The sequence below is a fragment of the Stegodyphus dumicola genome, chromosome 3 (genome assembly GCF_044657685.1).
Source record: "Stegodyphus dumicola isolate Sdum_Otavi_A_Nest chromosome 3, ASM4465768v1".
NCBI classification, from domain to species: Eukaryota; Metazoa; Arthropoda; class Arachnida; order Araneae; family Eresidae; genus Stegodyphus; species Stegodyphus dumicola.
The window spans coordinates 56334168-56478346 of NC_140770.1; the positions used below are offsets into that span (position 1 = coordinate 56334168).

Sequence of the window (144179 nt, forward strand, 5' to 3'; positions counted from 1 at the left end):
TTGTTTCCCAAATCTAGAAGATAATTCTTCAATAGTCTTCCTAAGAGAACTAGACTTTATAAGTTTAAAATGAAACAAGAATTTTTCACAAAGGTAGATGCCAATAAGTTTTTGTCATTGATAAACTTGATAAACTACTATTCAGTTTTTCAGTTAGTATTTCGAATCTAATTCTGTTTGTTACCTTCAAATTGGAAGCAGTTAAGCAACTATGCTTAGAAGAAGATTGCTATAGATTACTCATTGCAATCATTAGTGTATTTTCTTAAATTTTTCTTCAATGCTTTCGAAATTATTTGTTTCCAAATTCTTCATAATGTTTAAAAGAATAAATCTGTATTAATAACACCAAATAGAATGTTACACACAGTGCGAAGAAGCATCTCATAGTAGATACGAGGGATATTTCCAGATTTTTAGGAATTTAGGGAATTTCAATATTTTGTCAATTTTCATCAATATGACAAAGCATAAACCCTATTTAATTGAATACAGGTATCTGAACGAAAAACTAAAATTTTAAGCCAGTTCTCGGTTTAATCCTAGTATCCGGTGCACACGGGATTTGGCTACTTTTGGCGATTTTACGATGAGCAGTAAAAACGGGACATATACGATGAGTAGTTAACGGGTCATTGAAAGAAAATATGTAGTTAAACATAGTATATACTATGTGTGTATAGTATATATGTAGACGTTCTTTGGATCATTTTTGGTGTTGGCGATAATTTTCAAAGTCGCGCCAAGGCTGCACCGTATACTAGGATTTTACCCAGTTCTCAAAAGGGTGTCCCTTTAATCTACTTTTTTATAGTACATTTTTTATTTATAGTAAATTTATTTTTATTTATTTATTATTTATTTATAATTGTAAATTCTCAATCGAAAATCCTGTAAAGGTTCTTTTCAAATGCAGGAACAAATATGGGAACAGAATACTCCTCGCAGACGTTGAACAATTTCTGATGGTTTCGCATCTTCTGTCTACAAAACGAAAACAATTGCTCTTCATATCTTCCATGGCTGCAATGCACTTGTATCAGCCAAACACTATAATCGGACTAAACAGTATTGCATAAGATATCTGCATAAACTTGTCAGGACCTGTTGCTGGTCGATAGCATTGCCTGCAAAGTAGTTATAATATTAACTAGGGCAAAATTCCTAGAACTTTGGAGATATCCTACTTAAAAAGCAAGAATATGAGATGACTACTCACAATAATAATATTACATCATAATATACTGTTCATGTTATGGTTAACAAGATAATCATTCTTAGAATAAAGGCTTACCTTTTCAGTCGATCATCTTTCTCGTTCTTTTCCATAAATGATGCCCGGGAATATTTTTATTAATTACATACATCAGAGGCAATACTCATCTAAAAAAGAGAGGCCTTCTAAGGCAATAAGATATTTAATTTACAAATCACATTACTAACTAATTATATACATAACACAAAGAGAAGTTACTGATTACGTCTTAAACGCCCATTACAAGTTCTAAAGTTCAGTCATAGTTTTGTTTTTATTTTGCCTGCGCGCATGCGCAGATCACGTGCTGTTTGGTAATAGTTTTAATGACGAGAGTTTCAACAATATGGCAATGTATAAATCTGTCTAACTTATTTTCTGTTTACTATTTCAGGATGTCCATGCCGGTGTGACAGTTGCTTTTGACGGTAAAGTGTCCACGGTTTTGGAACGTTTGTTCCTGCTAAAATTCTTATCCAAATGTGATTAAAGGTAATTAACTATTTTTTGGTACTTCTTTCAAGTAACAACCACCAAGGTCTTGGCTGACATCTGAAATTTGCATATCACAGACTAAACAATTAAGCTTATTAATTTTGGCGACTAAGAGAGGTTGCCGTTTTATCAAGAATTTACCTGTTTGTTATACTATTTAATGTAAATTTTCCTTTTTTTTTCCTTTTATTATGTTCGGCTGCTTAGGTAATAGCTGCAGTCTTATGAAAATTAATTGCAAATACATATTATCACAGCCAAATTAGTAGGATTCATCATATTTCAGAACGGCTCAAACTCTGGCTAATAAGCGCATAAACATTCTTCGAACAACCATTTTCATAATAGTCCTTTAGTTAAGTAAACTTTGGCAATTACGTATAGTTCTTTTTGTTGTCTTCAAAGTTACAACGCTTTTTATAGGCAAATCGTGATATTTTTTGCCTTCAGTTCGATTTTAAAATATTGTTTGTCGAACTTGCCCGCTACGGAAGAAATTGCGAAAAAAATTCTGCAGGAATACAATATTATGTCACAAAATCGCTGAACGGAACATCGATAAGATGTATCTGGTAGATAGGCAGTGCGCAATACAGAGTTCCTGGAATTGTCTGATGTTTTAAAGCAAAAAACAGATCGCTGTATATATTGGAAGAAAAACGATGCTAAAAAATTTAGTATGATAATGAACAGTATATTATGATGTAATATTATTATTGTGAGTAGTCATCTCATATTCTTGCTTTTTAAGTAGGATATCTCCAAAGTTCTAGGAATTTTGCCCTAGTTAATGGAAGTATTTTCCGAAAAATGTAAGTGGTTTATTTTGTTAATGTATCACATAATCCTTATTTAAGAATTTAAATTTGTATTTAAAAAATTTTAAAAGGAATTATCTTTTGGTATATTAATAATGTTGACCTGATTACTATAAAATATATAGTTTAAAAATATTTTTAAAAAAATTCGCGAAGATCGTCTACTTGTACCCGATCAGTAATTTTTCTTTTCATCTGTAAAATGTCCGGAAATTGTGCCAATATGTAAGTACTAAATTAATTAGAAATAAAATATTTTTAATAGCATGAAATAAATATTTAGACCGAATTTGTACAAGACATTAAGTTACAGTCTGTAACGAACAGAATAAGGCTGATCTTTGGAATATGGTAACTGGTAGTTTGGCGACATTTTGGAGGTGATAAAGGTTACTACCTAGGACTTTGGTAATAATGTGAGAAGCACTCGGTTCCGATTACGCATTATTTTGTGTGAGGGAAATGAGAGATCATGAGATATGTCATGTGACATTAATGGACGAATTACAGTTGTTTAATTGGAAAAGGGGGGAAATCTGGAAATTTCGTATTTAGCTATATTCTGTGTTGTTTGAAACGTGACATTAATGGACGAATTACAGTTCTTTAATCGGAAAAGGGGGTTAATTTGATTGGTTTTATTTGGTTTATTAAATTACGGCAAAGCACTCGAGGGCTATCTGCCTTAAGGGAGGGATGCCTTCGTGGAGGACTTTTTAAGGGAAACTGGCTCGTATACACGCTACACATGGGGAAAACCACGAAAACACCCATGCAGCCAGCCCGTTCGCGGGATTCGAACCTCGGACCGAACTACCAGTGTTCAGCGACGTTACCGCTCGGCCGCTGGTGGGCGGGGTTAATTTGGAAAAGCTTCATTGTGTGTTGTGTGAAATAGTGTTGATTAATTTTCGGATTGCATGGCGCTATGTAAAGTGAATTCTAAATTTTTAGTGCGTTTATCTGATAATAATAATAAGTTGAGATTGTGTGAAAGGAAGGATATTAGAAGTTTAAATGGCCGTGCAAGAAATATGGTGAAAATGGACATTTTGTGAAAAGGAGTGTAAGGAAGGGTACGTGGTTTGCTGAAAGTAGTTTGAGTATAGGTGAAATTTTATTAATTTCTTATTACTTGGTGAATAGACTTCCAGTTGACTACTGGATTTAGGATTTAGAAATTAGCAGTAGTACTGCAGCGACGTAATGAAGATTCTGAAGAAGATTAGGCAAGTTAGTATTTTTAATCATTTGAGGATATTATTTTTATGCATGTAAGGAGTAAATAAATCAAAATGGTATTATTTCGAAATTGTTATTAGCAATGATTTAGTTTAAAGTATTTAGGATTGTAATCTAATTTTTATTAATTTAATGTATGTGCTTATTTATATTTTAAGTAGTGTTTTTTAATTTAATTATATTTTCATTTAATGATCGTAATTTTGTGAGTTATATGTTTGTAGTATTTTGGAATATGTTTGAGTAGTATACGTTGAGTATTTTCATGCATTTTCGTGAAAATTTTCTAATTTATGAGTAAAAAGCAGTGTACATGGATATAGTGAAGAGTGTGCGCAATGCCATTTTTGTGCAATTCTGGGATGTTTTTTTTAATTAAAAATAAGTCGACGTGTACATGGTTTAGTGATATTTTAATTAAATGATAGTTATTTTGTGAATTTTATGTTTGTAGGAATTTGGTATACGTTTTAATTGAAGTAAACGTGCATGGAAATAATTTAAATATTTGACACTAAGTATTTGTAATGTTTGCGGTATGAATTCGTTGGTGACGTTTATAATATAATAGATAATTTAGAGGTAAAAGTTTTTGGATATTTTATTTATTTTATACGTGGAAATGTTCATATTTGGAAAGGGTATATACTTTTTCGCGATAAGGTAATTTCATATATGTTCTTTTTACCGGGTTTAAAGATTCAGAAAATTGTCATGCATTTTCGTGAAATTTTTCTAATTTATGAGAAAAAAGCAGTGTACATGGATATAGTGAAGAGTGTGCGCAATGCCACTTTTGTGCAATTCTGGGATGTTTTTTTAAGTAAAAATAAGTCGACGTGTACATGGTTTATGTGTATGTGTTATTGTGAAAAACGCGCAAGGAGTTTCCGATTGTGCACTTTTTCCCAATTTTGCAGTGAATATTTGTCATGATTAAGCAGTTTTGTTAGATAAAATTTCTAGTATAAGTGTAATTTGGCTAGTAGATTGTTGGAAAAAGTGTTCAGTAAATAAAAAGAAAAGAAACATGTCTTTACTTCTTGAAGACAAAATGGCGGCGGAAAAAAAAATAGAGGGTTGCTGTAGCAGAGTTGGTCGCCAAATTTTCGCCAAAAAATCGCAAAGTTACCATAATCCAAAGATCAACCCAAAATAAATATAATGTTACCTCCTTAACCTATTATCTGAATTGTGACTGATCTCGCTTGTCTGATATCAGAGCATCACAGGTTTGGAAAACAGCCCCCCCCCCGCGGGAAGGGGTCTGAGTGTCTCCTACTCTTCTTCTACCAGCGATCTCTCGAGAGAACTTTAGGCTTGTCATATATTTAGAGTACTCCCATGTCCCACAGGCACTATACATTTACAATCATCCATGCCTTCTTCGGGATTCGAATCCGGGTCCTCTATGGCTGTTGGAGTTAGTAACTATTATCCTGGTTGGGCGGCTTAGATAACAATAAGTATCAAACAGAAAAATTAATGAAATCAATGATGTAGTGAAATATCTTTTCACCATTGGACATAAATTATTACGTGCTTTTTTTAAAGGTAAATTTTGTATCTATTTAACGCAACACTGTTTCGTAACTCACAAAAGAGGAATTTTAAGGTTATAAATTTTCACTACTATTTTAGAATATTCCAGATAATTTTGCAGGAAACACACACAAAAAAGTGATAGAGCGAGAAATTCTTATTAAAAGTCAATTGTACTTTCAGAATAAAAAAAATATTATTTGCAACTTAGAACGATAATTTTTAAGGCCACATATTAGATTATCCGCAATTGTATGTAAATTATATGCATAGTTTTTTATAACTTTCGTAATTCTACTTACATTTTCGTACTTCCTTATTATTATGGCTCCCATTTTATAAATGGCGCCATGATTATCGATAAATCTCTAATCAAATGGTTGGAGTTCTATGAACGAAAATTTACGGTTTGTTCGTGATGAGAAGAGCTCCGAGTAAACCACGGCTCCGAGTACTATTTTCTTTTCCTTTTTTCGTAAAAATGTTAATTCACCATCACACATAATTCTTACAGCACGAGATGAGCTATAAGTATTTCACGTGTTATTCGTTTTTTTCGCTCTTAATAATGGTGTTATTCTTCTTCGGTAAAATTTTTATAAATTTTGATTTACTGAGAAGCGAGAAAAGTATTATATTGTCACGAATGTTACATATATGTGAATAACTTGTTACATGTATACAAAAATTATATATGAAACTGTAGTATTTTTTGCATAATTGCGATATGAAATATTGGAAAGCGACGAGGCTTCTTCGGAAAAATAAGATTACACGAGGCAAGTCTATTTGATATTGAGTAAATGTATATATCTGGCTAAATTGGGGAGATATCGCCAAACTGGCGACGGTTTTGGTGATTAATTTTTATCAAAATTTGGCCAGAAATCGCCATTGCACCGAAGCAAAAGAGGAGAAAACTATTTGTAAATAAGCTTATTTACAAATAAGCTTTTATTTAGTTCACTCATGGTGTTTCACTGTGGGTAAAATTTGTCTTCGATTTTTAACCTACTTCCTGATAACATCAAGTTCAAATTTTGTACACACACTGTTCATCCAATGTGGGGAAGCGATTTTTTCAAACTTTGATTAATTATTTTTTATTTAATATGGGAAGGATTTTTCGCACATATCTTGAGTTAATGAACGAACTAAACTTATCAGAATTTCACTATTTGCACCATGGAATAGAGCAGAAAGAAATCTTTCAAATGAAATTCGAATGAAAATTGTAACTTAATTTCTGAATTTTTGGCGAATTTTCGGCAATCGCTCAAATTTTTTCGACTGTTTGACGTACATGATTTTAAACTTTCAATAATTAAAAATTCATCTGGTATAAAGATTTAGAATTTTCACAGATAAAAAAAGAAACCTTTCCTTCCTTCCGTTTTAAAACAAGAATGGTTAAAAATATTTAAAGAGCGATTTTTTAATGTTTCAAAAAATGTGCTGCAGTCTTAAGCAGACGGGAGGAAAAAGCGTTTCTCATGGAAAAATTGTTTTTGAATTTACGATTTTGGTGCATTTAATGACGAATTGGTGATATTCCTTTTTGCATTTTATCCTTAAATAAAATTCTCTTTATAACATTGTTATTGTTACGAGTTTTGTATTCAGATAGCTAATGTTAGTAGAATTAAAATTAAAATTGTTTTCTTCCCAGTGCAATGCAGCGCGAGACGAATTTTATGACAAAGTTTTGCCGGAAAAGTAAAAATACAGGAGCACGCGCATTTAGCATTAACTGAAAGTTTATCTTGGTAATTTATATTTAATTTGAATAAATTTAATTGACTACTGTGTTAGCTGTAACCGCAATTCTACTCTCTTGCTTTCAAGAAATCTCAAGAAGCAAAGAAATTATCGGAAATTTCTCAAGACCGATTAAAAGCTATAAAACGCCAGAGAGAGAACATCTCAGCTCAGTTAGCTTAGTTACTGTTATTGCGATTTGTTTTAGTTCCGCCCTAACTGAGATATATGAATTAGCTTTATCTTTGAATTGCGTTGTATTTTAATATTTTTAGCAGTTTAAAGTATAGCTACTGATTGTATTGCTTTCTATTTAATGTATTTGCGTTCCACTGTTTATTAGTGCCTGATATTGCGAAAGCTTGTAAGAATATTCCAGCGGCGGTTTGTTACATTTCTTGTAATAAGAATAAATTATATTAACTTTTTATCTGACATGTGCATTCAATCTATTACAAAGTGACAACATTTTCATTCATACAAAGCGGGACAAATGGAATGAAATGAAAATTAGGTACTTTTCCGTTTTGCGGGCGCAAACGATAAAGTCGCCAATAATGGTTTAACTGATGCCAGACGGAATATCTTCGCTGGTAACCTTTTACGCCTCAGTTTCAAAACAAGTTGAAGCCATTTCTTATCAGATTGTTTCTTTCAATACTAGCATACAATAATATAGAATTTTTACACGATATTTAAATTTTATCCCCTAAGACAATTCACGGTAATTAAGTCAATTAGAACGCAATTACACCGCTCATCCGAAGGCGAAATCAAGTGTTAAATTCATCAATTCTAATGAGAATGCACTAGCGAAGTAAAGCACTGCGGTTTTACATAATTTCTGAGTAAGCTATTCATACGAATTGAAATAATTCTTGCATTTAAACTTGTATTCCAAATTAAGATTTAACTTGAAATTAATGTAGATAATTACTGAGCGAATTAGATTTTAGTAGCGTAGTTTACGTGAGATGAGATCACTTGGGGTCACGTGATACGAACCGGCGAATCAGGATTTTGAACCATGAAATCATAGTAAATTCTTAAATTAATGTCTTTTTACAAATTTATTGTCTTTATTTATTGGCTTTTTACAAAATTTTAAACCATATTAAAATGTTTATGCCTTCAAAATAAAAAAAAAAAAATTCTTAGAATTAACATTTTTTATGTGTATACTGCATGTTGTCGCCAAGTCTGCTCTAAAGTCTGCTTGGCGAGAATTGCGCCGGCGAAACGGAAAAGTACCGAAAATTATAATTTAGTTATGAAAGCAGACCAATAATTCAAAAATATATATTATACAAAAATATATTTATTATTAACTATTGGTAACTATAAAAATATTTGTAAAAAACAATAATTTGAATATTACTTTTTTAAATTAATTTAATATTTTATTAAAAAAATTATGATTTTTTTCACGGTCATATTTTTTATCCGAGTGAATACTTTGCAATAGATTCGGATAATTTATTAAAATGTCGTGAAATTTCTCACATGAATTGGTCAAATTAGATTTTAGGCTTTATACAGATTTTAAAGTTTTAATGTTCAACTGCGTTTTTCCAATTGTCCATATTTTATTGAAACTAGAAAAAAACACGTTCTCTTGCTGAATTTGTTCCTGGAAAGGAGAGAACGAGTTCTACAATTTTCAAAACACCTCATCAAAAAAATCATTTTCGCAAATATTATTTTTCGGAAAATTGTTACTAATATATTAAAACGATTTTTTCACATAATCCCATAAAATCTCCTTTTTTAATGTCACCCAATGAAAGTTTTTAATATCCTCTAATTGAACTGTCCGTCCTTCAAGATATTCCAAGCAATTATAAACATTTCTGACTTCTTTCAGAAAATGAGGTCGTTTAATGGCACCTTGTTCTTCCAACCTAGTCATGTCCTTTCGAATAACTAAAGAAGATAAGCGATATCAATTTGTACTATGATTCTAAACTAATAAGTGGACTGTATAGCAAAAGAATTAACTAATTTATTTACAGTAACTAACTATTCAGATCTAATACATGCTCTGGCATGTTGCTTAGCCGAATCCAGATGGCCAAGTGAGAGTTTCTCTCCCTATCCAATAGGTGGCGCTATATTCTAACTTAACATGCCGCCGCCCGTTGAAATTACAAATTTCAACATGTAAATTACAAACAAACATACAATTTAACAAATCAAGAACAACTAATTCTACAATACAATATGAAAGCTAATAGATAATCTTTCATCATGAATATAATATAAAATATTATAAACGTTTAAGAACATAAACATTCACTATGCTACAATCGAACTTATTCTTTAAACAATTCCATTTTAATGTAAAGCACAATTTTCAATAAGAACATAATAATGTAAACTAAGCCTTATTATCCTGGATAGGTAATAAACAAATTTTACTAATACATTGAATAAACACACCATTTGATGTTTTCACTTTAACAACTCTGGCCTTATTATCTTTACCAGGTAAAACTTCTAGAATTCTAGCTAAAGACCACTTAAATGGAGGAAGATTATCTTCCTTTAACACAACTAACATACCTTTAAATTTTCTTTATTAATAAACCATTTGGTGCGTTGTTGTAGATGATTTAAATAATCAGTTTGCCAACGTTTCCAAATAACTTGAATGAACTTGGTAATAACTTGCCATTTAGACAGTCTATTATCTGTAAGATGAGACAAATCTGGTTCAGGATATGAAGTAATGGAACGTCCAATTAAGAAATGACCCGGCGTTAAGGCTTCAAAGTCATTTGCATCTGTTGATAGGGGTAAAATTGGACGAGAATTGAGAATACCTTCAATCTGTGTGACAACAGTCCAAAATTCTTCTAAAGTTAATTTATAACTGCTGATTGTACGCTGAAGATGGTATTTAAATGACTTAATACCTGCTTCCCATAAACCACCGAAATTTGGTGCTCTAGGTGGAATTAGTTTCCAATTTATACCTTCAGATGTTAAGAAATCTGCTGTATCAGAATTAGATTTAAGGACTAAACTATGCAATTTTTTCAGTTTTGATTTTGAAACAAACCATATTAGTACCGTTATCTGACATTATGGTATTACATTTTCCACGTCTAGCAATAAATCTTTTAATAGTAGCAAGTAATGAATCTGTGGTTAAATTAGTTACTACCTCTAAATGTATTGCTTTAGTAGCTAAACAAATGAATATAGCAACGTACACCTTTGCATAATTACCCTTTCTCTGATTTTTATACTTGATGAGGAATGGACCAGAAAAGTCAAGTCCACACGTATTAAATACAATCTCTGGATTAACTCTCTCACTAGGTAAATTTCCCATAAGTTGTTCACATACAATTGGTTTAATCTTAAAACATGTTACACATTCATGTACAACCTTTCGAGCTGCATCTCGACCATTAATAACCCAAAATTTACTACGAACCTGATGCAATAGTGCTTGAGCACCAAGATGTAAATATTTAACATGGTAATACTGAAAAATTAATCTAGTAAATACATGATCTTTTGGCATTACATAAGGAAACTTTTGGTTGTAATTAAGATTACTATTGGCAAGTCTGCCTCCTACTCTCAGAAGAGAATCATTATCTAGAAATGGACATAAAAATTTTAACTCACTTTTGGAAGAAACACAATTCTTATTTTTTAAAGACAGAATATCCTTGCTAAAATGCTGTAACTGTACATACCTGATAATGATTTTCTCAGCGTCATCCAATTCTTTAACAGTTAGAGAACCTATTAAATGTTTTCCCTTACAATTGGCTATAAATCTACAAACAAAACTTAATACACGAATAATACGAATATAGTTATTACTAATGTTAAGAATATGATCTAAAACAAGGGAATTAGAGTTCACATTTAGATTAACTAAGTCATTATCCTTAAGTTTGAGTTCTTTGACGTATTCCACATCATCCATATCAGATGAAATTAATTCACAAGGATTAGTCAAAAACCTCTCCTTAGTCAAGAAAGTTGGTCCATACCACCATAAATCATTATGAAGAAGATCTTTAGGTTCAGCTCCACGTGATATCAAATCAGCTGGATTATTGTGAGTGTTAACATGGTACCACTCATGAACCGCAGTCATGCTTCGAATAACAGATACTTTATTAGCAACAAATGTCTTTAGTTGATAAGGTTCCTTCTTAATCCATGCTAATACTATTGACGAATCAGTGAAGTAATACACCTTGACAATAGGTAGCTGAATGGCCTCTAATATTTTTTTCATTAGTTTTACCAACAGAACTGAACCACAAAGTTCCAAACGAGGAATGGTAATTGACTTCAGAGGTGACACACGAGACTTGCTGCACAGAAGTCTTGATGAACATTCATTTGAAGATGACATACATTTCACATAAATTGCAGCCCCATAGGCTTTCTGACTAGCATCACAGAATCCTATAATTTCTATTTGTTGTAATCCATTGGCTAGAAAAAAATCTAGGGATGCGATAATCGTTGACTATTTTGAGACTATGCAGAAATGCCTTCCATTCTTCAGAGTAATTTTTAGGAAGAGGTGTATTCCAATTTAATTTTAGAAGCCAAAGTTTTTGTAGAAATATTTTAGCTTTTGTCGTAACAGGTCCAATTAAACCTAACCGATCAAACAGGCGACCTATCGTTGATAAGACATCTCTTTTCGTGCCTGTTTCTTCAAAGTCAGGTACCTTTAGATCGTAAGAAAAACAGTCTGTAGACGTATTCCATGACATTCTTAAGGCCTTTGTAATCTGAGGCTTATCCGTAACTTGAAAGGAGTAATCTTGAGTAGCACTTTCTTTATTCTTCAATAATTCTGGATTGTTTGAACACCATTTGTGTAACTGCATTCCACCACGTTCTAGAAGACAGGTTAACTGTGTCTGCATCTCCTTGGCTTCTTGCATGGTATTAGCTCCAGTAATAATGTCGTCCACGTAACAGTCCTTCAGTATGGCTCTTGAGGCATGAGGAAAGTCTGTCGCTTCATCCATTGCTAACTGCTTCAGGACCCTTGTTGCAAGGAATGGTGCACTTGCTGTTCCGTATGTTACAGTCCTTAGACGGTAAGTCTGCACAGGACTACCAACTGATTCCTTCCACAAGATCAACTGCAGGTTTCGTTGAGATGGTTCAATAAGTATTTGTCTGTACATCTTCTGAACATCAGCTCCTAATGCATAGTTGTACTTTCGAAATCTAATAATAATAGAAAATAAATCTTCTTGAGGTATTCTCCCTTTCATTAATATTGAGTTCAGTGACTTTCCATTGCTAGTAGCCGCGGATGCATTAAACACAACGCGAAGCTTGGTAGAGGCTTTCTCTGGCCGATAAACTCCATGATGACTAAGATAATTGCAAGTCGATGTTTCAATTTCTTGAACTTCTTCCATGTGATTTAGATCCTTATATTTTTTAATAAAATTCTTATATAATGTTTTCATATTCGAATCACTTTCTAGTCGATTCCACACTTGATGCAATCTTTTCTCAGCCAGCGTTTTCGATTCTCCTAATTCTACACCTTCCTTTATGGGTAACTGAACTACGTATCTTCCATCATTTTGTCTATAGTGAGTACGCTTGAAATGTTCTTCACAGTATTTTTCTTCTTCACTCAAAGCATCCTCGATATTTTCAATGGATTCAACTTCCCAAAATCTTTGCAAAATTTCTTCAACTCTTTCTTCACTATTTAGAACTAAACCACAATAATTTACTTCTGAGTCACTCTTGCATGCACCAGACGCGATATATCAAAAAACTGTTTCTTGAAATATCAACGGTTGATTTTCTAATTGAAATTTTCCTTCTTTTAAAATCTCAAAGAACAATTCGGCCCCTAGTAACATATCTATTTTGTTAGGTGTTCCAAATTGCGGATCCGCCAATTCAATATCAATGGGAATATATAATGACTGCACATCTAAACACCTTGATGGAGTTACATTGGTTATTTTAGAAATAACCAAGCAATTAACTGATCTTACATATGTTAAATCCTTATTCGAAATCTGTACATCTAGTTGATAATTAATATTTATAACGTTCTCATTAATTCCGGATACAGATGCATAAATTCTTTCTTTCTTTAAATTTAACAAATTAGCAACTCCTTCACACAGGAAACAACTCATGCTGCCGTTATCAAGTATTGCGCGAACTGGGATTCTTTTTCCTTCGGAATTGCAAATATATATTATTGCAGTCGCCAATAACACGTTTTTTCTGTGTGTCAAAAGACAACTTGATTGATTTTTATTAGAGACATCTGCGTTCTTGTTTATAATTTCGTCACTCGCTCCTTCCGTTTTTGTTTTGTCTAACTTATGTTGAATGGCGCCATTTCTCAGCAGGCGATGTATTAATGAATGGTGTTTTTTATGGCATTCCGAACATCTGAACTTAGAATTGCATTTTGCGATTAAATGCTCGTTACTGAGACAGTTTAGACACAATTTATGGGTTTTAACTATTTCATATCTTTGATTTGGATTTAATTTCAAAAATGAATCACATTTATGCAGTGGATGATTATTATTTTTGCATATAACACAAATCGAAACACTATCGGTTTTAACCATCAGAGCCTTTGATTTCGAATTTTTTTCTAACGGATATTTCATTTTATTAGCATTACGGTTAATGTTATCCAATAACTGACATCTTTTCTCTAAAAACGAAATTAATTCATCAAACGTAGGAACTTCCGTAGCATTAATGCTGAGTTCAAGTTGTTTACGCGTTTCAAAATCTAGTTTCTGAAGTACGATATTTAATAACAGAATATCCGATAAATTATTTTTCTCATATTTTAAAACATTCAAAGCCCTAACGTTTTTAGTAATATTATCTATTACATATCTTATTCCTTTTGACGATTCGAATGTTAAAGTACGTAAATCCATTATTGACTTTAAATGCGTCTCAACTAATATTCTTTTATTTTCATACCTATCTTGAAGAGCTTTAAATAGAGAATTAAAAGTATCATCAACAGTTTCAAGATTTTTTGCTTCATCAGTTAATGCAGCCTTTAAATAGTAGAGTTTCTGAACTTCTGTTAATTTTACTACAATCATTTTCATTTTCAGAATGTGCTATAGATGATAGAATTTCCATAATTCTTACCTCTAGAACTTCCGTTCTTTCTTCCATTTCGGCGATTTCTTCATCGATGGCTGTGACATTTTTTTCATCAACGCTTTCGAAATATCTAATCCTCAAGTTTCTAATATCCATTTGAATGCTTTGAAGGGATCTATACTTTATTTGAATTTCATTCTTATTCGAACTATCATCATATTCCTTCACTACATTTTCTAACCTAGTTAGTTTCGCTTTTAACGAAGTTTTGTTTCTATCTAATGCCAGCATTTTGTTCATTTCTCCGGCTCGACGGACCATGTACTATGATTCTAAACTAATAAGTGGACTGTATAGCAAAAGAACTAACTAATTTATTTACAGTAACTAACTATTCAGATCTAATACATGCTCTGGCATGTTGCTTAGCCGAATCCAGATGGCCAAGTGAGAGTTTCTCTCCCTATCCAATAGGTGGCGCTATATTCTAACTTAACACAATTCTTTCTCGCAATTTTGTTTTTAAATTATTGATTTCATTTGACACTTCCGTGATTGAAATTTTGTCCCCTTCAATAATTTTCACAGCATTGTGAAATAATGTAGCTTGGTTTGCATGAACTGAAGCTAAATTTATCATGTGTCATTTTCAAAAAAGAGCTGCATTATTCTTGGACATTTATCTTGTGATAAAAGGCACGATTTTAAATGGTTCGCGTATTTTAAAAATATTTTCTACAGCTGGTAGAAGAGCTAGCCATCGTGTTTTGCTGTAACCAATAATTCTTTAATATTAGGTTTCTGCGTTTTCACAAAAATCCTTCAAACTTTCGACACGCACAGTATATATATAAAAATACGAATAAATGTTTGGAATAATATTTTCAACATCCACTGGAAGCAAGTGAGATTCTGTTTGAATAGTATTGTGTAGAATGTGCGCTGCACAACCTACTCGAATATTTTTTTGGTTCAAACGTTCGTTAAGTTTCGTAAAAACGTTATTGATGCCTCTTTCTAGCTTTTCCACCAAAATTTTCATTAGTACTATCCTCACCATAGGCAATAATAATTGTTCAAATTATTCTTTTTTAAAATAGTACTTATTGAATCAAAAATTATTTGTGAAATTTCAATTGAAAATGAAACAAAATCTAATATTCTAATTTTAATTTCTGTTTCTGGATCAAAATTCTAACAATAGTGAGAAATAATTTTAAGTCTTTGTGGTTGGAAGCATCATAATATATGGGTATAAATGTGCATTTAATCTAATTCTTTCTGCAATTGTGAAAACGAATATGGTGAAAAAACATTACAAATAATTGTTTCGGGTTTTGTCCTTGCACATGCAAATTTTTTGTCGTACAATGTTTTGATCATTTGCAACGTACAATCAATTGATCTGAAACTTTGATTGTGATTTATAGCGAAATAGCTCTTTAGATAATGTTTTTTCGTTAACAATACATATTCCTTGACGAGACGTAACGACAATGATCGAACACCGCCGAGTAAATCTAACTCGTTACATCGCCTAATTTAGTTTACTCTGCATGCGTTTTATATGTTTTTTTATTTCTTTATAGTCACTATAATAATTAATAAATAATAGATAATATATTTTTGCAGTACATTTAAAATAAATGCAGATGTTTTCTAAAAAGCGGGACGCGGTACAGTCCTCCAAAAAGCGGGACTGTCCCGCCAAAATCGGGACGTGTGGTCACTTTAGTGTATTACGAACCTGTAAGCAACGCAACATTATTATATCAAATTTCCGAAACTGTATATTCAAAGCGATTATGTCAATCTTTGAATGACACTGAGTTAGTTTTGTTTATTACATAATTTTCTTATAATTTATTGCTTTTTTTTTTTTTTTTTTTACAATAAGTCTTTATTTAAAATGGATGCGATAATTAATGCATTAGAAGAAGAAAACAATTTATCGTCTAGGTTAATGCGAATACTAGTTCAAGTAATTTTGTTTACAGAATTCATCTTTTATATCTCGAATAATAAGAGTGGGGAGCCTATGATAAAGTAAAAAATCTGATGTGGACACCACCTGACTTCCTTGTATGGCCTATTAAATTATGCACATTTTTGGATGCATATCATTTAAACTTATTTCCTCGAATTTCATTAGACATATAGTTCTCATTCAATTAATTCAGTTCCCAAGAAAGCAACAATACATAAAATCTTAATACATCTTCATTAAAATTTATAAAATGTAGAAAAGCATAAAACACCAAATGCGGTTAAAACGTTAAAACAGTTAAAAAAAACAATTTTTACAATTAAAATTAAAGCTGCTACCCCAAAACAAGCAGTTCGGATTAGAGTTCGGATTAGTTCAAGTAGAAGGCAGATTTTTTGATGTATAAAACTGAAATTTTACGTTTTGTCCCACTCAGCAAAAAGACGTTGAAAGTGCAGAAATTGACTTAATTCACTCTTCTACTGAGATGTAAACAAATGGCGGTACATTAGGCTTAACGCGTTTCTTAAATTTTTAAATTGTTGATAATTCTATAACTATTGCATGCAAATTAACTAAAAGCATAAAATCCTCAATCAGGACATAAAAGCAGCATAATTCAATCATTTTTAAAGCAAAAAATGCACAATTTACCAACATAACTAATTTCATCGAGCTGGTAACAGAGTGGGGATATATATATAAATAAGATTAGTGTAGCCGATTTCAACGAAAAAGGGAGGTGCACAACTACATGTTACAGCAGTGCCATATACAAAATTCCATAGTTCTTGAGTTTATGCGAGATACATACATACGTACGTCGAGGAAAAAAATCTCTTTTGAATCCAATTTAAATCCAGTTTACAATCCTTTTTGGCAAAAACAGTTCTTTATTCTGTCCGTACGTACAGATATCACGCAAAAACATCGTTCAAATAGTTTTGAGAGCGGTTGAAATGGATATTTTCATTGAAATGTGATACTCGAAAGTTTTCGTGATTACAATACTTCGTACAAGGAAGGAAAAAGGCGATGGCTTTATGCATTTAACAGGGCAATTAAATTAATAGGAGATTCGAAAAGATAATTGTTTATACATTTGAGAATGCAATTAAATTAGTAGATTTTGTTATTCAGGCGCCTCACGCTTTTAATATTCGAGATGTAAAATTGTAGATGAATTCTGTTAATAGAATTACTTAATCTATTAGTCCAATTAAACTCTAAGATAAAACATTTTCTTCTTTTAATGCATTAATTATCATACCCATTTTAAATTAAACCTTGTTATATAAAAAAACTTTTTTAATTGTAATTTATCTAATCAAGTGTACAGTTAACATTTGAATCATTAATCCTTAAATACCGTCAACTCTTATTTAGTTGAAGATAGTTATCTTCTTGATTTCTTTGTGATCGGAGAGGAGCAGCTATCACCAATACTCTTTTTTTTTCCAGACTATTTTGAAGAATTCTTATGACTTTTTAAAAAAAGAAAGGGGAAAAACAAAATAACAATCTGAATTGCTATGGTATGGAAACAGCTGCCCTATGTTTGAGCGAGGAGTCTATAGCACAGATTAATTCACGTTGTCTGGAAACATGGACTGAAATGCGAGAGTCAGTGCTTTTACCTGATGCTGTGCTTCACACAGAAGATGGAGGAGCATTTTCGATCCACAAGTAAGAATGTTAAAAGAAAAGTAATAATTCTCTAAAATGTAATAAAAAGTATTAGTTTTGAAACAGGATAATGTAGAAGAGTTGCTGCCAAAATTCACTTTTGATTATTATAATTGTTTATAGTCCATGATCAGGAAATTATTTTTAAAGAACATATCAGGCTTAAGATAGTACTATTGAGTAATGTGCTTTGATTTTAAATGGCAAACGGTTTATATAAAACATATGTTAAAGTATGAAACGCCAGCATTCTATAGAATGCCTAAGCATTGTATACAACGCCGGACGATTTTAGGCAAAGTATGAAATATGAGAATTATTACATGCTTTCCCTAGGCATTGTATATAATACCTAGGCATTCTATAGAATGACAAATGCTCTTTAGGAAAAGTACGAAAAAAAGGTTATGATAAGGTTATTATTTAAAAGAGGTCATTCCTCAGAAATACAAATGCTATTTTGAAAAATTAATTAGTGCCATTAAAAAATTATTTTTCGACATATGCAACAAAATAGTAAGATGATATTGATACAACGCGGACAACGGAAATTATATTCAGAAGCAATTATATGTTTCACATCAAATGGCCTTTTTTTAATACCTTTTTGTTTTTCTGGAAGGGTGCACAAAAGCGGCTGTACAGCTCAATAGCATTATGTGCAAAGTTTTTGTAATTTGTTGAACATTCTTTCAACTTTCTGTCACGTCCGTGTCCAGTGCTCAAATGAGGTTTCATGAAATACTGAAAATAACTCAACGTACTGCATAGTACCTGTGTTGTATTTTATATGTGTTGGTTACGTGCTCAGTGATGATTACAAGATGTACACAAACATCGTTTATTCTACATTGCTCATCTACTATACTATATTTATGGTTAAAGATAATAATAGATACAGTTACAGTTACATATATAACATCTCCCTTTTTTATAAAAAATAATAATAGTAGTAAAATTAAACATATTCTTTTAAATAATAAGGTTTCTTAACAGTCCTACCAGATCGAGTGACGTAGTTATGTCCATTTGAAAAATTTGATGATACTATACCTATTTTGCTATTTGGTGACACAACACTTCTGTTAGATTTTGAAGGACTTACAGGCACATCTAAATTTGTAGTGCTCCTACTATTTTCATGTATCTCGGGTTCATCTATAACTTCATTCTCATAGTTGTTTTGTATTTCAAACTCTTCCTGATTACTTCCTTTAAGAAGGTCTCTTCTGTTCCTTTCTACAGTTCTTCCATCTGTTCTTATAATCCTATATGAACGTGGTCTTTCTGCTTCTTCTATAATTTTCCCTCTTTCATTTAGTTTTTTCCCTTTCTCTTTTATGTAAACATGATCTCCTGTTTTCAGTGGTTTTAATCCTATCATAATAACTTTTTTGTAAGGTTTGTCTCTTCAGTAAGTGTTGTTTATGGTCTTCATATCGTTTAGCTTGGATGAAATTCTCTTTTATAGGCATCAATCCATTTACTTTTCTTCCAAACATCAATTCTGAAGGTGACTTAATTTCATCTGAAATAGGAGAGTTACGATATTCCAGTAAAACTAAATATGGATTTTTGTTGTCAACTACAGCTTTTTCTAACATTCGCTTGACAGTTTGAATATGTCTTTCAACCATTCCATTAGACTGTGGGTATTTTGGACTTGAAGTTCTGGTTTCAAAATTCCATCTTCTTGCAAAATCTTTATATTTCCTGCAATTATATTGTGGACCATTATCCGAATATACTATTTTCGGAATACCATGTCTTGCAAAAATTGATTTCAATTGCTTTATCACTGCTACACTTTACAAATCTTCCAAATGTCCAATTTCAACATATTTGCTATAATAATCTATAACTATTAGATAATCCTTTCCTTGAAAGTAAAAGAGGTCTGTTCCCAATACTTCCCATGGACCATTAAGTATTTCTTTAGATATCATTGGTTCTTTAGTGTTAGCTTTTTGTAAACTTAAACATGTTTGACAATTCAGTACCAAATCTTCAATTTCTTTGGACATTCCTGGCCAATATAATATTTCTCTTGCTTTGATCTTGTATTTTACTACTCCTAAATGACCATAATGAATTCTGCTTAACATATTTTTTCGTAAACTTCTTGGTACAACAACACAGGAATTTTTAAATATTAATCCATTTGCTTCTGATAGTTCTTCTCTGAAGTTAAAATATGGTTTTGCCAGTTCTGGAACCATACATTTTTCATCTGGCCATCCAGTTTTAATTAATTTTCTTAAAACTTGTAGTTCTTCATCTTTTTCTGTTTCCAGTTGAAAAACTTCCATTTTACCATTAGACATTGGTATACATTCTACAACTAATCCAACATGAGCTTCTATTTCTCCTTCAAAGAAATCAGATCCTTTATCAGTGAATGATCTTGATAATGCATCCGCTATAAAAAGTTCTTTTCCTGGTTTATATTTTATCTCAAACTGATATGGCTGTAATCTTATACGCATTCTTTGTAGTCTTACAGGGCATTTATTTAATGGCTTTTTAAAAATTGATTCCAGTGGTTTATGATCACTTTCCACAGTAATATTTTTCCAAATATATACTGGTGAAATTTCTCACACGCAAATACAATAGCTAAAGTTTCCTTTTCAATTTGAGCATAATTCTTCTGTGTATCTGTTAATGCCTTAGATGCATATGCCACTGGTAAATTATTCTGCAGTAAGACTGCTCCTAGTCCTTCTTGAGATGCATCTACAGATAAAACTACTGGCATGTTTATATCATAATACTGTAAAACTGGTTTATTTACCAAGACATCTTTTAGTCTTCTAAATGCTTTTTCATGTGTTGCATTCCAGTTCCAAATAACTTGTTTTTTCAACAAATCTCTTAAACATGATGTCAATTCTGATACATTAGGTATAAATCTAGAAACATATGTAATCATTCCTAGGAAAGTTTCTAATTCTTTCATATTTTTTGGTGGTTTTATATCTAGAATAGCCTTAATTTTGTCTTCATCTGGTTTTAAACCATCTTTAGAAAATATATGTCCCATATATTTCACTTCATTCAGCCCAAATTTACATTTATTTAAATTAAATTTAACATTCTTTTCTCTGGCTCTGTCCAACAACTTCTTTAATCTTAAATCATCTTTTTTATCTTTACCCCAAACTAATAAGTCATCTATATATATTTGAACTCCTTCTAAATCACTAAAAATTTCAGAAAAACTTCTGTGGAAAACTTCTGGTGATGAACTGAGTCCATATGGCAACCTCAAAAAACAATATCTACCAAACGGGGTGTTAAATGTAGTAAATTCACAACTTGAATCTGACAATTTAATTTGCCAAAATGCTTTGTTTGCATCTAAAATACTAAAGACCTTTGAATTTGTCATTTGAGATGAAATTTCTTCAAAGGTTGGTATGTGATAATGTTATCTCAGTATATTTTGGTTAAGGTGCTGAGGATCTAAACACACTCTTAAATTTCCATCCTTTTTCCTTACTACCACTAATGAATTCACGAATTCTGTTGGTTGGTTAACTTTCTTTATAATACCATCTTTTTCCATTCTTGCTAATTCCTTTTTTAATGGATTTAATAAGCTAAGTGGAATTTTCCTACAGGGTTCTATTTTACCAACAGCTCCTGGTTTTAATTTAATATGATATGTATATCCAGTTAAATTCCCAGTTCCTTTAAACAAATCTTGATATCCTTTTAAAAGTTCTGGTAACCTTTCATTAGAATCAGGATTTACTGTAAAAATCCTTTGTATTAGGTTTAATTTTTGCAATGTAGGTAAACCTAAAATAGCTGGAACAGTTTTATCACATGCTACAACTTGAAATTCTATTTCATCCTTGACCCTTTCGATGTTTCACATAATAATTTACATTTTCCAACTACATCAATCGTAGTACCATTGTAATTATTTAAAGTGACTTTTGATTTAGTCAAACATTTCTCTCTTAAATTTAATTGTTTAAATTTAGGCAATGGTAGCACATTACACTGAGCTCCAGTATCCAACTTAACAAATAAATATTTAGATATGTTTACTTTTAGTTTTTCAAACCATTCGGTTTTATTTTTAGAAAATGGATTTATATCTTCTACTGACCCTAAGATATATTCATTACCATTATTATGTAACTCATGCTCTAAATTATTCTGTACAACATTAACATTTTTATAAGTGCACATTTTAGAAAAGTGATTTTTCTTTTTACAGTACAAGCAAATCTTATTATAAGCAGGACAGTTGTATAACTTATGAAAAGTTCCACATTTTCTACATGGTTTTGGATTATTGTACTTATTTCCTTGATAGTTTGAAGAAGATTTAGTACTTTGTTGCTTTTGTTTCACATGAAAGTCTTTCTTACAAGGCTGACGTTTTTCCTCTGAAGGTCGAAATTTATTACGTTTGATAGCTTCTATTTTATTTTCTTCAGTTAAAGTTTTCAGCTGAAGTTCTGCTAATTCAGAAGCTTTACACATTTTAATACATTTCTCCAATGTTAACTGATCTTCCCTTAATAATCTATCTTTGAGATTTTTATTTAGAATTCCACTTACTATTCTATCCCTTATTAAACTATCTTTTAATTCTGCAAATCCACAGTTGCTACTTAATTTCTTTAAATCGGTTAAGAAATCATCAAACGATTCACCTACATGTTGTGTTCGACAGAAAAATATATGCACTTTCGTTTGCTTTCGGTATGCAAAAATTTTCGAAAGCTTCAATTACTTTGTCAACATCCTTCTTAACTTCTTCACTTAAATTAAAAATATTAAATTTTTCAAGTGCTTCTTCACCAATTATATGCAATAAAATAGCTACTTTAATTTCAGGTGATTTAGTAATACCACCAGACGCTAACATATAAATTTGGAATTTTTGTTTCCATTTCTTCCAATTTTCGCTTAAATTTCCTTCGAAACTTAGATTACTTCGTGGCTTTAATCCATCCATATTTAATTTAGAACTTTAAATAGTTTATACATACGTATTTTTAGCCACTTCCAATAAAAATAAACAACTCACTTACCAGCGATATAAGTTTCGATTTCACAGTAAACAACTTCCCATGATGTTTTTGTTTAGAACATCTTTACCGAGCCTGCATGGTTCTTCAAAAAAGATTTTCTTTTTTAATCAACGACAAGCTGCGCCATGTGTTGTATTTTATATGTGTTGGTTACGTGCTCAGTGATGATTACAAGATGTACACAAACATCGTTTATTCTACATTGCTCATCTACTATACTATATTTATGGTTAAAGATAATAATAGATACAGTTACAGTTACATATATAACAGTACCGACGCTTTCTTTAACAGAGTACTTTTATTTTCCACAAACATCACATCCTAGCGATTAAGCAGCCAGTAGTTCCATAGTTCCTTCTTAGTAGTCATTTTGGCCGTTTTACATCATATACTTCTGGTAAGTAGTTTCGGTTCTTCGAAATGAATCAGAAATGTATTTCATACATTACCGGTTTGTCATTTGGGGTGAAAATGTGCTTATGTTGGTGCGTTTATTGCCCATTGAAAAAAAATCGCCAAGCAGTGGGCTAAACCGCATTTCAACCGTTATTTGGCATTCTATGGACAAATGTAACAGAGGTATCAAAACTTACACGCGATAACTTCCGATTTCCTATTTCTGACTAATGAAAAATTAATTTCATTGGATTAAAGTATTTTGCTAATGAGCAGGCTAGCATTTTTCTACCATTCCTTCAGAAATATCTAGTTTTGAAAACAGAGCTATTTCAACAATTCTGGTAACTAAAGCAAAACCAGGCCTTTTAAAAATAATTCAAGAATGTAGTTTATCTCAATAATATCAAAATTCGGAATCTGTGTTAAGAATATTTTTAACGCTGCCGGTTATCAAAGTCAGAGTAAAAGAAACTTAGAAATGTGGAAATGTGTGAAATATGAATTGTTTCATACATTGCCGGCTAGTTTTAAGCATTATATGCAATGCCCAGGCATTCTACAGAACGTCGGATTTCAAACTTTGTCGGTAACATATGTACCAAGAAACACTGTACTTTCTGCAGCGCAAAATAACTCCATTAATATTGAAATATTTTTCTTATAATTTGTAATTAATTGTTTATAATCAAAGATTATATGTGTTTCTTGAGAGGTGTTTGTTTTGCAAGTTAAAGCGCAACCAGCTTAGTAGAAATCGCAAATTTTCAGAAGTCACCAAATTCAGGAGCAATAGTTCTTTAGGTAACCATATCCATTGTAAGTTGCAATCCCAAAATATCACCGAATCACCTTTTTTTTCCTGTAAAAAACCGCCAAACTGTGCCAATGTAGTTGTGCCCCTAATGTGTAAGTGTCATTAAAGTCTGCTTGTTTTAGAGCTGGAGACGAGGAAGAAGCAAATGAGGCACTAGCGTCTTTCAGTTCGGATTAAGGCAAGATAATGATAGAATGATAAAAAGCGAATTTATTTAAATATTATTTAACGGATGACTATTTATCGACGTTCTGATTGATTTTTCCATTATTTTTACATCAATAGTTAGCACACACGTTTTGGTTTTGTGTTTTACCTTTTAATTTTTTATTTGAGGCATGTGTTCCCCTTCCTCAATCTACTTTGTTTTCCATTTACCTGGAAGTACGATAGCTCGGAGTAGTTATTTTCATTAAGTAGAGCAGCAATCAGAGCCGTGCCTTGATATTTTTTCACCTGAGACAAAGAGATAAATTTTTGCCTCTGTACATAATCAAAGTTACTAATTAACTGTATCTGTACACATGTGTGCTCAACTAAAGTAACTATACAAAATCATACCATAACTCCTAGAATATTTGTTTACTCAGAACTTTATGTATTCAGAAATTTTATACATATAATAATTTACTATTTTAAAATTTGCATTAAAAATATCTTTTTCATAGATAGCACATAACAGTGAAATAATAGAAATAGTGCTACAATTTATATAAAACTGTTTAATTAATAATCAAGCTCCTTTTGTAATTTAAATATTTCTTGTTTTTAATGAAATAAAATGCACAATAATTGTTTTCAAAATATGTTGTATGCAGTAATGTTTGAAGGATTTTTTGGACTAAAAGAAAGTTGCCACCATTATTTATTTATTTATTTATATTATTTTACGTTTTTCTAAGTTTCTTTTACTCTGACTTTGATAACCGGCAGCGTTAAAAATATTCTTAACACAGATTCCGAATTTTGATATTATTGAGATAAACTACATTCTTGAATTATTTTTAAAAGGCCTGGTTTTGCTTTAGGTACCAGAATTGTTGAAATAGCTCTGTTTTCAAAACTAGATATTTCTGAAGGAATGGTAGAAAAATGCTAGCCTGCTCATTAGCAAAATACTTTAATCCAATGAAATTAATTTTTCATTAGTCAGAAATAGGAAATCGGAAGTTATCGCGTGTAAGTTTTGATACCTCTGTTACAGTTATGAGATCAAAATACCTCTCATTCATGCATTTCTACTACGGAAAAATATTTCCTGAGAAAACTAGTTCTACCATCAATTGATTATTGACAATCTGATTTATTATCCTTTTGCTTTTCACTTCTCTTCATATTTATTAATATAATACCTTTAAAGATAAATTTTTATTTCTCAAAAAATTTTTCTTTCATTTCTGTTAAAGAAAGAGGTATTCCTTCTGTTACGTTTGTTTGTTTAATTCAGTACGAGGCAATAAGCATACGAGGACATTCTGTCTAAAGAGAGGGATACCTTTGGGGTGGACTCTAATAGAAACTAGCTCATATTTAGGTTACACATGAAGGGAAACAAGGAAATTATTCGTGCAGCTGATATATTCGTCGGAATTAGACATTAAATAATCTCTCCGAAAATCGTGTAATTTTTATATTTCTAAAATTTTTTTATTGCAAGGCTTTATTTACATTTTATTCTTGGGCTACTAACTGCGCAAAGACGTACTGAATAAAATTTTAAATTGATTTGCTTAAACAGGTCATTAGTATCAACCCATTGCTGTGTGCCTTATAAAAGTTTGAACTTTATATAGAATAATTATAATGAGCTGAAAATTATATGAAATGCATGGCTTTTCTGCCTCAGTTTCAAATATTTAGTCATTAACAACTAGTTATTAGCCCAAAAGGACGTTAGCCCAGAAGGGGATATTAATTTCAAAACTGCATTTTGCGTCGGTTAAATAAGTGAAATGTTCATTTCACTTTTCAAATTGTTGCCATCAAATATTATAGCCCTGTAATATGAAATAAAATATGAATGCTTAAATACCTAAAAAATCTACCTACATTCGTCTTGAGCATTTAGATTTTTATATTCTTTGTGTTGTGCAGCAAAAGTGAAATAAATATGATGGGATAAGTTTTCGAACTGAAAACACATTAAACTGAAAAAAATTGAGGAAATTAATACGTTAAAACAGTGGTTTTCAAACTTTGTTGTTTCACACAATCCTTGGAACTACAGGATGTTTTTCAAAGAACCGCACACTACCACTAGAAAAATAGATCATAAATTAATATTTAAAGTACATCAATATGTTAGGGGTACTTTATGTAAAGATAATTAAAGAAAAGCATTGTGTAGCAGCGGTGTGTTTGCATGTTTTAACACATTTAACATAACATACTATTGAAATCAAGCTGTATTGATATTATCTACAGTCTCATTTAATATTTTGCATTTAATATTCTGCATTTAAATTGTTTCTGTATTTATTTTTGTTACCACATACGTTGAGAAAGATTTTTTACTTAAGATACGTTGCTTCGAATGGCATCAAAATGTTATAACTATGTGAGAAACTTCTAGGTATTCTACATGAATCTAAAATCTAAAATCTAAAATCTAAAAATTTAGGAGTTGCTTTTCCTTAAATTTGGATTTTAACGTTAAATCTGTTGATATGCCCTTAAGTTGTTATTTATTATAGTACTCGGAAGAATATTTTATTCAGCTATACTTAGTTTTTGCTAGCAAATATACTTTTGCGGTTTTCTTCAATTGTAATAGATTGTACAATTTTTAACACTGCCTTCTAAATTCACTTCATTCTCCATTAGCAAATTCTTTAGTTTTGCAGAGCATTGCACGTCATTCTCTTTGACATATGATGCCCACATGTTAAGTTGTAAAACAAATCTGTAACTAAATGTATTTTTATATTTTTTAGTTAATAAATACTAGTCAACTAGTGTGAGTGCTTTGTAATTTTTTTTTCGAATTTTCATTTTGACGCGAGGAACGAGTTTTTATTTTAACTTTCGAATTTTGAATTGACTTGCAGAAGCCAGAGGTCCCACGTAACAGAGTTTTAGGACCAGTGCACTAAAGAAAAGTGATATTATTTTCATTAGGCTCTGTGTTTACTTAAAGTTTTAGTACATTCCTTGATTACTTAACGAATTATTTCATCTAATTTGCAAGACAGCGATATAGAAAACTCAGCGTCAGTATTTAAGAGTTTCCGTATAATGACACATACTTAATCAAAAATAAAATATAGCTTTAGGCATTCCTGATATTTATGCTCTGAAACGAAGCGAAATGGTGATAATGCTAATAAAAATTAACAGTTAGATTGAAACAGAATGTTAAATATTGGAATAGCACACGAAAGCTACCTGTAATAATTGTTAACAAAATAATGATGAATTTGAATGCTTTCAGATGATATAATTTTGCGTTTAATTTATTAAGTTACTATTTCCTAAAACGAGAAATGAGTTCTTTTTATGTTAGTATGTATAATTAAGTGAATACCAAGTTAAAACTGCCTTCAAATTTTCTTCTCTGTTAACAAATTAAGAAAAAATATTAAATATAACAAAACTATTTTATGAAATATATGGGTTTTTACATTATTTAAATCAGATGAAAGAACATTGACTGTTTTTCCATAAAAATATAAGATAAGTTCAAGAATTAAGATTTATCCATAAATACAAGGAAAGTCCATAAATATAAAATAGGTCCAAGAATTGAACCTTGAAGTACACCTGCCTCATTTGATGACAATTAGATGGTACATTTCTTAGAGAAACCACAGATGTTCAATTGTTGATGAAAGATGTAATTAGGAGTATTAACACTCGATCAAGGGTCAAGAGAATTAAGGAGACTCATACACCTTAAAACCCATAAGATGTTCGAATAGGTGACTGTTGCAAGAATTGGGATAACTTATTTATTTTAAAAGCAATTACTACCAACTTTTTACAGCTGTGTACATAATATAGCTGCTTTCTGAAATAGTAATCAGAAAGTTTGTGTTGCCACAAATATTTTTATAATTTAATCCACTTTGTGACAACATTTTTTGTCATGTTTCCACCTTGCGCTCACAGCTTAAAACATTCTGTTGCATAATTTAATTCCATATTTAATATCTTTTATAACATTTGGAAACTACTGTGAACCAAAAAATTCTAAGAATTTCGTGTTAAATTTTTACTTTATTTGGAGTTGAGTTTATAAAATTTATTTTATTAAAATATTCTGTAATGTTTCTGTGCATAAAATTTTTTAATATTATAATATTAATCACATTTGGGGTTCAGTTAGAAAATAGTGTCGATATAAAGAATTCCATCAAATTTCAAGTATGCACCATTAGCCATTTTTACGAGTAAAATATCATGGGCGCAAGGTGAAAACGTGACGAAAATTTTTGTCACAAAGTGGATTAAATTACAAAAATATTTGTGGCAACATAAACTTTCTGATTACTAATTTCCAAAGCAGCTATATTATATAGTCATCTGTAAAAATTGGAAGTAATTGCTTTTAAAATAAATAAAATATCCCAATTCTTGCTACAGTCCCATAATTCGAAGATCATAAGGGGTTTAAGGTGTATGAGCCCCCTTAACTGATTAAGGAAACGCACCTAAGTACGTGCGTGCTGAAGAATGTAGCTCGAATTTTATTGCTTTAAATATACTATTTCAAAAGGGTTCTTCTCGATATATTTCAAAACTGAAAGTTAACAATCACAATTTACTTTCTAAATGCATTTCCTAAATTTTGCTGCTAGTTTGGCGTCTCTCTTAGCCATTCACTTGATTGCAAGTGCCTCACCCTTAACCCGGCTCTAGCTACAGAAAAAATAGTTTGTTCATGATGCTGCAATTTACATTATTAATCTATGTTAATTGGACTTGATTCGGTATCAAATGGTGTTCACGCTGAAGAATGTTTTTCTAATGGAATGCTGTTTCATTTTAAATGAATGCTATTTTTGAAGATACAATGGAAAAGGTAGATTCCCTTAATAAACAGTTTGCAATATCCATGCGGTAACGGTAATTAATATCCATGCATATCACAGAATTTGTAGAAACTTTGAGAATTTTCTTTTATTGTAATCTTCGAGTTTGTTTTGCGATTGTACTAATTTAGGTCTAATATCTGTAGATAAGGAAATTACACTTGCACGAGTATGAGTTTCATAATGAATGATTATCTGTTTATGCAACTTAAAATCATTTTAATTGAATCAGTATAATCAGTTTAATTTAATTCTTATCCGTTGTTTTATTTTGTCTCCAAGGAGCATCATGTCAGCTTGCAGTCTTTATTTCAAAGTGCTTTTTACCACTAAAATCGACAAAAGAAAACGTACGAGATATACAATTCCCGGTATCACTGCATCCATGTTGCAACTCATCATCACATACGCCTATAGTGGTAGAACTGAAGTAACCGATGACAATATCAACAAATTTCTTCCAGCTGCCGACCAGTTCAATGTGCTTGGTATAATTGATGACTGCACGAGATTTCTTTTGTACAAAATGAATTACGAGAACTGCATTGGCATCAGAAATTTCGCTCAGACATTCTTTTGCTTTGAACTTGAAGACGCTGCAAACAGGTAAGTTTTTAAAAGTTCATTATATATATTAATGTTGTGTTGCGACTTGTTCTTAGTGGTCGGATATTAACATCAGATCAATCCTCGAATTTTGTTGGGGAGAAGAGAGCAAGATTGGATTTGCCACTATCAGGGACCTCGGGTACCTTATAAGGTCACAGTTAGAGATAGGCACCACTTTTATAGGATCGGGTTAAAACTGTTCGCTCACTGAAAAGAATCAGTTCCCTTTTATCATTTACCTCTCCACCTTGACCAAAAAGATTCGGAATGAAGGAGTAATCAAAAGCAAGTTAGTGAGGATGGAGCGAAAAAATCGAACAAGCTTTCGGATCGAGAGCGGTTAGCCAGGTTGAAGGAGAGAGTGAAAATAAACGAACAGGCCGTGGAATAGTAAGAATTGACGCATTCAAACGTTCCCTGAACTTATTTCTTTCAACTATAATTTTGAGAGTTTCTAAAACCTCCGTTCTGCACAGAACTAATAATAAAATTCTAGAACAATTTTTTTTAAAAAGGTGGGACATGATAAAAATTAAACCCATTTTTAACATGGGAGAATAAAATTCTCTTCTCTCTTAAAATGGAAATCGAACTTACCTGGCATGCTTCCAAAAAGAGATCTCATTTTTTTTTCGCCAATCAAGATAAACTCGCTAAGTAAAGTGAATCACTTCGTGAACGAATTGCAGATTTCTTTTGCTGGCTTGTTTCCAACAGAATCTCCCCGTAAACTGCAAAATAACTACAACTCCTTTTTCTGAAACCAGAGTAAACTCACTCAGTAAAGCGAATCAGTTCTTTGAATCAGTTCCGAATCGGATCATCCAACTCTAGTGAAAGTACGACGTTTCTAAATTCCGGCTGATATTTGAAGGATGGTCCCAGGGAAATGGGTCCACGAGTCTTTATACGTCTTCCCCTGCCATTGTTAATCCAAAAGACTTTTGGATCACTGTGTATCACTGTGTATTACTTTTGGATCACAAGTGCCTTGACGCTGCAGAGGCACTCCACACTTCCATACATCCAAATCTCCGATATTTTAACCCGCTCCCAGTGATATGGCAGCCAGCAACGTTAACCACTGTATCGATCAAGTAAACACTAACCACTATTAAATCACCCCCCAAGAAAACACATTATGAGAAAATAATTTTATGTATCTGACAGTAGTATACATTTATAGATTGCTAAGTAATTTTTTCTGTAACGTTCTTAAATAACTAAAGTTTAATAAATTTATAGTAGAAAAATTAAGGAAATATATTTCGGGAATAGGTTCTTAATTTTAATACAATGAACAAAACAACGCAAACAAAATTTCATAAATACTCTTAACTTCCTGCAAATGTCTCACCAAATATTTTATTAAATAAACATTTACAGTTAACAGCAAATAATTTATGCAGAGCACGGCCGTGTCTAGGTATTTTCTCACATGAGGAAAGGAGGTAAATATATTTTTTATGCACATTTAGATTTTATTACATTTATTCGCTTTCATAGTCATCAAGACAACAATTTTAAATCGTAATACCTTAATCTTTGTAATATTTTTAATCTCAGCCTTGTGCATTCAGAGAAACGACATAAGTAATAATTCCCCCTTCTTAAATGAAAAAAATTTAAAGTTCATCTTGATAGATAGCAAAAAACTTTGAAAAACAGTGGTGCCCCGTGAAATACATGCAACTTCGTATACGCTCTGCTTGGATCTAAAGAGTTTTGTTTGGTATCCGACCCAAGTTGGATGAGTCGCGACTGCCTGCACTACACTTGTTTGCCTCTTTCCAGACAATGCTACGTCAGCCCATGAGCGTCAGTACGTCTGTTGCTACTACTCGATAAACAACCCGCGCTATAACTCTGAACTTTCAAATGATTTGGTGTTTTTTTTGCGTAAATGTTTTGTAAACACATTGAGTTTTAGGAAAGTTAATGAAAAGAGCCAAGAAACGAAAAAAATTGTTGGAATCAGCATTGTCTCAAACACCAAAATGACACGTTTATTGCTCTTTATAATACCGCGTTTATTGCTCATCGTAATGACGCCAAAAGTCGCCAAATCCCGTGTGCTAGAGTTAAACCAACACTAGAAGTAAACCAAGATTTGCATTCAGACACACCATTGTTCATGTGTTTAGTTCAAGTTTTAGGCATACTTACAAGATTGTCTCAAAAGAAAATGCCCCAAGAAGACGGGTAAAAGAAGAACAGTTTTAATTTAATTGGTTACTTATTAATTACTATTACTTTGCTAACGTAATTTATCTTATATTAGAAACGTGGAAGCGAAACAAAATATGTGAGGCTTGTACGCACTCAACTGATCAATGTATGTTTAACAATTTTATTTACCGGAAACATTCTGCAGAGTAAAGTTTTTATTAATTTCATGAGTTGATTTATTTTGTTAACTTATAAGGCAGGGGTTCTCAACCGGTTGTACACGTACCACTGGCGGTACGCAAGAGATAAATGTGGTACCCAGAGAAGCAAAGTATTTTTAACTATTAAATTCAAAAATTAAAACCTCAAGTACCTGATTGAGATTTTTCTCTAGCACTAGTAAATTTATGCTGTCTGAGCTTTGTTCTAGACTGCTGGTCATAGTAGTACTTTGTAGTGGTGGTACTAAAGGTTTTCAATTTTTGTTTAGGTGGTACGCGTTAGTCAAAAGGTTGAGAACCGCTGCAAGGTATTTCTCCCGCCATCTTAGAATGGCTTCGTGGTGTAATGGTCAGCACTACAAATTTCACTGCTCATTGCTGCCCAGAGTTTGAGTTACGTTGCAAAATAAAACAATAAAATAAGTGATCCATCTTCGTGTAAGCTTTATTTAATATTATTTATCTATTATTTAATTTCGCTTAATCCCATCGCCAAGTCTCAGAATTTATGAGTAAATTTAAATTTTGATTTATTGACTAATTTTAAATCTTCCATTCTCATTCCAAGCGATTCATATACCGTAGCGAGTTTCGCGCCTTTCGAACAGTTAGAGAATCGGTGACTTACTAGTAAACTAAACAGCATAGGAACTCTTATTTCTTTTCAAAGTTTTAAATTTAAAATGTTTCTTTTACCCCTTTTCCATTTTTTTTTCTTTTCGCTCTCGCTTGCCCATTCGAAGTAGTCTTAATAGAATATAAAACCATGTCGATTCATTTAATCGGTCTAACAAAAAGTGTAGCTTAGCTATTTCATTAATAACCATAAATGAAACCAACTGCGGCTTAAGTTCTATTTCATAATTCCAATTAAGATTACTACTGTTTATTATGTTTATTTTTATAAAAATAGTCTTGAATTAACATGCATAAAAGCGAAGGTGTCGGAAGATATTTACTAAAGTATTTTGTAAATTTTACTACATAAAGTGATTTTCACTCAAATTTATAAAAATTTATAAAAATCTCAAAATTTATAAAAAATCTTATATTAGCGAAAATGCTTCATTCAGAATGAGTTCTTTGGTACTCTACTTTGGTTATAAATCCCATCACTTCACGGAACTACAATTTTGGCCTAACTTCATTTGCCAGTTTGGCATCATCATTCTTACTTGAGTAAAAGACGAAACACCTCCGCATTTATTAATTATTGTTCATTGAGCGAGAGCTGGCTTGTTCTCCTTGAAAAGTCAACTAATTTCCGATCCAAAGCGATAATTACTTGTTTTTTAATTTTTAATTTCTTTTTAAAAGTTTGAAATTTTGTTATTTAAATTTAAATTTTTTAATTTATTAAATTACAAAATTTAAAATTTTGTAATTTAAGTTCAAGTCCCCGTAAAACTTTTTTTTTTTTTTTTTTTTTGCACAATTTACATTCAACTTACTTTAAAACACAATTTTCGGAATTAAACTTCCTACACATGCGTTCCCTTTTTTTTGATACATTCTACTAAATTTACATTAGGAGATAATACAATCAATATTTCTTTAGTAAATAAATTATTATTATCTTACTTTGCAACTATTGCGCAAGTATTAGAAAAACTTGTTTTCGAACTAAGTAAATTTTAGATCAGTCAATCAATGTATATATATATATATAAAGGGTGCAGTAATTAAACTTTAACTACCACTAAAGCAGAAAAAAAAAAGAAAAGGTAGTTGCCAAGCAGTAAATATGAGATAATTTAAAAAATTCAAATACATTGTTAAACACTTTTTTTTAGTTTACAATTTAAATAAATTTAAGAAAGCGTATTTTAAAATTGCTCGTTAAAAATGATGTAGAGATCTCATTAATTAGAACTTAATTACTCAAGTATCAAATATTGAAGGTTCACACCCATTTTGAATTCTCTATTGAAAAGATTGTATTGACTGAAAAGTGAATACTCAAAAATCTCATTTATTTTTTTCTTTTTTGAGTTTCCTGGCACCAGTGATGTATATTACATCATTTCGATATTTAGTTGAATTTTTGCTTAATCTTTTCATTGCCTCCAAGATTTATATTAAGCAACTTCGTGGACGTTGTACAAGAAAGTGAAGAGTTCCTTGAAATGCAGGTCGACGAGCTTGTTCTTCTTCTGAATTCGGACAGAATCAATGTTCGCAACGAGGAGATAGTTTGGGAAGCTGGTATCCAATGGGTGAAACACATGCCCCAAGAGAGGAAGAAATATGTGGATGCTGTTATGCGTTGCGTCCGTCTAGGGCTGCTAGACACCCAGTACTTTATGGAGAAGGTGAAATTACATCCGTAAGTCAAGCTATAATGATCAAAAGAAAGAACATATATTTTGCTTTTAATGTATAAATATTTTAATTTATAACTTTAAATGTACTATTAATATTTTTAGAATTTTAAACTAGTTTTTTTAATCCAAAATTAAGTATGCATTGTATTTTAAATTTTATCGGAATTCTTCAAAGTATGTAGAAGATTACTACCGCTGCTCTTTGCGTGATCTATAACGCTTTCGTGGGTAGTGTTCAAAATTATTTTGTTTGCTGCACTTGTGATGTGGATCCCAAGTACTTAAATAGTACAATTACAATTTCAGTCACGTGTTGCCTATGTCCTGTGACAGACTCACATCATTTACGCTTACCAACCAAGTACGACACAGCATACAAAAATTTTATAATAAAAAATCGTGTGGCAGTTAGTGATATCTGTAGAAGTATCAAGATGATAACAACGATAAGGCAAGACATATGTCAGCCAAGCTAAATTAAAGTATAGTAAGTCATAATTTCATAATTTATGTTATTCTTTTGAACATTCTCAGCAGTGACAATGTATGCTTACATCAGCTGAACATGACTAATGAACTTGTTTCTTTTTTAAATGTTAAAAGCTTTAAATCATGTGAATGTTTCTTTTTTAAATGTTAAAAGCTTTAAATCATGAAATAACAGCATCACAATATAGAATAACAGTGACGTTATGACAAAGCAGCAATATGCACTATTTTTTGTTTATTTATTTTTTAATATGTTTACTTTTATGTTCTGTGTTATGTGTATGTATGTAATGTAAGTCCATGTTGCATATATTGTAAATTATGTATAGTTTTATGGTGTATGTGTGTATATGCTATATTGCATAATTCTATGTGAATAGTGGAGATGCCACTCTGTACTACTGACGCCATTATAACCAATGTAAAAACCGATAGCAAAACCAATAGATATTGTACTTAAAATACTATTTAAACTCCCGTGGCGGCTCTCTTGTTGTTCCTGGGAGCTGTTGCTCTGGATTGAAGAGGGCGTGGGACATACACCTGTTTAGCTATGTTTAGACATCAGGTATCCTGGCCCTCCATCACCAGTCACCACCACCACTTATCTCCTGTGTAGTGAATTATTCCCTCTAGAGTGCCTAAACACTGAAAAAAAAAATGGGCCAAATACTTCTATGGCGCGAAAATCTTCATTGCAATTAGTGGGAAGGTTCATCTTTGTTGCGCAAGATGTAAATGTGCTAGCAATAGCGCGAGTGTAAAAACTTGGAATTTTTTGCCGAAACTTACCACTCAGTACTTACTTCTTACTTTAATTGCCTACTCGTTGTTGACGTCGGTACGTATATGTTGATGTCAAATGTTGAATCTCTTGCAAGATGTACTTTCCTCAAATGTTAAATGAAGTTGGTTTTAAGTGTTAGCTGAAGTTTAAGTTAAGGTTTTAAGTGTTAGCTGAAGTTTAAGTTACTGACCTTCTGATGGAGTCTAAAAGCGATAAACCATCCTTATAAACTATACTAGCATTATTTAATGTTTTCAACCTAGGTTGGCCACTAGTATAGTCATTGTTACTGTTAGTTGTTGGTCACTAGTATAGTCATTGTTACAGTTACTATACTAGTGACCAACACTTAGGTTAGTCACTAGTATAATCATTGCTAACTTAAGTTGGTCACTGGTATAGTCATTGTTATAGTGCATATGCGCATATACACTGTAAAAACATATGAGCGTTTGTGCTGCTGATTTCGGTAGCTTGCATACAAAATCCGGGACGAACGAAATGAATATGTCTTTGCATAGGATTTCATAAGGGGTCGGATTGACCAATTGGAAGAGCCGCATTCGGCCCGCTTATCGGCTTTTGTCCAATCCTATCGTAAAGAGTTTTTCTTGTAGTACAATCCCTAAAAAACGCAGCATAGTAAATATACATTATTAAGCACGATATGATGGGACTCCAAGCCTTTCTAATAAGGCAACAATGCTACCCAAAATGAAAAGTTCTGGACTACATAATGAATAAGTCACTAAAAATATTGTTTAGTTCCAGCAATACTGTATTTATTTATATTGAATGAGAACGAAATAGAAAGAAGTACTGTAATAAACAAGGGCAATATAAGTCTTTCCTATTATTCTTGAATTTCATTGCTGTGCTTTAGTGATTAAATTCGATTAATAATGATTTTAACTGTCGAAATGCTTATTTGCATACGAAAGCATTAATTACAAACTGAAAACTATTTAATTTACGTAGGTTTGTCGAAAATAATGAGTCATGCAAACCAATTGTGATTGAAACTATTAGATTTATCTGGGATCTTGAAATGATTGAGCAGAAAACGCAAGAAGTGGAAACACCGTTTCTCGCCATTCCCAGAATTCCTCATTCCATACTTTTCACGATCGGTGGATGGAGTGGTGGTTCGCCCACGAATCTGGTTGAAACATATGATACGAAGGCTGACCGATGGATAAGAGTAAGCAAATGAAAGTCAAATTAAAATAAAATTCAATTAAAAAACGTTATTATAACATAAGCTTTTATTTAAAATGGATACGATAATTAGTGCACTAAAAGGCGAAGAATAATTTATCATACAGTTTAATGGGAATAACCATGGAGTTAGAATAGGTGGAGTAAGTTTTCTCCGGATGTCCAATGCAACGAAAATGAAGACGTAGAACATCATGATATGACGTCACCACTTATCATGGTCGCTGTCATAAGCGGACTTCTGGTTGGTTTTGTTTACATTCTAATCGGCATCATTTACATGTTTTATAAGACTCCTGTTCTAATTTTCATACTTAATGTAAAAGATTTTCTAGTTTGTATATAGAAAAACTAAGAGGACTGCAAATAATCATTTCAGATTTATTAAAATCTAGGTACATAAAAATGTGTAAATTGTAACTGTAACACAAATGTATACACGGTAAAACGTGGAAGATCAGTGGAAGTTTTAATAGTATTTTAGGCAAATAATGCATAAAGAAACATTTTTGAGCAAGCGGACTTTGATATTTTTGAGCAAGAGGACTTTCAAATTTAGTGTAATTTTATTTAACAATATGTTTCGTAGTCTTACTTGTACGCTGTATGGCTGCCATGATAAGTCATGACGTCATATTGCTAACATTTCTTGGCTTAAGTTTTATGACAAAATGCTTACTCCAAAAATTCTAACCTCCATGGGAATAACAGATTAAATAATTCTATTTAGACAATTCATCTATTATATTTACATTGCGAATAATGAAAGCGCATTTTTTTTGCAGGTTCCTGAAGCAGATCCGTCTGGACCTCGAGCATATCATAAATTGGCTGTCATTGGTTTTGATATATATGTCATTGGTGGTTTTGATGGTAACGAGTATTTCAATAGTTGTCGCTGTTTCAACGCTGTCACAAAAGAATGGAGGAATATTGCCCCCATGTACTCAAAAAGGTCGCCGATTTGTTATGTTCTTGATAATGATTTGAAAGCAATAATTCAACAAAATTATCTGAGGGTTATATAAATGATAATTTGGTTCATTTTAGAGCTTTTTTAAAAACCCCGAATAATTCAATAATTACTTTCTATACATTCTGTTTATTCTAAGAGTTTCACTTGATTAGATGAAAGCATTTTAACGCAATACATCCCTTGAAATTTAATTATTGTTTGGCAATCTTATGGGCTAACAGAAATAATTCTATACAGAAGACTATTAAACAATTTTTTTATCATGTTTATCATTGGTAGTAGATATATGCTTTCACTTACAAAAACGTTTTAAATAACTCAAAGATTTATGTTTTGGAATTTTTAAATTAAAAAAAAAATCAATTTTGTAAAAATTACGAAATCAAAATGCGCAGGTTCCTCTGGTTCCTATATTCATATTTAGGAAAATTTTGCACACGTTATAAAAACTTAAATACGACAAAAAATAGCCGAGGTGTCTCATATTAAAAATCAGGAATTATATTCAAGGGCCGTCTACAACTGAAAAGTGAAAGGTTTGCATTTGCGCGTACCTAAAAATAAAATATCGTTTAGAAAAAGGTTTCTCATTTTTAAAGATTTCGTGATGAGCAGCGACTGTGAAACTACATTCTATATATACTTGTATTCAGTACTTGTTTAAACGTTGTACCGGAATTAATAGAGGTATTAGAAATTCTTCAAAAAATTTACAAAAACGTAGTTGTTTCTTTGCCATATTTTTAAGTTTATAGAAAAAAAAATTCAATTTAATTAAAAAAATTTAAATTTTTAAGTATAAAATATGAACAATTTTATTATACAAAAAAAACAATTTTGTTATGTACAAATATAAAATAAAGGAACAAATGCTATAATCAATTATGATTAACTAGCAACTACGCTGCCAGCTTTCGTCTGGCTTTTAAATGTACCGGAAAAATGTCTGAAGGGAATACCAAACGTTAAATTTAAAAACTGCGCAGAATTTTACTCTGCAAAACAACTTCATAAAAAAAAAAAAAAAAAAAAAATACACAAATTAAAAAAAAAAAAATATTACATATAACAAAATTACTATGAAATAAGCAATATCCCTTAAAATAAATATTAATTATCCTAATAAATAAGTTAACCAACTTCCCGTTGCCTTCTCTCAACAAATGTCCAGTATCCAAGAGAAACATTAAATTTGAAAACTGCGCAGAATTATCACCTTCATTTTTGTAAGTGGCAACAGTGCGGATTTTCAACAGTCAGCAGTCCAGTATACAATTGAATGAAAAACTGCTGCCAAAACCACATTTCTAAAAGAATGAAACTATTAAAAATGATGCGATAAAATCGAAAAGATAAAATAAAAAAAAAAAATCTGATTCGAATTTTGAAAAAATCTCTTCGAGGTGCACTGGCTTTTGTCTAGATGCACCTATATGCCAAATTTCGTAGCCCTGGGTCTATTAGCTTACGCGCAGCACGAACAAAAGACACACAGACTCTTTCTTTTATTACATGTAGAGATAAGAGCAATAAGATAATATCCTATATCCCGGCATATAACGTGCAGCTACAATTTCAAAATACATTAAAATTTTTTTTAGGAATATTTGCCGTATAATGCGCAATCTTTTCTTTATGGAGAAATTTGAAAGCTAAATGGGCAGCGCTCTTATTTTTTGAAGGTCATTCATTCAAGGATTTTCCACATGCTTTCGAACAATGGTACACTGAATTGACCAGCGATAAGGAAAAGAATTTGTGTGTGAGTGAAATGCTTGAGGGAGTAAACAATGCTGCAAATAGAGTGGGTTGTATTCAATGCAGATGTGCACAAGAATATTATTTTAAGATAATATTTTATTATTAAGAATATTATTTTAGGACATAATTTGGAATAAGAATGCACTTGAGATTTGAATGAATTCGCGGGATTTTTCTCTCTGTAATCATTTGAAGCCATGATTTTTAAGCGAATATCGAAAACTTTAGTAAATCGCATTTGCTTTAGTTGAAACACAGTTGATCTAGTGTTCCTGAAGCTTTTAGTGGATTTTTCTTTCGCGCTTGAGGTGTAGATCGACCAATCACTTGTCAAATTATATCAAATTATCAACTTATCAAATTATAATTATTTTGACAGAGAAAGTAATGCTTTGTGATGCCGATTACAAAGTCACTTGGAAAAAAGCAAAGAAAATGCGTTTGATATCGTATTATTTATTGTCTAATGTGAAATGTCACTGTTTATATTTCATCCAGTTCTGCCGAGCATGTACATTCATAAGCAGAAAACACACGAACTGCCGTTAAACTACCTAAGAATTCTCACGCCAGCTATTGTAAAGTGATTGTACTAATTCAAAATCCTTGGCAAGCGTACGAACAATTCACTAAAGTTTCATCACAATCGAATGAATGGTTTAGGAACCCATACGGATCAAACAAACATTCATTTTTACATATAAAGATTAAAATTCTTTCAGCATATCGGCCGTAACAAAATTATAAATAAAAACACTAGTAAATTACAAAAGAATATCATTGAATAGAATTTACGGGAAGAAAATGAACCTTCGAATTATTTTAATTTATACATTAATCAACCCCTCAATGTAAATTCAGGACGTCAAGCATCACAAGTTTCGAAATTACATACCTCAGTCTTTTAGTGTTTATCTATTTATAATGAGTATAAAATTTTAATAAATGTTATTATAAGAATCAGCGAAACGTGTAAAAAATTGGATTTCAAATAAATTATACAAAATTTGTTTAATATTTAAATGTATGACAGCAAGAATATTTGAGTCATTTAAAACATTGTTGCAATTTCAAATAAATGTTTTCGACCAACGGTTGCGGTGTATATTTCTGATAATGCAGTTTAAAATAAACTGACAATAAATTATTACTTAATTAATTGGATAAATTACTTTGGTAAGTTGAATAAATTACTTACGTATTAGCACAACTGCCTTGGAGCAATTTCGCTCGTTTTTACAGATAAAAATGTAAAAGTTACTTATCGGTTGCAAATGGAGATTTTAACGACATTTTTTCTTTTTAAATTCCTATACTACCGATATTTAGAGTAACAATTATTAGAAGACTCAAGATCCATTTAAAATATAAATATGAATTATTAAATAAGGATTATGTGATGCATTAAAATAAGTAAAACACATATTTCGTGAAATCCTTTTTAATTTTTTTAAAAACCGTTCTGCTCCCCGTGTACACGGGGGATCTGTTTTCTCTTAACAATATCGCAGAACTACCCAAAACCTGGAATTGCACATTAATTTTTCTACTAAAGAAATCTCATCATTGTTCCTTTTAACGATTATCGAGCGGTAACGTCGCTGAACACTGGTAGTTCGGTCCCAGGTTCGAATCTCGCAAACGGGCTGGCTGCATGGGCGTTTTCGTGGTTTCCCCATGTGTAACGTTTATACGAGCCAGTTTTCCTTAGAAAGTCCTCCACGAAGGCATCCCTCCCTTAAGGAAGATAGCCCTCGAGTGCTTTGCCGTAATCTAATAAAAACTTTTTAACGACTTCGTGGATTTTAGTGACTTTTATTCAGCGAAAATATTGTATCCCTGTAGAAATTTTATTGCAGTTTCTTCCACTGGAGGCAATTTCCATAAACGATATTTTAAAATTGAGCTGAAGGCAAACTATATCACGATATGCTTACAAAAATTACTGAAACTTGGAATGCAACAAAAACAAAGCAAACGAAAATGGCGACTTTGCTTTGTGGTGTTGCGTGGCCCCAACTTGCCCGCAACAATAGTAGTGACTGCTATGAACTGGAAAGTACACAAACTCTTAAGAAGGGTTTAACTCCCTTTTTATTCCACTTTAGAAGTTACAGATGTGTTCACTTGACGCTCACAAACTACGCCGACCCGGCGGTTAAATAAAAATAAGAAAGTACAACTAAAAATGAATAATAACAAGTGACTAACTACGAGGCTCTCTAAACGTAACTAACTTAACCGCGTTCTAAGATACAGCTGGGATTTCAGCAAACTTTCTGAATAAAAAGTTGAAAGATTCAACTAACTGCTGAAGCAAGCACACAGGCCGAAACGCGCGGTTCTTAAATTTCTACCTAGCAACCTTCACGCTCGTGAATCAAGAAAGCACACATACGAACTCGTTTCCCTTCTATTTAACTCAAAATTACTTCCGCTGAAAATTTGAATACTTTGCGCGTTCTACTAAAATTTACATACTCTGGCATTGGCAATTCCAGGGGAAAGTAAAGGCTTGACAGGAAAGATAGCTTAAAATAAATGTTAGTTAAAATAAATATAAACCATACGTCTTGACTGAAAAAGTGTTACGCGCATGGTTGTATGAAGTGTTGTTATACGCATGGTTGCAGACTTTGGCACGTTCTGAAAATTCAGGGAGTTGCAATAATACATAAACTCTATCACTCCTTTTTCATGTTTCTCAGTAATTCCACTATGCAAGTACTATACTGCTTGATTGCAATTTAAAATAAAAATGCGAAGTTGGATGACTTTTCCAACAGTGAAATATTTTTCTGTATTCCATCTTTTAACTAATTGTGCTATAATTTAACGATACTTGCATTATCTTACATTTTAATTTTAATTGGGAATGTAATCGAGCTATTGGAAGCCAGTGTATTTCACTTACTAGCCACTGTAAAGCAGTATATTTTACTAGGTAGCGTATTTCAAAAACCATAAATTCAGAAGCATTTCTTGTGTTAATTATTCTTTTTCAAACGAGTAATCTAATATAAAATCTTATTTATACTGTTCGTCTGCTACTGCATTGTTTTACAATGATATTAATAAATATTGATATGGAAACGCATGTAAAATCCCAAGCATAAAACTATCAGTTCTTGTTCATGACTTTATTTGTAGGTGTTACGTAAGCGTTGCAACTCTAGATAATCTGATATATGCAATGGGTGGATATGACGGACATCATCGACAAAACACAGCAGAGCGCTATAATTACCGCACTAATCAGGTATGATACGACTGTTTATTAATTTTTAATGAAAGCATTTTTGCATTTTTTCAGATGACATTACATCGTACTTTGATTAATATTAATGAGATTATTCTATGTATAAATATGTTTAAAATTATACGTGAAATATTATGAAATACATGAAGTTTCATGCAACGCTAATTCAGAAATCGCAAAACAGGTGAGTTTATTAGTCTCAGCTGTTCAAAATAATATGCCTAGAATGTAATAAATCCTTAACAAAAAATTCAGAATTATACGTTAATTTTTTTTATTAAAGCTGTTGCAATTTGCAAAAAGAGGGATTATTTAGAAAGCCGTCAATAGAGGGATTAGGGTAAAGTGTGAGAGAACACTAAGATCTTCTGCTTGCCAGCAGAAGGCTACATATGTGCAACTGTATTAATCTCTGTTATTAAATTACGAAGAATCTATACGTACATATGTATGTATGTAGGTATCATGGAGGTAAGAATAAAAGGAGACGCCCTCCACCCACTACAGTTGACGCAGTGCTGCCGAGCTTTGGTAGCAAAAACGTGCATGCTTTTTTTACATTTAAAGCATGTTGACAGCGGTTAATAGTACTTTCACACACAACAGTTTCGAAGAATTAAAAAAGTGAGAACAGTTCCACATAATTCATTGCTGGAGAGGTAAAGCAATTTGTATAGTTTAGTGGCATTTGCGTACAAATCACATCTTGGTTATCAGCAGCGATTTTGTTTGTAAATTTGCTTTATAAAATTCTAAGCTACTGGGCTACAAAAACAGAGATTTTAGCAAAGTGTTTATGTTATGCGTAAAGAATAATAAATACTTTAATGTACTTTTAAAATGTCAAAATATAGCAAAACTATAACACACTTTAAAGCTCAGGTTTCTTATAATTGAGTAGTACAAGCATGAAAATTTGTATACTTCTTTCGATGCCCTTAATAGCGTACCTGCTACTTTTGTTTTAAGTTTCAAATATCAAAATTATCCAAATATGAAATTAGTGAAAATATATATATGTATATAAATTTATAATGATTATAAGTTTTGTATAATAATTTAATGACTTAAACATTTTATTGTAAACATAAATTGAAATTTCGTAGAACAATATATTTATAAAATTATTCAAGTAAAAGTTGTTCGTCCTGAAAAACAATCCGTTAGAAGGTGTAGTAAAGTACAGTTCATGAGTACTTATAAAACAGGTAGTAAAGTAGAATTTTTAGAATGTGCAATGCTGAAATCAAGGGTAAAAATATTTTATGAGCATTAAAAGAACTATTTCTTTACTATTTTAATATTATTTAAATAATATTTCAGTTTCAAGTTTTGAATAATATTAACCAATCTCCTTTGTTTTTTATTCCATTCAGAAATACTCATAGAAAGTTATGTACATGGAAATCAGAAATTAGCAGCAATATTTAACGTATTTCACTATTAAAATAAAACGTGCTCTAATTTGAAATGAATCAAATAGAGCATTTGACTTAAAAGATGCCTCAGAAGCTGAAAATTGTCTCAAATTTGAGAAATTGTTTCAGAAAGAAGCTCTGTGAATAGAAAATAAATAATGCGTGATTTTTAATATTAATAATGCAATAAACTTTGATTTAAATTTTTGTAAAATTTAACCAAATAAAATCGAATTATCTTAAAATTACTTTCTAATATAATTAGAGAAAATATTTCATTCAAATTAAAACTGTTCTGGGAAAAGTATAACATTTAATTCTGTAATAGGATAAGAAGAATATCAAGGTAGGCGACAGGGAAGAACGGCATTTTTACTGATACTGATTACGAAATTATTATTTATGTGGCCCCGGAAGGGGCGTTAATAAGCTAGATAATAAAATTAAGCTACTGAAGGCACATGACATCAATGAGCTAGCAAGTAAAACTTCAGGAATGGTCAAGAAAGCGAGGTAAAAGTGGAGAGACCATTGTCTTTGGTACTGTATGTGCGCCATCTAATGGAAAGCTAGGAGAGACAACATTCACGCCGCGCGAGAAAATAAATAAACGTCGGCAATCAAAGCTAGATTATGAAGTTGTGATTTCTAAACATATAAGTAGCAAATTGTCTGATCAAATTATTTTCTGGAATGATTTGATAACTTAGCAGTAGCAGATAACTGTTTTGTTTGATAACTTATCAGTTTTTCAAAACGCTTATTAAGTGTAGTAATGTGGTCCAGTAACAGAGTAGCTTTTCAAGTCATCGTGGATCAGTTTATTTCTAACCAGGTAATATGCATTTACAATTCCTCTCAGAATCTTATTCTGTACTACTTGAAATTTGTGGAAGTCTGCCTTTGAAGCTGACGCCCAGACTGAAGATGCGTAGCAGAGTATTGGCCTTATAATGCATAGGTATATACTTCTTTTTGTTGTAAGATAGTCCAAATTAATTTTCAAGGAGTTCAGAAAATTGGTTGACGATACCACAGGCCTTTTTCTACGGCATGCTTAATATGGCAAGTCCATTAGCCTTCGGTTAATGATAATCCCTAGATAACATACATTATATGAACGGTTCACAATTTCGCAGATTAAGCAGAAGTAATTCAATGCAGTCAAAAGTCGTTAATTTGGACACCCATAATCCGGAATGATCTATAATCCGGACCTCAAAGCTACAAACTTTCTGCGCATGCGTCGCGTTCACGCATGCGCACAGGCGTTTACGAGAACGCGTAAGACACTTACGGCTGCGAATATGTTTGTGCGCATGCGCGTTTAATGTGTAACGGAGTTATACGCTAAGCTAAAGTTATCTAATTCAGTTAATGTTGCAGATTGCGTTGTTCCTTAATCTTCGAATTGGATCCGGCTTATTATTTTTTGCAGACTGTTAGAGCAATTTTATAAAAGTAAGCTTGAATTTTCGATTATGTCAAATAGAATTTCCGATATATATTTACTACAAAGCGAAAGTATGTTTTGAAATCCGAAATCTGTTTATCAATTTCACGCTGCTCTGCGGCAGAGGGGGGGCAGAAACGTCATTATTAGATTATGATAGATTAGAAAGATTATGTCAAATAGAATTTCCGATATATATTTACTAATATGTAATTTGTATCTACAAAGCGAAAGTATGTTTTGAAATCTGAAATCTGTTTATCAATTTCACGCGGCGGATTGGAAGTTAATCTGTCAGCACTATCCTTATCTTCAGGGCAGATTTTTTATTTTATTTGGTTTATAATTCCGTACTAAGTGCAGTATTTTATCTCGATGTACTCCGTCTTTGATGTGATTTAAATCAAGTTCCTCGTCATTACAATTCGCTTCCGATAGTGAAGAAAGTGACCCAGAGGTTATTGAAAACGAAAACATTTCGATTGAAAAATTAGTCGGTATTCTCAACACAGCAATTATAGGACTTGAACAGCGGAACTTTGTAACTAAACAAGAAATTATGTCTGTTTAATAGAATTAAAGAGAAAGTATTATCACATGAAACGAAGCAACTTACATTGAAGGAAATGTTTAATAAAGTAAACAAATAAATATTAAGCTTTTTCTTTTTGTAAATTTTGATACCCTTTAGATCATAATTGTTCTTTATTTCATAAATTACGGTTTCATATTTTTAATTTTGTAATTTCTGCATGCCATCTTACGAGATTTAAACTGATGATCTATAATCCGGAAAAATCGATAATCCGGAATCGCCGAAGTCCCGAGGAGTCCGGATTAACGACTTTTGACTGTACTATATTCTAAATCTTGGGCCTCCTTACCAATAGAAGCTTAGACCTTGAGCCATTTGGACTAATTCTTCATTTTCTGCATTAGTTCTCAATATCTAAAACAAAATCTTGGAATTTGGACATGGCATTGGTTTAGATAGAACTCACGGCTACCGCCGTATCGTCGGCATAGCAAGCTAACGTGTAGTTGTGTTGATCCAGTTCATCTCTGTTAAAATCGATTACGTAACTGAAGTAGAAAATGGGTTCAAGTCAGGAACCCTGGGGCACTCCTGCAGTGATTTTTTTCAAGGCTGAATAGACATTTACTTGAATGGCACTTAAAGTTCTGTGAGTAATGGAGGATTTGAGAAGAAGATTAACTTCCCGACTAAAGTTCATCTTGATCAGTTTATAGATCAGCCCTTTATACCAGACGACTCGGTTGAATGCTTTCGCCACGTCTAGGATAAGGAGAAGGGCATTATTTCCCTATGTGTAGCTCCCTAAAAATGAAATAAAAGACAAAGGATTGTTTAATATCGCACATACTTAAGCATACACGTTACAGGCACGTGAGAAACCTCCTAAATTGTAATTTTGTTGCTCATTTTCAAAATGTGTAAAGATTAAAATGTTTTTCTTTCCAGTGGAGCTTCATAACACCCATGAACATCCAGAGAAGCGATGCTAGCGCCTCCACCTTGAATGGTAATATTTATGTGGTTGGTGGCTTCAACGGTAGCGAATGCCTTTCTTCTAGTGAATTTTATTGTCCTCGAACAGATCAGTGGACTCTTGTGCAGTCCATGAGAAACAGGAGGTCAGGAGTATCAGTTATCTCTCACCATGGCTCCATATTTGCACTGGGCGGGTTTAATGGCATTTCGAGGCTTGTGAATGGCGAGAAGTATGATCCAGAGACCGATCAATGGACAGCGATCCCGGACATGTTCAATCCGAGGAGCAACTTTGCTGTCGAGGTTTGTAAAAGCAATTGATTGATATATTTACATTTTTTACGAAAAGGTAAAGTACAGAGCCCGTCATCACTAATAAATAATGTATTTTCATGCGTATGTCCGCACTTTTTTTACTAATTTTATCGTCCGAAAATCGAGAGAGGAGAATTATGTGAATAATTTAATTTCTGAAGGACATGGGCGACGGAATAAGAACATAATAGTAGTCATAACATTTAGTAGTGATGGATAAACTACAGTTAAATACCACAATATTATTTACTTAAGTGAAATTTACATTCCAATGAGAATATATAGTAATATTAATATTTAGTATTTAGTAAGCTGCCTTCATTTCTATTTTCCTGTAACTCAAAGGTCACTTATTTTTATTATTGTCTTTGCTACTCGTTATGCGCCAAATCATCCATAAATAATTAGAGAAAGTGAAAGTGTAATGGAGAATCGTAGACTGAATGTCAGTTCAAGTCAGCTTTTCGGGGGTTGGCCGGTTCTTGTATTACGATGACGTAAAGGTCAACATTTAGAAAGAAAAGTTTGGGCGTGTGCAGGAGTTTTGAGGTTTTGTCGTTGCTAGTAAGATGAAAATAATCACTGCGTTGACGAATTCATTTTAAAATTTGGAGAAAATTGCAAGAACCTTGCCATAAAAAGCTAGAGGAAAAAATACGCTAGAAAATACGGTGTATGGTCCTTGGAAATTAGATATTCAATATTTACTTTTGTAGTCTCTATATTAAATAAATGAATATTTTGCAAAAATGGTCACAATGTTTAAATTAGAAATAATAGTAAGTGAAAAAGAATACTTACTTAATAGAAGCCAAACGATGTTTAAGTTCAATTTATTATTTTACTAGATTATAAAAGAACCCAACAATTTTTAAAAGTAAGCATTTTCCAACATGACATTAAACTTATTCAGCTTGTTCCACTGATATGAAACCACTTATTAACGCCGTTTTATTTTTGAATTTCATATTTCGTTCCAGTACGCTTCATATCTAAAATTTATATTATACCGCAGCACTGAAGATAAGCAATGCGCTTATCTAAATTAATGAACACCAGATACGAGGACAGTGTTCTACTTGTTGTCACCATTCTTACTTCTCGTTAGCTGCTCATACAGCATAGTGGTTAGAAATAGTGACTGCCATACCGAAAGACACTGTTTCGAATCTTGAATAAGGCATTATTTGTATATGTACAGTGTGTGCGCATATGGGGGGGGGCACTCATAATATACGGCGAGTCGAAAGTCCTCTGAAATAGTTTCGAGGGAGCGGAAGTGGAGTGGGAGGCTCTCAGACCTTTCCCCGGGGTGATGTACTTCAAAACTGGGGTGGAACTGAGCGAAGTCATATTGTCACTTATATGGTGCTCAAGGCTCATGCCAAAGATAGAAGCAATCTTGCACTCCTTGCCAGTATAAAATTCATAGGTTTTTTTATGAGTAAGTCATACAAGTTATATCAGCCACAACAATAGCAATATTTCTTTCTTAATTCAACCAAGTTTATTAAGGAAATGTAAAAAGTATGCAGCGTTATTTATGTTTTTTATATTAAAAATGTTAAATTTTGATACTCATATTATCAATGCTCTTTAAAACGAGCACTGATAACATGAGTACTGGGATGATAATGCAAATATTTGTATTCACTGCTGCTTGTATACTACAAAGCAATCTCTCTATCAATGTTTTTGAATAATCAGTATGATTTAAGGAATCTGATAAAATAGCCACGAAAAATGGTTTAATTTTAGATTTAGTAAGCATATTTTACTTCAACATTTGCATCTCAGCCCTGCAGTATTGAAAATTATAGCGTCAATTAGTTTTAGATTTGAACGTAGAGTACTTTAATTGAGTAAGTTATCTCTAATGACGCAGTTTAATTATATCATCTTTTATTTTGGAAATTAGATTTATTGGAAAATAAAATCGTTATATTACTCCTCCTATTCAAATTATTTGAAACCACGTTTGATATCTAGCTGTCTGGGAAAGAATGCTTTTGCATGAGACTTTCTAAGGTAAAGGTGAGCAAATACTTTAAAGCACGGCCGAAAAGGTCTTTTGTTTAGTGTATCATGCGGGCAGGGCCGTGACGATCTCAAATGGTGCCCCGGATTTTGGCAGGACGCAATGGAGAGGATGGAAAAACCAATCCTATATAGAAATTTTAAAAAAGAATTAACGACAGCTATTTTGTTTTGTACCTCCGATGGACCATAAGACAAGAGTAAAGAACAAAATGAGTTTATTATCAAAAGTTGTGTAAAAATATGGTTACTTTTCGCCAATAAGATTCAGATATTTTTATACCAGTGGAGAAGCTTTCTGATCCCCCTCTTCTAAAAACATCGTTAACAGTGATGTAAGATGGGCCTAAAGCTTTTCTTAGATCTGGAATATTTGTCCTCTTAGCAAGTTCTTCAGTTAACGGAAGAGGTAAAAATCATTGGGTGTTTAGTCAGAGATATTCTGGAGCGATATGTTTAATTATCCGGGCATGTAACCCCGACTTAGAGCGCTTGATTTTCACCTCTTTCCTGAATTGAAGAACTGGCTAGAGATCAAACATTCGAGACCAATGATGAGCTTCAAAACTGGATGAGGTGTACTTCAGGTACTTCAGATTTAAATCATAAGGTTTGCTATTAGTCTTTATTTTGCAAAGCAATAAATGCAAGTTTGGACACCATGATAATCTAATTTTATTCCATCTTACATACATCTTTACGGAATGGGATGGATGACAGTTAAAGTAAAACAAGTAAAACATTAACCTCATCATTATTAATATTGAAATAAAATATATATAATTTTACAACAAGATGATTAAATCCAGTATGATATTTATAGGTGATCGATGACATGATTTTCGTGATCGGCGGTTTCAATGGTGTAACGACAATCTTCCATGTCGAGTGCTTCGACGAGGAGGCTGGCGAGTGGTATGAAGCAACGGACATGAGTACCTACCGATCTGCTTTAGCAGCTTGCGTCATTCCAGGGCTACCGAACGTTGACGATTACATTCATAAGAATAGAAATGGCTTATTGGAGGAAAAGAGACAAAAACTCATACAACAACAAGCAATCGAACAAGCAAGAAACCGCTACCAAGCCTTAGAAGATGGTGAGACAGATGAACTGGATATTAACGAACCAGAATAAGAAGTGAGTTAAAATATTCAGTATTGTTTCCATGAATATTTCCTAATCTGAATTTCATTTTAAAATGTAAGGTTATATGTAGCAGTTTAAAAATTATTTATAATTATTACTTAGATGGGAAAGTTTATCAGTACGAAGGCGAGTTAACATTTTACTTAACATCATTTATAAAATATTTTTTTAAAAATATCATTATAAATATAATAATAGGTTTTAGATAAGCATATCAGTTTGAAAGTAAACAGTTCGTGAACTTTATCGTTAATTGACTTACAACGACCAGGAAGCTAAACACACTCCAAGGTAAAAGGAGAGCCTGATATGGCCATCTGGTTGTGAAATTCATGTGCGTAGTCCCCTCACAAGTCACAATCTTCGAGTTGTTACAAGGTCCGAGATGTAATGCTCAAACATTACAGAAGCAATAACGTGTTCAGTAATGACTGTCAAATAGAGATTTGACATTGCAAAAGCCATAACTTCACGACCAGTGTCAGGAGATTTTAGATGTCCGCACTGATCCTGTTATCAAAGCCCCTGGAATCCAGGAGGCTAACCAACCAATATTTCTGCAGCTTTCCTGATATCGTCTTCAACTATAACAAATAAAAAAGCAAAATACGACCGAAAAATTAAAAAGACACGATTGATTCAGTCTGCATGGTACGAAGCGATGGTAAAAGTTTACCATTCCCCCAAATCTGCGTAAGCTTATGAAGGATTCTGATTCATAACATTGTTTAGTTATATCAGCTTTTGATGGAAGAAGTTTAATTCCTTCCGCTGATATTTTACAGCCTAAAAATTTAACTTTGCTCAGATCAATTTTACATTCTGTAATGTTTATGCTTAGTCCGTAATTACTGAACCATCTGAAGTCTAATTCATAATTCAAGATATTTTTTGTGTGTTTCTCTGTCTGGAGAAGCAATGAGAATGTCATCCATACAGCAGTACAAAATGTCTTGGCCGCTCAGCAGGACGTTCATAAATCTTTTGAAGGTTTGTGCAGCGTTGCGTAGAGCAAATGTCATATAAGGAAATTCAAAAGTCCGAAAGGTATTATGGTGGAGGTCTTGGGAAATATCATCTTCGTGAGCAGGGATCTGTTGGTAGGCCCTGATCAAATCTATGGTTGAAAAAAATCGTTCTTCCATGCAGGATATTTGTAGTCCATTAGAAATGGTAGTGGGCAATGGTCTGGTAAGGTGTTTGCATTAAGGTCTGGTAAGGTGTTATTAAGTGCACGGTAAGCACCGTCCACTTAATGACTTCATTCACCGGACTTTTTTAAAGTTTAAGTTTTAAACTTAAAGTTTTTTTTAATTCACCGGACTTTTGTAATGGACTTGACCAGTTGCTTTCGGATGGTCTGCAGAGACCTTCTTGAAGCATATAATTGAATTCCTTTTTCGCAGCAATCAACCTTTCTGGACAAAGTATACAGTATATGTGGTTTCCAGTATACAGTAAACTCTCGCTACAACGATACCCGATACAACAATAACTCCCTCTACTACAATAATGTTTTGTGGTCCAGGTGATTTTGCATATAAACTAATGTTAATCTCCCCTCAATATTGCTATATTCTCTAGAACAATAAACCTCTGTAAAACGATTTTTTCAATCTAAATTTCAGTATTATTTTCTCCCTTTATAATAATATTTTGATTTTCAAATGCTTTTTTTTTTTTCGTTTTCTTTTGTTATTTGTTCCGTCTATTAAGACTCATTGTGGATCAATAAACAAACAAAAATATTGGATTATTTTCAATAAAAAGTGTTTTCAGGTATGTGAATATTTCTGTGCTTATTTTCTGAATTTATCTTATTTATTTATTTTTTTAGTATTTAAACCACTATTATTAGTATTTTGCAAATTAATTTCTTCTAAATATAGACTTAAAAGTAGTATGTTATGCACCTTAAATTAATAATAATAATAAAAAAATCTCTTATTAAATGCTCAAAATATGTGGGCCCTTGATATAACAATATGCCTCTCTACAACAATATATTTATTTGGTCCCTAAAATATTGTTGTAACGAGGTTTCACTGTATATGAAATATATTGTATATTGGAGTATAGTATATACAGTATATGTGGTATCTATGGAGTATATGTGGTATATGTAGTGCATATGGAGTTCCATAGTGTATACTGTATATGTGATACTTTACAGTATACGTGGTTTCCTTTGGTTTTGAAGAAATACTGCACATCATTGTCTTCAATTTTATCATTTTGTATGCTGGATTTCAAGTTAGGAAATTTATTTAAAACGGCTCCATACAGGTTTTGAAAGGTATTGGCAATGAATTTAGGAGCAACGCTATAATTACCTACAGTACCTTTAATCGTCAATGAGGTGGTACCGTCAATTAATTTCCTATTGTACTGTTGACTAACAAATTAAAATGAGAAAGAAGGCCTATTCTAATAATAGATTTAATTAAGTTTTTTTAAATTTAAGTTTTTTAATGTGTTTTTCGATGAAATCGCCTCAAATCGATAATTCTCTCTCATTATATCAGCAACAATGGCACGTGCTGATATGAGCACTGTTGCCACTCGGAAAAATGAGAGAGATAATTCTGCGCAGTTTTTAAATGAAATGTTTCTTTTGGATACTGGACGTTTGTCGCGAGAAGGCAGCGGGAAGTTGGTTAATTTATTTATTAGGATAATTAATATTTGTGTTAAAGGATATTGTTTAGTTCATTGTAAATTGTTTTATATGCAATACATTTTATTGAAATTTATGGTTTTTTTTTTTGATAAAGTTGTTCTGAAGAGTAAAATTCTGTGCAGTTTTTGAATTTAATGTTTGGTGTTCACTTTCGGCATTTTTGCGGTACATTTAAAAGCCAGACGAAGGCTAGACGCATAGCGATTAGTTAAGTTAATATAAAAATATCAAGATTTGTCTATAGTTGAAACACAGAATACAAATGAAAATGGCGATATCTCATAAATGAAGATTCGTTATGAACATAGCTGCCGGAATTTGGCACGATCTGAAAATTTGGCGATTACTACTCAGTTAATTTCGCTAATTTGTATATATCGTTACATTATTTAGACACAGAGCTACACAAATTATACTGCGAGTAGTGTAGTTTAAAAATAAGATGCAATTTGAATCGGCACTGCTGCTAGTCGAAAGGGCCGCTTATAGAGTTGAAAGTCAAGGATTTTGGTATGTGTTAAAGGTGTTAATTGGTTGCTGTCTTCCGAAGCAGCTGTGTTGCATCTCCGAATATATTTTTCTGAAATTGTAATCACATAGTCACCGTCACTTAGCAGCCAATCCCAATAGTGATAGTCGAGGATATATCCCAATAGTTATTATTAACTTATTTATTTATACGGTTTTTAGTTGCATAATGAAAAGTAGTGTTTAATAAAGTTCCGTTAGATTTTACTTTGAGTTAAATTTTATTTATTCATTCAGTATACCGCTTAATGTGATCACATTTGTCCATGACTATTTTGATTACATTGAATAACAAATACAAATAATAATATTAAGCGATGAGAAAAACATCTTTCAATCTATCTGTTAACTTTAATTTAATAATAAATATATTTAGAAATATATCAGTACTTAAACTCACAGTATTTTGAAGTGTTTCCCTTAGTTAAAATTAACATATTATTCAAATTTTTGTTATCTTTCCTGAACTCCTCAATTTCCCCTCGCATATCCTCGCCAGTATGTAAATTTAAAGTTAAGTGAAGTGAGTATTTAAACAGGTGAATATCTGAGTTTATTCAGAGCTAGCCGTAACGTAATGTGCTAATCTAGCACTATTCTATTTAGTCTAGGATTAATTTATATTATAACATTTAAGTTCCACCACAAGTTGTCGATGTTATTGTAAAGTACGAATATCGTGCCTTCTGTTCTTAGTTTGAATTAATAGATGTTATTTTTCACACTTCTTCAGTGCTGCTAATTACTTCACGCCTTTGCGAGAATTCGCTGAGTTCATTTGTAGGATCTAGTTTAGTGCATGTGTCCTAAAAAGGCTAGATTTTATAATTTCAGTTAAGGAAGAAAGACATTAGTAGTTAATTATCTGGGATTGTTACTCAAAAGTTCATTTATAAATTCTTCATATTTATGGTGTTTCTGGAAATTTGGTTCAGAAAGCGACAGGCAGATATCACCATCTTCTATCATTGATGAGGTTTATTTACTGAGCTTTACTTCAGGCTTTTCATTAATGTCCACCGAAGTGTTAAATTACTCAAAATTTACTTTAGTTACAGACGTTTTTAGTTATTCAACTTTCTTTATTTTATCATTTATTAAAGGAATGGCATGTTTAAAAAACAGTTCTTTATTATCTTTTCCGAGAAGCAGTTCCAAGACATAAATGTTCAAAATCAAGATTCGTAGAGCTGACGATTCCTTGAGAATTTTTACACTGTATTTCGATCGTATTCAAATATTTTATCTTTTATTTGATGGCATTATTTCAATCGTAAATATTCATTCCGTAATATTTTGATGATATGAAAAGTATTGTTGATTACAATAATAAATAGATAAGATATACAATAAGAGATGTATTTTACATGTTTTAGCATACAAACGAACGGGACTATAACAATAAATTTGATAACAATATCAAAATGATAAAATTAACTCCGATTCCATCAGTCATCGCAGTTAACTTTATCATAACACTGTGTTAATCATTGACAGATCATAAGCCTACTGTGTTAATCATTGACAGAGGCCATAACTTGCCACTTATTAGAGTTAACTTAGTTAAGTCAGTTGTTTTTATCATTGACAGCAAGCAGCTTTGTTAGTTAAGCATCTCATTTATCAGTATAATAATATGTTTTAGTTATTTGCTTGAAACAATGCTATTGTATCAGTTAGACTTTTTAATTCATCTGTATTAAAGTACAAGTACTGTTTATGTTCTTGTACAATATATTGCATGCGCAAGAATAGTATTAATCCTATTACATATAATTTATTCTTTTCGTGCTTTTTTTTGGTTATGTTTTCGCTGTATTCTTATTTTTATTTCTTTATTATTATTTTATTATTATTATCTTATCATATTTTATTATTATCTTATCATATTTTGTTATTATCTTATCATATTGTTTCTTATCCCAAATGCTAAATATGGAAATACGCCGAACGCACACAGCAGCATAAAAGTCACTGTTAATGTAAGAGTCACAAATGAAGCACGAACTTGTACTCCGTGTAATACTTTATCTAACGTAACAGTGCGTAACCTGTAATGCTTGAATGCATTACAGGTTACGCACTGTTACGGTTACATTACAGGTTACGCACTGTTACTTGTAATGCTTGTTTTACTAAATGCGTGTCTGCCTATCGTTTTAATTTCCTTGTACGAGTAAAGGAAGTATTGTAATCACGGAAAATTTCGGTTATCATGTTTCAATGAAAATATCCATTTTGACCGTTCTCGAATCCATTTGAACGATGCCATTGCGTGTCATCTGTACGTACTGGCAGAATAAAGGCCCCCTTTTCCCAAAACGAATTGTAAAATAGATTCAGAAAAGATTTTTTTCATGACGTCTGTATGTATGTAAGTAGGTATGTATGTATCTCCTATAATAAAACGAGTAACCTCATAACGTTGAAATTTTGTATATGAGACTGCTATGAAATGTAGTTGTGCACCTCCCTTTTTGGTTGCAATCGGCCTCATCAAAAGTACATATATACACCTACTCTGTTACCCGACTCGGTGAGCTCATTTTTTTATTCTTATTTGCTAGTAAATTGTGCATTTTTTGCTTTTAAAATGATTGAAATATATTGTTCTTAAGTTCCGATTAAGGTTTTGATACTTTTAGTTAATATGAATGTAATAATTGTAGAGTTATCAGCAACAAAAATTAAGCCTAATGAAGCAGCCATTTATTTATATTTGAAAATCTTAGTAGAATAGTGAATTAAGTCAGTTTCTGCACCAACTTCAATGTCTTTTCAACCAAGTCGACGGGGGACCAAAAGTAAACTTTCAGTTTTGTGAACCGAAAATTTTGTCTTCTTGCCCGCTGGACGAATGGCTTGTTTTTGCGTAGAAACTTTAATTTTAATCGTAAGAAAAAAAATTAGCCGTTTTTAACTGTATTTGGTGTTTTACGGTTATCTGAATTTTACAATTTTTAATGAAGGTCTTTGGAGTTTTTATGTACTTTTGCCTTGCCGCGAAGTGAGAGTTGAATTGATTGAATGAGAAATATATCTCTAATGAAATTCGAGGAAATACGTTTGAATGAAATGCAGCAAAAATTGTGTATAATTTAATAGGTTATACAAAGAAGTCATGTGGTGGCCACATTAAAATTTTTTTTTTCGTCAGGATGACTTTAATCAGTTAGTCACCTCAGCCTTAGGTCGGATGTCATCTCGACGCCGAAAAGTAACGAGAAGGGGTTCTAATTATCGAATCACTGAAACCAAAGATGCATTTTTTTGGAAAGACTGCATTTAACCTGATAAATCGGATGGAGCTTCAAGAGAGATTAATAAGCAATCACCTTAATTAGCTATCTAAACAAAACATAAATTTATTTTGTACTCATAAATAACATTATATACATTCTATTTCCGAGTCCCAGTCATTTCTTCAGACCACAGTAGCTATTGGATTCCCTTTATTTATCTAATTCTAGTATTCTTTGGATTATTGATGATGGTGGTGGTGGAGGGTGCCAAGGCCGTAATGGAGGAATATTTTCTAAGTCGGAGAAACCAGGTAGATCCTGCCCTGGATGGTTTGATAAACTCGAATAACTTGAAATTCCTATAAAAACATTTAGATAAGAGAGTATTAAAATATGATTCTAACTTTAATTCTATATTAAGCATTTTATTAAAATTTTTCTTACATTGCAAGAATCTTTCTTACAATTTCCAAGAATTAATAACTTTTCTCTAAAACAAGTCATTTTAACATTAAAGAACGCTCTGGTAAAAGTTGTCATAGTTGCTGGCAAGAAAAATTTCATCCTTATTGCTTGAGCAGTATTGTAAAAAAAGCAACACTAGTGTAGAAATATACTGCTACTTCTATTGTTGCATTTGGAAGACGTCTTAAAAAATGTCAAATATCTTAAAACTTCAATTCAAACTCTCCAATCTGAATTAATATAAAGTAGGAAAAAAGCCAAATGCAAAAACGCTTCACATAAAATGTTTATTTTTACTATTTATATTAAGCATTACTAAAAAAGGAATTTAACAATAATTTCATAATATAAGTAACTCCCCGTTAGACGACTGGTAACAGGTTATTTTTCTAAAACGTTTCATGTTATACGAGCCAAAAGACTAGTACCAAAAATGACATTAGAGCTAAGAGTTATTAGGAGAAGTATATTTATTAAAACAAGAATGAAGAGTTCTAAATATTAATATTAATATTCGGTATTAATCATCATTAAATGAGGGAATAATATCGTTTTGGTCAAATATTCTTATCATATTTTTCTGGAGCACCTTAATTTCTATGCTCCGAAATTTTGCAAAATATGATCTTAATTCAGTTATGCTAATGCGTTTGAATTTGCATTAATTATATTTTATTAAAGAACAAAGTGAAAATTAAAACTATTAAGAAATATTTTTATTATTTTAGAATCGATCACTTTGTTAAACAATTACAGACTAATCAAATTTGAGAAATAAATTGAAAACTTTATATTTTTATGAATGGCAACACTGTGAAAACTGGTTTCGAGCAAGACGCATGGTTCGTACAAAGGCAACACTTATCAAAGACAGTTAGTAATAAAGTACGCTAGTAGGTAATAAATCGTAACAGTCCGAAAAATTTGGAAAACCTGGCTACCCTTAGCCAGGTCTATGGTTGGAAATATGTACCCTCCTCGATTTTCCGGTTCTCTGCTGAATCTGCTGTCGTCGGAGAAAAAAAAAACTTGGCTTCAATCTGCAGGTCTCCAATCACAGTGTTCTTGAGTCCGGTTTCTTTGAGTCGCACAATGTTAAGAAGCCATTGGAACACAACTCATTGGCTTGTTGTTGTTGCTAATGCTCACTTGTCAAACATATAATCAGCCCTAACCCATGAAATGCCTCGTGACAAGAAGCTCAAGTTTACGACTTCCGTTGGCAACAGCCTTGAGCACCAGACAGGTGAAGCTCAGTTCCGACCCCAATTTTGATGGAGAACATCCCCGGGGGGGACAGGTCTGGGGGCCTTCCACCCCTTTTCCGTACCACCAACCTCTCGAGAGGAATTTAGGCTCGCCGTATGTTTAGAGTGTCCCCATGCCGCTCGGACACTATACATTTACAAACATGCTCACTTGTCAGGGATTCGAGCCCGGGCCCTTCGGCACGGCAGTCTGCAACGCTAACCACTATATCGGTTGGGCGGCAGTCATTGGCTTACAATATACATGGGTGGAGGAGGCGTCTGCGGATGGTTTGGCTTGATTTGGTTTATTAGATTATGGCAAAGCACTCGAGGGCTATCTGCCTTAAGGGAGGGATGCCTCCGTGGAGAACTTTTTAAGGGAAACTGGCTCGTATACACGTTACACATGGGGAAAACCACGAAACCCATGCAGCCAGCCCGTTCGCGGGATTCGAACCTCGGACCGAACTACCAGTGTTCAGCGACGTTACCGCTCGGCCGCTGGTGGGCCTCGTCTGCGGATGATTTGTATCCATAACGGTGATACTAAACGGACGGACGGTGTCTTTGCAACGTTTGAAGACTGGTTGTATTTTTATACCTCGACCTTGACCAGAACATCTTCCGAACTCGTCGTTTGCAACCGACATCATAAGCCAGTAATTATACTTCGGCTCAATTCAATGGCGGAAGCTACGATCTGCTGATTCCGATTGCGTTTCGAACCCTTTCTTGTGGTTCGCTGCGTTGTACTTTCTGACAGACTGTGTTTATTCGACATGCTAACACGACAGAGACGCAGCCAATTGCTTCTCTTGAAGCAAGCGGTGGAAAACACAACTTCGAAAGAATCACTGGTGAATTTTGATGTTAATGCGCATTATTCCAAATTTATGTTTCAGAACGCTTTCTACAAGTGTCTTATAAGTCTTCGAAAGTCTTTATTAACACTTTAGTAACATTTTAAATAAAATCGTTCAGCGAGGGGTGCACACCTATTTTTCTACTTGTGCTGACGATTGTTGGTCCTGTTACTTGGCTCTCGTCAGGACTCATTTCGGATATTGAAAAAGATGTCTTATGTATAGTAAACATACCTGCATTCTTTATTAGTTCTGAACGATTTTTTTGCAAGAGACCAGAAACTTCTTTAATATTCGGAATAAGGCCTTTAGAGATTGTTTCCGCATTTCCAACTTATTTATCACGAGAAACCTGTTAATTCTCAATTTTATATTGCGCAAAATTAATTTAATAGATTTTCTTTTGCGCAATATAAAATCTGTCTTTAATGGATTTTTATAAATAACGAGAATAAAGAATATACTGACAGATATTAAAATGCGTTTAATGCTTTATTGGACTTTCGTATCATATATTTATGAGAAATGAGTTTTAACTTGCATACATTTCAGAAAAACACTGAATATGAATATTTATGAAATACCCTTCCCCCATATGTGAATTTAAGTTCGATAAATTATATAAAATTTTTATAACACTTCTAATTTTTATAACAGCAAAGTTCATATTATACAATGAGTTTTTAAATTTAAAAGACTTTTCATGATTTTTATTATGTTCATTTTATACTATTTTTAACATTTTAACAACTTCACGATTTAACATTTTTTTAAGTTCCCTCATATTTCATTTTTATATTAACAGCAGATTTATAATTTGGGCTACTACATTTCGCTGATATAGGCCTTTGTGTTCCAACATTTTTTATAGTGAATCCTGAAAGGGATTCACTATAAAATTAACTTGGATATCACCAACTGAATCATTTTTATGTAACGTTATTATAGAAGAGGTAGTGACTGAACATGTAATTTCCTTCCAAATATAACATAATAAAATAGATACAGACAGTAAAAACGCTCTTTGTTTTAGATTTTACAGGCAAGATTTGGAAGAAGAAAACTAGAATTCGGTCATATTTAATGTCATATTAAAATTCACTAATAAAATTCGATATTCAAATATGAATTTTACAACACTTTCTTTGTAAACACTTTCTTTCATTGTATCTGTTATTGGACTTCCTCTTGACGAAAGTTAAGAGTTCACGGGAAAATTTCTCTAGGCCCAAATTTATTCAGCTGAAAAGTAATTACAGTAAATTTATACGAGGAAATTTTTCCAAATTTCCTAAGCCTCTAAAAAATATAAAGAAACCAGGCTAAATAGCATATGAAATCTAAAAAACAGAACAGAAATGAATGCTAAACAAACAAACATATGTTTCGTATAAACAGAAATAACCTTCATATTATAATTTCATCTTTCAAAAGTGGAAATTCAGAAAACGCTGGAAGATTTAGATAAAGGCGAATCCGTTAGTTCATATGTTAAAATCTATCAAGATGGTAGCGTTAGTAAGAACCGTTCATGCTGCTATATTTTAAATAATCTTAAATGACCACTTTTTAATACAAGCTAATTTCTTAATAGAACTTGCCTTACCCAAATGTGTGAGGTTTAATTCATTTAATTGCGTTGTAACAAACCGTAGCTTTATTGAAATATTAAAAATTAAATTTAAATTATCGTCATTAAAATTAATTTAAGTTATCGTCTTCTGCTTGACAGATTTGTATTCATGCTAAATGTTGCTTTAAAGAAGAAATGGTGGAAGGTTATGTTTATTTTCTTTCCGAAGAAAATGATTAATATCTAGTTATTAAAACACGCACTGAAAGCCATGTTTTTCGATATCTAAAGCTACGATAGGTAATACTGTCAACAAGAAAGGGGGGGAAACAGACAAAGTTTGACTTCATGTGGGTAAATTGTTCCAAATACGTATCAAAGGAAGAAAAAGGAATGTTTCGAATGTTGCAGAGACAAAATGTTTTAAGTCAGGCACAAAATCATTAAAATCGCTGTGTCAACTGTAAACAAAATGATTAATGCTGATCTGAATCTAAAAAAAGGCGAGAAAACATAATGTCCATCGTCTTTCTTCACGACATATTGCCAAACGCAAAAATAATTCTTTATGTGAAACATTTAGCCGAATAAAATTGGAAAAGTTTTATCACATTTTGGATGTATTTAAATTACTGCTACAAAAAGAGATCCATTTATTATTAATAAAGGAGAGAAAAGACTCTTAAAATATTGTTCAAAGAATCTCAAGAAAGTTTTCTAAGGGATTTATTATTGTTGTTGGTTTTTCATATAAAAGTGGTGAGTAAAGTAAAGAGTGTGGAGTGAAAACTAAAGTGGTTAGTAAAGTAAAGAGAGTGGAGGAATATGTTGATCGATAAATAAAGAGAGTGGAGGAATATGTTGAGTGATAAATAAAGAGAATGGAGGAATATGTTGAGTGATAAATAAAGATAGTGGAGGAATATGTTGAGTGATAAATAAAGATAGTGGAGGAATATGTTGAGTGATAAATAAAGAGAGTGGAGGAATATGGAGTGATAAATAAAGAGAGTGGAGGAATATGTTGAGTGATAAATAAAGAGAGTGGAGGAATATGAGAGTGAAAAGAGTTCTTTTTGGAAAACCAGGGTACAAACTCTGAGAAATCTGTTAAAGTTAAGTCTGCTATGTATGATACCATACAGCACTACCGTCTTATTTACAATTAAAAAAAGAAACAAAAAGAAAAACCTATTCAGACAAGTTTAGATATTTAGCTTCTTATGAAAGACACTTGAAAAATCTGTGTTGCTGGATAATCTACATGACAACTCTTTCCTCCTCTCATATAGCATCTTCAACATAAATGTCGATGAGTCTTCAGAGGATGAATCAGACTTTCGCTCATTCCTACTTGTGTAAACATCTAATAACCTCATCCTACCCACACATGCCTCAAAAACGACCACGTACATGGGTAGTAAAATAACCATTTATCTATAAGTTTTTATTTGTAATATACTACGCTTAAATTTTAAAACGAATTATTTATTTATTATTAGTCCAAAGGGGCTTTGTCCCTGAAGGACTGTTGTTTTCGTTTTGCGATTTTGCGTCGGACTCCTATAAACGTCGGTTCACTTTTCAAACTGTTGCCACAAAATGTTAGAGTCCTGCATTATATTTGAAGAAATTAAATAATGAAAAATCTGCATAAATGATTGCCTATTTCTCGCATTGTGATAAAACAATGGTACATAGAGCCATCGAATTTTGAATGACGAAATCCTACTGCGAATATGGGCATCTGAAATCCCAAATTTGGAATTTGTTTTATTATAGATTTTATATTTTGTAAAACTTTAACGAATTTTTGATTTACAAACTCAATGCTTTAAAAGCGAGAAATGGCAACGTGATATAGAAAAAAAAAAAAAAAAAAACTTTTATCTCCAGCTCGCGAGACTGTGTATATCGGAAATTCTAAAGATATGCTTAATTTAACATTATTTTGCGATATTGCTCTTGAACTGAATTTTATGGTTTAAGTGCAAAGAACATGATATTTAATAAATAAAGGTAACACTCAAAACGTTAAAAAAAACGCCCCTTTGGACGTAATTTAAAATCTGAAAAATTTCAGATTTTTTTTTATTATTTTTTTTTTAATTGTTTATTTGATAGCATTTATAGCTTTTATCTCACGAACATCATTAGAAAGCACGTAAAGCGAATCTAGTAACATTTTAGGAACGAATACATGGTACGATAGATTATTCGTAATATAACTCGTTCGCAACGTTGAGAGTGTTTGTATTTGCGTAATTTAAAACACTTTTGTGATTGAAGAATATGCCTATGATTAAGAATTGCAAAAATGAAGATGGCGTATGAGACTTTTATGGATTAGTAAATGTTTTATTTATGTATTAATATTTATTTCTTTAAATATATTTTATAAAGTAAGTATTAATTAACAATGAAATTCCTTTACTTATATGAATATTAAAGCACTGAACGACTAAATATTTTAAAGAATTTTACTATTTAAAAATTAAAAAAATAATCAATGTTATTTATATAAAATAATAAAATAGATTTATCCATGAAAAATTTTTATTTGAATACATTATTTCCAATGGAACTTTCTATGAACGAAAAAATTAGGGCAGCTTTGAAAGTACCTGAACGGTAAATACATCATACTGGCCAGGAATTATAAGTAAATTTCTAACCCTCTGTCCTATGTTTGTTATTTGTTCTCATAGTAGTTGCTTATTTAAATTCATGTAACTAAAATGTTATTATCATAAAGAAGAACCAGACTCAAAAACTATGCAGAGACAATGCTCGATATTGCTGATTCATGGAGGAAATTCTGCAAAAGATGGTTTGGGATTCTGATAGATGCAAACGCCGAAAATTAAGAAAGAAGTGCTAACTTTAAACATAACTGAAGTTTCTATTGTTGGGAACAAAAACGTTTGACTATAAAAGAAACATTAAATGTATTTATCACTATCTTAACGTTTAAAACATCAGTAACAAGTTATTTTAATTAACATTAGTCACTGTTACATTTATGGTGTATTATAACTTAACGTTTAGCAAAGTAACCTATTTTATCAAATATTAGTTTGTAACGCAGCTAACCGCACATTATAACCTGTTTGACAAAATAAACTACACTATAATTAAGACACAATAACACGCCGAACAAATACTAATTCAGAAGTCAAACAACAAAAATAAGCGTTATATCTTCAAATTTTCACAGGACTAATTTCGGTGGTTTTACGGAAATACCATCGTCACCATGGGCATTTCACATTTAAAAAAATCTTTGTGTTCTAATTAGCGATCCTAATTCCAATGCATCTTTGCCTTCGGCCTTTAAAGAAATTATTTTTTAGTTCTGGTTTCATCAACAGATGGCGCCACTAGCTTATTTTCTGTCCAGGCTTTCTTATCTTATCTGATCATTATCAAAGCTGTATGAGCTTTGATCATTATGTCTTATCTCGTTCATTTGCGCTTTTGCAGCTGACGATGGTGGCTCGGTAAAACCATCGAAACTAGTCCTGTGAAAATTTTGTAAATATAACGCTGATTTTTGTTGTTTGACTTCTGAATTAGTATTTATTCGGCGTGTTATTGTGTCTTAATTCATCTGAAAGTCAAGTGCCATCCAATTTCACACCTAATCTGAAGTCAGAACAATAAGTTTTACAATTGACGAATATATCAATTTTATATTAGCATTCTGTCTTCCAATGAAGGATGATTTCCGAATGTTAAGTTTAGGGGTACAGCACTGGTCGAATAACTTCCAGAAACGTTATAAGCATTTCATAAACAAACATCTGCATTTTCCTAATTAAAATGTGAAAATATCTATTTATATATTTCTTGACTTTTTTAATATTAAATTATTCAAATTCCATTTCTATTTTGAAGGACACTTTTTTCTCATTGTTTGATGTATTGCTCGGTTAATGTTATGAAAACAGTTTTGGACAAACGTAATCGCAATTAAGCGGCACCTACAGTAGATCAAAAATTACTGTCTTTGAAAAATTTCCATTCAGCAAATATCTTTCAATGAGTTTCTACACTAAATAAAAACTGCAGTAAAAGCTTAAAAGTTTTAGTTCTAGTTAAAGATCCCAGTTCCAATCCGTCTTTATTCACAGCTTTTAAGAAAATTATTTTCACAGGACTAGTTTCGATGGTTCTGTAAAACCATCGAAACTAGTCCTGTGAAAATTTGAAAATATAACGCTGATTTTTGTTGTTTGACTTCTGAATTAAAGTACACTCTAATAATGATAAGCTAAATTTTTATAATAAAAATTCGTTTCTCCCTTCTTCCGGCATGCCTTCGGGCTCTAACGGTTAGCACACTTGGTGCGATTCGAGAGGTCCGGGTTCGAGTCTCGGCGGGGGCATTGCTCATTCTTCATGTATCCTGCTTTAAAGAAAACCCTGATGACTCTACAAAGTACTATTCACACTAATAAAATACGTGGAATTCAACCTAAGCTATGAATTTGAAACTTAAACATTTTACTTATATTTAAATTTGGTTAATTAAATATAAAGGATTAGTTGGATGTTAATGCTTCACTTAAGAACGAGAGACATCGTTACGAGAACAACAGAGGAAACATCGTGCTGAGGGAATGAAGTATCATGCTTAATATCAGAATTGCCAGTTTAACAAATATTTATAACAACAGGCAATTAATTTCACTAAACACTTTCATTTTACCTCATCCCATTTAATTAACCTTTTCCGGCACGCTATCTTTTAAAGTTGGAGTTTTGATAAAAAAAAAAAAAAAAAAAAAAAAAAAAGGTAGGCAGTCTAATTAGGCCTAGAGGAAAACACAAGTAAAATTTTGTGAAGATAGCACTTATCGTTTTAATTCTGTGGGTGTGCCCAACGTGGCACACTGATTGAATACAGCTTCGAAAAGAGTGCTGAAACGAGCATTGTTGTCAATGAACTGACCGATGAGATGCGGAGAAACAAAGAATAAAGAATCTCAATTGTCCTAGATTATCGGTGAGCTCATTCTGGGCACACCTAAGGTTCGACGTTTGATTTTAGGCAAGATTTCAAGGTAAAAATTTAAAACTAATATAGAATAAGGAGATTAGCATACAGCCAAAAAAATAACATAGAAATTTCTTTTCAAACAATTCCTTTTATACCCTAAAAAATCTGGAAGATTTCTTTGAAAAATGAGGGTTTTCCTTAAAAACTAAACATGGCTAAAATATATGGATTAGTTTGTGTTGAGCTGCCATCTACTATAAATAAAGAAGGTTCAGAGTAACCTATAGTAACCTATAAATCCTTTTTCATTCAATTTTTCTGTGCGTACAGAAGGAAATTTTAAGGTGTGTCCAAACCGGACACACTGTGCCGCAAAGGGTTAATTGTTGATTTTTATTTTTTTTTAGCGTACATCTTGATTGCGGTTAAGGGTTATGTTTACTTTTCGAACCGTCTTTCCTGTTGTAGCGTAATTACGTTTTTCCTATTGCATATTCATTTAAAAAATAAGGCAATAAAAATGGGACTACAGTTTTCATCTCCTTCACTGTCGAATATAAATTAATCTCTGTAACACAGATTTACAAAATTTCACTTTTTTTTAATCTTTCAAATAGATGAAATAAGCTGCTTTCTTCTAAATATCACCTCCTGATCATGAATATGAACTTTCAAAGAATTTTCAAAGATTTATTCTTGTTTGAAAGTTTGACCAAAGTTTACGTAACACTTTTTAACACCAATAAGTTATTTTAAATAGAATCTTTCCTTGTATTTCGAGGATTCCACATAAGTAATATAAAGGAATTAAATACGTTCTGTGTGAATAAATTCCACCTCATGAGCAGGAGTATGCAATTTGTTTTGTAAGACTGCTTCTTATTTAGATGTTAAAGCAAAATTCGTGCTACACCGTGTTAATTTACCATTCATAAGCAATGGTTCGTTCGTACTTTATGGATTCGGCATTACTGAAATAAATTTTTCTCACTAAATTTCATCTCCTGAACATGATAATTAACTTTTCAAATATTTTCTTTTATATTAGAACTTAAACCAAAAGTCATGTTACATTTTTATACCTTAAGCAATGTTTTACTTGTATTTGGAGGATTCGACCAAAGTGCTTTCATATCTCGAGGACTGGTGGTTTTAGCTCCGCTTTATTTTATTTTAATTTTTAATTTCACTTTAAATCAGTAAAGAGAATAGGCCTGAATGTAGCAAAGGGAATATTTTTCGTCCTTTACGCTCTAATTGGCCATGGTTCAGTGCCGACTATGCGCGTTCTGGGAAGCTGCGCACCCCCACACAGCAGGCATTGAAGAGGCGCTATTTATACCTCCTATTAAAGTTCTTTTTTTTAATCTTATCAAAGCATTACTTATCAAAGGTTTTTTTTTCAAAGGATTTACTTATCAAAGGATTTGTGCATATTTCCTTTAATGCTGCCGTGTTATTATCACACTTTCAGACACTCATCAGTACTTCCTACACAGCCAAACTGTGATAGATAAACACCCTCTCCTCTTTTGTTACACAGAAACGAGAACCAGTAGAACATTTTAAATATAATGTCAGTGATCACAGGCCACGAATTTTTGAGACTGGGTGCTTATGCAATAAAATATACACAGAACAGTGTTGTAAAATGAAGAATCTGTACGTGGCCGCCCAACAGGATAGTGGTTAGTGACTCTTACTACCGAATCGAAGGGTCCGAGTTCGAGCCCCAGAGAATTTGCGGCATGGCTCCATTTGCGGCATGGGTGCACTCTGAATATATAGTGAGCCGGACGTTCCTTCGTTTGGTATGGTATTAGGGAAAGAGGGGTGGAAGACCTTTTGAACCCCCCGGGTACTGTCCTTTAAAATTAGAGTGGAACTGGGCAAAATCATGCTGTCACCCAGTGTATGGCGCCCAAAGCTTTTGCCAAAGACGCAAGTCGTAGCCGAGTGGTAAGATGCAAGACGGTATCTCATAGTCCTTGCCACAATAAACTTCGCAGTTTTACTTATTTATTTATTTATTTATTTTTGATTAGGTTATACAAGTGTGATTAGTCACAACAACAATAGCAACAACATTTGTATATGAGTGTACCTTCAAGAGTTTTTTTTTTAAGTTCTATTTTAGTAGATAGTAGATTTAGCAGATTTTAGCAGTCAAGTAGATATTTAAATTTAATGTTGCAACGATTTTTTGTCGATATTTTGCGCATTTCTTTGCTTAACAAACAATTTATAAATCTCAAAGTTTTACCGTTTGCTTCATCGGATAAAGCGATAAAAATCTTTCAAACGAAGTTTGTACTGAATTTTCAATATAATTTTTAGATTTTCGGCGAATTTTCGACCATTTCAAGTCAATTATTTTAAAATTCCAATATTGGAAAATGTATCTATTATAGGATTTTACAATTTTTAATGATTTCTCCCTCTTTTGAAACGAGAATAATAAAAAATTATTTGTTAATCGATTTTCTATAATTTTTTTATACGCTGCAATATGATTGCCAGCAGAAGGAAAAATTCCAATCTGGTCCTGCGAATTTATGAATATTAACTGATTCTTGTTACTTTAACTTCTCCAACAATCATTCGTCTTGTTACTTTTACTCAAAAACATTCATAATTTTTATTTAAGATCAGGTTTTCAAATTTTTAGCTTCTTAATAAATAATTAATTCTTTTGAGCAAGGTCACAGCTTTTCAATGCGTCAAAAATATTACAATTTATCAGAAGACGGCAAAATTTGATAACATTTTATGTTATGTGGACGAATTTTCATAGTACCATATTGATTGAATTTATTTTGAGATTATTTATATACTTATATGAAAAGATATAACAGAAATAAATAATTTATATATATATAACAGATAATAAATAATAATTACAAAATAATCCAGTAATAATTATATTTTAATACAAAAAAATAATAAAATTATGATTTAATTTTTTGTGCATATTAATGAAATAATTTACGTTTACTTCTATATTAAATATGCTAAAATTAGTTTGAGTAATTTAATATGTGTATCGATATTTGTGGAGAATTCTTTGAGAATATGTAATGTAAAAAGAGTAGATTTTATGCAGATTTATTCTATAAAACATACACTCTTAGACAAAAAAAAAAAAAAAAAAAAAAAAAAAAAAAGAAGACGCACCAAGAAAGAAGTTATCCAAATGGGACGAAAATCGATAGAAGTGATGTACATGTACAGAAAAACAAATAATTACAGTTTGAGAAAAACTGGATGATTTATTGAAGTGATAGAGCTTCACAAAGTGAAAAATTCAGTAACGCGTTCGCCGACATCTGACTCTTATGCAAGCAGTTATTCGGCTTCGCATCAATTGATAGATATTGCGGATGTCCTCCTGAGGAATATCGTGCCTAATTCTGTCCAACTGGCGAGTTAGATCGTCAACATCTCGAGCTGGTTGGCCAAGCGACCTTGCTGGCCAAGGTAATGTTCGGCAAGCACTAAGGGAAGCAGTAGAAACATGTGCAGTGTGGGGGTGGGCATTATCTTGCTGAAATGTAAGCCCAGGGGGGCGTGACATGAAGAGCAAGACAACGGGCCTTAGAATTTCGTCGACGTACCACTGTGCTGTAAGGTTGCGACTGTTGACAACCAAAGGGGTCCTACTATGAAATGAAATGGCACCCCAGACCATCACTCCTGGTTGTCGGCCTGTCTGGCGGAAGACAGTCAGGTTGGTATTACACCGCTGTCCGGGGCGTCTCCAGACTCGTCTTCGCTGGACATCGGGGCTCAGTTCAAAGCGGGACTCATTACTGAAGATTATTCTACTCCAGTCAGTGACATATTCCAGTGCGAATGAGCCCGACACCACTGCAAACGGGCTTGACGTTGTACAGAGGTGAATGGTAGTCGGCGCAAGGGGCGCCGTGACCTCAGCTGCCTTTCTGTGAGCCGTCTATGAATGGTCCTTATTATCATTGAAACACTAGTTGCACGTACAATCGATGATAATGGTGCATCTGGGGCTGTGAGTGCCGCTCTGACGATTGCTCGGTCTTCAGGTTCTCTCGTTTCTCCAGGCCTACCGCTTACTTTAATATCGTCTAAGGCATCGCTCCTGCTCAAATGTCGAGCTATTCGCGGATAAGACCAACCGGCTTCTTTGAGCCCAACCACACGACCTCTCTCAAATTCTGACATCTGCGCATATCGTTCGCGCACGTGTATGCGAACCATAGTTACTGTCTACCAGACTACACGGAATGAAATTCGTGAAGAATCTATGACCTGGAATCGTAATTTCTCCTCTTAAATATCCTGCCAGTTACGCAGATCAGATGCGCTATAGCGACAAGGCTTCATTCATTGGCAGCCAAAATGTAAAATTTTGCATTTTCCGTCGAAACCTGTATGCATATCAATTTGTATCCAATTTGCTTAATATCTTCTCGGTGCGCGTTTTTTTTTTTTTTTTTTTTTTTTTTTGTCTAAGAGTGTATTTCAGATAGTAATAATTTGAGAAAAGGATATATTGACAGTGGGGTCAAATACACACCACGTACATCCTCGTGCATGAGAAAGTAGTGCTTGTCCTTCCAGGCTAGTAAACAAGCAAATGAAATAACAGTTGATTTTGGGGGAGAGCAGTGTAATATGGTACATTTTATTTATCAAAGACACATAAAAAACTAAATTTGCTTTAATTTAATTAATAGCTTTTTAGAAGTAATATAGGACGTTGAGCAAAAAAGCATTTGGTTTTGGTTAAGTTGCAGGATTAAGACCTTTAAAAACAATTTGCGCTAACTAGCTTTGCTTAACTAAAATTTGTTACTCTTTTTCTGATGATTAGTTGAAATTAATGATACTGATTTGGATTTTACTTTACAGGAGATTTCTCTGAATCGGGATTCTGATTCTTTGAGTTATGAAGTGATGAATCAGGTCAAGAGAGATTCAAATTAGGCAATGATGAAGTGATAAAGCAGCTGAAGGGAGACAATTTAGTGTGTGAAGAATTAGTTATGCTATCAAGAAAGATCTATTAAATTTGAAGGAATGTTAAACTGTGTATTAGTCCTTTTCTCATATCTTAATGTGCTGAATTTTAGCTCTGTGTCTCTCTCACCTTTAAAATCTCGTACCGTATTTGACATTGTAATTTGTATAACCTCTATTTTTCAGGGTTGACTGATATATTCAATGTATACCAAGAGGAAATGTCATATTGGTACCCAGAAATAATCATTAAAACTGAAACTGAATCCTCAGTGAGGATTTTGTAATAAAATTAATGAAATCAACTTAAAGAACGAATTATTATGAAAATATACGTAAACTTGTAAGGCGGAAAAATAAGGGCAAATAAGTTTGAATACCAAGAAAGCTATTTTTAGAAGAAATATAAAGCTCAGAAAGCGTTCGTGTTATAAAAGGAAATATTAAAATAATATATTTTGAGATATATACACTAAAATGACTGAAGAATATCACATCACGTTTCATTGCGAACAATTCTTAATCCTACGGATGCATATACTAAATCAAGTTAAATATACGTAGGCGAAAACAAACACCCGAACTCTGAAGTACGAAATCTATCCTGAAAAAAGGAAAATAATATTAGTTTTAATAGCAATGTTACCAAAATTAACTACTAAAATGAAATTTAGTGAATATCATTGAGTTTGATATCGAGTTCAGCTTCACTTAGAACAGGAGTACTTTATATCAAACAGTAATAAAAAACAGAAGCACCAATAAATTAATATTCAAAGCGCTATGAAAGGAAAGAACAGAATTTTGAAAACAATATTAAAATTAAAATGAAATCATGAGAAATTCTGATATTTAAGATTTCTTCAAGATTCATACAGTACTGACTGCTAAACCGAAGTTAAGAAAAAGGGGCAGATACTTCAGCAGAAAAGCCGCCTAGACGAGAAAGTAGTTAGTGACTCTGACTACCGTACCGGAGAGGGCGGGTTCGAATCTCGGAGAAGGTATGGGTGTAAATTGTCTAATAAGCAACGGTAGTCCACCTATTAGATGCTTCTATAATAAAGCGACCACCCTTTCCGGTCTTGTAGCGGTCGACACATATGATGGCTAGTGCCCGCCATTGGAAGAAAAAAAACTTCAAAACGAAACGTGCTAAAAGCAGGTAAAAAGCGTGCCATTAATGAAATAAGAATGAATATTAAATTAGAAATGCATCCATGGAAGAAAATTATGTCTAGAACCCATATAAGATACCAAAAATGTTCAAATACTCAGATTCGCTTAGAACAGGAGTGTGCGAAAGTCAGCCTGTGGGCCGCGTGGGCCATTTTAAGGGTTTAATGCGGCCCGTTATGAAATTCTACGCAACGATTTTTCATCGTTTTCTTATACGATTTTGTACTCAAACTGACGAAATTACCAGTAAAGGTGCACATCTATTATTGCAATATATATATTCATAATGATCCAGCGGTCGACCTTAGCTGAGAGTAATACAGTGTAACAGAAAACATGAGCATCCACCAAAGAATATAGTTCTATAATTTCTAGCAGCTTTCCTTCAGAAGTTAATCAAGTAAATATGCATATTATTGACATAAAAACATTGAGCAGAAAAAGGTAGTTTAGGAAAAGAACATTTCACTTCTAGTGTTTATTGCATATACGTGTCAATCAATTGATGACCAATAGGAATAGATCACATTTGTGACGTATTTGGAGAACTGAAAATTGCAAGTAATCAGTCTTAACCAATCATATTCCTCCTTTCTTTAAGAAAAGCAATGCAATATCAGTTACCTTTGACCTGGAGAATGGAAAGCAGGCAGGGCCGTTGAGATCTCGCCTTCAATGTCTGGGGCTTATTTAAAATACAAAGTGTGACATTAAATGTATAAAGTCCTATTTAAATTAAAAGTTCTACTAGAGAGTGGTGTTCCCGCTTTAATCACATCCTGGTAAATAATAGGGACACTGCAAAAGATTCTCTCACGAGCACCCTCGCACCTTGTGATGGCCTTGCCCACATAATGATACTACGAAAGAGCTTTTTAGTCCATCGTTAAAAGGATTTGCCCATCCCTGGTCTCGAATAAGCTTCTAAAATTAGTGGTTGTGTCTCATAATGATCTCAAAAGGGCCTTTTAAAATCACATTAAAACTTGATTATTTTATTAGAAGGATGCAGAACAAACAAAAGGACGTATTATGGCGCTAGGTATTACATACTTCATTATGCTGCGTGGCTTTTTACTGTTTTAGTACTGATTTCCACTCAGTATTTTAGTAATTTTTTTAATATCTTATAAAAATATATTTCTTTTTTCCCCACTGTTAGAAGAATGCAGTAAAAAAGACTTATCTCAGGGTTTCTCAACCCGGTTGAATCCTCCAAAGAGGAATTGCATGGTATCAAGGCGAGGGAATACAGTCAACCTGATTCCATCTGCTTCTTGCTGCATCGTTAAACAATAATCTGTATCGAAATAAATGCATACACATTTTTCGAATATTTGAAAGGGAAGGGGAAATGATCCTCTAGTAATGGTGTAAGGGGTGTATGGAGAAAAACAGGTTGAGAATCATTGACTTAAGCATTCAAGATGCAGCGGAATCTTTATTTCATCAGATCGTTTGCGTGCGACGTTTGCATCAAATATTTTTCTCGAGTGGCAGTACTTTCTATTTTCCCAGGAGAATTCATTAGCGAATGGAGAACTATGAATTTCTTAAAGAAGTTTGCTTCGAGATGTTTAAAAATGGCTTTAGTAAACAAATATGAAGTAGTTAAGTGAAGTATATATTCTTATGTCGCCCAACCGGGATAGTGACTAGTGACTGTCGCATCCAAGGGCGCGGGTTCGAATACCGAAGAAAGCATGGATGTTTATAAATGTGTAGTGTCTTTGTGGCATGGGGACACTCAAAATATGCGGGCAGCCAAGAGTCTTATCAAGAGGTTGGTGATAATGAAAGAGGGGCGCAAGACCCTCGGATCTGTCACCACGGGTTGCTCTCCCTTAAAATTAGGAGAGAAACTGAGCTTACTGTCATTTATATGACGGTCTTACTGATATAGGGTCTTACTGTCATCTATATGATGCCCAAGGCCTTGCCAATGGCACGCGAAGTCTTGCCTTCCTGCAACGATCAGTTATGCATTTCTTAGGCTTGCTCTGATCGAGATAAGTCACAAAAACAACGACAATATATTCTTACATGTGTAAATTACTATTCAGTTTAGCATGAAATTTAAATCAAAGTACTCCTTCTTTATTATATTGTTTTATAACATCTTTGTCTAATATGTGTTAAACCGAACCCGTTTAATTCTCATTCAGAGAGCTTTGTTTCTAAGAGCTCGTTCTTAAATGTAAATTACATTATTACCATATAAAAAAAACTTTGCTTTACTTGTAAAACGATTATTGCTGGCTGTATTTTTTCGAAATTAGCCTTGTAAAGACCTTCCAAATACAAAACACTTACCCATGTGAGGAGGATACTGATGCATCAAACCTGCATATGCCTGTTCTTTAGGCCAATGTGAAATCCACGGGGATGGCTGTTGGTACATGGACATCATTTGAGGATGGATCGGTGCTACTTGTGGAAGTATGTGTCCGGGAGGATGATGATGAGAGAGATACGGAGGCAACAATGGTGGAGCGCGCATGAAGGGATGCTGAGGCACACTCGGATGATGCCAGGGCATTGGTAGTAGCATAGGGCGATGATGCTGCGCGCTGACGGCAGGTTGCTTAGTGCTCTCTTGTTCTTTTTGTTTGGATAAATGATGATGAGCTCCTCCGATTAGGACACCGACGATACCCATTTTTAATAACTCTTCTAGGGCCTTCTGAGTCATCAATGGAAGTGCTGTCGCAGGAGACAGCAGGAGAATACTGAAGCATAGGAATGGTAAAATGGAATGAAACTTCGAACTCCACATGGCACCTAAAGAATAAATTACCTCATTAAATTAATTTTGGTTTTTGATATGTATTCTTAAAATTACTAAATGGCTCAGAAAGGAATTACGATTTAAATTGTAAGCAGTAGTTAATAACAGCTAAATAACGTACTGTAAAAAATGTTTACGTTTGATCCCACAATGCCAAAAATACTAAGCCTCTTTCCTTCGGTTTAAATTTAAGAAGATTTGATTTGGTTTGTTGTGATAATAAACACTCTTATTCGTTATCAGCTATGATTTATTTCAGAATTAGGGAAATAGATCAAGAAGGGAAAAAAAATGTTTTTAAAATACTTTATTCGTTTTGTACGATTAACCGAACAGCGCAGATTCCTTGCATCAAAGCCGATCATATTCAAAATGTGCATTTTAGTTACGCATGACATATTTATTTCACTGACCTTGAATTTCTTCCCCAATGCTGTCGAGTAATCAAAAGGGAAATCAACATTAATCCGAATATTATCAGATTTCGATAAAACAAAATTGCGGTAATATAGTCCATCTGAGTTGTTCTCAAGATTTTGAAGAATATTAAAAATTACTAAATTGATCGATTTAGATTTAGAGATAAATCATAATTTAAACTTTTAATCATTCAAATGACCACTTCAGACATTTCCCTAATATAAAACTCTAGTTTCTGTATTCCATTTATTCTAATTAATGTTTACTAATAAGAAAAATTGTAATGCAAAAGTATTAATAGAATAAATATTGTAAGCAATAGTAAATAAACATAAATTAGAGTAATTATCAACCAGAAATTAGATTGATCATAAATTTATCAAAGTGATCAATAAGTAGCTACTTCAAATTTATCAAATTCTGTAACAGATTATCTAACAAAATGCAAATAACTAAATCTAAATTTCCAAAATATGCACGATAAGTTTTTTTAATAAAAGTTATGAAATTTATAAGCTATTGAACCTAAACCACTTTATATATATATATATATATATATATATATATATATATATAGATAAACATTATTTAAAAATATTTATCATATTGCTTAATCATCTGAAAATTATTATAATTATCATCTGAAAATTTTAATTATGATATTTTTTCTAAATTTCGATAAATTAAATTTCGGGCTAGCAATTATCTACCAATATCTATAACTACGATTAGAAAATAATACACTAGAATATTTCTATAGTTATGATTACAATACCCGAGAACAATTGAATTAAATCAATACAAAATTTTAAAAATAAATAAACATTAATTAGAATAAATGTCAAACAGAAATTAGATTGATCATGAATTCATCAAAGGGATCGATAAGTAGCTATTTCAAATTTATCATATTATGTAACACATCAGCTTACGAAATATAAATAACTAAATCTAAATTTGCAAAATAATGGACGATAACGTACTTTTTTTAATAAAAATTTATGAAATCTATAAGGTATTGAACCCAAAATACTACTTTATACATATATACAAACATTGTTTAAAAATATTTACTTATCATCTGAAAATTTTAATTATCATTCTTGCTTATAAATTTCGATAAATTAAATTTCGGGCTAGGAATTATCTATCAAATTCTATAACTACGATTAGAAAATAATACACTAGAATATTTGTATAATTACGATTAGATAATAATATGCGAGAATAATTGAATAAAATCAATACAAAGTATTAAAATATTTCCAAGAGGGAATTCATGTTACGAAATAATTTACACATTAATTGTTTAATCTAAGATAATATTCAAAATGGCATAAAATGTTTCATGGTTGTTCACTGTGAGTTGCATAAAACGTGCAGATAACTTTTTCTGCGAGCCCCTAATGGGGAAAGAAGCTACTTGCAATTTGCTTTGTATACTGTATCATATAAGTTCAACCAGTTTCCCTAAGATAAATATTTTTAGAACCCTCTTGGATTTATATACAGAAGACTGCTTTGGTAATCATATTAGAAAGAATCAAAAGCTATTGCTGGACATCTTTGTTTACCGAATGCTTTAGCGAAATATTATTGTTTTCGCTAATACAGATTGCAGTGATTCCACACCAGATCAATTTAAATTGTTAGAATTATAGACTTCCAACGGCTGATGTTATCGTAGATTTCTTACGAATTTTAGTTGCTTTAATTTTCCCGTTAACGTATCTGGTGAAGATTCTTTTTGCTGCATATCTGTTTATCCATGTAGCAGCCTTCTTCTCTTATTTTAATCAAAGTGGTACTTCCTATCTTGGTGAAATAATACCTCTTTTAGTAAATTATAGCCGTAATCTGCATCTATGTAATCACAATTTCTGATTTATAACATTCCACCAGCTTTGATCAGTAAATCGAATTCAGCCACTTCTGTTACAATATATCACTACAGCGGCTACTTTGAGCATGAAAACTCTGGAACGTTCAAGCGAATTAAATGCTGGAATACTTTCTTGGCCTACAATATTTGACCTGACCAAAAACATGAAGACAGGTTTATGAATCCCGAATCGAAGATATCCACTCATAAAATGGCATCTGGATAAAAACGTGCTTTCAATTCTTTCACAACATACCATTAAACTCCACACTGAGAATTAGATATCGCCTCAAATTCATCCATTAATTTGGTAGCCTACGAAGAATACAAGAGACTGAAAAATTCACATTTAATGGCTCAGAGGCTTTGAGATACATCTCCTAGTAGTAACAACAAGAATTTTTTAGTCAAAATTCAACGCAGGTGGTACAAAAAATGCATGAATATATTGATGAAATTCTTCCACCATTTACCCCGTTATCTGTTTGGAAAGAAGTGAGGTAAATTAAACCAAAAAATATTCGTTGAAGATAATCCTTACTGTTGGTTTGATGACTTAAGGCCTTGTGTTCTCCGGTACAAATCATCGGTCTCTTAAATAGCTTCGAGAGGAAAATACGATAAAAGCCTGAGGGTTTCTTAGGTCTGGGAAAACAGGCTTTCAGGATGATTGAACACGTGCTAGCAGAGCCTCTCCCCGGTAAGATCGTTGTTGCATACGTCCACCTTTAGTAATAGGAAGATTTAAATCGTAACAGTTTTTACGGAATATCGTGGTTTGCAGAGAAAGGGGAAGCGGAGACAAAAAAAGAATATAATTTCTCCTCATAGTTTTGTTGACGGAACCGGTCGCAATGGCATCTTAGTTCGTGAGAATTTTTTTCCCGTAAGAATAGATTAAGTTTATTGAGTACTTTAAAAATGAACTCAAATGATCTCTATTTCCTCAAAATTCGATTTCAGACATCTATGAAGTCATAAACTTTTTTTAATCGATATATTACATTCTTGAACTCGAGTTAATCATCAGTTGTTATTGCATCATTTAAGGTATCTAGTTTTAGAAAGTTGTGGAAGTTAATGGTTATTACCTTCAGAAACTCTTTACACATAATGATTAAATTTTAATGCATAATTTATAGCAGTCGAGTAACTGAAAAAAAAAAAAAAAAAAAAAAAGCACAATCAGTTCATTTCCTTTATTCACAAATTCTCATTGTGATCCTCTTTCCTGTCTCGTAAGGTAATATACGTCTAAGGAAAAACAAATACGTTACTATTATTACCTGTTATGTTGACACAGATCACCTAATATATATTATAACATGAAACTGGGCAATGAAAACTGGCTTGTGTTTCATCAGCATGTCTAACAGTAGAATCTAGGATGATTTTTTTTTTCTGATTTTGGTTGAATAAATGGTGGTGACCTCATCTGAAAATTAATTTACTTTATGCAATTTTTAACGAATAACCTTAAAGATATACCACTAGTTAGATGCCACATGATTTTTTTTTTAATTTCCTTTCTTTCACTGTAAGATATTTTCCCCTCGCTGCTTACCTTTGAAGTGTAACTGGAAGCATATCCAGCCAGCAGTCAGGAGGTATAGAATCTGAGCTTTGACGAGGACATTGCTGATTTTTCCTGCTTCCTGCTCTTAAGTAAACTTAACGAATATACAAGTTGGCGCCCTAACTAAAAAAAATGAAGTAGGCGATAATTAGTTACTACTAGATTTTAGGTTCGCGTTTCCCCAGTCGACATTTCAGTCGAGGGGAATGTGAGGTATTTTTTCTCCCCTTACTGCGAGTTTCCGTTGTGTAACTGGAAACAGGTTCGTCTAGCAATCGAGAGGTCCAGATTTCCAAATTTGCCTAAGTCATTACATACTTTTCATGTTTCTTACTTCGACAAAACTAGTGACTTTAAGCTTTGTACTCGAGTTTAAATTTATCGATAAAATGTAGATTGGGAAAAAAATAACATTTTCTTTTTATCCTTGACTTTGAATTTAATTAAATTTCAAGGTATTTTATCCCTCCTTTCGGCATGGCTTTGTGGTGTAATTGGCAGCATACTCAAAGGATATTCCAGAGGTCCAGGGTTCAAGTCCCGGCGAGGGCACCGCACATTTTTTGCTCCTCCTGCCTCAAAATGTACAATGTCTCCTGCTCCTGGTAATGGCTCTACAAGTGCCGCCCGAACTAAAAGGTGATGGACGATAATTCGTTACCATTAGGATTTGGCGACTGGGTTCGTTTATCCCCAGTTGCCCTTTGAAAGGGAGGTTATCTAAGGTATTTTTTCCTCCTTTCCGCATCTCTTCGTAGTTTAATCAGAAGCCTACTCTGCGTGGATGCGAGAGGTTCAGGGTTCGAGACCCGTCAAGGGAATTGCATATTTTTCACGTCTCCTGTTTAAAAACGAAAAAAAAAAAAAAAAAAAAAAAAAAAGAGAAAATCTGAAAGCTTTCAGATTTTATATTAGGCCCGAAAGGGACCTTTTTTTTTTTTTTTTTTTTAACGTTTTGTGGGTTACCTCTATTTATTATATACCATGTTCTTCGCAATTAAATGACATAAAATTTAATTGAGCAATAGTATCACAAAATATTTAAAAAGAGCATTCTTTAGAATTTTGATGCACAGTCTCGCGCGCTGGAGATAAAAAAGTTTTTTTTTTTCCGTACAGTGTTGTCATTGCTCGTTGAATTGAAGTCGTTGAGTTTGTTAATAAAAAATTCATTAAGGTTTTACAATAATATAATATAATAATTTGAAATAGATAATAAAAGAAATTCGAAATTCACAATTCGGGCTTCCAAGTACACATATTCAGTTGGAGGGCTACGTTATTCAAAGTTTGATGGCTCTAGGTCCGTTACTTTTTCACAATGCGAGAAAAATTCATGCATTCATGCAGATTCTTCATTATTTAGTTTCCTTAAATATAATGGCGATAATATTTGGTGGCAACAGTTTGAAAAGTGAATCCACGCAAAATTCTGTTTTGAAATTAATAGCCCTTCTGTGCTAACGCCATTTGAACTAAGAAAAAACTAATGAATCTACAAATTAATTAATAAAGTCAATTTTGGTATTTCTGTAACAGTTACATAATTTTCAGAGAAAATTATTATACAGTAGAATTACTCTTATTGTAATCTGCTTATCCAGTTTCGACAGCTTCAACATAAAAAAGTTTTACAACTAGTTTAACAAAATTACAATGAAATTTGTAAGCATACGTACATTTCTTGCAATTCTGTACGATTACTTTACTGTACTAAAGGCATTTCTCCCACTTCCCTAGCGTGCCTTCGCGGTGTAACGGTAGCACGCTGGGTCGGTATTCCAGAGGTCCGTGGCTCGATTCCCGGCGAAGGCGGTTGCATATTTTTCATCTTTTCTGCTTCCAATTAACCTAATGACTCTACAACAGGATGTCCACAAAGTCTCTGAACAACTTTAACAGCTTGTTTATTTGGGAACGAAATAGCTTTTATCTTTAGTACTGGTCATATGTCCACTAGCAAGTGCATAGTCTTCGTGCCCCGTTTCCAATAATGGTTTCCCACTATCTTGTTGAAAAATTAACTCCTGCTGAGGGCCTCCAGCCGGTTGATGGTCAAATGTATTTGACCAATTTATCTATGTAACTCCGGCTGTTATTGCTTGTTCATGGAAGGAAAATGTTTCTAAAATCTTGTCTTGCTGCACAACACAACAAATATTAAATTCCGGGAACAACAAGAGGATTCTTGTATCCCGAAATCCTCACATTATATGCATACTAAAAAAAATCAAATTGTCGCGAAAAAATTTCATATACCTGTAATAAGACAATAAAAATTTGCAGTACTACTTCTTACGCGTGGCAACAATAGTGAGATAATAATGGGGTAACCCTATACTTTCGAGACAAATAAATTTCCTCTCACAATAACATATTCGCAAATAAGTAACTTAGCTTAATCCTATTCACATGGACTTCACAGAAAGCTTCTCTTTATTTGGGTACGATCACTGATTTGTATTATTGTAGACTTTAAAAATTATTGTACCAATTTATTTTAATTTCACATGAAACATCTCTTTATGTACTGAATTTCTTTTTTTAAACTACTAAAAGAATAAGAATGATTGTTTTGGAAAAAATGTGCCTTTTTAATTTAAATATTACTTGTCTCATTCGGAACAATAATTTAATCATATGCCGCATTTTGTTTGCTAATTTTATCCTCAGAAAATCGAAAGGGAAAAATTACGGGAATAATTTAATTACCGAAGGCCGCGGGTAGAATAAGAACAGTAAGAAAGGTTACAGTAAAAACATAACAGATGAAAAGTAGCTATGGATAAACTAAAAATAACTGTCAAATATTATTTCTTTAAAAGAAACCTACATTCAAATAAGAACACATAGTAATATTAACATTGCAGTATCTTATAAGATATCTGCTTTCTACTTCCCCGTAGCTTAAACTTTGCCCATTCTTATTGTTGTCTGTGCTATTCCTTACTTCTCAAATCATCCATAAATAATTAGAGAAGTTGAGTGTGGAGGTGACTTGGCGAAATCTTAGACCAGTGACGGCAAACCTATGGCACGCGTGCCACAGTTGGAACACAGAGCCTCATCAGCCGGCACGCGACTAAAATGTTACTTCATTAATCAATAATCACAATAAAATGATACTACACAATTAAAAAAAGTGTTGTAGTCTTTTCTTGAACGTTTCGCTTACTTACTTATCGCATAATGTCACTGCCATGGGGCCTAAGCCTAGATATAAGATTTTCATATCTCGCCAAATGATATACATATTTATTGACCCAATTTATGCCGTTGCAAATTGAAGTAGCTAATGTTTTCTAAAGGAATTCAAATTTATTGCCGTTCATTATAATAAATGGAGAAAACGACTGCTAACAAAAGGAATCTCTAAAGACCTCACAGTAACTTCGATGCAGCAACATCGGTGAGGATTTCAAGATTTCGAGAAGGGGACATTTTAAGGGAATAAAATGAGTATTGATATTGTGTATATGTGTTACCGTGAAAGACCGAAATTGGAGAATGTCGACTTTCACCGGAGAATGTCAACGTTCACCAAATACGTCGGTGAAAGATCGAATATTGCACTACATTCTTGTACATTCGGACCCTCACCGGTGTATGTCGACAATCACAGATATGCTCTGGTGTGAGTCGAAAAGAGAGGTCACAAAGTGCCATAATAGTTTAAGTTGTTGCAATAAATAGGATTTGAATCACATAATTTATTAAGTTTTTTATTACTGTTATTTTATTTTCTCATTTAGAACGTACTGTATAATTAAGTTTTTAACTTCTATTATTTTCCTTTCTCATTTTAAATGTACTGTGTGTTTTAAGTTCTTTTATTGTTAAGTTCTTATTTCAAGTCTCAACTGCGTTTTTTCGCGACTGAATTACGGAGAAGGAAATATAATATTGTTATATGTTCAACATTCACCATTAGTACATGGTGAATGTCGACATTGACCGGTTAAGTCAGAAATAAGAGTATTTGGAAAATATTTTGGACATACACCAAGCGACTATGTGAATGTTGATATTCACCGGTGAAAGTCGACATTCTTCAGATTTCGGTGTTTCACCGTAACATATGTTCTTCATCTCAAGACTGAAGAAACCTACACTTTGAATCAAACTGAAGAACACTACATTTTACGATGAAATCTACCTCATTTTTCCTAGCCAAATTTTTTAATTTTATATTTTTTAATTAAATTTTTTAAATAATCTTGAATAATTAGTTTTTCGGTGAACATATTCCTAGACTAGTGTCTTTTAAACTGTATTTGGAGATCCCAAATAGAGTTGAAAAACAAAAAATTAAGGTCACGAAAATTTAGTTAAGATAAATGTATGAATTTAAAGGAAATACATTAATGAAACATAAGAAATTAAAGAGATTTAAAGAACTTACCTTAACGAGATTTATAAAAAAATTACATTAATGAGACTTAAAAAATTAATGATTTAAAGAACTTACCTTAATGAGACTTATAAAGAAATTACATTAATTGGCATTAATGAGATTAATCCTTTGCCACATAAAGCCCAAAAGGGTTTTATTAAGCTATCGAGTAACTCAACTATGCGTTTTCACAATAATCTTTACTGAATTCTAGAAGGGAGCTAGAGATGTATTTCAACAGTTTCTGAAATTGCATTAAATGTTATGACATTGAGCATACATACTTATGTGAAATGACTTTCTCAGCTTTAACATTTGTTAAATCCTAATGTCGCTTAAGAGAGAAAAATGTTGAAGATACTTTACGTCGAACAATGTCAAATATTGCACCAAGAAGTTTTGTTATGAAGCAAAAAACAAGCCAATCAGTCCCATTAAACCGCTATTTTCTTTCATTATTTTTTTATAAACTGAAACTTCCTATAACTACTACTTTTTATATGTGTATTGTTTGCCAAAAAATAAATTATTTAATGGTGATATCGTTGCGTGCGTATGGGTTCGTGACAGAATGAACGCACAAATTTGATAACAGGTTAATAAAAGTTATTCTTATCACAAGAAATGTAACAAAACGATGGAATTTCCCTCAGATATATTCGTACAAGTGTTCATAATATCAGGCAATAATAATTAGTTGAATGCAAATACGAGTACGTTAAATAGAACGCAATTCATTTAAAGAGAAAGCTAATCAGACTTTACTGCGAATTCTCGAAAATAAAAATAGCATCTAACTAAACAACTGAAATGAGACGTTCTCTATCTGGCTTTTTATAGCTTTAAATCGGTCGCGAGAAATTTCTATTAATTTCTGCTTCTCAGAATTTCTGGAAAGAGTAGAATTATGGTTACAACTAACATAGTAGTCAGTTACATTTATTCGAATTAAATATAATTACCTAGATAAACTATTATTCAATGTTAAATGCACATGCTCCTGTATTTTTACTTTCCGGCATAGCTTTCTCTTTATACTCGTCTCGCGCTGCATTGCACGAGGGAATAAAACAATGTAAATTATTGTTCTACTAACATTAGCTATCTAAATACAAGATTCGTAACAATATATTTATTTTTATATCTTTATTCTACATTTAAGGGTCGCCAAAATATTTCGATGTTATATAGGGGTCACGAATAAAAATGTTTAAGGAGAGCTGCTCTAGACTAATCATGTAGAATATAGATTATTTATATATTTGCTTTATTTACAAATTAATATTATACAGAATGATATAAAAGAAGAAACTTTTCGATTAGTTTCGCAGTATTTTTATGACTCTATTTTGAGCCATTTTAGGTCGCATGATTTCAACCGCATCGCAATCGGTCTTTGCCGTGAGCCTTTTGTTACAGATTGAGTATATCAGTCTGAGGTCGAATAAGTACTCCCTGAAACCAAAACACCCCGTGCTTAAGAACTCCTGATCTAGTCATTACGCTAAAATCATGAGAGCGAGATGTCTAATGCTCTCCTTTTAAGTACTCTTTCTTTAATCGCTTTTTTGCACTCATCGCCATGCACTGCATTCATTTACTTCGTAAATTCTTACTTATTCTCCTTATTTCTTTCTTTAATGGCTGTGCAGACGTTTTATAAGTAGTATTAAAGAGGATTTAACTGTTGATTCAGCCATCGAAACCGAAAACCAAAATACAAATTTCGTATTCCAGTGTGTAGTATCCAGTGTGTAGTGTGCAGTATCTGCGTATTTCTTTGCCCTTACCTTTGATATTTATTTGTATTGCCACTCTAGAAAGCGTAAGATATTTGTTTCATATTTAGTCGAAAACCTCAGAAGAAGTCGGAAACCTATAAAAGAAGTGTGTTACTACTCGGCAAAATGCAATACATTTGTCTTAAGAATTTAACCCTCTGGGCGGCCAGGGGTTTCGCTAAGAAAGCACAAATTTCCCAAAACTATTATGAGAACAAATTACTTTTTTGATTTTAATGCAAAAACTCTTCTGATATTTCATACCTGGATTTGTTTTCTTTTAATATATTGCCTTAATTTCGTTGACATATTTTAATATGCACGTATATATGTGTTCTTACAGATATCACAATAAATATTCTAGGCCGTATATACACGGCCTTGCCGCTTAGAGGGTTTTAATATATAAATTCAGTAATTTAAAAAAAATGTGTTGCCACTGCCCTAATCAAAATATTTTTATCTTCCACGCAATAGAGTTTTGTCCTTATTAATTCCTAAACTAAGCTATATAAAAATAATAAACGCAGGTTCATTTCAGTTACTATTAATTACTAGTGGACACGTAAAGGTACACATTTACACTTTTGTTCTGATTTTGAAGAAATTTTGCATAATTGAACTTTAAAACAAGATGAAGGTTACTGTCTACATAAGATTTCGAAAAGCCACCCTGCGGGTTCCACAGTCAAATCGTCGATATTATAAAGTTGCATTCACGACACCCATCTTGCGTTATACGTGATCTATCTTATGATCACGTGGTCGTTGTTGCCTTCCCGCTATCAAAAGAAGTCATACATGCTAAACAAGAAATTTATAATTGTCTTTTACATTTTTTTGGGGGGGGGAATCACTTTCCATCCTAGGTTAACATCGCTGTTGGTACGTTCCTGCTATTAGTTCTTACTAAATCTGTTGGCGGTGTGTTCGTTTACTGTTTTAAACAGTGTAGAAGTTTTCAGAAAAGTATAGAATTTAGAATTTAAGTGCTCTTTCTATCAGTTTTTACGAATATTTCGAAAAGGTAAAGAAATCGGCTCAAGTGGACGGTGAGCCAAAGTGGAGGATTTAGGATACCTAGTTGATTTCTGAATGTTTTAAAATATAGTTTTTTTCACTAGCAGTGTGAGACATAATTTTATGGCATGGAGAAAAAGTCTTGTTTTGTTTATAGACGAGTGTCATATCAAATGAAATGATAGAGTGGTGAATACAACATTCCATATATCAAACCAAGGTAGAAAGTTTCATTTGGGAACCCTAAGTAATTTCAAATTTTGTAACCAGCAGAAAAATGTGAAGTCTGAATTAGAAATACAGAATTCCAACTTTGAGAATGATAGGCGATATAAATGGAAAAAGATCTCATTTCAAAACAAGACGAAGCATAAGTTCTCTTCTCTGTCACCGAGATGGTATGTCTGGCTGATGTTTCGAAAGCAAAACTTTCAGATTTATATCTGTATACCTAGAAAACAGAAGAATCTGAATAATACACCTAACTGTCTAGGTAAATGAAATTACCTGAAAAGGGTTTTAGGAATTTCAGAAGACTGGCAGCCAAAAGCATAAAACAGCGACTAATCAAACTGTAATAAAACTTAATATTCTGTCAGATCTGACGCATTTCTATAAAAATTATTTTTGGGAGATTCTCAGAATTAATATTCGACAGTGGAGCAGCTATAGCAAAGCCACTGATAACCAGGCACGATGGTTAAAACTAGTCTTAATGATGTCAAGGACATAAAACTTGGACCATTTATAATGCAAAATGTGTACTCTTCAGCTACGAATCTAGCTTCATTATCTATTCCATTCTGGAAGAGTGAATGCACTGAAAACTCCTTCACAAGAATGTAACTCTGATTGTCTTGTCCCTAGGCTGAAGTATGGAGGAGGACAGCTGATGGTTTGGGCTGCGGTGTGGTTGAAGTTTTTGGGAAAATTGGTTGTTCTTGAAAGTTGCATCACTGTCAAGGATATCGAGGGATCCAATCCAATAAGTTCTTCAAATTTTGTACACCGAAAGATGATTTGTATTATAAGGATGAGAGTATCCTAGTTAATATTGCAAAACTGATAACAGAGTGCTTTGAGAAAGCGAGCTTAGCACATCCTGCAGAATCTTCTGAACTTAATACTGTTTATCCTGTAAGGGTTATGTTCGAGAATGGAGTAGAAACAGTTTTTTCCTGACCCAACAAAAACGAAACATCCACTTTTTTGCCAGGGAAATTAAATATTTTTAATGATTGAAAAAGACTTGCGTAAGTCATTTTCAAGAAGAATCACTGCAGCATTGGCTACCAAAATAAAGACTTATCCGTGTTAATAAAGTATAATACTGTAGATGTAGTTATTAGAGTTTTTATAGCCTACATCTATAATTTATAAGAGTAACTTTTCTTTGATATATGGGGCAGAAAATGTTGAGAATTATTGCTTTTGATGGAAGAATTTTTAGCCAGCACCTAAAGCAGTTCAATTTTCTACTTTGCTTCCGAATAACAATTAACGAAGATGTAATATAAATTTTTTTAAAAATAGATTCACTTTTTGCAACCTTTAAAATGTACAAGTTAATTTACTTTTCTTCGTTTTTAAAAGCGGAATTAATTACGTAGAATTAATGGCTTTCTATCATTAAAAACCTCTCTGATAAAATGTATCCTTCAACTTTTTAACTTGATTTGGACCAAAAATGCATATGTGACCGGCAGTGCATGAATGCTGTTATTCTATAGAATATCTATGCCTTTTATGGAATGCCTGACGTTTTTAGGCAAATTACGAAATTAGAGAATTCTAATATACTTTCCCTAGGCAGCGTATTGAATACCTAGGCATTCTATAAAATGACAAATGCTGTTTAGTCAAAGTAAGAAAAAAGGTCACGACAAGGCTATTATTTAAAAGACAATACAAGTGTTATTTTGAAATCATAATGGAAGAATGCTATTAAAAACGTTTATTCAAAATACGTAACAAAAAAATGAAAGATATACAAAATAAAATTTATGCCTTTTTATTACAGAATACATTGTTCGAAAATGTATGAAATGTATGTAATTATAGAATGACGGTATTAGATTAATAGATTATTTTGAATGTTTTAAATATATGGATATTCGAAATGAATCAAAGATGTATTTCATACTTTGCCTGTTTGTCATTTGGAATTCTATAGAATGCCTAATATACGTATGAAATGCTAATCATTTCATAAATTTCCGGCCAGTTTTCCGCATTCTATAAAATGCCTAGGTATTGTACAGAATGCAGGCTCCCATACTTTGCCGGGTAACACATATAATGAATAGGATTCGAAACATAATAAAGCCTCTGAATCGGCGCCAATTACGTTTTTCATTGATGATTAAAATTACTGTACCATTACTTTCTTTCAAAGCAAACCAATACAATTATGATTTTAATTAAATATTACATAAAAAAATCTGAAAGATTTCAGATTTTAAATTACGTTCAAAGGGGCGCTTTTTTAAAGTTTTGTGGACTTTTATTTTTTAAATTTCTTAATCTACATACTCAAACCATGAAATTCAGTTCAACAGCAAAACGCAAAATAATTTAAAAATGAGCATATCTTTAGAATTTCCGATACAGAGTCTCACGCGGTTGAGATAAAATGTTTTACAGTCAAAAGTCGTTAATTCGGACACCCATAATCCGGAATGATCTATAATCCGGACCTCAAAGCTACAAACTTTCTGCGCATGCGTCGCGTTGACGCATGCGCGTAAGACCTTTACCGCTGCGAATTTGCGTGTGCGCTGCGCAAAATACGTTTACGAATGCGCGTTTAATGTATAACGGACGAAATAAGCTAAGCTAAAATTATCTAATTATCTATTTCAGTTAATGTTGCAGATTGCGTTGTTCCTTAATCTTCGAATTGAATCCTGATTATTATTTTTTGCAGACTGTTAGAGCAATTTTATAAAAGTAAGCTTGAACTTTCGATTATGTCAAATAGAATTTCCGATATATATTTACTAATATGTAAAGGATATACAAAGCGAAAGTATCTTTCGGAGTCCATTAAACAAAAAGTGGAATTGCTGCAAAAAATGGATAAAGGCATATCCTTTGTTTATCTAAACTTTAACGTTTGTTTATCTAAACTTTAACGTTTGTTTATCTAAACTTTGTTACTCAATGTAGTTAATAATTGCTTACTCAATGTAGTATTTCATCTCGATGTACTCCGTCTTTGTTATGATTTAAATCAAATGCCTCGTCATTATAATTCGCTTCCGATAGCGAAGAAAGTGACAGAGGTTATTGAAAACGAAAAAATTTCGATTGACAAATTAGTCGGTATTCTCGACACAGCAATTATAGGACTTGAACAGCAGAACTTTGTAACTGAACAAGAAATTATGTCTGTTTATAGAATTAAAGAGAATGTATTATCACATAAAAAACGAAGCAACTTAAACAACGTACATTGAAAGAAATGTTTAATAAAGTAAACAAATAAATATTAAGCTTTTTTTTGTAAATTTTGATACCCTTTAGATCATAATTGTTCTTTATTTCGTAAATTACAGTTTCATATTTTTAATTTTATAATTTCTGCATGCCATTTTACCAGATTTAAACTGATGATCTATAATCCGGAAAAATCGATAATCTGGAATCGCCGAAGTCACGACGAGTCCGGATTAACGACTTTTGACTGTATTTATTTATGTTTTTCCCGTACAGTGTTGCCATTGCTCGCTTTGAAATCGTTTAGTTTGTTAATCAAAAATTCGTTGAAGTCTTAGAAAATATGAAATCGGTAATAAGGCAAATTTCAAATTCCAAATTCGGGGTTCCAGATTCGTGTCTAGACGTACGTGATTCAATATTTGATGGCTCTAGGTACCGTTGTTTTATCACAATGCGAGAAACATGCGGACATTTATGCAGATTCTTCATTATTTATTTTCTTTAAATATAGCAGAGCAGAGGCAACATGTGCAGCAGGGTAACTCCCTGAATTGATTTCTTTCTATTGTAGTTTTGAAATCATCTGAAACCTCGTTTTGCATAGAAGTGACAGTAAAATTCTAGAATAAAAAAAAATTCAAAACTTTGGAAAATGATAAAAGTTAAACTCACTTTTCACATGTGAGAATAAACGTACTTTTCTCCTTTAAAATGTGAATAGAAGTTTTCTGGATACTTCCAACAAGAGCTCACAAAGAAAAACTGTAAAAGAACACCGCGTTCGTTTGCTCAGTAAAGGGAATTAGTTCGTGAACCAATAGCACATATCTATTCTTGGCACGCTTCCAAAAAAAGCTCCCCGTGAAATGTAAATGAATTGTGAGACGCGAATCGTCCAAAGTTTTTTTTTTTTTTTCCCCAATGGCAGATTGTGAACAATTGCAAATGTAAACCAGTCCATTAATCTATACAAAGCCGGATGGGGTGGCCTCTTTTTTATGGAGGCACCTAATAGGTGGGCCATTATCGCCTTTCCTATGAAGAGGCGGACAGTTACAACCATGCCTTCTAGGGGATTCGAACCCAAGCCCTTCGGCATCGCAGACAGCTTCCCTGACCCCTATACCGACTGGGCGGCGAGCGTCCATAGTAGATCAAAGTAACAACAAGTAGCAAGTAAAGGAAGTCGGAGGCAACAGTACTTTGTCGTCATATTGGGCAGTTAGACAGGCGTAGACCCACGCTACCTGGTGCCCTAGAAACTCTTTTTAGGTGGTGGTTTGGCAAGCAGTGCAATAGAGTAATAATGGGAGTTATTTAAAAGAAAATACTCTGAAAGCTTTCAGATTTTATATTGCGCTCAAACCGCATTTTTTTCTTTTACAGACACGTACGCGTTTCGAGAGCATTTGGGCTAAAAGCATTTACCCACATAATATCTTTAGAATTCCTGAATAGACACTCTCGCGCGCTGGAGATATAAATGTTTATTTTTTCTCTACAGTGTTGCCATTGCTCGTTCTGAAATTGTCGAGTTTTTTAATCAAAAGTTCTTAAAAGATTACAAAATATGAAATAGACAATAAAATAAATTCCAAATTCGGTCTTCCAGGTGCGCATGTTCGGGTGGAGGACAACGTTATTCAAAATTTGATCACTCTAGATACCGTTGTTTTTTCACAGTGGAAGAAATATATATAGAAATATATATAGCACAGATTCTTCATTGTTTAGTTTCTTTAAGTATAATACAGGGCTGTGATATTTGGTGGTAACGATTTGAAAACTGATACATCACATTTAAGTGATTCGATGCAAAATGCTGTTTGGAGACTAATAGCCCTTCTGGGGTAACGGCTGTTTGGGTTAAAAAAGAAAAAAAAATGCATATTGCTATGGGAACGTCCTGTGAGAAAAAGGAGTTAATAAGTGACATCATACAGATCCAGCCTGTGTGCTGCCATGATATCCAGATGGCCTTGACTTTTATGATGAGTGCCTTTTGTTTGATGGTAAGCGTTGGTACAGGCTTCTGTCATCTATATTGTCCAGAAGTCTGTGATAGTGGCTGAATGCCAGTAGACAGCTCGTCAGGTTATGCTCGTTAGCTCCGTAGCTCGGTAACTCAGGTTATGCTACCGTAGATGCACTGCTCCGTACTGCTTAGGCATCGTTTGTGAAAATAGACTGAAAATGAGCCATGACCTGTAACATAGAGTATTTAGCTGAGCAGTAGAAGTATATATCTTTTTTTTTTGCTGACATTGGGAAAAAAGTAAATAACCATTTCGGCCCTGAGGTGCATGGTCCCATTAAGCTTGCCATTTTCTTTTAGACAAATTATTTACGACTCTCGATCAGCTCAAAAGAGTTGTATGGTAGGGGCAGATGCTGCGAATTTGCTTCGAGGTTGCGAGCTGCCTCCTTTAACAGTGAATCTGCTCCTTCATTTCCTTAAGTAACAGGAACAATTAATACCTCAGTTCCATCCTGGCTGATATCTACATGCATTATTATGAATCAAAATTGTTTGAAACTTTAAACGTCCCGGTATGGTTCCGCTAAGTAGAAGATACTTTTACCCTGTTTGAAGGTAATAAAGATGATTTAAATAAAGTTCTTTCAACAATGAATTCCATTGATCATGCTAGTCAGTTCACTTTTGAACTTGAGACTTGAAATTCTCTTCCGTTTCTCGACATTTTAGTCACACGTAACATATCCAACTTCAGTACTACGGTTTATCGTAAACCTTAATCGGTTTGCCTTTCACCACACATCAAATCATGTCATCCAACTAAACAAAAGTTAGCTTAATTTTATTCCTATGTTTTCCATGCCCTTCACGTTTGCTCCTCCAAACTATCCCTTTCTTGATGAAGAACTAAATTATTTAAAAGCAATAGCTATTGATAGGGCTTTTCACCCAACATTATTAATCAATCAGTTAAAAAATTCTCATCTCAACACACCAAAAGGCACACTCTTGTTTTAGGAGATTCTAAAAATTCTGTTGTCATTCCCTTCTTTCCATCAATTAGCTATAAAATTGCTCGTATTTTGTAGAAATTTAACTTTCGGGTCGTTTATTCTCCCATCAATAAAATTCCGAGTTCCATACTCAAGGATCCCATTCCGGATATGAATTCCTGGGGTATTTACAGGATTCCTTGCCAGTGTGGTTTAATTTACATTGGCCAAACTAAGAGGTCCTTAAAATTTCGCATTAAGGAACATGAGGCATATGTTAGAAAAAAGGAAACACAAAAGTCTTCTGTTGCCCAACATTGTTGGTCCGAAAATCACACTTTCAATTTTTCTGCTGCCAAAAATATTCAAAAAACATCACATCTTCCGTTGGTGAAATGGATTTTCTAGAGGTATTACGCATTCATAAAAATCTTTCCCTTCTAGTTTACGACCCTAATTCCAATCTATCTTTGCCTTCAGCCTTTGAAGAAATTATGTTTTAGTTCTGGTTTCATCAACAGATGGCGCCAGTAGCTTATCTCCTGTCCAGGCTTTCTTATCTTATCTTATCTAATCATTATATCTTATCACGTTCATTTGCGCTTTTGAAGCTGAGGATGACTAGTCCTGTGAAAATTTGAAAATGTTTAAAAAATTCTAGGAATTGAGATTTGGTTCTAATACTAGAAATTATAGGCAACGTTATCTACCAGAGATAAGTTTTGACTTATTTATGTAACTATCCCGTGCAGCATTGTTTAGTCCGAATCAATTGCTTGAGTGGCGCAATTATGTAGCCCTGTTTTTGCAGCTACAGAAGACGCGAACATCAACCACTGGTTTTTGTGAAAGGAGGGTGTAAAAATTCCAGAACTTGTTCAACTCCTGTGAGGAGTAATCTGTTCCCACACTTGAAAACAGACCTTCCTTTGGTTTTCGATTTCAGAGTTTAACCATGCTATAAATAGTTGAATTGAGGATAGACCGAAAATTTTCTTTGAGAATGGCTTAAAAAATGTTAGCTTGTCGTTGGTTAAGGCATTAAATTAAACAGAGCTTATGTTGAAAACGGGATTGCAATACTGATGTATATTGACAAAATAAAAACGTTTTACCTAAATTTCAAGAACATTTGAATCATCCTATGTAATTCAGAAGTTTTTTAAAGCATTAAGTTTGGTGCAATTAATCCCTTGAACGCAGAAAAAAATAACTGAAAAGTCAGCCAAACTAGCTTAAACCATAAGGGCCCTACTTATTGATCTATTTATCCTCAATCCTACCTTATTCTTGCAAAACTGGAGTACATGCACTCATGCGAAAGAAAAGCAGTTAAAATTTTAGTAATTCAAGTCCTACTTAAGTATAAAATTCGGAAATGCAATGTTCTTCACTTTCAAATATTTTTTAATAAGGTAACTACAAACGCGTAAAATTATCATTAATTGCAACTAGTTTAAACGCAATGCGGCCGAGGATTCTAATAATTCACGCACTTGGAGTTTTGTAAGATTTTTTTTGAGTCAGTAGTTTTGATAGGACCTATAGTAATAATTTTTCAATAATAGAAGAATATCAGTTTTTTGGGGGAGGGAACGAAAATATTATTATTATTTTTTTGACGAATGCAGAAAAATATTCTAAGTATGGAAAAGTGAAAAGGCTTAGAGTAATTTTGCAGCATGTTTTGATCTCCTACAAAAAACACTACAATAGAGTAAGTAGTATTTCTATCTATATTGTTAAGCATAAAATCATTTTTAAAACTTTTCATAATCAGGTACCCATAAACTTTGAATTTTGACATAAGAGCAAGCAGATACTGAAACTATAGATGAATTGTAGAACCATTTTAGCATTTTCCTTTTCTCGAGACTTTATGATTTCCTGTATTTTCTATTATCGAGTTTTGGACGATTGTGTAAGGTGTTTCAACAAAAGCCCCGGATTTAATGTGCCTCCCAAAAATACTTTATTTTTTAAAAATGGAAAATATTTTTAAATCCTTAAAACAGGTAAATATTCCGATGTAAGAATGCCGAGTTTGGTTTGACCAGGCAAGTCTGGTATTTTATCATTGTCAGTTCATTTCGCAGTTTCGTTGCGGCTTGGTAGACATGGAGCATTATGCAAAGGAGCTGCATGTTTTTGACTTTTTGATTTTTTCACAATCAAAAAATAAAAAATATGCAGCTCCTGTGTGATTTCGAATTTTTGATTGTGAAAACTCATTACAAGAATGGAGGGTGTTATGCACTGACTGTTAGGAAGTTTCGTGCAGTCTTTGAACGTGAAAGCCCACCTAATGAAACAACAGCTCGCAGAGTGATAAAAGAAATCTGAGGTCATATGTTTAACAACAGACATTAAATAAACACTCTTTCCGTCCAGCCAATGTATTCAAAACATCGCTGTTATGCCTGACAGTGTTGCTATAAGTCTCAAATTAAATAAATAATCGAGACTACATTTCTACAATAAAACTAATGGTTGAAAGTTCTTTAATTTTTTTCACGGAGCATTTTCAACTCACTCTTGTTTATGAATCATATCTGAATGATTATAAATCGAAAGTAAATTTTAAGCCTTTTATTTGTTGAAATGTTTCACAATTTAGACTACCATTCTCAAAAAATATTTTTTTACCTAAGCCTTCTTTAAAGTCTTGACTTTAAGAAATCGATTGCGTTTGATCTGAACAGCTCTTTTGGCAGTTTTAAAAAATATTGCCTTAGCTTGTTACTTTTAAACTGACCAATAGTTTTTCCTTACTTTTGAGAATTCTTATTTTATACTGTTTAAATTTTATACAGTATTTTTTGTTTGGGGTCACATCTGAGCAGAGTTTTATCTTTGATTTATTAAAAAGGTTAAAAAAGTCAGAACAAAAATATACTTAATTTTATTATAAAAAAAACTTTAACCTTACTTCTTTAAAGTTGATTAATTCGGCACTTACTTTTGATTTATAAGCATTCAACTATAATTCAGAAACGCGGCTCTGTTGGAGATTTTCTACTGCTCTCTAATTACTAATCCATACATAATTAACTTTTTTTCAACAACTATTTCACAGAAGAATACATGTACACACAAGAGAAACAAAATACGAAGTGCGACGCCTTAGTGCCAGTAGTAAAAACAAAATGCAATCAGGAGAAAAAAAGAACAATATACAATAAAGAATCTGAGCAACAATTTGTATAACACATATACAAAATTACATATTACTAACATTTAGGATCGCCCTTGGGCGTTTACTGAAATTGGAGTCCCTAGTATCATAACAATAGTTAAAAACCACAGAATTGTCCAGAAGTTCCTGTTTATCATAAAATGCCCTAGATAGGCGGCAATAAAAATCACAAAGATCCTCTATTCTTAACTCTTTACGAATTTGGCTATTCCGAATGTACCAGGGGGCATTACATATCATACGCAATACCCCGTTTTGGGCAGCTTGTAACTGCCTCCTCAAACTTTTGCACGAGTATGCCCAGACGAGGCATGCATAACTAAGAATTGGACGCAACATGGTTTTGTTAAATGAGCAACTTATTATCAATAGATAGAACACTGTTTCGAGCAATTAAGGGGAAGAGTGAAGCTTTACTAGCTCGAAACTTCCTGAGAATATGTGTAACGTGTGGGTTCCATGTAAGAGATTTACTGAGGATCACCCCATGCTCGCTTTTAAATGTTGAGTTTGTTACTCAAAAATTCGTTTAGGTTTAAAAAATATGAAATCGATAATAAAACAAATTTCAAATTTGGTCTTCCACATGCCCATATTCGTAGGAGGATTACGTCATTCAAAATTTGATGGCTCTATGTACCGTTGTTTTATCACAGAAATATACATACATTTATGCAGATTTTTCATTATTTAATTTCTTCAAATATAATGCAGGACTCTAACATTTGGTGGCAACGATTTGAAAAGTGATACGCCGTTTATAGTGATTCGACGCAAAATCGCAAAACGAAAACAATAATCCTTCAGGGGCAAATACATTTCCTTTGGACTAATACATTTTATTCTGTGATTCTTGAAATGTCTGTTTACTAAATTTTTCTCTTTACGAATGGAATTGATTTATGAATGTTAAAGGAAAAATAGAGAACTTTAAAAATTTATTGCTTTTTGACTCATATTAAGAATTAAGCTGTAACTGTGACGTAATTCAGAAAAATCTGTCTGAATTCTATCACAATTACATCATACTAAATTCTTTCAAATCCGATCCAAATGTAGAGTTCTGAAGGTCAAGTTTAAAAAAATCGGTTCAACGAATATTGTAATTCATTGCCTAGAGAGAGCTTACGTCGACATGCACATGCATTTCCTTCATCTTTGTGTTACTAAAAAACTTAAGCAAGATGTTGCACATAGAATAGTTTATAAAATAATGAATCTAATCCATTCAGAGATTAAGTTGTAAACATTTTAGGAAATATTTAGAAATTTCATAGTCAAACATCTTACGTTACTTAAAAAAGGAAAAAAGAAAAACATATTCCATGTTCCAGTTTTGTTATGCGTAATCGTAGTATAAACAGCTTTGCTCCATTTAAAAGACAAAAAATTACTGGGCCCAATTTTCTGATTATGCAGATTAGGAGATTATGAGCGCTCTCAATACGAAGGAGCCATCCTATTTTTTTCGTAATTTGTAGTAAAAATGTTTTAATACGCTTTAATCGACCTTCTGGGAATAGTGAATAAACCGGAATAAGAGGCATATAAATAAGCCGGAATAAAACGCATTCATGATTAAGATAACGTTTTATATATTTTAATTGAATTTAATGAGCACTTTAAATGATTCTGCTGTTTTTAAAATTTAAAAAAATTGATAATTATCCTGCAGAGATAAAAGCTTATAGTGCAATTAAGCAGCTATTCCCAATAATTGAGATGATCGATTGTAGGGATCTGCTCGTACAGAAGCTAACTGAAGCTCAAATTCATGTAACATAGTGTGAGACTACATACAAAATAGCTTGCTTGAGCTGGTTCAATTATTTAGAGACGCATATTTAACGTCGGCTAGCGTAATGGCTAAGGCCGGAGTGAATTTTGGCAGAGCTGGCGATAAGAAGCGAACCTCAAGCAAGGCTACTAGAAGATTTGATACTAAAACATTCAAACTCTCGGCTTAAATACTGTGCAAACTAATTTGCATTCTGGTGAGGACTACGAAAAGAAGAAGTTATAGTAAAGTTTCAAATCTAATAATCGGTTAATTAATATAAAATTCTGTAATGTCTCTAGGTATTCAAAACATCCGAATTATCATAGATGTATGCGACTTAAGCCTGCATCTAGTGGAGACTATCAGTTAAGCCAGTAGTACCGCCATTACGACTTTTCAGCTTTGACTCTGCTTAACTGATGGAACCATCTACCATCCGCTACATTTATTAATGAATTTTGAAAAATATACATGAATAATAAGTACATAAAATTGTAACATAGTAATTGTCTTAAAACATAAACTTCGGATATTTGTAAAAGTAAAAATTAAATAAGAAATTAAAAATAATTACAATAGAGAAGTTTTAAGAGAAGTTTGAAAAATCAAAGTCAAGAGTTAATAATAAAAGGTATATAGATAGTATCTGATGAAACTAATCTTTTAGAGTGTCAAATTAATGAAATCTTGACATAATCATAATTCTTGACAGCATTGGAACTATGCACTGCTTGATGAAGAAGAAGGACTGAGAAGATGGAAGGAGATGATGTTGTAGTCTAACATTACAAAAAATTACTAGTAAAGTAGATTGAAGTTGACGATTATATATATATATATATATGATATAGGAAATCGATGATGATGTAGATGATAGATGAAAAAGAGATGCTAATGAGGATGGATGACAAAGAAGTGCTATTAAGGACGATGGTAAGGTAAGATATGAAATGCTATGCAGGGCGATGATAGATCATAAAATTGTTGATAAGTAACGATGATAGAAGACTGATGAAGATGGATGATGATGATAGATGATAATAAATGATGACAGAAGACAAAGATAGATGATGATAGTTTCTTGACATTATTGAAGCTATGCATTGCATGATGATCAAGACAATGAAGAAGGAGGACTGAGAAGATGGACAAGGGTAGATCCAGATGATAAATGATAATCGTTGACAGATAATGTTGAGAGTTTCTTGACATTATTGAAGCTATACACTGCATGATGATCAAGATGATGATGAAGAAGGACTGAGAAGATGGACAAGGGTAGATGGAGGATGGTAGATGATAATCGTTGAGAGATAATGTTGATAGATGATGATCGTTGAAAGAAGACAAACGTTGACAGATGGTGTTGAAGGAGTATGACGATAATTAATGTTTGTGAAAGAATTAAGTAGCATTTAGACTATCGCAATTAGTCGAAATACAGTTGATAAGATTTTGAAGTGTATTTCGAAGAAAATTATTTTAAAGGAGTTGTTGAAACCAAAGCGGGGATGATATTGAAGTATATATATTAAAATGAACATCTTTAATTATCAAACATATAATGGTCGATTGATCCTGTATTTCCGCAGATGCTTTGATCTGTATGATGAACGCCAAATCTATGGAGATAGTCAATAAAAGGCCCATGTGCTGTGAGGAAGACAGTTACTAGTCTATTTACAGAAATTAGGTTTCTGGGAACTTTAGGAAGAAATTTATGTAAAAAGTTCTGCGACCGGTATTTTCTTCATTCCAGCAACGTTGCTAGATAGAAAAAGTATCTTCTTCAAGTTTTCTTTTTAGAAGTGAAAGTGGTTTGGGAATCATGATAGATGGTAATGAATTATCTGATGCCGCTGTTTTTGCTAAATTATCAACTATTTCATTTCCAATGATACCAATATATGCTTTAGTCCATTGGAGGTGAGGACGTAGATGGATAGGGAAGGAGGAAGAAATTGTGTAACTATGGAGAGCAGCTATGACCAACTATTGCTTTAATACTGGATTCTCTATCTGAGAATATTATGCTATGTATTGGATGGTCTATTGCAAATGCTATTGCTACTTTTATTGCATGGAGTTAAACCTGAAAGACTGAATTTGTGAAAGTGAGTTGAATGCACTGTTGTTTAATTATAACATTATTTTGAAAAATGCAAAAGGCGCAACCAGTTGATTTAGAGCCTGTTTGGAGTAGTTCTGTATGCTTTCGAAATAGAAAGGAAAAAAGGCCTTTTAATTGAAAGAAGTTGTTTTTGTGCATAAGAATTTAAATTTAAGCCCTACACCAGAGGCTCATATAGTATTATTTTTTCTGACTACATATAGTATATTTTTATGATTTTCTTTTAGAAAAATCTAATTTGTTGTTGTCTCTGAAGATATAAATGTAACCTGGATTTTGACACTATATACTCTTTTTAAACTGAAAAATTTTATAAGAATCAGATACTTTGTTAACAGAATAAATTTAAAGAATATAAGAATAAATTGTTTTAAATAGAAACTTGCGTTAGAATTTAATAGCTAAGTTTCATTTATTTTGTTTGCCGCGTTGTTTTATGATCAATATTGTTACCCAGAAAGGACTGAGATAGAATTACGATAAAAATGTAAAAATTCATTATCGCAACAACTTCTTTCTGTCGTTAATCCAAGAATAAAAGTTTTCAGCTACAGATTTACATCATTTATTTACATAATAACACAGATAAAACTTTTTAAAATTCACTTTATCCTTATCTTGTGGATAAAAATAGAGTTTTCCTTATGAAAACGAAACCGCAACAGGTTGTCAGTACTTTAACTGAAAATAAAACAATCATTATATGATTTGTTTTTGTTATCAGTTGTGACGAAAAAAGAGTTTGTCATATTTCGCATTTTAAGGAAGTTGTTGAAATATTGTTTTACACTTATCTCGAAGTGGCATTTTTTTTAAAAATTGTAATTCGTTTGTGTCAAGAGGCTTTAACTTGCCTCATTACAGAAAAATAATTTAAATGTGTGCTGAAAAAAGTCTTAGAAAAATTCTAATTTCGAAAAATAATTCGAAACTATCCACACAACAGTTTAATATTTTATTAAACAGTTTTTTAATGCATAACAGAAAGAAAAAACTATATAAAAATTCAGAAATTAAAATGAAAATTTTAAGCACTTCTATCACCAGAATGCAGAAGGAAATGACCTTGAACTCTTAAGACCAAGGTTTCTCAAACCTTTCTACTCGACGATACCTTTTATCTCACCAAATGCTACTACGACCCGAGGTATAGAAATTCGTTAAATCATTTGTTGATCAATCATTAAGAAAATTTATGCAAATTAGTATTTTGATGTAGCTATTCCCGAGAATATATAGAACTCTGTTATTCTATAGAATGCCTAGGCATTTCATAGAATACCTGGCGTATTTAGACAAAGTATGAAAAATGAAATTATTACATACTTTTCCCAGTCATTGCGTATAACACTTAGGCATTCTATAGAATGAGGCAAAGTATGAAAAAATGTTCATGATATGACTATTATTTAAAAGGCGTGCATTCCCCAAAAATACAAATATTATTTTGAAAAAATAATGAAAGAGTGCCATTAAAAATTTATTCAAAATATGTAAACAATAGTAAAAGTTGCATAAAACGAATTTAATTCCCTTTTAATTAAAGAAAACAACGTATGGAAATATGGAACGAAAGCATTAAATGTATGGATATTCGAAAAGAATCGGAGATGTATTCTATACTTTGCTAATTTTTCATTTAGCATTCTATGGCATACCTAGGTAATGTATGAAATATTAATCGTCTCATGCATTGCTGCTTATTTTTCGGCATTTCATAACCTGCCTAGGTATTCTATAGAATGTCAGCTTTCATACATTTCCGGTAACATACACACGAATAGAATTGTACCTCACTGCATGGGTTTGTTTGTTTTATTTGATTATTTTGGTTTGTTTTATTTGATTATTTATATCGCACAGGAATTCTGTCTGCCTAGGGGAGTGATGCACTCATGGAGGACTTTCTAATGGAAACTGTGCTGTTACATTTTGAGTTTTATCTTGTGTCCAAAAAAGCGCAAAGAAATGGGATAACTTGTCAGCTAAGTTGCAAATAGTCTGAGTTGAGCATATACCTTTGCATGTTACTACCTAATTCACCTGTAGTGTTTCAAACCTTATTTTAAATTAATGTTCTGTTATTTGCACATCTAGAACATTTTTAGATCTACTGAAACTTCTAAAACCATTAAATTTATTTATGCAACCTCATATCGAATCACGATCCGCACTTTAACTCCTTCACATCCAATCCGCCCGACACGACCCTACATTGAAACGACCAGAACCGCCTGAAAACGGCCGAGATTGTAATCTTCTTTTCTTTCCTCCCCTAAGTTATGTAGTAGCAGGTGCACTTTCCCCAAATGCATTGTATCAGTTTACTGAAGACAGCTTGTCTTAAGAGTTTTTTTTAATCTTTTGGTTGATCGTGACATTTCGTTGTTGATTCTTTTGTGGTACAGTGTGCTTTTAAGCTTTAAACAGCAATAAAAGAGCAGTATAAAAATTAAAGGATTATGTTTATTTTTAAAGAATTTATTCCTTCCTATAAAAATAACGGAAATAAACAAAATCTCAGCCGTGATCATAACAAAGCCGGAAAGGCTTGTTGATCTGACCTTCAGAATAGTTTTATAAAGAACGGGTCAAAGGCTAATGTAATCTTTGTTAGAAAGTACAAAGGATGTCATTGGAAATCTTAACACCTATTTTCTGCGTTAATGGACAGGGAGGGAAGGAAATTGCTGTGAAACTGGAAAAATATTTCGGGCGGTTCGGGTATTTTGAGAATACAGCTTAGCGAAGGTTCTGGATTCCAAAGAGTTAAGGAGCCCTTATTTAGACAATCTTTTTAACCAGACGACTGACAGAGAAGGATTCGTCGACGATGTTCATTGGCTGATGTGAAGCTTTGCAATACCTTATGATCCTTATGATGCCTTTGTTACCCCCTTTTGAGCCCTTAAGTATCCAAACTCTGCAATATATAAGGAAATCTTGGCTTAAGAGTTTATTTTCTTTGTATTCAATGCATGACTGTTAGAGATGCAAAAGAATGCTGGTACTTTTCATTCCCAGAGAAATCCTGTTTAAATAATAAGATATTTTTCTAACCATAATAAAAGCGATAAACATTTAGCGAAGATTTTGCCTACGTTTTTATGTAGAGGAATAGTACTGACTTCAACAAAATCGGAATAATATTTTCTTACATTCAGTGTCATGAATTTTTGCATGCTCTCTGATTCTCTTATTCAATGTCTTTTTTGCCACCACATTAAAGACTAAGAAATGTACAAGTTATGTTACTGAGCTAATGAAACTCTGTTCCCCAAGGCAAGAGAACACATTGAACAGATAAATTTTTTTAATGGCGGGCGCATGTTATATTTTATGGCTTTCGCCAGTACTAAGTCCAGAATTGGCGGTCATTTTATTATGGAGGCACCTAATAGGTGACCACCGTTGCCTCCTATGAACGAGCAGAACAATTTACATCCTTGCCTCCTCCGGGATTCGAACCCTCGACCTTCGATATTGCAGTCGCCTCCCCTAACCACTATACCGTTTGGGCGGCACCGATCAATATAATAAACAGAAAAAAAGTCTCAATAACCCCCTTTTAAATCAATTCACATTTGGAATTGGATCCTTCGCCAATGATCAATACAAGAGAAATTTATATTCCTCACACAATTGTATCTGCGGCGAAAGAAAATTTCAGAACATTACCTCATCTCATGCTCAATATCACAAGCACATCACAAACTACATACCAACTAGAAATGAACTCGAGTTTCGAAGATATGTCATAAATAATCCAAAATTTCATCATAAAATCAGTAACGCAGTAAAATACCTTTCGAAATAAAGGCAAGACATTTGAGAGCAGTAACTGTTACGAAAAAGACTTTATGTTTTAATTCTTCTAAATAATAATTGCATGAAAATGTTTTAGCAAGCGTGCAGAGCGTTCTGTGGGATGCTCCACTGAAACAATAGCATCACGGGACAGTAGCCTTATCACCATATAGTAAAGACTTGGTGTATCGTACTCTTATTCCTGCTCTATCCTACCCTGTGTGTACTGGACTTATATTACAATTCCTATCTAAACTTAGAACTGAAGCGTAATTCTGAAAGTAACAGGAAGTATCGTTAAATGTAATGATACATCTATAGCATAATAATTCTGAGGACTGCACAAAAAACATATGAAACTAAAGTGAAATTCTTATTTCCGGAAATTTTATGAAGTAAAAAGATACCAAAGAAAAAGAGTACGTATCTTTTATCTAACTACTGCTATTAGTAATTAGATTATTATCTTGAAAAAACTATAATCTTCAATTATTATCTTAGATAACACTTCAGGACTTCAAGGAGAACGAATTCACGTGCAGTTTTAGTGTCACACCGTGGGAATAACTTAGTAACCGTATCCAATTTTTCTTATGTAACGTAAAACGTTACGTGAGTATTACAGCGAATTTTTCTTTAGATTTATCTTCGAATTAAGTATGAGGTATCCTTTGACGCTGCAAGAAAGTATCTTTCGTTGAAATACCATTATAATTAATTTATATCTAGCATTTTTAACGATGTAATGGAATTGTACTAAAGTGCCATTAAAAAGAGAAAATGAAATTCTAAAGTTATTAAAGGATAAATGTCAATACTGAATTTCTTTGAATTATATTATAATATGTATAATTATATTGTAGATATAATTAATTAATGCTATAATTAATTATATATTATAATTATAGTGTTATTAATTAATAATATAGTATAATATTTATAATTAATTCCACGGAGCTTTCTCTTCACATTTTATTGTAATTTATAAGATAATTGAAAACTTTCCTTTTAGCCTTTCATAAAACAATGAAAGTTTGCTATTGGAAGGATTAGCATTACCTTATGCTACCAGAGAATTTATCATCCATGCTTTTCCTTGTAGCATGAGAACTTTGGGGGCTTCTTTCAATTCTTAGGGCTGTCGCCACTGCCCTAGCATAAAATTGTTAAATTATATTTCAAACAATATGTTGCAAATTGTTAAGTACTATTTAAATGCACATAGTGCTTTTTAATAATTATTTTATTTTTCAGTAGCAGCTTCAGCTAATATCTTTGGTGGAGGCAAATTATAGTCCATCTTATTCGTATGAGTTATTATAATACTCTTAATCAATAATTTTTATAAACCTTTGCAGTATTATTGTAATTAATAAAAGATGTTCCTAATGCCGTAATCTCCAGTACAGAATGTCTCTGTACTTTATAACTTTGTCATCATATACATCAATACTTCAGCAATAAATTTTGGAATAAATTTTGAGTAGAGGCTAAAGAGTTTTTAGTAAATGCATTAAAATAAATTTGTCCAGTTGTCTTATTTAGTGTCATATTCTTTCCACGTGTTATGAAATGTTATTTGTGCATACCGTATTCTTACAAAATTATGCCTACATAAATCCACGGAAGAAAAGTATTTTCGTACAAAAAAATTCATCTGCATATAATTTTAATTTTAATGCATGAGAAGAGCCTGTCTTGCAATTTCAGCATAGGAAAGACCACTTTCTCGTACCACAATAATATTACATCTCTTTCTAGGTGTCCAATCTACTCTTTTATTTGATGTCATTGCTTCTTGACTAAATATTAAAATTTTTTACAAAAAAAACCTACTTGTAATTGTAGTGTATAAGAAACAGGTCCTCCTTCTACAGAACAAAGCAAAATAATGAATTGTTTCAAGTGTAAACATGATGTCAACTTCTACTGGCAGTTACTAACATTTGATTGGTTCTCAGAACAAGAACAGTGATTGGCCAGGAAAGCTAGACATTACAAATCACTTCATAACTGTGTTTTTTATTTATATTAAAGTACATATAACTTCTTTGTATTGCAAATAATTGAATTTTGTGTTTTGTATTGAATTCAGTAATAAATTCTCCTTAAAAAAATGATATATACAAGTTTGCATTTTGCGAAATGTAACATTTTCTATAAGCATACAAAGTTCAAAAACATAAAAATTTCCAGAAGTGTCCACAATTTTGGCCACCACTGTATATATATATATATATATATATATATATATATACATATATATATATGTAACCCTTTATTATTTTCAACTAAGAGCAGAAAAGCACATAATTCATGCTTTACAACAACACAGGCAACTTGTGGTGAAACTTAAATGAATCAATTCAAGTCTAAATAGAATAGTAGTAGTAGTAGTAGTAATGGAGGACATGGGCACCATCCCTCTACCATTATGGTTAATCGGTTCTGCCCACGTCCGCCCTTGTCTAGTATTTACTAACAATTCTAAAATTTTTACATTGTCGTATATTGTGGCTGATTTACAAATAAAGTTTATACAATAATTGTATTCGCATTATTAACATAACTTATTACATAAATTTGATTGGAGAATTTTCTCTAATGAATTTTTTTTTTTTTTTTTTTTTGTAATTTCTCTTTATTTTAAACAGTCTATATATTATTTCGTTATCGTGAAGTTTCTCTTTTGTTATTTGTACTATTTCAACTAGAATGTTGTCTAAATCCTCTTGCAAAATTCCTTTCCTTTTGCTGCCGTTCTTTCATGAGTTTCTCAATTTCAAGGTTTCTACTGTATTCCTCATATTATACCTTATATATTGTGCTAATGTCTTCCTGAATAGTACGTTTTATTTCAAAAGTTTTTCGTCTCTTCCTTCTGTATGTCACTGAATCCTATCTGTCTTTGATCCCACCGAATCAACATGGGTATGCTTTCTTGTAAATTTCTTGTATTGTGTATGCTTTCTTGTAAATTTCTTGTATTGTGTATGCTTTCTTGTAAATAGAATAGTGATGGACTAGTACTAATTTAGGTTGACTTCACAAACCTAACAGACGTGAGAATTATTAGAAATGGCCAAGGGGCGTATTAGCATAACAACAAGATCAGCAACAAAACGTTCGCTGGCTAGCAAAAACACGCTCTGAATGAACTCCAAGAGTCACCTGTTTAAATATTCACTTCACTTAACTCCTGGCGAGGAAATGAGAGAGGAAGTTGAGGGGTTCAGGAAAGATAACAAAAATTTGAATAAAAAGATAGTTAACTTATAAGGATTTAAGTTTTACTGACGTTTATTTGATTTTAAACTTTGCTGTCCTCTCTTATTTTCCATTTCCGGCCAGAATAAGCGCGAGTAGGATTTTTATGCTAATGAGCTTGAAACTTTAAAAGGTATTTAAGAAGTGGCTTCTAGGCAAGAGAGAGAGAGCCTTCCTGCTACCCTGCTACGCGCGTGGTTTTCAGTCAGCTGTCTGCCTTTAGGCCAGAACGTAGTTCCTGCTGATATAATAGGCGTATTGTAGTATTTACATCTAGCTCACTACATACTCAGTGTGAAAAGGCTAGTCTCTGTGAAGCATTTAATTCTTAAGTTAGTTGTTAAGTGAATATTTCTTATTTTTTACGTTTTAGACCAAAAGTGTCTGTTTTCCGAAGTGCGAGAGAACCTGTACGCTGGGAGGAATAAAGGGTAAAATTAATCCTTCTAAACTTGTTTGTCTATTCCACGCACATACGAGTATAGCTTGAGTAAGCTCCCTGTTCCCAGTCAGGCTGTACCACAAGTTCTCTGTGCCCTAATGATAACTTTTCAATTAACGCCAATGCGTGGCGTAAGTACGCCCTGTGGAGGTGTTCTTCTCAAGACGGTTAGTGTGAAGGAGCGACACCAGGTCTGCCAATGGCGATGTGTTGGCGCTTCCCACGCTTAGTCCTGTCCTGTCCTGTTCCCAGTCAGGGTTTTTGGGATGTTTCCCAAGTCAGTTACAAGGAACAGTAGTCCTGACAAGCTAAGAGAAACCCTACAAAGTAGTAAAATTTTGCTAGCACTATTTATGATTGCATAAAATCTTTATATTTCTTTCATTCTCTGTTTTATGTGTCCTACTACCAGATTCTCTTTAATCATCTTTCGTAGCCTTTTTTCTTAGTCAACCTGACTTCTTTCTGTTTATGATTTCCAAAGCATGCTGTCAAAGTATTAAGCAGCAAAACTATTTAAATGTACATTAACTGATTTACTTTACCTTCCTACATTCAAGTTTCCGCAAACACACACTTTTTGCATGATCTTAATTGTTTCGAAGAAAGAAAATAGAAAAATTTTTATTGCAAATAATACAGCTGAATTACGAAGAAAAAAAATTGACATTAGTTTATTCTCAAATGTGCTGCGATTACACAGTACACCGTATGTATACTTTTAATGTATTATAATTTATTTTGGAATTAACGGATTGATACTGATTGTATGACTGGCACTGTGTTGATATTGATTTTGTAGAGTTCCTCACTGTGTGTTGAACAGATAAGCGAATAATCGCTTGAGTTCGTGGAAACAACAAGATAGAAGGGTAAACTAACCCTTTATTATTCCAACTAAAGTTTAACAAAACTCCGTCTTGGAGAGTACAATAAAGCCGACACTTGGGCTTGAACTTAAGAGACTGAGAATTAAACTAAAACTAATCTTAACTAAAAAGATATAGCCGAAGCTATCAAGATTCTAACAGAGTTGGTCCCTTAACGCTAATTGACTGCGAAGCTATCAAGGGCCTAAAGTACGGCCGAGCGTAATAATAGCTTACGAGAGAGTAGCCTAAAAAGGCGTACGTGTGCAGCCAGAATACCTGGTATCTCTCTCCCTAAGACTTTGGAACTTTGCGGTTATACTGGATTTCAGCAGGAAATTAAAGTCCTTCTCTTGCCATTTCCTGATGTGATCCCATGTGGGGCCTGACAGAGTAGAAACCTGAAAGAAAGTTTCTCTCGTGGAGGTAGAAGTGTGCTGGACTCTCCCTAAGACCGAAGAACTTCGCGGTTAAATACCGCTCTTCCTTATTATGTATTCAGACGTGATTCTAAAACTTCGTTCTGGCCGGAAGTGTAAGTTGAAGTTAAGAATAGATAGGAAAGGAACTTTAACTCAAAATTTAACTGTTAATAAAGTGAACATAATCCTTACAGTTTCATTAATCTCAATTTCATCAAACCTACTAATCTTCATCAAATTTCAAACTGGTATACTTTATTCATAACAGCTTTTCAAAATGCATGGATTCGATCTGGAAGGGGTATCGTTTAACTAGAGTTTGCTTCAAGAGCTATAATGCACTAAAATGCATAGCAATTGTATAATTGCTATTAGATTCACATATTAGATTTTTATTTATCAAAATATATTTAATTTTTATAAAGTATCAAATATTAAATTATTGTAATGTTTTAGAACAAAAAACGTTTTCAAGGAAATTCATTATAAATTACATGAATGTTGTTGTCATTTTCAGAAAAATAATTTTTCATAGCCGATATTTCAATCTCGCAACTAAATTGAGGATATGAAAAATAAAATGGGATGGTTTTCAATTTTTGATTTATCACTGATGCGAAATTAATGTTATTTTGTAGTAGTTTTAAAAATTTAGAGTTTTAAAAGGAACAGCTTTAGTTTAAAAGTTACAAGTAGTTTTAAAAGGAACAGTATTTAACTTGGCATTTAAATAAATATCGGACCTGTTTAACACAGCGTATCTTTGCAAATTCTTCATTATTTAATTTCTTTAAATATAATACAGGTGGGTAATATTTGGTGGCAACAGTTTGAAAAAAGTGATGCAACCCATTTAAGTGCTTCGACGCAAAATGCCGTTTCGAGACTAACTTCCCATTCGAGATTAAATTTTAAGCTAAAAAAAAAAAAAACTGAAATATTTCAGATTTTAAATTACGTCCAAAGGGGCGTTTTTTAACATTTTGTGTGTTACCTTTCTTTATTAAATTCATGTTCCTCGCACTTAAACCATAAGATCCAGTGCAACAGCAATATCGCAAAATAGTTTTAAAACGAGCATAGCTTTAGAATTTCCGATACAGAGACTCACGCGCTGGAGATAAAAATGTTTTTTCTGCACAACGTTGCCATTGCTCGCTTTGAAATCCTTGAGTTTGTTAATCAAAAATTCGTCAAAGTTTTAAAAATAGGAAATCGATCATAAAACAAATTTCAAATTTCAAATTTGATCTTCCACATGCTCATATTCGTTGGAGGATTACGTTATTCAAAATTCGATGACTCTATGTACCGTTGTTTTATCACAATACGAGAAATATACATACATTTATGCAGATTTTTCATTATTTAATTTCTTCAAATATAATGCAGGACTCTAACATTTTGTGGCAACAGTTTGAAAAGTGAACCGACATTTATGAGTCCGACGCAAAATGCCAAAACGAAACTAATAGTCCTTCGGGATTCAAATCCCTTTGGACTAAAAATAAATAAAAAAAAAAAAAAAAAACTCGCCACTTTCAAACTTGGTTGCTTTCTCCTTTCCCTATAGGGCCCACCAGCTGCCGAACGGTAACGTCGCTGAACACTCGTAGTTCGGTCCGAGGTTCGAATCCCGCGAACGGGCTGGCTGCATGGGTGTTTTCGTGGTTTTCCCCATGTGTAACGTGTATACGAGCCACTTTTCCTTAAAAAGTCCTCCACGAAGACATCCCTTCCTTAATGCAGATAGCCCTCGAGTGCTTTGCCGTAATCTAATAAACCAAACCTTTCTCTATAGAACATGGATTAAGTTAAAAGAAAACACTGAAAGCTGGTTTTCCCCATGTGTAACGTGTATACGAGCCACTTTTCCTTAAAAAGTCCTCCACGAAGACATCCCTTCCTTAATGCAGATAGTTCTCGAGTGCTTTGCCGTAATCTAATAAACCAAACCTGTCTCTATAGAACATGGATTAAGTTAAAAGAAAACACTGAAAGCATTATTGTTAGTTTTTTTCCATTAAAAAAACGAAAAATTAAATTCCAAATTAATCTCGAAAATAAACACAATGCTTTTAAAGCTCTTAGCTTAATTGTATAGTTATTTTTATATATGAGTATTATCTGTTATTTATAAGAAAGGTGCTTTTCAGCATTTTTATTGAAAAATTACAATTCGTACTTATTTTTGTTGTTGTGAATAATCTCACTTGTATGATATCAGAATAACTCCAATAGGAATAAAGATAATGATATTCATCGCGACAAGGAGTACAAAATACGCTTATCGCTGGCAAGAACCTTGGGCACCCTATAGGTGACAATACGATTTTGTCCAGTTGAATACCAATTTTGAAGGAGAACACTCTCTTCCCATACCACCAATCCATACGAGAAAACTTTCTACTCTTCATATATTTAGAGTTCTCCATGCCGCAAAGACACTATACCTTTACAAATATCCATGCTTTCTTCGGGATTTGAACTCGGGCACTTCGGTACTGTAGTCAGAGTCACTTACCATTCTCCTGTTTGGGGGGCACACACATTATTTTTCTGAACGTACAAAATTTTCCTGAATGTATGAAACTACTATTAAATTATTTTAAGGATTATTGCATAATGATTTAATATAGTTATAAATTATTGTAACTAATATTGTTAAATATAAAAGTGTATGTATTAGTTAATGAGACAGTAGATAGGGTTGCTCATTTAACGCTTCACCTAAGAACGTTAAATTTCTATATCCTTAACACGGTTGTTAAATAAATAATTGTTAAAATGATGAAAAACACACAGTAATCTTGTGAAAGATTTATTTTGTGCTGACAAATCCTACTTGATTTTTGTCTTTCTTGCAACTAAATTTCCTTAACCTGTCTTGATCACTTATCAAATGATACGTTTTTCCGAAGTTACCAGGATTTAAAGAAAAAAAAAAAAATCTCGAGAAGTTATTTACAGCTTTAGTCACAATTATACACGAAATTCTTAGCAAGAGGAAACACGCTGAAAGCTACAAATTTATTGTCAAAACATTGTAACCGTATTTCCCCCCCCTGTGAAACCCCGGAAGATATATTTAGGAATGTTTACGATTCAAGTAATTCGTTCACACGGTTTTCCTTTTCAGCGTCGGATTCGCTCCATCGGTCTGAGGTGCTCGAAATCTTGATCCATTCAATTTTAATGGCGTTTTGAGAAACCAAAACAGAGTCCATAAAAGCAGAGCTCAGTGAGCATGTACGAGGAAAACGGAGTTAGTTGCACATTGCACGCCGTCTTAAACAATGAAGCAATGCGAACGAGATGTTGAAATTTAATGATTGTTTAATGTCGAGGAAATAAAAGAAACAAGAGAGGAAATGACACCCGAGGATATACAAATTTTCCCCTTTTTATATACCTAAACGTTGTAGCAAATGATGAGATGCTTATCGATATTTAAAAAAAGATACTGAATATCAAATCATTGATGCGTGGAATAAAACAAAAACACGTATCCCATATTTTTTCCGAAAGCTATCTGCTATCTCAATAAAATACAATCGTTTTCATCTAATATATATTTAATGTCTTATTATATTCCTCTTCCTAAGATAAACCACAATAAAGTGTTACTGAGGGACATGCAAACAGGTGTTTTCTTACGAATTTATTTTATAAAAAACTTGATGTGGATACACATGATTTTCTTGCGCAGCCTATTAATTACATAACTTTTTTCTGTAATTTTAAAGTGTCACTAAATAATTTCAAATTTTGAAATTAAATATCCTGGCCAATTTTTGTCTTACGGAAGTCAAATTACTTATAATTTTATTTTTTCATAACAAGTGTAAAACTTTACCAAATATTACCACGGTTTTACTTCCACGATATCTCCACGGTCAAGGCTAATTATCTGAAATGAATAGTCTGAATAGTCTTCTAATTATCTAAAATGAAAAATCCCAAATTTTTTCTTTAAAACATATTGCGCAGATTAGAAGAAAAAATATTAAAAAAAATCTGAAATGTTTCAGTTTTTTAATTACGTCCAAAGGGGCGTTTTTTTAACGTTTTGTATGTTACCTTTATTTATTAAATATCATGTTCTTCGCACTTAAACCATAAAATTCAGTTCAACAGCAATATCGCAAAATAATTTTAAAATGAGCAAATCTTTAGAATTTCCGATACACAGTTCCGCGCGCTGGAGGTAAAAAGGTTTCCCCCCCCCGGTAGAGTGTTGCCATTGCTCGCGTTTAAATCGCTGAGTTTGTTAATCAAAAATTCTTTAAAATTTTACAAAATATGAAATAGATAATAAAACAAATTCCAAATTCCAAATTTGGGCTTCCAGATGCCCATATTTGTGTGGAAACGTACGTTCTTCAAAATTGGATGGCTCTAGGTACCGTTGTTTTATCACAATGCGAGAAACATTTATACATTTATGCAGATTCTTCATTATTTAATTTCTTTGAATATAATACAAGGCGATGCTATTTGGTGGCAACAATTTGAAAAGTGAAACGGACATTTATGCAAAATGCTAAAACGAAAATAATGGTCCTTCAGGGCAAATTGCCCCTTTGAACTAAAAAAATCGAAAAATAAAAGTTCGGGGCACTTAATAAGTCAGCTTACTTTTTTACAAATAAGTTTTTATAAACAATATTTATTACTGATTTTTTATAAACAATATTTATTACTGATATTTTAGGTTCAAAATGTAGTAAAAAAATTAAAGAATAACTGTGTTTTGAGCTACGCTGCACCGCGCGCGAGGAAATGTATACGTCTCCCACATCTGCTGAAAGGGAAGCATACCCGCTCGGGCGGCATATTTCACAAGTGCACATCAGCGTAGCCACTGAGGGAGGGTTTTCGAAAATGGACCAATCAGTCGCTTTATGAGTTTATTTAATCGCTGATATTTCACTTTCTCGATTTTTATCACGCATTGATATTCGGAAAAATCAAGTTAATGACTCAAGCTACAATTAGCTTCGAATATTATGCGTTTACTAACACCTGTGGATTAAGAGAATTCAAGTATATATATATATATATTATTAAGCTGAGAAGGCCTGGAAGTGTTACAATGAATCTAGTATTTTCTTATTTCAGTGCTTGCATTTTTTTGTTTTTGAAAGCGTAAGATTCAAAATATATATTCTGTATGACCTGATTAAAAGGTAGTTTAAAGTTAAATTAAAATCATTTAATGGAAATTAATACATAAGAACTTTGATTACTGAAGTAAAGTTTTAAACAACAGTATGCAACTGTAGCAGCACGAATGAAATTCCTAAAAAAAAAAAAAAAAAAAAAAACACTGAGAAACCATATTTTGATCTGTGGTTATGTATTTCAAGTTTTTTCCAATTTGACATAGCGTTAACGCGTTAACAACATCAAACTAATTCTGATGAGCCATGAGTAACTCTAATTAAAATAAAATTCTATATGAAAAATGCTCGTACTTTTAAGTACAGGTATGGTTCCGCTTGAATATTAGTAACATTTTAAATTTGTATTTATTTTCCTTTTATTCGTTGCATAGTTTTTCTCTTTGCAAAATAAAAGCATTCATAATATTTTAAGTAGTATATTGAAGCCTGAATAATTAAATGAATCTAACTTAAATGCTATTTCACGCAGATGCAAAATATAGATATAATAATAATATGCAATTGCATAATTTTATTGAGAGTTTTTAAATTACTCTTGATAAATTTATGCAATTGTATTTAAAACTTGTAAGGCAATTTGTATTCCAAATGTCTAGAAATATATGTTTTTTCATCTGAACTGAATGTAGTAATCGAAAAAAATTTTAAATAATAATTACAAATACCATTTTGCAGCCAATTACGCTTAAATACAAAATGCTACATAACTGTTACAGAACTTTTAAAAGCATACGTTTACTTTACGATATGAAGAATGCTGGCAAATGCACTTCCTTGAAAACAGAAACCGAGATTGGTCAATCGAAGTTTTGCGGAGTATCCGATATGTGTTTGCATTTCTTTTTAAATTCTTTCAATAAGGTAGCGAAATCTTCACAGCTGCTTACATTTGATCTAACTTCATAATGAACATTTTCAGAAGAAATCGACTACTTTAATTATTTTGTAACGGAAATTGCGTGACAAAATGTTTCCAACCATCTTGCTAAAGGGCGCCAAAGGGTTATTTGACATGATAGAAATATCACTGGAAGCCCATTGGTGCATCCTAGAAGCCCTCCCTCGGTGACTACACAGATGTGCATTTGTGAAATATGCGCTCGGGCGCTCACGTGCCTGAGACTGGTGCCGTTCCGAGTTTATCACTTTAATCATTCCATAAGGATTTTTAGGTCTCCAGTTGTTCACAACACTGAACATACATTTTTCAGATATTAAATAAATTTTATAAACGATAAAAAAAGTATAAAAAAATCGATTCTAAGTGACCTTCTTCTCTAATATGGAGCGGGATGAAGAGGAGAAAGACTTTGTTCATAATGAGATTTTGATTGCGATAAAAAGTCTACGGATAAGGTCTGCTCCTGGATTGGATGAGATCAGGGCTACACTGTTAAAGATATTGTTTAAGGATTGCCCTTCCTTCTTCTCAGTGTTCTATAATAGATGCTTGAAGTTTAGGATATTTCCAGATGTCTGGAAAATTGAAAAATTATCCTTGATACTAAAAGATAAAGGAGGATTTCGTCCAATTTGCTCACTGAAAACATTTGCAATGATTTATGATAAACGTTTAGTTAATAGACTGCAATATATTTCAATATTATTCCTGAAAGGTAATTTGGTGTTAGAAAGAGAAGATCAACCAAATTGGCTCATCATATCTGCACTAGAGAGAAAAGAAAGACTAAACATGTAGTTCTAGTTTCAATTGACCCCAGGGGTGCTTTCGACAAGGTAAGGTGGTTCTCTCTGATGCGACACTTGAACAACATTGAAATTACTAAGAATATGTGTGAAATTATAAAACATTACTTTAAAAGGCGAAAGACGGTTTTTAAGGGTTTATCCGACAATTTGAATCTGGTTTTTGACATTTACAAAGCATGCTCTTCCCCCAGAGCAGCGCTCCTCTGTTCTAGGGCCTCATGGTTAATGATTTGGTGTCCGCCGATAACATCGCGGCAAAAACATCGCGAACGAAAACGTCGCGGAAAAAACAACGCAAGGCGAAAACGTCGTGCTACAAAACATCGTGGGAGAAAACAGTGCAAGGAGAAAGCATCTCAGTCCTAAAACATCGCGGTACAAAACATCGTCGTCGAAAATAAAGCGGTTCAAAAACTTCACAGTTTAAAAACATCGTCGTCGTCGAAAATATCGTGGTAAAAAATAAAGTATCTACAAATCATCGCATGACGATAACATCGCAGACATGCTTTTTTCAGGCTTTAATAACTGTAAATGGATATTCCCATAACGATTTGTGAGCGCAAGATGTAACGAAGGATAATTTTTACTTTCACAGTTTTTTATTGACTAGTAAATTTTTGCTGAAAAAGTAAGAAGGAAACTTAAGCATAGGAAATTAAATGCAACTTATAGATTATACTTTTCATGAAAAATTACCAGTAAAAACTTTATAAAAATGATTTATTAATTGCCTTTGTTAGTTAACTATGTCGGTTTAAAATTCTATTGAGTGCTATAAGTTGCATTAATTTTCTATGCTTAAGTTTCCTTCTTATTTTCTCAGCAAACATTTATTAGTTAATAAAAAAATATGAAAGTAAAAATTATCTTTCTTTCCATCTTGCTCTCACAAATCATTATGGGAATATTCATTTACAGTTATTAAAGCCTGAAAAAAGCATTTCTGCGATGTTATCGTCATGCGATGATTTGTAGATAATATATTTTTTACCACGATATTTTCCACGACGATGTTTTTAAACTGCGAAGTTTTGGAACCGCTTCATTTTCGACGACGATGTTTTGTACCACGATGTTCTGCGATGTTTTCTCTCTGCGATGTTTTCTCCCACGATGTTTTGTAGCACGACGTTTTCGCCTTGCATTGTTTTCTCCGCAACGTTTTCGTCCGCGATGTTTTTGCCGCTGTGTTTTCGGCTGTAACCAATGATTTACAGCAGAGAGTCAATATTCCAAATTGTGAGATTATCTGTTATTTCGACGATATATTGGTTATGGTGGAGGGAAACTCTCTTGAAAAAAAAATAGAGGAAGTATTTAAAAAAGTAAAAAATAATTTGAAAGAATGCAGTGATACAGAGAATATATACTTTAATAAAGAAACGACTTGTGGACGTTTTTTTCCCATCGGATGAGAGAAAGACTAGACCCTCACAATTGAAACTTAAAGGTGATCGTAGCAAATTTTGTGAAAATATGAAATATCTAGGCATTATTATTGATGACAAATTACATTTGTATGGAACATGTTAAGCACATTCATAGAACCAAAGATAACATTTTACAATTTTATAAATATAATTTTAGGTTTGATACTTTGAATAGAAAGAGTTCCACCCTGAAGGCAATATTTAGAAATGTGCTCATACCTAAAATATTATATGGAGTCGAAGTATGGGGCTGCCGGGCAGAGGAGGTACTCAGGATTAGAATGGAATTGGATACCCTGCGGAGAGGCTGGATGCTTGCCATTACAAGAGCCTTCAGAACCGCTTCGACTGAAGTTGCCTGCGTCCATGCGGGTGTTCCGCCCCTTTTGATTTTGTACACATTATACTACAAAAAGTTTTAAATTAGCTAATAAAATTATTGTAGGTACTGAACTTGGACAAAACATACTCACGAAGTATGGCCTATCACAAGAGAATGAAGATACTATTCACCCAATGACACGATTGGCATTACGTTATGATCTGGATTTTCCTTCTGGTGGCGAAATACGTTTTTACAGATGGTTCTGGAACTGATGGGGAAGTGGATAGCACTATGGTAATTTATTTTCATGGAATGGAGATGGACAGTGTGAGATTAAAACTTCAATCAATGAATTCGGTTTATCAAGCAGAACTATGTACACTAAGACAGGCTCTGAATCGGATTAATAAAAAATGAACAGTTCGATGTTTTATAAACATTTACATTGATGCTCTCTTTGCTCTACAGACAATCTTCCAACTAGATAATAAAAATTGATTGAATAATGATATAAAAGACTTGTTTAAAAAGTCTAAAAGAAAACACTTTGTTAAATTATACTAGGTGAAAACACACAGTGGAATTGTCGGAAATGAGAGGGCGGACACCCTTGCTAAAATGGCGGCACTTGGGAATGGGACCGATAATTTTGATATCCAAGATTCAAGAAAAGAGACTGTAAGATCTATCTCTACTTGTCCACATGCACTAACTTAGATCCTACAATGAACCTGGCGAATTCTGGCACAGGCGTGAATTAAATACCAGCACAGAAGAAGGGTGCAAATAACACTTTATTAACTCAAACTAAATTAACAGAAAGCACGGACTTCGTGCGTTACAAAACACCGTTCACTTGCGGCGATAACTAAACGTAGACTATAATATAAATTAAATCTGAAAAATAAACGAGTGCAAGAACGCACTTCAAAATTACTCCTAAGAGATGGATTCACAGAAATCTAACCGCCGTGATACTAAACTGATAAGGCCAACAGGCTTACTAGAGTAACGACTAAACAAAAACGAAACGTGCGCTAGGCTAGCGAAACACGCTTTGTATAAACTGAGATAATCACGCGTTTAAATAGCATTTCACATAACTCTAAATTTACATTCTTGCGAGAGGGGAAGTTTGAGAAGCTGAGAACAGGAAAACTTAAAATAAATTTGATATGCAAATTAAGAAAAACCCTCCAAGACAATTACTTGAAATGGAAAAACTGGGTTTATACAGAATAGAATATTTGCTGGGAATTGTCCAAGAGGAAAAAAGGATTTGATGAAAAATATAAAATAATACGATGGGTATTATAAATAATATTAATATAAATCAAATACTGACTAATAGTGGGCATTTGCCGGTTTATTTTAATCGGTTAGATACAGAGGCGTAGCTAGGGTTTTCAGCGCCCGGGGACAACTGAAGATTTTGCGCCCCTTTCTGTGTACCAAGAACGGAAAACATTTCATTCTGCAATTTCATCACATCAATTTGGCGCCCCTTGGATGCTGCGCCCGGAGACACATTTCCTCCCTTGCCCCATCCTAGCTACGCCACTGGTTCGATATAAAGAATAATGATAAATGCTTAATATGTGATAAGTTTGGGGATTTGCCAGGCACTTCGTCGATGAATGTACGCTTACCCGGAGTGCAAAAGAGAAATATAGAAATAATTTTAAGCAAGAATTTAAAAGGAACTATATCAAATTTGAAAGATTTTGCAGAGGCAATGATAAAGATACGAACAAAGATAGAACTGGAATACGGCCATGAGACTCAGATTTTGGACTTTATGTGTTTTTTCTTTTGAACGAAGAGCACGGCCGGACTTCGTTTGGGTCATATGGCCGTCTTGTGCCGGCTAGGAGGATCGGGGCTATGCGCTTATGATAATGATAATGACCTTCTTTTCTTAGTACTAAACAACAAACACTTCATCAAAAAAGAAACTTCTTGTTTTCAGTTAAGCAGACGGCATGCAGAATTTGATAATCACCCTCTAGTTGTATTGTGACCAACTGTACTTATTTATTAAAATAAAGTAACTATTTCATAATTTTCATAAGAAAACTACCACTGAGTCATATAAATAAAAGATCATTGAGTCGTATGAATATGATTTTTACGATTAACGTTGCTATTTCACATAAAAGTTCAGTTCAGCTCTAAATATGTTTGAATCAGCTTGTATCATAAGTTATCTTGAAATTCAGAAAATTCCTATTAATCGGAAATCACTTAAATTTATAAAGAACTTAAAGTTGCTATTTAAACAATGCAATTAATAGAAAGAGCCAAGTGATAATACATTAGGTCCAATAAACTTTTTTGCGTTGACTCTCTTCGTAAGGCGACCATCTGAAAATAAAGAGAGTTTCTTGGAACACAAATAAACTGTAATACTGATTTTTCTCTAAGGACCTCCACAGAAGACCAAAACTCGTTTGGTGTGCATATATGGTTACTACATTTAACAGTCCAAAAACTTGGTACCGTAATTTCCGGAAGAAAGGCCGCATCAGCGTAAACGTCGCACTCGAGAAAAATGGCGGGAAAAAAATTAAAATTACACAGAAACGCCGCAATAGATTAAATTGCGCGTGACATCGTCGTGGGCCGTATAGATGCAAAAACTCAACCTAAGTCCTGATATATGACATACCAGTTAAGAAAAATGCATGAAATGAAACCATAACTCAAAAATAAATTAAAGGTAAGAAATGTATAGCTTCTGTGCCGTTTAGAGACATTTTCAAAAATTTTCCGCTCCCTAATTAAAAACTATCCAACAAGTACTTGTACCCAAATTGATGGGATCTGTATTTGGCAGAATGCCAAGAAAAATCCATTCATGCTGAAGAAATACGTCAGAGTTCGTTATTGCGAGGCAGGTGGAGTCGTGTCCGCCTTTGAAAAAATTTGCAGAAAAGGCAGGGGTGGGGAGAGGATGGGTTCTGGAAGATTCATCGAATGGCAGAGGAGAGAGACTATTCAAACTGATGAGAATGTTGATTTGAAAGGGGGAAGAATGTTATTGTTCTGAGATCTCGTTTAGGGTGAATAAGGCATGTAGGTCCGTTCAAGGGAAAGAATGTAAACAAAATAACGTTCGCAAAAAAGCAACTGAGTGGTCTTTTGTGTGGGAACAGCACCAGTTTATGCACAATGACAAGGCCATCCAAACTATGTACAATGACCATCATAGGAAATATTTTATTTTTAGTGCACCTAAATGCCGCATGGGTAGAAACGCCGCACCCGCTGAAAATTTAAGTTTTAAACACGTAAACGCAGCGGCGTTTCTTCCGGAAATTACGGTATTTGTTTGCTAACCTACTCCTCGAGAAAGATGTCATACTATTTAACAGATAAATACTAAATGTCTTAAATTACTCAGCTTTATCACTTCATTTAACATTTAAGGCTTTTGATAAAAACAATTAGTTAATATGATAATTCTCATACTACTCATACATTCTGAGATTATTTTATTTTTAGATTTCACTTTTTATTATTTTTTATCCGTAAGGGAGAATTATTTCTTTCACTGACAAAAATTAATTTTCGAATTTCCAAAGCATTCCTTCTTTTTCTTAATAGTTTTAAAATTAGCATCATAAATCTCGTTTATATGACAGCGGATTAAAGATTTAATTATATTATCCTCTTCAAGTCTTTGCCATTTCCCGTCTCCTTCTTCTTCCAAGCAAATCAACGAATTATTAAAGTGTTTCCTTAAAAGTTCTCACAGCTATTAAATTTAATAGACGGCTAATTAAATTCATTTAAAGGAATAATCCTTTTCAATGAAATCATGTTAGATCTCGCGAATAGAATAATTCGTACATAAAACGTTTTTTCTATCAGTGTAGAAAGATAAGGCGTTTTAAATTTAGTTTAATCGCTCATTTTCAAACTATGAAATTCTATTTATACAAACAATTACTGCATAATTCATAGATTTCTTCTTCAAAGAATGCATGTTTTATACGGAAAATGAAACCTTCTTTATATAAAGGGAAGATGAAGGGGAGGAATTCTTACTCGTGACGGTTTGAAGAAGTAAACGCATGGTTAAACAGTCACAAGTTTTGTGTTTCTGTGCTCAAAGTCCTGGGGACACATTCTAAGATAAAACACAATGCAGGTAAGATACAATACAACACAATATAACGCACAAGGGGAAAATTAAATATGAAGAAATTGACTTTCAGATGATATCAGCAGTGTTTATTTTATTTCTTTATTTTATTTATTTATTTATTAGTCCAAATGGGCTTTGCCCCTGAAGGACTATTGTTTTCGTTTTGCGATTTTGAGTTGAATCACTATAAATGTCCGTTTCACTTTTCAAACTGTTGCCACCAAATGTTACATTCCTGCATTATGTTTGAAGAAATTAAATAATGAAAAATCTGCATAAATGTATGTATATTTCTCGCGTTGTGATAAAATAACGGTACATAACGGTAGATAAAGCCATCGAATTTTGAATGACGTAATTCTCCTACGAATATGCGCACGTGGAAGCCCAAATTTGAAATTTAGAATTTGTTTTATTATCGATTTCATAATTTGTAAAACTTTAACGAATTTTTGATTAACAAACTCAAGGATTTCAAAGTGAGCCATGGCAACGTTGTACAGAAAAAAAAAATATCTCCAGCGCGTGAGTCTCTGTATCGGAAATTCTAAAGGATATGCTCAATTTAAAACTATTTTGCGATATTGCTGTTGAATTGAATTTTATGGTTTAAGTGCGAAGAATGTGATATTTAATAAATAAATGTAACAAATAAAATGTTAAAAAAACGCCTCCTTTGGACTTAATTTAAAATCTGAAACCTTGCAGATATTTTTTTAATTCTTTTTTTATTTTTGTTTGCATGAACAATGCCTTCCGAAGAACTGCTTGGAGCTGCTTTACCTGAAAAAACTGTTAAAATAGTTTCCGTAACTTGTTAGTAGAGTTATAGTGTAACTTGTTATCTATAAACATTTTGAATCCCAGGCAAACTGTTTCTAATCCCACGCAAACTGTTTGTATCTTGTAAAATACCTTGAAAAATGTTGTAATCGGGATTAAAATTCTTGCTGTATTTTAAATACCTTTTGTAGGTTTAGCATTAAAAAACTTGTTATATTTAATGTTTAAATTCCAATTTTCATTTAAAATTTTTTTTTTTCTGTTTTAATTTGACATTGGAAATATCTTTGATAAAGTCGTCCGAAAATTTTTACAATGTTACCTTTACATTATATTACACTACCAAGTACTTTTTTTTTGTTTTGACAAATGTTTCCACCGATAGAAGTTCATCTCCACAACAATGCACTACACTATGCTGATGACCAAAAGCTCGCGAGTCACCAGTGACCTGACTACTAGCTTTGAATGCCATTGTTGACTATAGTTTTGATGACTACTGGTCTTCTTTTGTTTAATTTAATTTAACAAATCTGATGTAGACTTTATGACTTTCTTGTACGGTTTATTAAGTTATGTAATTTTTCTGTTGCACTTCGTTTAAACACACTTCCTCAAATTATTCTAATTTAATTAACCTATCCATAACGAAAAATTGAAAATGACATCAAATACTGCAAATTTTCAAATTAAATATCCCGGTTAATTATTGTCGTACGAGAATCAAACTTCCTATAATTTTAGTTTTTCATAAAAAATCTGTAACTTTTCCAAATATAAGTATAGAAACTGGGAGTTCGCATTAAAAGTTAGATTTCGTTATTTGTCCAAAATTAATTTTTTTTAAAAATTTGACATTGCCAAAAGTTGAATATTTTCGTCACTTAAAACACTTCTGTACTTGAAAGTATAAAACAATTACCAACGATTTCGAAAATTAAGGGATCCAACAGCAACTGAATGGCAAAGTCGCTGAACACTGGTATTTCTGACCTGAGTTCGATTCTAGTCAAATGGGCTGGTTGCATGGGCGTTTTCGTGGTTTTCTCATAACGTGAATCCGAGCCAGTTTCTCTAAGAAAAATCCTCCTCCAAGTCATTCCTCTCCTTAGACAGATAGCCCTCGCGTACTTTGCCATAATTATATAAACCAAACCAGCGAAAACAAAGGTCCGGTAAGGACATTTAAGACGGGTTAAGACGGTTGTTAAATATATATATATACATATGTATTTGGTACTGCCGATTGTAATGAAAAAGGGAGGTACACAACTGAATGTTATAGCAGTTCCACATGCAAAGTTTCTATGGCTAGTCTTTTTTAATCTACGACGAAATACACACATACCCACATACGGACACCACAAAAATATCCTTTTTGAATCCGTTTTGGAAAAAGAGTTCTTTATTCGTACATAAGTCAGGCAAAAAAAATCCAAATGAATTCGGAACGGTCAGAATCGATATTTCCGTTAAAATATGATAAGCAAAATTGTTTGATGGGAAGTAAAAAATATATCTAAATTTACTACTCTATCCAAAACCAGTACTCCTATGGGTTGAACACCAATAATAATAACCCCAATGCTTCCTGCTGCTGCGAGATGAAAAATAAAATACAGTTGCAAATATACGGTGTCCTTTTATATCCTACTACGAACTCTTGCTTCCTTACTGGGCACTTTCCCAATCTATAGGGAAGAACGTGGTGCAAAACCGACTAACATATGGTAAATATGCAGTGTCCTTATCCTCCGTCAATAGTCAACTGTCAACAACAGAAGTAACTATAAGTTACATGTGAAGAGTAAGGGAACTTGTTTCTTTTAGTTTAATTTTATTTATAACATTCGTTCTTTCATAGCCATACAATGATGTGTTGACTTCCTGGGATCGTCAACCTGTAGAACACCAATGAATACATTCTTGATAAGAATGTCAGTGATTTATTTTCATTTTCAGTTGAAATTTTATTTGAATTTCTCTGCACTGTCCGGTATTGATAATTCATTATTTACTGAATGGCAGCAAAGTCTTTCAAACAGCAGGTCATTGATGACAAACAACCTTGACATATATCTGTAGCATTCAAATTAACTTTTAATTTTAGTTCTGAAGCATGTGGGCAAATTGACTATTCAGAGAGATCTATTGCTCGATCTGTCAGCTGAAATGCCACCAATTATAGCAAGGTAGCAAATGGCGGCATGGAAAGAAAGATCCCAGAAAAAATCCTAAAGTTGCCGATAGAGAGAGAGAAAAATGTGGCATTGTTCTAGTTAACACAGCTGAGAAATAGATAAATGAATAAGGAAGAAGAAATTTCAGCTCAACACCGCTTTAATACTGCAAATGGATTGCCCCAAAGAGTTACAAAGATGATATTTCAGTACACCATGGAACTTTTTTTCAATAAAAGTGCTTTCTCGGAGAGAGCATATACTTTTGACAATGTGTCCGCAAACCACACATTGCATCCTATACAGAACATTCTCGACTGACAAATGTAACATGGCTCCAGGAATGCTTAGCACAACCCGTGATATATTGTACTTTAAAGTCGTCAAGGTCGGAATTCCCACCGAGATAGCACTTGAACTTCAAATAACTCCCCAGAAAAGGAACACTTTACATGGGGTTAGACCCAGGGAGCGATAGGGTCATGCAAGTGGAAAAAAAAGAGACTTGCGACTGATTCTTCAGTGAAGTAATGGAGCAACAGACGCTGTATCGATAGACCAAATGCTCGGTGATGCTCCGTCATGTATACAAATTTCCTGATATAATAACTGCTTCTGCTGAAGTTGCGAAGTCAGCATATCATGATAAGTGAAGAAATTAGTCAGCATATCATGTCTGCGTGGTAACTGTACAGGAGTGTGGTACTGTTAGGCTAATGTTTAATTTTCTCAAAAAGGAATAGTACACTGATGAAATCTGCACACCAAAATGTGACTTTGGTGAATGCAGTGGTATTTTATGAACAGCATGGAATTATACGGGGGGGGGGCGAAATTCGAGAACTCTGAGAGTTAACAGTCCCATTTAAAAGAAAAGGTGCTTCATCTTCCAAAAGAATTATCCACGACTAAGCATTGTCAACCTCCACCATGGTAAGAAAAATCATAGCAAATCCTCCCGTTCATAATCGTTGTGCTTTTAATTCCTGCAGGCGGGTTTTATCTTGTATGGGTAGAAGTGAGGAAATTTCCTGAAGATTTCCCATACTGTTGAAAAGATACAAACAACTGTCACGTATTGTTCGGGTACTGCTACTACTCAACACATCCTAATAGAAATTAGCCGTGACACAGGAATATCACGTCACGAGTAGTCGTCCCAATCGATACTCTGACAGTACAACGAAATAAAACATAAAGCACTGCGAACCTCAAAATAAATTGTTTCTAAAAATCTACAAACAAACGTATTATGCATACAGCTATTATTGTAATAGGGCTAAATTTCTATTAAAATATATATTTCTCCTGCTTACTAAACCATAACAAAGTTAAAAAAGGACTCCAGATGTTCTGTAAAAAAAGTATTTGCTTAAGATCTTCCTTTCGTTATATTTCATGATTTATATGATATCAAACAACATTACCAAAATTTTCCAAAATAATTATATTATTATTTATTATAAATTATAAATAATTGAATTAAAGTTTAATACAATGATAAAATTTTATGTGAACTTAAGAATTTGTTAATTTTCTTTATTTGTAGACTTCTATATTTATTTAATTAATTACAGTTCTCAAACGTTCTTCTTCTTGGGGGGGGGGTGCAAGCTTTAGCTATTTTAGGCTTTCAGAAGCAAAACAAAATGAATGAAATAAAATGACCACCGCTTTAAGCGGTGGTCATTTTGTTTATAGAGGCCCTTAATAGGCGGCCACGGTTATTTCCTATGAAGGGACGGATAATTTACATCAATGCTTTCTCCTAGATTCGAACTCGTGTCTTTCGGTACGGCAGTCAGAGCCGTTCTCTAAAGGTTTAACCGCAGCACTTATCAACAATAAGATTTAACTGAAAATTATTGATTATTTTATCATATTTTGTAATAAACGCAGTCGGCCTACCAGCGACCAAACGGTAAAAGCCGCAGGGCACTAGCAGTTTAGTCCGGGATTCGAGTCGTGGCAAGAACGGGCTGGCTGCATAAGCATTTTCGGGGTTTTCTCAATATATAACGTAAGTGAGTACGAGTCAATTTTCCTTAAAAAGTCCTCCACACGGCATCCCTCCCTTTCGTATAGTGCCCTATGGCGGAGAATGTAGTAAAAAGCAAAAAACTGAGTTAGGTTGTTCTTTTGCTACTTTTCCCAATAATGTTTGATATCTGAAATTGAAATTTTTATTGTTGCCCTGTATTTTTCTAAAGTGCTGCTATTTCTATAATATTAACTATTTCTTGTTCACGTATAACTTTATAATATACTCTCACTCATATTGATATATACACCCATACATATACGTTATCATGATAGTTAAAGTTTACAAGAAGCATGCCATTGAGGTACGCGTGATCCTTAGTATAAATTAGGTACCATAAATAAAAGATATAAACATGTACAGATAGATTACAGCATTCAGATACAGTACGAACTTTGTGTATGAGAACCTGGCACAGCATAAATACAAAATTACATATTGTACATACATATCACATACTCTGTTGCTGACATATTGAAGTAGTTTATATAAACTTTTATGATTACTATCTTCCAGTGTCAGAAGAATAATTGCTAGTACAGTAGTCAATTATTGTTTTCAGTTTCCGCTGGGCAACTCTGTTACTTTGTAGGTTCTGGAACCAATTTGGCCAGAATCTGGCTCCTGGTTGCTTGAGGCTGAGGCTGTTAAGTGCTGTGTGTGGGCAGGAGAGCACAAAATGATCTGGATGACCCTCCTCCCCACATTCACAGTTACCATTCTCTCTTAAGCCAAAGCGGCAGAGGTATGAAGGAAAGGGCCCATGACCAGTGAGGAAATACGTCATGTAATTGCTACTAGTTTGGATTGTTGTCTTGACCTTGGGAATGAGATTGTAAACAACTCTCCTTGTGGAGGCTTGATCCCAACGTTCTTGTCATATTCTTAGGAGCTGATGGAATGTCCGACTCTTTAGGTCCGAGACTGGCCTAAGGGTCGGGACTTCTCCCAAAGTGGATCAATCCACATAAATGTGAAGTGTCCTGATACCACTGGAATTTTAAAAACAGCCAAAAGATGGCGATTTTCGATTGAGCCTAAACTCAGACTTCCATGGATAAGTAATCTACGAAGACGACTTTGAGTCTACTAAACATTAAAAAATAAGTTCGACTTTGTCGCATTTCTTGTGTCCTGCTAGCTTTTTATCAGTTTTTTAATTATTTTTATTGATTTATTGGTGATATTTGCTCTAATTTTTTGTCGTTACGACAGCTACGTATATGTTAATATCTAACAGATATTAAAAGTCAGTTTTATTGAATTGAGTACCTTTTTATTAAATACCAATTAAAAAGCTGTAAACATTTTATAGCACTATCATATCAGTGTCATAAAGGGTATCCCAAGAAATCTGTGATGCCTAGACTGCTAGTTATGGTAAAAACGATTTTATTTATTTTCAAAAGAAACTTATAAGATTGGTAATCATTGGTTTTGTTAATGCCCTCAGAGAACGGGTTCCCTAAAATTTCAAAACAGATTCGTCCATGGAATGATTGTTTTCGTCTTAATAACAAAGATAAACTCTCCTAAATTATCGAAGGTCAAACAGGACGTTTCTCTAATCGTGGAACTTTATGGCAGCTTAATACAAGAAATGACCCATCACGGGGACGCAAACACGAACTTCAGTCTACGATTTCTCTGAATCAGTTGCAATTCCACCTTTTCTGATTGTTTAGCAATGATGTGGGTGCCCTAAGGTGTAGCAGAGACAACAATAAGAACAGGGGAATTCAAGTTACAGGTGTGTGTGTGTGTGTGTGTATTTAATTATGGCAAAGCATACTAGGGCTATCTGCCTAAGGGGGGATGCTTTCGTGGTGGACGTTCTAAGGAAAACTGGCTCGTATACACGTTACACATGGGGAAAACCACGAAAACACTCATGTAGCCAGCCCGTTCGCGGGATTCGAACCTCGGACCGATCTACCAGTGTTCAGCGACTTTACCGCTCGGCCGCTAGTGGGCTCAAGTTACAGGAAAGTAGAAATGAAAACACCTTTATTAGAATGTTAATATTACTGTATCTTCTTATTGTAATGTAAGTTTCTTTTGAAGAAATAATATTATGCTAGTTACCTATATTTCATCCATTGACTGCTTCTTAATTGTTATATTTTTACTGTAACCGCTTCCTCTGAAAATTAAACTATTCGCATAGCTTTACGGTTTCGATTTTCGGACAATGAAATCAGTGAAAAAAGGAAAAAAATATGCTAAAATATGCTATAAAATGGAATACATAGTACAAAGCACAAGACGTATCAAGTTTTTGATTTCATAAATACAGTTGATGTAAAACTGGATTATAAACTATGGGTACTGTTAAGAAGGAAAGCGTCTTATCAGGCAAGTTCACTGGTGCGCTGTCATAACTGGTGTTGACATCTCAGGTGATATCTCAGCTTTAGAGTTTGAATAGCCCTCCCTACTTATAAAATAACTAGACCGCCCGGCGGTCATACGAAATGACCACTGTTCTAGATATTATAAATTGTAATTAAAATGATTATTGCAAAGGTGTCTGCTAATTTAAGCTGAATTTCCCAGGGCAGGGGGCGAGGACGCCCCTTTGCTTACTGCCCCACGGGGTACCCCCTTGCTTAATTGCTTAAGGTAGAGTGAAATGAAGGAAACCACTGGCGGTACATTTCTTAAGAGCCACCGCTCGCTCAATTAATAAAGGTGATTTAAATAATGAAATGTTAATTCACATGTCAAAAATCTCTTTGTACACAACATTTCTTGTGTAGATCTTTACATCATTTTTCAGCTCGCCTTGCAGAGGACCATCCATTATTTTTAATTTTACGTCCATTCTTTCACGAAATCTTAAACAGGCAACATAAAGTTGACCGTGTTCAAATGCAGGCTTAGGTAAAAATACGCCAACATGCTTCTTATGGATGATCATAGCAAAGGCGAGTTTTACCGGTAATTGTCTAAGTCTCAATTGAAACGGCAACTCTGTGCCGTGGCAACTTCAGCCCATTGGCTAGTTCAGTTACGCAAGCAACCAATAAACTATCGGCGACAAACAGACACTTAAGCCGCATATATATATATGGGGTGAAGTAACATCATCTCCTCCGAAACGGCTGGCTCCCGGGTTTAGCGAAGCACACCGTTGGATTCTGCAGGTCCGCGGCACGCCATTTTGACCATTCGCGTCTTCTTGGGACTTTAATTAGCCGAGAAATTAATTAAAAATTGATTTTCCTCTACGTTTTCCCTACATTTTCCATTTTATTTCTACGGTTTTCCCTATTAGAGGGATTTGGCTACGTGCCAAATTGTTTTTTCTCGAATATCTGAGGAACGGCGGAGAGTTGAAATTCGAGACGCGTATCCTCGGATTCCAAAAATTTCTCTGAATCCATGGATACCATTCTCATCTTCGTACGACTTTAATCGGTTGAGATATTAATTAAAAACTGCGGAAACGTTAATTTCTGCGCTCATTTTTCCGAGTGGCAACAATAAACTATCGGCGACACACACTTTAGCCGCTTATATATATAAAGAAGATACATTAGAGATGCCATATGTGTTTCCAGATTTAGTCTTATTATATTAGAAGTTTAAAATTATAGTTATACTTTGACTAAATGCATCAGATTGCTGTATTTGCTCGAATATAAAACGATTTATTTTCCTTTAAAATTCCATTTAAAAATCGCATTAGTCTTCTATAAAACCAGCCGAACATTTAAAAATTTATTAAACAATTTTTTCCCTTTTCAAATTTCTAATATTGAAGTAAACGCACTTTATGAAGTTTTCTCTTTGTTCTAACATTTAGGACATTTAATGTCAGTATATCCAGATCCGATATTTAATTCAATCATATAGATTGTGACAATAAAATTCTAGAATTGCTGCTGTTATTCTAGTAATATAAGCGATAAAAATCTGTTGTACATATCTCCGAAAATGCTTTCTCCCGAATCTTCTAGAAAGTCTCACCGCTGGCGAGAAATCACGAAACGCTGCGAATCTTAGTGGGCAAAAACTTTCCTGAAAATCCATCAGAAGCGTATTCGGTCATATCTTCTGTTCTACTTGAGTTATTTTTACAATTTAAACATAGCTGCACTCAGAATTAGAAAGTCTACTGTTCTATGCAAGAAACGAACACTTATGTATCAAACATGTGATCCCAAATTCAATTATATATAAAATAAACATTAAAATTAGTACTTTAAAACAACAAATCTATAATATAACGGGGTTATGACAGGTACCCATTCAACACCTTTAATAGTTTTAAATAGTTACTACTGATTGTACACTGTCATTCTGAGAATAGCTGTACGAGTGCTTCTATGCGAAACGTTGGAGAAAGTGTTCTTGGAAAAATAAGGTAAAGTGTTTATTTTTTGACTAATGGTTAATTTTGGTCATTTGACTAATGGTGACACTTTTCTGTCACTCTCTTTTCATGCCAGAACGTAAATGACATAAAGAACGTTAATTCTCATTGGGGGAGAAAGAAGTACTATTTAAGCGAAAGTTTCGCAAGTACTTTTTAGAGCGTGTTCTGCCTACTGGAGGCCACGTTGTTACCGTGACTTAAGATTTGATTTTGTGGTGTTTTGATAGAGTGCTTCTAGGCTTGTCTCGCTGTTTTTCTACAAACCAGAGCCTTTTCTGCGCGTTACTTTATCATGTGAGCCCGTTAGGCTAATTTTACTACATTTGATTTTAGTTCAACATTATTTATTTAAGTCATGCCAGAAGTGTTGACTTGTGTAAACTCAAGTTGGATCATTGTTACTTCTTTCTGTTCAAATAAAAAGGTCTTATACACCTTTCTTCTGACTTTTTCTTTTTGTATCTTAAGACTTAAATATAATTCTTCTACAGTCTTCAATCCATTATGAACCCGTCCGCACGTAACAATATTACATTAACAATCACATGGCTTTATAGTGGAAGTATGATTCCATCATAAAGTTATGAACAACAATTTAATCAAATTTCCTTTGATTAAAGTATGTTTGCCTACGGATTACATTTATTTTATCCTCCTATGGCTGTGGTCTCAAACTTGCGGCCCACAGGTTACGTTCGGCGAAGCAAAATTTATGCCGCTAAATTTAAGCCGAGAATACTTTCCAACTATTCGTTGTAAATACATTGTAAATAGGTTGCTGCAAAGATTCCAAAATTTTAGTTATTTGGTGGAATAATTTACAGAGAGATATAAATCTTCTTCAAAGATTTGAAGGTTTATTGCGGGGAAAAAAAAAAGGACAGTTCTATATCTCCCGTTCTACAGGGGCGATTTACGAAATTCAAATTGCGTTTTGTGTGTCTCGAAAGCGCGACTTGAGATATATATTAGATTTATATAAAGCATTACTCTAGGTATTTAACACAAAATCGGACTTTTCCTGATATAACGTAAAAAATATTTCTCCATATTTCGATTCCAGACTCAAATTACGCGTAAATATTAAATTTTGTGAATTTTATTGCGAAATTTTAGGAGAAATTTATCTTCACATTTTTTTCAGTTTTCGCCAAGAATAATTTACTTGGCGAATTTTTTTAATTTATAGCAACCTATTTTCCTTTCCTTTTTTACATTGTAGACGAGCAGAAAAAAAGTCAACGTTAACACTTTCAAATAATTTTAACAAAGTGTAAACCCCATTTGGCGTTATTATCGCTCAAACAAAACATGCCAGATTTCAAAACACGCCAGTATGTAAATTCAGGTATATCTTAGAAAATTCTAAATAAAAAACACTCATTTTTTGCAGGTATGCCTAGAAATACATCTACTTTAAGATTATGTTAAAAATTTTATAGGTTATAATAAAATGTTTTTCGAAAAATTTACAAAAACTATTTCAAAATAGAAATTTAAAAAATAAATCATAAAAATGGGAGAACTATATTTGGATAAAGCCTAAATTTCGAATTCTGGAAGCAGGAATCAATTAAGTTTAATAAAAAAAAGATATTCATATATATCAAATTCAATTAACATTGAGGAGGTAAAATTTTGAGAACTAATTTTTTTAGTGTATGTATGTGCGTTTGTCGCTTTGTGAAAAAGAACGGTACTTAGAGCCATCAAACTTTGAATAACGTAGTCGTTCACCCGGATAACTTTTGATTCTCGAACTTGTTTCAGTATTTACTATTTGATAATTGTATAACTTCAACGAATTTGTGATTAACAATCTCATCGATTTTAAAGCGAGCAATGACAACACTGTACGGAATAAAGCATTTTTATCTCCAGCGCACATCAATCGGGAATTCTAAAGATATGCTGTTTTTAATAATTTTGTGATTTTGCTGTCGAATTGAATTTTATGTGGTGCAAGCGCCAAGAATGTGATGTTTAATAAATAAAGTAGGCATACAGAACGTTAATAATCAAATGACGAAAAAAATGTTTTCTAAAGCCATCGCCGTAAAAAAACTAAATGTTGATATAATGAATTGAGAAAAGCAGAAAAATGTATGCCGAGACTTAACTTTGCATCGGGACTTCTAAACTTACACTGATATGTTGCTTTTATAATTTTTGTAATTTTGCTGTTGAATTGTAATTTTGCTGTTGAATTGTAAGTGTGAAGAAAACTTTGCTTAATACTACAGTTAAAAGACTCCCCCGCAAAAAAAAAAAGGTATCAGTATGAGTGATTGTGACAACAGGCTGGTGGATTGCGAACTTAGCGAGAGCGTGAGAAACCATAGCAAATCCTTTTAGTCAACAGTTAAAAATCTAAAACACTTCAGATTGTTTCTTTTTTGGAAGTAGGCTGTTTTGTAATAAAAACATAAAATCCTCGGCTAATAATCCACTAAAGTTATGAACATTTCTAAAATAAAATATCATTTTCTCGTTTCGACTGAAGTGCTAAAATTTGATGGCTTCGAATTTTCTAATGTTAAAAATACATTAATTACCAAATCTTAATTTTTATACCATTACTTAATTACTGATGTAAAATAAAAGAAAACATAACAAATTTGAATCAAGTGATCAGTGGATGTTTATTGACAGTGAAATATAAAATCTCTGTAAGTTCTCTAAATTTATGTACAAAGCGGAATGATGAGGCATGAGAAGGGATGACCATAGTTGGTGTAAGCTTCTCTTATCATCCGTGATGACATCCATGGTGTTGATGTTCGAGAACCTTGGCCAGGAGTCCAGCAGTCAGGAGAGCGCCAATACCTTGGTTTCCTCTTCCATGATTATGATTGCCGGCTTCGGCTTCTGGAACGAAAACTACTCCCAGAACGAGGGCGACGACCATTAAGATAAAGAAGAATTTGCCGAATTGCATTTTTGGTTGGTGGTAGAACCTGAAAGATAAAAAAGTTAAGTAAAAAGTTTTTCGCGTTGATGTCGAATTGTGCTAAAAATATCTGTAATAAAAAGCATTCAAATACTGAGTAATGTTTGTTCAAAGTTTTAAAAACTGCAGTAGGCACCATCTAATTGTTTGTCCACGGCAGTTTTGGTAACATTAACCGAATGATGACATTAGACGATGAGAAAAAATACCCTTCAAAACAGATTTCCTTAAATAAATTTAACAGTTCAAGGGAAAGAAGAAATAATTACATATATAATTAACGGCAAAATTAAATAAATCATAAAAGAAATTTGGAGAAAAGATTAACAAAATAAACACGTATAAAATATTATTTTACAGCAGTGGTTCTCAACTTTTTGACTAACGCGTTCCATCTAAACAAAAATTGAAAAGCTTTAGTACCACCACTACAAAGTACTACTACCACCACCATTCTTGAACAAAGCTCAGCTCGCATAAATTTACGAGTGTTAAAGAAAAAACTCAATCAGGATGTTGGGGTTTTAATTTTTGAATTTAATAGTTAAAAAATACTTTGTTTCTGTGCGTACCATCAGTAGTACGCGTACCACCGGTTGAGAACCCCTCTTTTAGAGGAAACTTTCAATTATTATTCAATAGGTTCTATTTTATTTTTTAAAGTTTACCAAAGCTTATTATTTCTGCTTTATTTTGATAAACTAAAAACACAGTTATGAATTTTCCATATTCCTTAGATTAATGGATTAAGAAAAAAGTTGTTAATTTTAGCTTGATTTTTGAAAACGTTTTATAATAAGCATTTCTATATATCATCTTCATCTGGCCTGAGACGTTCTCATCAGAACAGAAGGAGTAATAACAAGAGATGTGATGTTTGCGAGGAAAAACGTATCCATAGTGCAAATATTTTAAGTTAAAATGAACTGAAATTTAAAATTGCACAGAAATAGTTTTTTCAAGTGTTTATATAAATTTGTTAAACAGGAAACAACATAACTAGAAACTCTGGGTAAGTACATAGTAAATGAGGTATATTGCAAAATTAGGTAATATTAAAATTAAATTAACTCAGATTTTTGTCTAAAATATTAGATTTATTAACAATAGTTATATTTACTTGACGTATAAGGTAAATATCCAAAGTACATGGTGGCTAGAATGTTCAGCTAATATCTATGTAAAACTCTTTTATCGTTATTGTGCATTTAATTACCATAATAAATAAATAAATAAATAAAAATGAAAATAATAAAAAAAAATCTGAAAGCTTTCAAATTTTACATTACGCGTAAAAGGGGCGTTTTTTTTTTTTTTTTTTTTTTTTTTTTTTTTTTTTTTTTTTACGTTTTGTGTGTTAACTTTATTTATTAAATATCATGTTAGGGCTTCCAGATGCCCATATTCGGTGGAGGATTACATTATTCAAAATTTGATGGATCTATGTACCGTTGTTTGATAATAATGCGAGAAACATAAATACATTTATACAAATTCTTCTTTATTAATTTCTTTAAATACAACCCAAGGCGATAATATTTGGTGGTAACAATTTGAAAAGTGAAACGGACATTTGAAAATGGTCTAATGCCCTTTCAGCTAAAAACTAATTTGATTTACTATCCTGAAAAAAAAATCGAGTAAGATAGTTTTATGCTGGAAACAAATAAAAAGTGTTCAACGTATGTCTAATAGCTATGAAAAAAATTAAATTCAAACACTAAAACATTTCCGAGATAAATAAGTATAAGAGTTAAGTATGCTTATCAAAGATAAGATTACTTTTTACTTATTTTTTAAAGTAAACCTTATCCCATATAATTCTGCTTTATTATTCTGTAAGGTTCTACTGTGAATAGAAACTTGTGCTAAAGGTCTGTGGATAGGATTTATCACTTAGTCTGAAATAAATCGCAAAGCCTGAAGGAGGTTAAAATAACCTTTGTATTTAAGTCTTAAGTGAACAGAAAGAGCCTCTGTGACTAAAGAATATTTAAATGAATATAACGGAAATTTGAATTTCAAATGTAGGTGACGTAGTCAGAGACTACACATAAAATAAACTGCTTACGCTACCTCAGCTATTTGACGGCGCGTATTTTAAACACTGGTTAACAAGATGCTAAGGCCCAAATGCAGCATTGCCAGAGCTAGTTAGTAAGTAACGGAAAAATGTGGACCAGTAGCTCTAATCTAAACAGTGAAAATTCTCAGCTTATATAAACAAACAACTGGTTTGCTTCTGGTGAGGACTACGAAATAAAGACTTAGATAATAATTACTGGTAAACTAGCATAAGATACCTGATAAGATAACAATTGATAGTTGTGGATGAGATAACCATTAAATGGATAAAAATATTCGATAACATTAAATGTTTATCAATATACGATCAGTACTACCATTATCAAATAAAATAAAGTGAAGAGTTAGCAAGTAGTCACCGATTCGTGAAGTTAATCAAAAAGGATACAGTTCTGAACTATTTCCCTTTAAGTATAATTCTGCTGTAATCCACCCAACCAACTATCTGCCAAAGTTGGCAAAGATAACAATTGATAGTTGTGGATGAGATAACCATTAAATGGATAAAAATATTCGATAACATTAAATGTTTATCAATATACGATCTGTACTACCATTATCAAATAAAATAAAGTGAAGAGTTAGCAAGTAGTCACCGATTCATGAAGTTAATCAAAAAGGATACAGTTCTGAACTATTTCCCTTTAAGTATAATTCTGCTGTAATCCACCCAACCAACTATCAGTCAAAGTTGGCTGCTAGTTACAATTGCCACAGGTAATTGTTTATTAACTAATTTCCTATCGTCGAGTTCCTAGATAATGCGGGTATATTTGTAGCGATTTAAAATACACTTTAAGTAATAGGTCACGGTCTAATTACCCTTTGCGAGCACGATGCAGCTTTAAATAGGTAGGCGCATTTATGAAGCGTAACAACACCATCCGTTTATGAACGCATGGGTGGAATCTTTATTCATTTTTTGTGGAGAACAATCGTATTTTTTAAATTCTAGAAGTGCTTAAAATTTAATTGAGACTCACAAAACGAGTATAATTGGAATTACATCTCTCTGTGATGTGATTTCGTTTTAATTAAGTGCTCTATATTGGTTACAGCTTTGTGACTGCTACGTATTTCAACGCATGCAGTATTTTCCTTCTAAAGATTTATCGAGAAGTTATGTTGCTTCCTGCAATTCATAGCTGAAAAGTCAACTTTCGAAGACATTTTTATGGCCTACAATGAAATTTCTCACTTCTTGGTGATATTCTCGGAAAGACTATTCTTCCATGGAGATAAAGCCTTCGGGAGCCGGAAACTCTGGCGATGTACCATTCAGACCGATCAACAAGTTCAAAAGTCATTTTAAATTCAGTTCAAAAAGCTATGTATTCATATACACACTGATGCAGTTAAAAACAAATTATATGATAAGAAACGAATAAAGCCTAGAACAATTTAAAATTAAAATAAATAATTTTATGAAAAGGTTATTGAATTATATCATAATATTAATAAAGTTAATAAATTATATCATTAGTCCGGATGGGCTATTAGTCTCAACTAGGGCTTTGGCGGTGTATCACTTTAAATGTTAAATCACTTTTCAAATTGTGCCACGAAGTATTATCGCCCTATGTTACTTTTAAAGAAATTAATTAATGAATAATCTGGATGAATGCATGTATGTTTCTCGCACTTTTGAAAAACCGACGGTACCGGGGTCATCATATTTTGAACAATGTAGTCCTCCACCCGGACATGTGCATCTGGAAGCCAGAATTTTGAATTTCGAATTTTATATTTCATATTTTGTAAAACTTTAATGAATTTGAGCATCTTCAACAATTTGAAAGCGAACAGTGGCAGCACTATGCAGACTAAAATATTGTTATCTCCAGCGCTCGAGACTGTATATCGGAAAATCTAAAGATATGCTGTTTTTAAATATTTTGTGATTTTGCTATTCAACTGAAAGTTTTGTGGCGTACGTGCGAAGTATATGATATTTAATTAATAAATTTAACGTAGGAAAACCTTAACAAACCCTTTTGGGTGACCGATATTATCTGAGCTCTTTCAGAACTTTTTTTAGTTATAAATTGTACCATACTGTTTATATAGTTAAACTACGATGGCCCTGAGAGAAGAAGGAAAGACATTTTGTATACTTGAGTAAGATTTTTTATAAATACTGTTCTAAAACACCCGATGTTCTACGTAAATACTCATGCAATTACATTTGCAAAGGAAAGCAGAAATTATTGCATATGTTAATGAGGGAAATAATTCTGCTATATAAAATACATTGTTAAATATTATTAAAATCACAAAATTCATTTTTCGATCCGATATCTTCGCTTAAATAGTTCTACACAAAAACGATAATGACATGAAGTCAAATACCGATGCTGGATTAGAGGGCTTTGACCACGATAAAAGAATGTTGAAAGATAATAAAATGGGGGCTTCCGTTTCGCTTGGATGCATTTTTGTTGCTTGTTTAGCAGATACATTACGACAAAACTATAACGTAAACAGTTTTATAAAAGCAATATTTTAAAATCATTGTCTTTGCTTTCTGAAATAATATATATTAATACTTACCATAAATTGTAAATTTTAAATGTAGAGCACTAGTTAGACAGCTCAGTTTTACTTCATTTCAAGTAAAGATCTAAGTGATTTTTTTTTAAATTAGAATTTTCCTTAAAGTACATTTTCAAATAGTCACAAACTCAAAGAGTGATGTTTCTTCCTCTCACCGTACTTTTAATCAAAGGAATAAAAATTGCAACGCTTTCGAGAACTGCAACGACAATTCTGCAGAAGCAGAGCCAGATTTAGTCTTGATAAAACCCTAAGCTATTTGAGATATTGGGCCCCCTATAAGTCTCTTATATTTTAATACTATGGGGCCCTCAAGAAAGTGGGTTGCTATAGCTTGTGTAGCTTATACGCAAATCCGGCCTTGTGCAAAAGAGAGTATTTCCACCGTAAAGCGAAAAAACTCAGCTTGTCGAGAAAGAAAACTCAGCATCTTTCGAAAAATTTAAGATTTATGTAATTTCTTAAATTGAAGAAATTCGGCTTATCGGGAAAGGATAACGTTATTTTTAATATATTTTAAAGTTCAAAAAATTATCTTCGACTTTTAAGAATTTAAAATCCCTGAAATCCGAGTAATCAAATTTGTGCAGAATGTAGCATTTTATTATCCTTATCGAGGGTTATTTTCGCAATTGCATTAAAAAAAATTCCATCTATATTAACATAATTTCTCGTAATTTTTAGTCATTGTTTTTAAATACATGTGCTAAGAATTTTAATTCATTTATGTGGCGCTAAACCATTATTAGCATATTTTAGTTTATTTTTCCTCGCATTAATATCTTCAGTATGCATGTTAGTAAATTTTTTTGTCTGATACATCTGCCCTTAGTTTTTTGCCTTCTTGCCCTTAGTGTTTGTTTGTGTTTTGTGTCATTTTCTTATCTTTAGTTCTTCTACTAACCCTTCTTTATTTTTGGTTCGTTATTTTATGTTTTCTGTGATGTTTTATCAGCGTGGTTTGGAGGAGGGTTGACCTATTTTTAATCATATGGTCCCGCTGGGACAAGGCGGATTGGGTCTCCCTCGAATAGTTCACGAATAGTTCACATCTGCCCTTATTTATACTGATGGAAGTAAAAGCGAAGACTCTCGCTCCAGTAGTGGAGTTGTCATTAAATGCACAAATGGAAATATTGTTAAAATAAAGAAAAGAAATTCTGACTTCAATTCGGTTGTTAAGAGTGAGCTTATAGCCATCGAAGAGGGACTAAACGCTGTTTCGTCCTTTACAGATCTTAAGGCAGTATGGGTTTTGTCTGACAGTCTTAGCGCCATCCAATATCTTTCAAACTGGCGAAGAGTTGGTGATAGGGCCGGAACTGTTCTTAGCAAGCTTAAACAGATCTCGTCACTCTGTGAAGTGCACCTTCTGTGGATTCCTTCCCATGTTGACATATGGGGAATGAAATGGCAGACCTTCTGGCGAAGGAGGGTTCTGAAGAACCATTACCAGTTACCAATTCCTTGACATATCTTGAACTGCATTCCATTAGAAGACATACAGACAGGCACGTTCCCCCGAATCATCAATGGTATCAAGCTCATTGTCCTGGAAGATCTCTTGCTATTGATTGCGATTGAAGCGTTCAGACAACACTTTCCCGATTCTTCCCAGTGGACACCTGAAAGGACTTACTTTTAAAAGAGGTCTCAAGATGAACACCAATTTGTTCTAAATGTCAAAATGCACCGGCATCAGCGGCACATATCCTTGAGTGCCTGGAGTTGTCTCTTGAGGACTTTTCAAGTTTCCTAAGCTTGTTTTCGATTTTCTGGAGGTGAATGGACTCGTGGACCTCGTCTAGTATATTGCTAGACATGGAGATTAGTACCAACAACAACACAATTCACATGTTGAATTAAATAATCTAGAGATGTGAGTCATATTGTAATTCTCGGGAATAAAATATAAACAGAAACACACGGAAAGCTCCAGAAAACTATACACTGGCATACCGAAAAGAAAGACTAATTATCATAAGTTAGCAGTGTAAAAAAATAATAATTTTCACAAATGTAGCTGTACGATTTCCTCAAGCGAATTTCTTTAATTGAATTTAAAATATTTCATTTCTTTAAAACTGCTTTTGAGCTATTTTATTAAAATAACTTGACTTTAGCACGTGTTTCTTCCTTTTAACTGTGTCACTATCTTTCAAATCCTCTAAATCTCGCCCACCAGCTGCAGAACGATAAAGTCGCTGAACACTGGTTGGGGGTCGAATCTCGTCGAACGGGCTGGCTGCATGGGCGTTTTTCCCTATGTGTGACGTGCATACGAAACAGTTTCCCTTAAAAAGTCCTCCACGAAGGCATCCCTAGCCCTACGCAAGAGAGAGGTTTGTCATAATTCAATAAACCAAATCATTTAAATCCGAGATAAGAAGCATTATTTTAGAAATCTCCGATTAAGTAACATATTTATTTATAAATTTTTAATAATCTAATTTAACAGTCTAACTCTGATTTTTAAGGACTTTATTTATTTATGTGATTATATACTATGAAAAATGTTCTTACTTTTCTAACATTTTGAGGATTGCAAAAATATTGTTTTTTTTTATATGATTTAATCGTCAGCAAGGCATTAAATTATTCCTGCCTTGTATTGTATTGTGTAACAACATGAAATCTGAAGAGCCCGAATTCGAACAAGAATACAGTCTATGTTTTAGCTATAATTTTGTCAAAATTATCTTTATACTGGATCCTGAAGTCACGCATAAACAGAGTGGAGGATAGTTAATTCATAATCGAGATAAAATTACTGGACTGCGAGACTTGAAATAGCGCCGCTCAAATTCTGTAAGCGAAAGAAAGCAACTTATTTATCAATTATTTGTAAATGTATTTATTGATTTATTTATTAATGGATCGTCTAGGAGGCCAGGTCTCTAGTTCGGATAATGTGTAGTCTGTTTTCTGACAAAAATTCTCCAAAGAATTCCTAATATAATTTTTACTGACGAGTAGCTAAAGACTGCAATGTACCAACTATATTAGAGAAATCACAAAATGAAAAAATTCATAATAATTATCGAATCAAAAATATAGATTTCCATGAAAACAACAACGCCTTCAAAATTCTCTGCACATAGTTACGATTATGCTCTAAAAATTACTTTCATTCTCATATTATCATTTCATATTTATCGTACATTTCTTAAGATTGACTAAAACTAAGGGAAACATTAAAAGAGATTCACTTTGATATTTTAAGTGAATTTTAATTGCCTACGTTATGTGATAAATTCATTAAATATGCATTTGGTATCTTTTAACTTCAAAGTTATCGGTGACACATTGAATTTTCCCTAAATTATTAAGAGGAAAATTGCTCCATATTGAAATTTACAGCAGCATTTTTGACACCATCTTTGGCAAATTTCCTTGCTTCTGGTAAAGAGAGATCTATACATGTCGCCCTCGGAATCGAGAGCCTTAATTAAAATTCTACGCCAAACACAAGTTCACAAGCTTTCGCCAAACAAGCTTTGCCTAATTTTACTTTGGAGTTTCTCAGTGTTTCTTTTCTCTCTTAATTTAGGACTTAATTTACTCAACCAATTCCAATTTACCGAATTTAAGCGAAGCGCATTGTTTATATATTGTGAACTGAATTAGAACTGGAAGTCCTAAAAAATGTTCTTGGAATGCATGAGATGGTTAAAGCTCGGTAATTCCACCCGAGCTGAAATCCCATCGAACAGAGCTAGTTGCAAAACATTACCGGGGTATACAAAAATACGAGGCAGTTTTCCTTAGAAAGTCTTTCCACGAAACCTCAGTAGACAGGCAGCATTTGTGACCTTAATCGAAACCAAAAGGCAGGTGGCGACATCTGGTGGGAGATGAAATTAATTACTTTAGATATTAATTCAAAGTTGTGAGAAATATTATTATCTTAAAGGGTATTTTGGCAGCAATCCATCGGTATTAAACCCCCCTACATGCTAATATGTTACTTGATCCGGTCAGAGGAAAAATCCTCTGACCGGATCAAGTAACATGGCGTAGGAAAAACTAGATGACTGTGAAGCTTATGTGTATAGAATTCATTAAAATCATTTACATCACAAAATTCCATAACGCACAAAGGATAAAAATTAGTTAGACCATCTATTACTAAATACGAATTTTAGATATTAAGTTTGATTCCAAGAAATTAAACCATAACCTTTGCGAAAAAAAAACTAGATTTAAACAATTAAACTCTATTACAGATAGAATATTTAATTATTAGAATTTGAATTGATGATAAAATTATACAAAAATCCACACCTTTTTTCTTTTTTGTGGATCCTGCAATAAAATTTCAATAAATTTCACAAGAAAAACTTTATGCGAATAATTTGAGAAATTAATGGAATATTATGACGACAAAGTCTGCTCTTTAAACTCAGATTTTGTCGTTAATATACAAGACATTTATACATTCGCTTTCTGTAATAATCAAAATTAAGTCTGGTTAAATTTTATTGAATTTTAACTTGCAATAACCTCTTTATCTTATAGTAACAAGTAAATGGGATAATTGTCTCATGAAATTACTTAAAAAAATAATATTCTACGGAATATATTCCTTACAATTGAAGGACATTAATTCCAGGTATTAAAGTATGACACACTTATATTTATTCTGAACATTATACCAAAACTTTCCTTTTCTCTCTATCAGCCTCATCTATCTATACATCCGTAATTTTATGTAATATATACAAATATAAGCGTGTTATCTAGAATGATGAATAACTACCAGATATAGCAAATAAAATACAGTTTTCTTTACAATGCAAATACTAGGTGTCTCGTCTTCAAAAGTTTTTCAATTTACTAATAATATTTTTCATTGTAAAGTAAATTATAAGATTATCCATAATATAAATTTATCAGTAATAAAATTTAGGCTTAAAATGCAAATGTAATGCTACATCTTAAACTAAAAATTAAAAATTAAATTAAAATTTTCCACTTAAAAATCGAAAGAAATCTAAAAATTTCTTTTTGAAATCAGTTATTTAGTACAACGTAAATGCTTTAAGCAGAAGTTAAAATTTCTCTGATATTTTGGTAAAATGCATGCTGAATCTAATTTTAAATTTCTATTTAAAATAAACCCAGCTCTGGAGACTCTTTAACCACTGTATTTTTGGTTTTAAAAGCATTCTTAAGTTTAGGCAAGATTTGCTTTCGTTAAAAAGGTTCTTAATGTTAGAGACACTTTATTTTTTAAGTTTCCTCAACTTAAAATATATTTTTTCAATCTAAAAAATACAGAAACTTCATCCATCAAGTTTTTCACTTTAAAATCATTATTAACTTCAAACATCTTCTTCCATTGGGGGAGGGAAGAGAGGCCTTATTATGAAGCCATTTTTTTCATTATGTTTTCAAATTTAAAATAATTAAGAATTCTTAACTTCAGGCACATTTTTCCTTTTAGGTTAAAATCTTTTTTAGTTTTGCCGACCCCGTTTTTTAATGTTTTCTGGTTTGAAGATATTTTTAATTTTAAATTACCTATAAATTTTACTTTGTTTAAATA

General features: G+C 32.7%; 2 protein-coding genes and 1 long non-coding RNA gene across 5 annotated transcripts in view; 1 reads left to right on the forward strand and 2 right to left on the reverse strand.

The window, feature by feature from the left end:
• The first annotated feature begins 1610 nt into the window (after window positions 1-1610).
• Window positions 1611-71762, forward strand: klhl10 (kelch-like protein 10). The gene is made up of 10 exons (XM_085812919.1): window positions 1611-1747; window positions 17669-17893; window positions 29476-29799; window positions 34264-34518; window positions 36771-36993; window positions 37796-37965; window positions 42898-43006; window positions 47361-47693; window positions 50566-50883; window positions 71383-71762. Exons 2-9 carry the CDS (start codon window positions 17745-17747, stop codon window positions 50878-50880), a joined length of 1878 nt encoding a protein of 625 aa, XP_085669045.1. The 5' UTR covers window positions 1611-1747; window positions 17669-17744; the 3' UTR covers window positions 50881-50883; window positions 71383-71762.
• On the reverse strand, window positions 57441-78440 carry LOC118185308 (uncharacterized). 3 transcript variants are annotated; one of them, XM_035355145.2, is made up of 3 exons: window positions 78301-78440; window positions 74983-75450; window positions 57441-57701 (listed from the first exon to the last, which is right to left on the reverse strand). In XM_035355145.2, the coding sequence occupies exons 1-3, from the start codon at window positions 78344-78346 to the stop codon at window positions 57553-57555; spliced, it is 663 nt and encodes a 220-aa protein (XP_035211036.1). In that variant the 5' UTR covers window positions 78347-78440; the 3' UTR covers window positions 57441-57552. The 3 variants fall into 3 exon arrangements, with proteins under 3 accessions (XP_035211036.1, XP_035211038.1, XP_035211037.1); XM_035355147.2 differs by having other exon boundaries at window positions 78233-78308; XM_035355146.2 differs by lacking the exon at window positions 78301-78440 and adding an exon at window positions 78016-78130.
• A 55226-nt stretch (window positions 78441-133666) lies between these two features.
• The window catches only part of LOC118185306 (uncharacterized), an 11076-nt gene continuing 563 nt past the window's right edge, over window positions 133667-144179 (reverse strand). The window contains exon 2 of the long non-coding RNA XR_004757575.2: window positions 133667-134000. This is a non-coding gene — a long non-coding RNA (uncharacterized LOC118185306). The remainder of the gene's footprint in view (window positions 134001-144179) is intronic.

Bases quoted from the DNA above. Each gene is read 5' to 3' on its own strand.
- klhl10 (XM_085812919.1), top strand. From the start codon at position 17,745: ATGGAAACAGCTGCCCTATGTTTGAGCGAGGAGTCTATAGCACAGATT. The intron at 43,007-47,360 runs GTATGATACGAC...TTTTCTTTCCAG, and splicing joins ATAATTACCGCACTAATCAG to TGGAGCTTCATAACACCCAT. The intron at 47,694-50,565 runs GTTTGTAAAAGC...TGATATTTATAG, and splicing joins GGAGCAACTTTGCTGTCGAG to GTGATCGATGACATGATTTT.
- LOC118185308 (XM_035355145.2), bottom strand. From the start codon at position 78,346: ATGATTTGTACCGGAGAACACAAGGCCTTAAGTCATCAAACCAACA. The intron at 75,451-78,300 runs GTAAGGATTATC...TTTATTCTTTAG, and splicing joins CTTAAGTCATCAAACCAACA to GTGCCATGTGGAGTTCGAAG. The intron at 57,702-74,982 runs GTAAGTGTTTTG...ATGTTTTTATAG, and splicing joins TCAGTATCCTCCTCACATGG to GAATTTCAAGTTATTCGAGT.